This window comes from Myotis daubentonii, chromosome 2 (genome assembly GCF_963259705.1).
Source record: "Myotis daubentonii chromosome 2, mMyoDau2.1, whole genome shotgun sequence".
NCBI classification, from domain to species: Eukaryota; Metazoa; Chordata; class Mammalia; order Chiroptera; family Vespertilionidae; genus Myotis; species Myotis daubentonii.
This window is the reverse complement of record NC_081841.1, coordinates 97,151,226-97,274,097: the sequence shown is the minus strand read 5'-3', so window position 1 is coordinate 97,274,097 and position 122,872 is coordinate 97,151,226. Positions and strand designations below refer to the sequence as shown.

General features: G+C 38.7%; 1 protein-coding gene, 1 non-coding gene and 2 pseudogenes across 3 annotated transcripts; 3 read left to right on the top strand and 1 right to left on the bottom strand.

The window, feature by feature from the left end:
• Nucleotides 1-1,799: 1,799 nt before the first annotated feature.
• LOC132228906 (U6 spliceosomal RNA) lies at nucleotides 1,800-1,909 on the bottom strand. Its single transcript, XR_009451513.1, has one exon. It is a non-coding gene; the product is annotated as a U6 spliceosomal RNA (small nuclear RNA).
• A 10,032-nt stretch (nucleotides 1,910-11,941) lies between these two features.
• Nucleotides 11,942-110,103, top strand: KDM5A (lysine demethylase 5A). Of its 2 annotated transcripts, XM_059683910.1 has the most exons (28): nucleotides 11,942-12,482; nucleotides 15,355-15,432; nucleotides 16,531-16,653; nucleotides 27,640-27,810; nucleotides 30,237-30,371; nucleotides 39,003-39,108; nucleotides 40,509-40,600; nucleotides 41,213-41,371; nucleotides 43,487-43,606; nucleotides 44,501-44,659; nucleotides 51,542-51,723; nucleotides 53,547-53,709; nucleotides 55,435-55,554; nucleotides 57,073-57,267; nucleotides 59,003-59,184; nucleotides 59,546-59,670; nucleotides 60,108-60,258; nucleotides 61,606-61,720; nucleotides 64,627-64,982; nucleotides 68,714-68,852; nucleotides 71,621-71,800; nucleotides 78,633-78,794; nucleotides 81,219-81,770; nucleotides 82,144-82,287; nucleotides 88,231-88,390; nucleotides 89,971-90,191; nucleotides 96,736-97,146; nucleotides 105,698-110,103. In XM_059683910.1, the coding sequence occupies exons 1-28, from the start codon at nucleotides 12,318-12,320 to the stop codon at nucleotides 105,902-105,904; spliced, it is 5,073 nt and encodes a 1,690-aa protein (XP_059539893.1). In that variant the 5' UTR covers nucleotides 11,942-12,317; the 3' UTR covers nucleotides 105,905-110,103. The 2 variants fall into 2 exon arrangements, with proteins under 2 accessions (XP_059539893.1, XP_059539894.1); XM_059683911.1 differs by lacking the exon at nucleotides 96,736-97,146.
• On the top strand, nucleotides 72,877-76,530 carry LOC132228075 (small ribosomal subunit protein uS5-like; annotated as a pseudogene).
• Nucleotides 110,104-117,456: 7,353 nt separating the features above from the next.
• Nucleotides 117,457-119,647, top strand: LOC132228073 (putative ribosomal protein eS26-like; annotated as a pseudogene).
• Nucleotides 119,648-122,872: the final 3,225 nt, after the last annotated feature.

Below are 122,872 nucleotides of genomic sequence, written 5' to 3'. Positions count from 1 at the left end.
CTCCGTCCCCAGTGCAGAAGGCAGATGATCAATGATTCTCTCGCATCATTGATGTTTCTCTCTTCTCCCTTTCCCTTCCTCTCTGAAATCAATAAAAATATATTTTGTTTAAAAAGTACTAATGTTAAAAACTAATAAAAGCTGCCACACACAAAATACACAAAACATTCTCCTTTCCTTCTGAAGGTTTTGCGATGAATTGTAATCATTAACCTGTCTTATACTATTAAACTTAAATGGCCAACCAAGACAAACAGTTCTGAGACTGTTCTTCCACCACTGATTAAGAGTGGGGTGGTAGGTATTGAGATAATATTGATTTAGCCTGAGTTTTCTGGGCAGACTTGGTGACTTTGCTAGCTCCAGCTGCCTTCCTGTCCACTGCTTTGATGGCACCTAAACCGTTAGTCGGACAACCCCCCAGGGGTCCCAGATTGGAGAGGGTGCAGGCTGGGCTGAGGGACACCCTCCCCCCCAGTGCATGAATTTCATGTACCAGGCCTCTAGTCTATTCTATAAAAGATGATTATTTAAAAATAAATAAACAAATAAAAGATGATTTTTTAAAAGCACACTTCTGGACATGTCACACTCCTGGTCATAAACTTTTGATGATTCCACACAGAGTAGAAGATGAAGTCCAGATAGTAATATGGCATTCAAACACTGCCACAGCCAGACCCCATTATTTCTATCATTATAGATAACTAGTTATTTCTGAATGTAACATGGTACTTTTCAGCTTTGTCTAATACTCTTCCTTTTATCTGCTTTGATCCTTTCCATTAATTTACATCCAGAAAATTCCTACCAAAGCCAAAGCAAATACTGTCTCCTTGATTGAAAGTAACCTCTTTTGCTTTGATATTTATGTAGCAAATTGTCATTGTATTATTATAGCATAGCTTATATCCAAATGTCATCAATATTTCTTTTTAATTTTTATTTATTTATTTTAGAGAGAGAAAACATGAATTTGTTGTTCCACTTATTTATGCTTTAATTGGTTGTTTCCTGTATGTGCCCTGACCAGGGAACAAAATGACAACCGTGGTGTATCAGGATGATGCCCTAACCAACTGAGCTACCAAGTTGAGGCAAATGTCATCAATCTTTTTTTTTTCTTTTTAATATATTTTATTGATTTTTTACAGAGAGGAAGGGAGAGAGATAGAGAGTTAGAAACATCGATGAGAGAGAAACACCAATCAGCTGCCTCCTGCACATCTCCCACTGGGGACGTGCCCGCAACCCAGGTACATGCCCTTGACCAGAATCGAACCTGGCACCTTTCAGTCCGCAGGCCGACGCTCTATCCACTGAGCCAAACCGGTTTCGGCAAATGTCATCAATTTTGAGTCCTTCTCTGACTACCCTATCCTCCCTTACCATCCTCCACTCCCTCCACTCCCTCTCTTTTCTACTTTTATTTTTAAATTTTTTTCCTTTTCTACTTTTAAATAGATCTTATCAGCACCTAAAATAGTAAATTTTTATTTGCTTATGTTTATTATATTATCTCCCATCACCACTAGAATGTAAGCTTCATGAGTGGAGATAATTTGTCTTTTTGTCATATATCCAGCATCCAGGAGAGTGCCTGACACATAGCAAGTACCTAACTGGTTTTGGATGCATGCATAACATTTCTCTCTACATGTGTATTGCCTCTCCTATTAGATTGCTCTCTTTTCATTCTATATCTAGGTAATGTGTCATCATTCACTCAAATGCCAAAAGTTAATTCTCAACCCATCTGTCTCTTACAACCACCTAATAACAGATTGATAATTCTTTTTAAAAATATGGAATGCTTCACGAATTTGCGTGTCATCCTTGCGCATGAGCCATGCTAATCCTCTCTGTATCATTCCAATTATTTTAGTATATGTGCTGCTGAAGCGAGCAAGATAAATTTAAAAAAAAATCATTCCAGTGGCAGAGGATGAATTAAGAACAATGCTGGCCCTGACCCAGTAGCTCAGCTGGTTAGAGTGTCATCCTGATACGTCACGGTTGCAAATTTGACACCCCCACCCCCAAATCAGGGAACATACAAGAATCAACCAATGAATGCATAAATAAATGGAACAACAAGTCAATGTTTCTCCCTTCCTCCCCTTCTTCCTCTTCCCCCTTCTCTTCTTCTTCTCATGTGAAGCCAAAGGCCTAAAAAGAGTGTCAATGATGGGATTATGATGAAGGAAATGGGAAATATTCTCAAGTTCCAACTGACTGGACCCAGGACAGGGAAGCTAGCTAGAGTAGCTGACACTAATCAGAATGAAAAATACAAGAGGAAGAATGTATGTGGAGGCTGCGAGAAGAGCAGCTTGGGGAATCCTAGCTAGATATATTCTCTGGCCCCAGGGCTTTACTTTCCTACTCAGCTTAGCTCGGGGGTGCGTAACGTTGATGGTGCTTGCCAATCATCTCACCTCTTTTCCTTTGTCTTCCTGTTGTAATTGTCCTGATAATCCCGTCACTTGAGATTATTCTTACCATCTGCTTTCTATGTATGCTGCTGGAGAATGGCTCACATTTATGGAAAATTATACTGTTACTGAGTCAGTCGGAGTGCGGGGGAGCCTCCCCATTGGCCAAGATGGTGACAGGGAGAGGTTTTTACACTGAGCGCCAAAAGCTAGAAATATGAATGGACAGGAGCCCCAGGTGTGCCCAAAGCTAGCAAGATAATTGGATAGAAAAAAAGCTCTCCCCTGCCTATCCCTATAAGAATGGTGGGCTTGAGCAGGAAGAGAGGTAATCTTTGATTCAGGAGTCCACTATTCTCCTAGGTCATGGCACCTGAATAAAACCTCTTTCCTTTTGCACCAGCGTTTGGCTTTCATGGAAGGCAGCTGAACCTGTGTTTTTTTGTTCAGTTACAATACCACTATACACTTATGTTCTCTAACTTTAGTTAAACCCTCAGAAATAAAGAACAACACTTCCTGCCCTAACCGGTTTGGCTCACTCAGTGGATAGAGAGTCGGCCTGCGGACTGAAGGGTCCCAGGTTTGATTCCGGTCAAGGGCATGTGCCTTGGTTGCGGGCACATCCCCGGTAGGGGGTGTGCAGGAAGCAGCTGATCGATGTTTCTAACTCTCTATTCCTCTCCCTTCCTCTCTGTAGAAAATCAATAAAATATATTTTTAAAAAGTTAAAAAAAAAAAAAGAACACTTCCTAGGTTCCTAGGATATGTTTGTTCCTTTTTCTAATTTCCACAGTCACCATTTTGGACACTCACCATTTACTTCAAGCCCCTAATGCAGCCCTTCCAGTACCTTTCTCTTTGTTTCTCAAAGGCACCAACTGCCTCAACTGTTTGTCTTCCTACCCACTTACTTACCATCTCCGTACTTGTAGTTCCTTCCTTCTTTTCCTTGCTTTGCAGACAGATGTGTTCCTCTTCTCATCATGCTCTCTTTCTTTTATCTCTTCAGAGACTTTGACTTTTCTTTTATATACTCAACCTCCATTTCTCCATTAGTGCTTCCTCCACAGCACTTAGATGTACTCATTTCTCCTAGCTTGTAAAAACTCTCTTTTATTCTTCTTTATAATTTCCATACCCCACCTTTTCCTCTACAGCCAAGGAAGCTTCAGTGTGTGCTTGGCTCCTTTTCTTCACCTCCCATTCACCCCCAACTCACCAGGAACTGCATTTTGACTCCGTAACTTTATTTAAATTGCTCTATGACCTACTAATTGCTCAATATAATGATCACTTATTATCTGTCTTATCTCACATGATCTCTTTCTGGCATTTTATGCTGTTGCCAATTTTCACCTTTCTCCAAGCTTTACTCACTTGATGACCATGAAAATACCCTCAAATCTCTCCCTTTATTCAGTCTTAGAATCATGTACTAGGTTTTCTTTTTCTAGTGAAAGAATCATTACCTTTCTGGAAAAAATTAACTTTTAATTAGTTCAATACAAATAACTAAAGAGTAAATTTCTGGCTTCTCTTAGTTGTTGGGAGAAATCATAGGGTTCACAGAAACAATATATCTCAGATCAAGAATCAATAAAATTGAAGTAGTACGTATTTAGTATGCTCTTATCTTTGCTTAATGCTATATTTAAGAAGTAATAACTCTTCTCGGAGAGCACACAGAAAAACAGACAAAGCACATACAAATACATTAAAGGAAATATGAGTATACAAAAACTAGATGCCTATCCAGGGAATCTACACCAAGAAAACAAAGAAATAATTAGTAACCATTACTTTAATATTGAAAACCACTGTGCAGAGAGAAGGTAGAAGAATGCTATTTACCATCTCCTCTCCATAATTATTATTTTTACTCTCATATCTAGGTTGGTACATAGTAGAGAGAAAGGTCTGTGTTGTCTGTCCTCTATAAAGTCATATGTGGCATAGAAAATTATTGATAATGTCTTTGGAATAAATTTGGGCTAATATAAATCAATTATGAGAGAATATTTCACCCATTTTTTAAATTTAGAAGCTCTTGGTACATTACAAACTACACAAATATTTTGGTAAATATAAATTTAGAGATTCAAGTGACATGTTTTACTTAGCTAAATTATTTTTTACAGTACATTTTGAAGTTCCACTAGTTACTCATATGGAATAAACTCAATTTGTCATTTACCCCCATTTGCAGTAGGGGATATGAAGTTAAACACCAAAACTGAACCATAATCCAGAAAGATAGCAAAGGACCTTGTAAACTGAAAAATACAGACTATTTTCCTTGAAGCAGTAATAAGATATTCTTTGATACATATCCATGGACTGCTGAAACAATTCATCATGCACTTAAATTCATTGGTAATCTTGTGTCTTGCCTTCCAACAGCCCTTTATCTCCTCAGTATAAAAGAATACTTGATTAGGAATATATTAAACTGAAAATGTAAATAAAATTCAAGTAAATAATACTAATATGTTGGGCAGACATAAGCTGTGGGCACTTTGAGAGAAGGTAGACATAGACTAAATATGAATGTTCAGATAATCCGATTGGAAAGTAGTTGTTACTTTAATTAAGGGAGGACAACAGACAGTGATAATTCACAAATAGTTTCTGTAGACCTTAGTTTTAGGTACAAATATATTTACTCAGTATCTTGAAGAAAAGATAAAATAACACTATCAATTCATATGAAGAATATGCAAAGGTTTAAATTGTTTTCAAAAATTATGGAACTTTAAAGCAATGGTGAAGTCAATGATAAGAAGGAATTATCTATGAAAGAAATAGATAATCAAACTATAGGATCAGTTTAATAGTCTAATTAGTCTAATTAGTATGAGATAGTATTCCAGAAGAAGAGAAAGAATGCATATACAGGAAAACTTTGGTTAAGAGGCTACATTTAGAGAGGCTGGATGAAAAAGTTGAAGGGATTAAGCAGTATAAATTAGTAATTACAGCATAGTCACAGAGATGTAGAGTATAGCATAAGGAATAAAGTCAATAATCCTATATAATAAAACCTTAATATGCAAATTGACCAAATGATGGAATGACTGGTGGAAGGACAGATTGCTATGATGCGCACTGACCACCAAGGGGCAGACACTCAACACAGGAGCTGCCACTGGTGGTCAGTGTGCTCCCACAGGGGGAGCGCTGCTCAGCCAGAAGCTGGGCTCATGGCTGGCGAGCGAAGCAGTGGTGGCGGGAGCCCTTCCCACCTCCGCAGCAATGTTAAGGAGCAGCGAGCCAAGTGGTAAGGAGCAGTGAGCAGTAAGGAGCAAAGGGTCCTGGACTGTGAGAGGGCGCAGGCTGGGCTGAGGGACCCCCCCCCATGCACGAATTTTGTGCACCAGGCCTCTAGTATCATCATAAATACATATGGGGTCAGTTGGGAACTTGAAGCATCAGGGGAACCATTCTGTAAAGTATATGATTTTCTAAACACATTTTTGTACATCTGAAACTAATATAGAATAATATTAAATGTAAATTATAATTGAAAAAAAATTTTAAAAGTAAAAAAAAAAGAGAGTACATTTATACCAGAATTTTGAACATAGTGACTAACAGATCTTTCATTTAAACATTAAGATATATAAAAGAAAGTTATAAAGGAAGGAATTAGTTCAATAATCCATGCTGGCATTTCATAAGAATTTGGAGATAACATAAATCTCAGGGCTATGTTACATTCAATGACTCTGGTAAATAAAATGATCTAAAAATTTTTAATGCCATATTTCAAATGATTTTTTTAATTAATGTCATGATAAAGGAAGAAGGAATATTTTAAATCACAGCTTTCCAACTTTATCTACATATATAAAAGGCTAAGTGACTGACCGTATGTCCATCTGACTGTCCGACCAACTGACCAACCGGTACATACGACGTGCACTGGCAATTTGAAAATAAATGTTGACATATAAAGCTCTCACTGGCCCCAATTGCATGCGTGTTTTAATTTTATAATACTAAATTATATATACTATTTTGACATGTAATTTTTTGCAGTAATGTAATTACTGCATGAATCTTTCTTCTAATTAATTTCCTTTCAATGTGCACGAATCCATGCACTGGGCCACTAATAGTTCATAAAAATTGAATCTCTCTCTCTCTTATTCTGATTTGTCTCCTATAAAGTAGATAAAGTCTGTTTTTCCAAACCCCACTTAAAAATGAGTCTTAAGTATGAATGGGTATTCATATTGAATTTCTTGACTTTTACTTTCTGTAGTTTGTAGTACTAATAACCATTTTTGTCTGTTTTCTAAATGCTAAATCTAGCAATAAGGCCTTTCCCAAACCTCATTCTGACACACATTAAGAAGCACTGATTTAAAGTGATGTCCAAACATAGCACTAGGTGAGAACTAAATAGAAATGTTTACTGAATTGAATTGTTGAACTCAACTGAATTCAATCACAGATCATCAAATGCAAAATAAACTAAAAAAGAACCACATGCATGATGGCTAACTTTATGTGTCACCTTGGAGAGTGTTTTTGAATGAGGTTTACATTTAATTAATTAATTTTTAGTAAAGAAGATTGCCCTCCATAATGTGGAGGGCCTCATTCAATCAGTTGAAGGCTTAAATAGAAACAAAGCCAGCCTCCCCAGAACAAGATGGAAATCTGCTGCAGACTGCCTTCTGACTTTATCTGTACTGTCAGCTCTTCTGGGCCTCTAACCTGCCAGCCAACACTGCAGATTTTGGACTTGCCATCCTTCCTCTGTATGTGAACCAATTGCTCATGATAAATTTCTTTCCATCTATATACACATCCTATTGGTCTTGTTTTTCTGGAGAATGCCGTCTAATCCAACATGTAATGGGTTTATTATGTTTATTTTTAAATGAATATTTTAAATACTTAGTTTTAATGTCTAACATAGTAAACATCTATACCATATAATCCATATAAACAAGATCTTATTAGGGTTCTCAATAATTTTAAGAGTGTAAAGGGATCCTGAAACCAAAAAGTTTGAGAACCACTGGTAAATTATATTTAAAATACAATGGCCTTTCTTTAGAAAGTTAGTAATTTTGCCCTGACTGGTTTAGCTCCGTGGATATGGCGTCGGCCTGTGGACTGAAAGGTCCCAGGTTCAATTCCGGTCAAGGACATGTACCTTGGTTGCGGGCACATCCCCAGTGTGGGGTGTGCAGGAGGCAGCTGATCGATGTTTCTCTCTCATAGACGTTTCTAACTCTTTATCCCTCTCCATTCGTCTCTGTGAAAAATCAATAAAAAAAAAATATTTTTAAAAGTTAGTAATTTTGATTTTTTGCTTTTTAAAACTAGTCCTCCCTCAATGAATCTAAATTTATGAAGTTTTATTGCATCTTTAAAAAATCCAGAGACCACAGCCTAGGCAATGATGACCACAGTTTTCATTTTATTCTATTCTAGCACTAAGATAAATACATAATACTCCAATATTATTTATTTTCTCTGAAAGGTTCATTTTAAGAACTATTTATTTATTTATTTATTTTATATATTTTATTGATTTTTTGCAGAGAGGAAGGGAGAGAGATAGAGAGTCAGAAACATCGATGAGAGAGAAACATCGATCAGCTGCCTCTTGCACATCTCCTACTGGGGATGTGCCCGCAACCCAAGTACATGCCCTTGACCGGAATCGAACCCGGGACCCTTCAGTCCGCAGGCCGACGCTCTATCCACTGAGCCAAACTGGTTTCGGCAATTTTAAGAACTATTTAAATAATGAAAACACCTTTAAACTACAGCTATACTCAACTATTCTGCCCCAAACCCAAATACCTGACAGTCAATTTAACATGATGTGTGAAGAATGCCCTCAGAAAGGCTGATAAAACACAAGTTTTGGATCTTTGCAATAGTAATTCAAAGGGGTGGGTATGAGGGTAAGGGTAGGATCTGAATCTGAGGCAGAAGCAACTGTAGAAGGTTTTTTCATCCCCAGCAGATATTTACTGCCCTTCTCTTACAGACTCACTGCTAGTGTGACTGCTACAGATTTCTCAGGAGTATCAAGGCAAATAAAAATGAATGAGAATTGCCTTGGCTAGCGTGGATCAGTGGTTAGAGCATTGACCCAGGCACTGAAGGGTCTCAGGTTCAATTCCCGATCAAGGGCACACACCTGGATTGTGGGTTCACGCTCTGATCCCTGTGTTTCTCTCCCTGCCCCACACTCCACTCTCTCTGAAAAGCAATGGAAAAAATATCTTCAGGTGAAGATTAAAAAAAAATACTGAGAATCGTTACTTTATAATTTTATATGCTACTAGGAGGATAGTTTAGATAATAAGTATAACTTTAAAGAATAATAGGAAACCAACAGGAACAATACAAACTTTTGAGAATTTGTGCTTCTACTGAGGGTCTATCAGGGCCTTGCTGCTCTAATAATGTTAAAGCAAAACCATTATATTTTAATTCAATGTTTAATGAAATGAATTATTTCACTGTTACTTGATTTACTTAGAATTTCATTACTTTTTCCTTTTTGTGTGAATAACATGGTTGTCCAAATTTAACTAGTAAAAAAATCTCAAATTTTGTTGTAAATCATAATTGTACACAATGAATTACATCTTTCTTTCTCTATATCTCTTTGCAATGTAGTATTGTTGCTCTTCCTGTGAAGAAATGGAGTTAATTTACCACCCTCTTTCTTCACTAACAGAATGTCATAGAAGTGATTTTGTACATTTTGGAGGCTAGACTTTAGATCTAGGATTCCACTTTCATACTCCAGGAACACGAAGACCACCATGCCATAAAAAAAGCCCTATAACCCTACCAAGGATGAGAAGTCATGTGAATTGAGACCTCCCAGATAACAGTCAGCACCAACTGCCAGCCATGTGAATGAGATCATCTTGCACCCTCCAACTCCAGTCAAGCTGTTAGATGACTATAGCTGCATGAGTGATCTCAGATCAAGCCATGAGAACAGATTGCCAACTCACAGAATAGTAATAATAAAATTATCATTTTCAGCCACAAAGTTTTGAGGTGGTTTGCTACACAAAGGCTAACTGACGCAGAAATATCCCCTCAATGTGTTTGTGTGTGAAAATTAGATTGGTGAGTATAAGTAACTGGGCATCAACTTTTGGATGCTATAATCAAATGGAGGGATATATCACATCCTAGTAGAGTCTCAAATACAATTTATTAAATGTAAACGTAAGAGAGGCAATGAAACACAAAGTGAATTTATTAATTCATTAATTCAACATATATTTATTGCACACATTCTAAACACCAAGTACTATTCTAGGTGATGGAACAGACACTGCCCCTGCCTTCGTATAGTTTATAGTCTGAGGAAGAAAGTAATTAAGTAATTTCAAAAAGTTTGATAAGAAAGCACAGGTTGCTGCTCACTAAACAAACTTAGAGCATTAGGGAAGGCTTTCCAGAGGAAGTGATCTTTAAGCTGACAGGTGAAGGATGAGTAGAAATTTAGCCAGAAAGGGGTATAGGAAACTGGGGTCAGAAGACTACAAATATGCTCCAACAAAGGAAACATTACCTATGAAGGCTCAGAGGTGAGAGAAAGCATGGTGCATTCAAACCACCACAATAATTTCTGTGTAGTATGTATATGAAAAAGCACAAGAGATGAAGCTTGGGAGTAGAGCAGCAACTAGTAAAAAGTTTGGAACTGTTGAGTTTGGAGATGAAAAATGACATGACTGCTTTTATTTTTTTTAAAATATATTTTATTTTATTGATTTTTTACAGAGAGGAAGGGAGAGAGAGAGAGTTAGAAACATCGATAAGAGAGAAACATCGGTCAGCTGCCTCCTGCACATCTCCCACTGGGGATATGCCCGCAACCCAGGTACATGCCCTTGACCGGAATCAAACCTGGGACCCTTCAGTCCGCAGGCCGACGCTCTATCCACTGAGCCAAACCGGTTTCGGCGACATGACTGCTTTTAGATGAAGCATTATGACAACTGAGTAGAGAGGGATTTGACAGGTGCAAAATCTGAGCTGTTATCAACAGTTCAGATGAGAAAAAATTTTAATTAGGAAAGTGATAAAAGGGATGGAGAGACATGGATGGATTTAGGATTTTTAGGCGATAAAATCTCCAAACTTGATACATCTATAATAACAGCATAATATGCTAATTAGACTGGACAGCCAAAGGACCTTCTGGACGTTATTCCAGACATCCTTCCAGATGACCTTCTGGACGTCATTCCAGACATCCTTCCAGATGGCCTTCTGGACGAAGCCCAGGTTGCAAGGGCTTCAGGCCTCTAGTAATTATATATGGATAGTAAAGAAGCAGGAGTGCCTGGCACGTGTAGCTCAGTGGTTGCCAGTCTCCGTTGGATTCCTAGTCAGGGCACATGCTGGGCTTGTGGGCTCCACCCCCAGTAGGGCGTGTGCAGGAGGCAACCCATTAATAATTCTCTCTCACCATCGATATTTCTATCACTCCCTCCTCTCCCTTCCTCTCTGAAGTCAATAAAAAAAAGTATATATTTTTAAAAAGAAGCAGGTGTTAAGGATTATTTTCCTATTTCTGGTTCAGGCAACTGAGTAAATGGTTGAAGTCATTTATGGAAACTGGAAACACTAAAAAAACATTGGAGAACTAACTATGAGTTTAAGGTACTTTAAGTTTACCACGTGGAGTTGTCCAGTAAGTAGCTAGATACAGCTCGGGAGAGAAGCCCAGGCTGGAAATACAGATTTGAGAGCCATCAGCCACAGTTGGCAATTTTGGTTCCGGGGGAAGCTCAGAGCCAACAGGGAGGAGAACAGCCCTGGGAAGCTAACTAAGTCTTCCTTCAACAAATGTTTGATTCTAAGAAATACCCTCTCATGGTTTCCTTCGATATTGCCGCATTATTCTCCACAACTTGGAGGAAGTGGAGATGGATACAGGCAGAGAGATTTTTGACAAGCAGGGTCAGAACAGCTGTCATAGCTTTTGCAGCAAACTGAGAAAGGATTACGGAGGGTGTGTGGTGCTAGAGGAAAGTGGCTGCTGTTGAGATAGATGACTTGGGGGCTGGCAACAGTTGGAAAAGCAAGGTCAAAGCGGTTGCTTCTACGTGATCAAAAAAGCAATTCTGCCAGCCGTTTGGATTTGGGGCAGGGGTTCCACCCAAACTTGTCACGGAGATGGGGCGATATAAAGTGGCCGAGATTATTATAAGAGACACTAAGAGTCAGAGGGCTAAAAACAAGAGAATCTGAAAAGATCAGTTACGTGGGAAAAGACAAGTGAACCAGCAGCGAGGCGGGGTGGTTGAGGTTGGGTCGGGCTGGTTTTTCCGTCCATTTATACACAAAGGGAAACTGGCTTACCGCCCCCTCCCACACACCGGAAGCAGAACCTTTGCACTCCGACGCATTACACATTCCTCCGCGCCGGAAGAGCGCGTCTCACCTCATTTCCGTGTGCTTCCCCCACCCCCCCAGGAGAGATCATGGAACCTCCCAGGTGTGCCGGTTGAAGTCGTAGGACAGCGCGGAGCTTTCACGGACGAGGAGACCAGGAACAACACTGAACTGCCGGGAAAGGGAGGAAGAAGGAAGGTCGTAGGACGAGGCGTCGTGCTGCTGCGGAGGGATTCTGTTCTTGGCGTGGCGGAGGGATTTGACAGCACGTTCACTTCCGGAAAAGTCCCAGCTCTGTGAGGCGAAGCTCCGAAGGAAACAATAACAAACGAAGGAGGAAGCGATTCTGCGGTTCCTGTGTAGAGCGGTTCTGGTCCCAGAAGATGCGCTTCGGCCCCCGTCAGGGGACGTGAGAGAGTTCGGTGGGCTTCAGCCAGCCTTCGCCCACCTGCTGCCCCGCGGGGCCCCCTGGGCTTGGCCATGGCGGGCGCGGGGCCGGGGGGCTACGCGGCCGAGTTCGTGCCGCCGCCGGAGTGCCCGGTCTTTGAGCCGAGCTGGGAAGAGTTCACCGACCCGCTCAGCTTTATCGGCCGCATCCGGCCTCTGGCGGAGAAAACCGGCATCTGCAAAATTCGACCGCCCAAGGTACCTGCGTCTGAGGAGAGGGGAGAAGAGGAGAGTGGGGGAGTCGATGTATTTGATTCAGTTTTACTCTTCCGGTCCTTCTGTCTTTCCACATTCGCCCTCCTTTATTTCTCAACAACTAGAAGCTCAGTTTCTGGATGTTTTTTTTTTTTTTTTGCCTTGGTTTCTTTTGCGGTCTGATGTACGCTTGTCTGAACACGGGAGTGGAGTCCCTGGGGCCTTTCCGCTTCGAACTTGGGAACTGATACGTTTCTTCCTGGATTGTGGGCAAGGGTAACAAAAGGCTTTAGGTTTTTTCGTTGGCCGATGAGGTGTTTGAAGTCTTAATGGCATGGTGTGTCCTACACTCCTGTACAGTCCTTACAGAACCAGAGTAAAAACAACTCCGTCGGCTGTTTCTTTACCCAAGCCTTCTTAATGCTTAATTTATTAAATATTTGCAGGCCTTGTCTCACGGCTAAGGTTTCTTAAGCAGTAATCTGAGCTCTCGTTGTCCCCCTAGGACGGTATCACCAAACAAGAACCCCAGCCTAATTACTGCTGCAATGAAAAAGTCTTCCCTGAGGAACAGAATTTATTTTTTAAATGTAGAGGTTTAGGAAGAGTTCTCAATGATAGACGTGGAAGAAAACGAAATCTTCTGATGCTAGGAATGGTGGATTAAAGATTTACGAATCGCAGTTACTGCAAATAACCAGCTTTGCTGATAGGTTCATTACATCAATCTTTAAGGTAGAGAAAGCAGTTACTCCTACCCGTTTGAGGCAGTTAATGCCCCGAGACGCTGAGTGATTTCTTCAAGGTCAGCAGAGTCTTTACCCATTAGACCAGTGTTTTTCAAATGATGTTCCTGGTGCACCGGCACCAAGGTCAGCCTGATGCGTGTTAAAATTAAAATGTAGGTCCCTCGGCCTCATTCCCAGGCCGGAATCAGTGTCTGTGTGTGGAAGACCTCATAGAATATGCTTTTCTAGCAAGTACTCGCAAATGATTCTTAATGCACATTAAAGTTTGGGAACCACTGCCTTAGTGCTTCTTAAAGGAAAGCCTTGCTTTATGTTTTGTCTACTAATAATACAACTAAAATGTTAAGTACTGTTACCCGTGTTGCATTTTAAAAAGCATCTACTCGCACTACAGACTACCATGGTGATGTGCACCCCAGTGAATAAAAAGAGAGAAGGTGGGAGGAAGGAGAGAGGAGCTAATATAGCACCTACAAGCTATTTCATTTAATATTCTTTGAAGCTCTAGTCTAGGAGGTAACTAAAGTCTCATTTTACAGATGAGGCAGGTCTGGGTAAGTTAAACAACTTACCAAATGTATGATTTGGGGCAAGTAGCAAAGTAGATTTTGAACATAGACCCATTTGTTTGCTTCTAATATCCAGACATGCTACTCCCATTGTGCTAAATGAATTTAAGATTATAGACTATCAATTGCAAGTAACGCATTAACAGATAGTTGCTATGGTGAGTGATGATATAGGCATTGTCATCCTCCAAAAGCTTCATTTAACATTTTTCTACCAAAATTACCTAATATTGACAAAACCTAAGGCACTGCAGTTTTTCCTAAACCATATTTTTTACTGTTGCCTTCATGAATTAGAAATTCTGTTCAAGGTTCCTTTTGGTAAAACAAAACACAAGTTTTTTTTATTACTTAAAACAAGGTTGAAATAATAGACCTTCTCTTTGTACGTCACCTTAATGAAAATTTAATTTCGATTAACTTAATTTCAATACGGGTGGATTTCTTTAGTTTCCAAGGTAAGGTAAATGTTTTTGATTACTCAGGTTTTCAAATAGATTTACTAATATTTAGGCCAAATCAGAGTATATTTTCTAGAACCCTACTTGCATTGTACTATCTCATTTAGTTATATTGCATCTCCATTCTGGAAATTGTTCTTGTTCTATGGGTTTGCTTACTTTTAAAAAAATTATTTGAATGCCCATTTATATAACATAGACTGCAAAGTGCTGTGTCACATTATACATGAATGAAAAGCATATCCAGCCCTAACGGGTTTGGCTCAGTGGATAGAGTTACGGCCTGTGGACTGAAGGGTCCCAGGTTCGATTCCGGTCAAGGGCATGTACCTTGGTTGCGGGCACATCCCCAGTAGGGGGTGTGCAGGAGGCAGCTGATCGATGTTTCTCTCTCATAGACGTTTCTAACTCTCTATCTCTCTCCCCTCCTCTCTGTAAAAAAATCAATAAAATATATTTAAAAAGACATCCAATTATATAAGTACTTAAAATTATTTTTAAATCTTTAATTGTACTCTTTGTTTCTTTCAAATTCTGCTTTCTTTTTTATTTGTAAACTTGAATGTTTATTAGACATTGTATTGAGATACATGAGCTCACTGCATTGTACTTGACTAATTGGGGAAAGCATAATTGTGGGATGTAAATAGTGGTACTTGTGAGATATGAGGATTTATAGATAAAATTTTAATACTAAGAATATTAGAGATAAGTAATTGGGAATAAGTAATATTTTATTTCACCTGACTGTTGGGGCCCAGTGGTTGAGCCCAGGAGGTACCTGGGTGGATCTTGGTCTGGGCACATGCGTAGGTTTGCGGGCTCAATCCCCAGTGTGGGGTGTGGAGGAGGCAGCTGATCAATGATTCTCTCTCATTATTGATGTTTCTATCTCTTTCTCCCTCTCCCTTCCTCTCTGAAATCAATAAAAATATTTAAAAATATGACTCTTTCTGTCTGTATAATAAAGAAGACTTATTAGTTGTTTGTTCTCTTGTCATGATTTGTGATAACTCAGCCCTTAAATTAAGGGGAGGAATAATGCATTCCTTGCTTATATAACAATATATTTTAAAATAAAAATCTTTCTATTTAGGATTGGCAACCTCCATTTGCATGTGAAGTAAAAAGCTTTCGTTTCACACCCAGAGTCCAGCGCCTGAATGAACTTGAAGTGAGTATTATATAGCCATTGCTGCCTCCTGATTCATTTTTTTATGTTAGGGCTCTTGGTGGAGAACTTTGAGAAGTTCATGTACCAGTGCTCAGAGTTAATGTTAATTGGGTTTGAATGGAAGGATGTTTCTGATTTAAAAAAAAAAAAATGTTTCAGGTAGTTAATACTGTTTTCCACTTAACTGGGATTATGGGAAATTATCTCTAGCCATATTTTTTGTAGTTGAAATATCCAGTTTAGTTAATTTCAGAAACCTGGAATTCTTAAGTTGTACTTTCTTCAGCACTTGTTTTAATAAAAATTTTTCTTACTGTTAGAAGATCGGAAAATAGTTTTATAAATTCTATCAAAAAACGTAGTTTTTAGAAGTTCCACCCCCCTCCTTTGGCTAACAGTACTTTTCCAGGGGAATAAAGTTTTAATTAATTTTTAAATTAAAATCTTAAATTAATTAAAGTTAATTTGATTTGTTAAGATCTCCCTTTAAATATTACTAATCTCTATTTAGATATTGTTGTTCTTGTCTGTCAGATTTTTAGGAGATTCTTTAGAGTGATAGAAAACTGTTTTAGAGTACAAAAGAGAGATCTTAGCTAAGGCTTAATATGTCATGTGAGGCTTTTTTCCCCCCTTGATGCTCCTAAAACATTTTCTGAGATTTTAATATATATCTTTCTCCTGTACGCTCTTGTAATTAGATACTTGATGAAGGATTTTAATATCAGTGAGGTAGAGAATTGGTGTTCCTTAAGCATGTTATCTACAGATGAAATGGCAGAATGCTTAATGAAACAGAATAATTTGACCTAATTTTCTGGTTAGCTTAAATTTAAGCCATCTTCATCCAGAAAATTGCTTTGGTTGATAATATGAAAACCATTCATGTATATTAGAGTAACTTTTTTGCCTTAATGAATAAAGTTTATTAGAAATATTTTGCTTCTTTATTATTAGCTTATTTTACAAGGTTGGACTAAGCAATAATGAAAAATCTGAATTTCTTTTGAGAAATGAATACCTTCGTTTAGTGCAACACATTTACTTTCAACCATAATGTGGTTCTTATTTCTGATTTCTGTATTTTAATAATCTTAGGCAATGACAAGAGTGAGACTGGACTTCTTGGATCAACTAGCAAAATTTTGGGAACTTCAAGGATCTACTTTGAAGATCCCTGTGGTAGAGAGAAAAATCCTGGATCTGTATGCTTTGAGCAAGGTGAGCCTTTTACTGGGTTTAGAAATTAGGAAATTTCTAAATTTATTAAATTATTTATTAAATTTCTGAATTTATTAAATTAGGAATTTTAAATACACTTGATAGAAAAGGAAACATCACTGCCTATGTAGGATTTGTTTAACAGTGAAGTGCAAACATGAATAGAAATGAGAGAGCCCTCACCGGTTTGGCTCAGTGGATAGAGCGTCGGCCTGCGGACTCAAGGGTCCCAGGTTCGATTCCGGTCAAGAGCATGTACCTTGGTTGCGGGCACATTCCCAGTAGCAGGTGTGCAAGAGGCAGCTGATCGATGTTTCTCTCTCATCGATGTTTCTAACTCTCTATCCCTCTCCTTCCTCTCTGTAAAAAAATCAATAAAATATATTAAAGAAAAAAAAGAAATGAGAGATCTCAAAGTTATCTTTAAAATCTATTTCATAGTTTCTTATGAGAGTCATACTTAATGACACTCAGATTAGTAGGCTCTCTTGTACACAATAATGGAAAAGAAATGACACCAACCTACTAATAATTATCTTGTGTTGAGTGTATAATGTATTGTGTTGAGCTTGTCATTTTTTCTACTTCTTAATGTAAATTTGGTATATTAAAGAGATTGATGTTATTCAACATTCTTATGTGTGGTGCATATCGGTTGTATTAATACCTCTAAATAGTGATAATAGTTCACTGAGGCCAGCATTATCCAGTGGAATGAATAATAGCTCACAAATGTAAGGTTAAAGTGCTTAGACTAATTTTTGCTTAAACTTAGGTTTACTTTGTTTAACCTGGTAAACTTAGATTAACTTCACGTTCTCTAATGTAAAGAAAACTAACTGACCTGCAACAGGATTTATAGTAATTATCTTTTTTTTTTTTTTTTGTATATTTTATTGATTTTTTACAGAGAGGAAGGGAGAGAGATAGAGAGTTAGAAACATCGATTAGCTGCCTCTTGCACATCTCCTACTGGGGATGTGCCCGCAGCCCAGGTACATGCCCTTGACCGGAATCGAACCTGGGACCTTCCAGTCCGCAGGCCGATGCTCTATCCACTGAGCCAAACCGGTTTCGGCAATATAGTAATTATCTTGAAGACATATTTTCTAATATAATAATAAAAATTTATGATTGTTCTAATTTGTGAGTGAAGACAGCTTGATTATCTGAGGAATTTTGCAAATCAACTTATTTTTTAAACAATTTAAAAAAATCTTTCCCTGAGGATATGCTTATTGATTCTAGAGAGAGGGAAAGGAGAGAGAGATAGAGACATTGATATTCATTTGAGAGAGAAACAGTGATTGTTCGGTTGCTTTCCTGTGTACGCCCAGATCAAACCCGCCACGTAGGTATTTGCTCTTACTGGGAAATTGTGTCCTCAGTCTTTTGGTGTACAGGACAATGCTCCAACCAATTGAGCCACACTGACTAGGGTTCAACTTATTTCTGTGGCCTTTTATATCCTTCTAGTGCCCCACTGCACAAATTCGTGCACATTGGAAGGAAATTAATAAGAAGGTGACCGGTGGGGCAGGACTAGACGAGATGGGCTGGATGCCCTGGAGCCAACCTCCCGCGGTTCCTCCCTGGCCGGCTGCACCTGGGGTAGCACTGTGGCTCAAAGGGCATCTTCGGAGTGAGCAGGGTCCCTCCAGCAGGAGGGGTCTCTCAGCCTGGCCTGCAGGGATCGGGCCAAAACTGGCTCTTTGACATCCCCTGAGGGGTCCTGGATTGCAAGAGGGCAGTTCTTGGGTGACGCACCCTGGAATCTGGCTTCCTCCCCTCTGGTTCCGGGGTGCATCACCCGAGAACCTCCACTGCCTGGTCACTGCAGCTCGCAGCTCTTGTGTTGAGTGTCTGCCCCCTGGTGGTCAGGTCAGTACACATCATAGCTACTGATCGGAGCATCTGCCCTTTAGCAGTCTTTGCACGTCATAGTTACCAGTTGGACGGTTGCTTAGCCCTTTATATATATAGATGATTGATGTACTACTTTGAAATAAAATTTTTTTTCTCATTTAAGTTACGGAGTTAATTTTGAAAGATTTCACTTTCAAGAAAAAAGTGAAAATAATGATATTTAAATTATTATTATTTTCAAAATATGTTTTTATTGATTTTAGAAAGGAAGGGAGAGGGGGAGAGAGAGATAGAAACATCAGTGATGAGAGAGAATCATTTATCAGCTGCCTCCTACATGCCCCCTACTGGGGATCGAGCCTGCAACCCAGGCATGTGCACTTGACTGGAATCAAACCCAGGATCCTTCAGTCTGCAGGCTGAGGCTCTGTCCACTGAGCCAAACCTGCTAGGGCTAACTTATTCTTTATGATACATTTGAAAATTAATATCAGGTCAAAATTCTCTAAAAATTTTGTTTTATGCCAAAAATTCTGGGAAGTATAATCTTACGCTAAAATGTAGTTCTAGGTTTGTTTTATCAGTCATGTAATGATGTCAACAACTAAGCACTGTGCTGAGAATTATCTAGTGCAGGTGTATGAAAACCTATGATACCAGTGGGTAAATATAGTGAATTTGAGGGATGGGTTTGTATCTTGTAGGGAACCATTCAAATAAAAATAATTTGTTTTAAGAACTTTCTTTTTTAACAGTTAAAAGGTAAATATTAAGTTTAAGTTAGATGGTAAATTAGGTTGCATTCTTGGTTTTATACAGTTACAGGATTTCAAAATTAGGAAGGGGCTTTGGAGCTAAACTAATCTGAATACCTAGTTGTTCACAATTCTATGTAACATTTATCATCTGGATTGTTTAACTGTGTTTTGAAAAAATCCAATTCCTTTTTGTTCAAAGGGAGAATATAGCTAATAAAGTATGTCTTGTTTAAGTACTTACAGAATGTATTGAAAATATGTTGATTAAAGGTTAAGTTTGATTGTCCTAGGATTTATTGGAGTCTTGTCTTTACATCCCCAGGGACATCTCTTTCCCCTAATCTTTGAGAATGCTTATAAAACTGACATAAAGATAAAAGGCAGACAGGTTTTGATTTATAGATATTTTGTTTATAATACTTTTGTTCCCTAAATGTCATAGATTGCTGCCTCTCACATGAATATTTTTTCTTTACATTTAGGTGTAACTTGGAGCACAGTGCACAAATCTTAAATGTCAGTGGGTTCAATCTTTATCTACACTCATGGAACCACCACGCACATCAAGACATAGAACATGTAGAGCATTCTAGTGGGCTCCTTTATCTCCTTCCCAGTCAGAACTCTCCCCCAAAGTAACCACTATTCTGATCTCTATTATTGGGTGGTTATTTCATTAGCATCACATTTTACTTTGTAGCAAGAGGCTCAGGCTGAAAACTACAAAAAACATTGAGAGTTCTGATATATATATTTTTTCCTTTTTTAAATCCTCATCTGAGGACATGCTTACTGATTTTAGAAAGAGGGATGGAGGGAAAGAGAGAGGGAGAAACATTGATGTGAGAGAGAAACATTGATCTATTCCCTTCTCATATGTACCCCAACTGGGAGATCAAACCCACATCCTAGGTATGTGCTCTGACTGGGAATCGAACCCACAACCTTCCCATGTACAGCACAATGCTGCAATCATCTGAGCCACACTGGCCAGGCCTGGAGTTCTGATATTTTTAGGATGTTAGGTATGCCCTTTAAAAAATATTTTATTTTTTGGCTGACAGTTGATGAATACCTTTTGAGCTTGTGTTGTACACATGATTTTGAAACACTTTGATTTTGACAACTTTTTAAGGGGAAGCAAATTTTCAGTCTTCTGAATCATTAAATTGTCAGTGTGATGGTTCCCTGTTTTGGTTAAATCACTTTGTCTTTCTCCCTTATTTTTGACTAGAGGCCTGGTGCACAAAATTTGTGCAGAGCGGGGAGTTCTCCTCAGCCAGGCATGCACCCTCTCTAATCCAGGACCCCTCGGGGGATGTCCGACTGCTGGTTTAGGCCGGATCCTGGGGGCAGTCAGACATCCCTCTCACAACCCTGGACTGCTGGCTCCTAACCGCTCACCTGCCTGCCTGCCTGGTTGCCCCTAACTGCCCCCCCCCACCCCTGCTGGCCTGGTCGCCCCCAACTGCCCCCCCCCACCCCTGCTGGCCTGGTCGCCCCCAACTGCCCCCCTGCTGGCCTGGTCTCCCCTCACAGCCCCCCCCCCCCCCCCCCAGCTCCCCCGCCACCTGGTTGCCCCACGCAGCCTGCTGTTCAGTTGTTTGGTCATCCCTCACTAACCCCTCTGCTGGCCTGGTTGCCCCACACAGCCTGCTTGTTCAGTCGTTTGGTCATCCCTCACTAACCCCCCTGCCGGCCTGGTTGTAGGCAGCCATCTTGTGAGGGTGTGAGGGTTAATTTGCGTATCACCGCTTTATTATATAGGATAATAAAAAGTGTTATTTGGAATGTCTGTATTTTATTGGAGTTTTACATTAACAATTTCTGTTCATAATCAGTGCATCAAGGAACATTTATTCTAGCCCTTAAATGTTTTTTTAAAATTTATTTTGCAAACTAGCATTCTGCCTTCTCCATTTTCATTCCCATTTCCAATCCTCAGAGCTAATCACTTTCAATTCTTTTAACTGTTAACTGTTTTAATCTTTTTATTTCAAAATAAAATGTTCATTATGCTACTTATTCATTTTTTAGTTTTAAATATTATATACTGATTTTCTACTATTAGAAGTGGGGAATGGGTGTAAGAAATCTAAATCCTCACAAATTCCAGGTACTCTGTTCCCTTCTAGTGTAGTTAGATCAATTTTTTTTCTTTTTTTTTTTTAAATAAATCTTTATTCAGATTATTACAGTTCCCCTTTTTTCCCCCATAGCTCCCCTCCACCCAGTTCCCACCCCACCCTCTGCCCTTATCCCCCCACTGTCCTCATCCATAGGTGTACGCTTTTTGTTGCCAGGTCAAAGGTCATACACATGGAAAATGTAGCTATTTCCATCCGCAACGTGTCCCTGTGTTTGGAAAGGTCTCTCATGACTTGTTCACACTCTACTCAGAAAGGGTACGGAGCCACGTAACGGCTTTTTAAAATAATGTATCCTCTTATGTTTAAAATGAGGATTTCACTACCAAAAGTGAGGAGACAGCAACACTACAGCTGCTCTCGTCCCTCTCGCCCTTCGGGTGATAGTTGTGCGTGGGGCTGCGGGCTGGTTCGCGAGCTGTTGACGAAGCTGTCTGGGTGGCTCTCGCGGTTCTGCCAGCTTCCCAGGGGCCGTCGCAGCCTTGCAGGGGCCGTAGATCAATTTTTTATTAATCAAAAATTATTACTGTGACTATAAATACAAATATTACTTGTATTCCAGCCTTATGACGTGCTATGATTGTTTCCTTATACCAATTTTTATTTTCTTTGGCGTTAATCTCCCTTTTTCCATTTTGTACATTTTGTTTGTAACTATCAAAAACATATTTTCAGATTTTTCAGAAGTGTAAATCTCTAAGTATGCTTTTACCCATCAGGTAATCTGTCAGTTTCATTTTCTTGGAGCCATTTCTCTGGAGTTTTCTTTCCTGCTCCAGTGCAGACTGGTTGTTTCTTAAGGTCAGCTGTCAGCCTGGAACTTCATTTCACTATTATTCTGGAGATTCCCTTTGCCTCTCCATGTTTCAAGTCTGTTTTACTTGGTTTACTCCTATTTTGGTGAAACATTTCTTTTCTAGTTTAGTGAGCAAGAAGGTAAATTTTTGGCTTATCTAAAAATGTTCTAAAACTTTATTGGTGGTTTGGTGGGGTTTAGAAGTCTAAATTGTAAATCATTTTACTTCAGTATTTTGAAAATATTACTCCATAATCTTCTCTGGCTTCTAGTGTTGCTGTTGGGAAGGGACTATATTAATTCTTGTTCCTTTCTATATGATTTTCTTTGTCTTGAAGACATTAGGACCTAATCTTTATTCCCGGTGGTTTGAGATTTCACAGTGATACTCATTGCTATGAGTTTATTTTTATTCAATATTTTTATTGCACTTGATAAACTCTGTAATCTGAACTCATGTCTTTGATTTGTTATTCTCTTGTATTAGTTTTAAAAATATATATTTTTATTGATTTCAGAGAGGAAGGAAGAGGGAGAGAGAGAGATGGAAACATGAATCATTGACCAGTTGCCTCCTGCATGTGTCCTGACCGGGAATTGAACCATGACCTCCTGCTTCATAGGTCAATGCTCAACCACGGAACCACACTGCCTGGGCTTGGACAATTTCTTCCATTTGAACTTTTTTATTAGTTGGATGTTGGACTAGTAGCTTCATGTTAAAATGTTAGACTGATTAGACTATTAGATTGATCCTATAGTTTCCTTATTTCTTTCTTAGGGTAGAGTCCCTTATTTTTGAATTCTCCTGAGAGTAAATCTCTAGTCTTCTGCTGGTTGGAGAGGGATAGCTGCCTGGCTGTGCTTAGTTTTGGTGGCCTAAGTGCTTTTTTTAATACTGGTTTTCAGCCAATCCTGTTCTTTGTTCATTGCCATCTCTAATTTTAAAGGTACTGATGCTCCCATTTCATAAGCCTTTTCAAGTTCTATGTGGCAAAAGCTTCTCCTTGGCTTTCTTTTGCAGATGCTTGGTTTTTTTTTTTTGCTTGCTGGGTTATAACATGTACAACCTGCTTTTTTTTGGCCTGTCTGTCCTCTTAGGATTATGCCTTTGTGTTCGTTTGCTGTCTTTTCAGTGGAGTTTTGATAGGGAGCTTTTAAGTGTAATACTACTATTATTTCTGTTATAATTGTCTCTTGTTAGCCAGACTTAGTTTGTCATTGGACTGAAGTTTTGGCGTTGATTGACAGTACTCTTCAGTCAAGTTTTGATTAAAGCCTTCTCTTTGTTGTGTTTAATTTAAGTATATGCCATCTATGTTTTTATAGAGCATGGTTCTTAAGTGATATTTTCTTGTGACCATTGTGATATATGGCATTGCAAATGTTTGAAATAAATGGTTTACATTTTGAAGTTACACATGGTAATCCTTGAGTCTGTCAGCTGAATAAAAAGAAGTATAAGGCTTTGTGTTTTTACTATGTGTTTTTACTAGGTGTACTGGTTAATAATGGTGGATTTTGTGATCAAAGAAAACACGATAATTTCAAGAGAAATGTCAAAAGTGCTTTATTCAAAGTAATGTCCATTGCTAGGTATAAATTTCCCCCGTCTTTCAGGTAATTTAATTTGTGGATACCATCCCAATAGAACTTTTCCTGTTTTGAGGCAAACCATTCAGAGATCCAATTTTCCACTTCTTCCTATGTTTTGAAGTGCTGCTCAGAAAGTGCGTGTGCCATCTATCGGAACAAGTGGTAATCTGAAGGAGCAAGGTCTGGTGAATACGGCGGGTGGGTTAATACTTCACAGGCAAGATCTTTTAACGCGTTTTTAACTGGTTTTGAAGTGTGTGATGGTGGATCATCATGAAGCAAAATTACTTTGCCGTGTCTTCTGACACATTCTAGTCATTTCACGATCAAAGCGTGGTTCAAACTGATTACTTGTTGGTAGCGTATTAACGGTTTCACCTGGTTTTAGAAGCCCATAATACACCACACCTTTCCTGATCCCACCAAATGCAGAGCATTGTCTTTTTTCTGAAGCGACTTGGCCTTGCAGTCAATGTTGATGGTTGACCTGGATTAACCCATGATTTTGTGCATTTGGGATTCTCAAAATAAATCCACTTTTCATCGCCAGTCACAATTCGATGCAAAAAAGACTTCCTCTTGTGCCGTTGAAGCAACATTTTACTGATGACTTTTTGGTTTTCCATTTGTCTTTCGTTCAGTTGATGTGGCACCCATTTTCCTTCCTTTAAAATCTTTCCTATTGCTTGTAAACGATTGGAAATGGTTTGCTGAGCACCGCTTAATCTTTCTGCAAGTTGTTTTTGAGTTCAACACGCATCTTCATCCAGTAATGCTTGTAATTGTTGGTCTTCAAACTTTTTCGATTGACCTGGATGTTCTTTGCCTTTCACATTGAAATCACCACTTTTAAAGCGTTTAAACCAGTGTTCACAAGTATCTTGAGATGGAGCACGTTCACCATAAGCTTCCCGAAGTATACGATAACTTTTTCTTCAAAATAAAGTAATGAATTAAAACTTCCCACAAATGCTCTTTTTTTGGCACAAAATTCAACATTTTTAAGTGTAAAAATATCTATGATGTTAACACCTTCAGCAAATTTGACATACGAAGTTTTGAAGCTTGCTGTCAATACAACAAAATAGCGTACATATCAAATCGCATATATATATAGCCCTAATTGGTTTGGCTCAGTGGATAGAGCATCAGTCTGCGAACTGAAAGGTCCCAGGTTTGATTCTGGTCAAGGGCATGTACCTTGGTTGTGGGCACATCCCCAGTAAGAGGTATGAAGGAGGCAGCTGATCGATGTTTCTTTCTCATCGATGTTTCTAACTCTATCCCTCTCCCTTCCTCTCTGTAAACAAATCAATAAAATATATTTTAAAAATAGCATATATATCAACATATGTGTAACTCCATCTATTAAAAAAATACGCATTATTAACTGGTACACCTAGTATAGTATTAGGGCTGGTTAGGTTGTTAGAGTATTATATGCATGAAGCCAAACTCATGGCTTTTATTTCTGTGTGAGATAGCTTTGTCTTATTCCTTGGCCAGACCCTGATTCTGCTGACTGTCGTTTTCACAGCTAGCTATGTGCCAGTAATCAGACTGGTTGGGAAAGCATGACTGGATCTGTGCATCATTACTAATGGAAATTTAGCTTGAAGTGCTTTGAATGCAAAGCAGATTATTATGCAATGGTGATCGTTGTATTGGATAGTAAAGATTATTGAGAGGGCTTCTATTTCTTCTCCCACTTCCTTTACTAGTCCTCTCCACTTGCTTCAGCCAAACTGGCTTCCTTATTGTTCCTCAAACACTCGGCATGCTTCTTAACTTAGGGCCCTTGGTCTGGCTACTCCCTCTGTATATTGCTAGGGTAACTGCTTTATTTCCTTCACATCTTTGCTCAGATTTCAACTTTGTCATGAGGCTTTTTGTGACTAATTAATACTTCAATTTACCCTCATTATGCTCCTTGCGAGACCTTTTAAATGCTTTTTAAAATTTCTTCTACAGGATTTATCACTTCAAAATTTATATATTATGTTTATTGTGTGTCTTCATCCACTGGAATATAAGTTCTGTAAAGGCAAATATTTTTGTTTTACTCATAGACATATCTCAAGCACCTAGAATAGTAGCTGACAGAAGCACTGGAAAGATTTGAAAGAAAGGCATTTTAATATTCATCCATTTGCTTCCAGACAACCCTTTATCTAAACCACCCTCATTGTCTTCTACATTATAAAATCTGAAAATAAATTTTTTCTCTTTATAATTTTTCTGGTTAGCTCTTAAAAGAAAAGTTTCTTTGAGGGTATGATAAAAGAATCTGAAGAATTAGAAATGTGTTCAACTCTGTGTGTTTCTACCAAGCGTTCAGATATTTCACGAGTAGAAAATTTTGCTTTGGCTATAGGTTTATCTTTGTCTTCAATTGTATCCTAGATCACAAGAGTTGAAAACATTTTCTTCGCTTATTTATAACATATGCACCCCTCTCCATTTTTTTAAGCACCTTAAAAAAAAATTGATTTTAGAGAGAGGAGGTGGGGGAGAAACATCGATCTGATGTTTCACCCATTCACGCACCCATTAGTAAGTTCATTGTATGTGTATATCACATTTTTTAATCCATTAATCTTTTGATGGTTGTTTCCACCTTTTGGCTATTGTGAATAATGCTGCTGTGAACATTCGTATGCAAGTATCTGTCTGAATCCTAGCTTTCAATTCTTTTGGGTATATACCTAGAGACGGAATTCCTGGATCATGTGGTAATTCTTTGTTTAATTTTCCTCCTAACTCTTGATACAGTAAAATATAGTAGTGTATATTCAAAAAGGAAAATTACTTTGAGTTCAAATAACTATGTCACAGTCCATTTTATTACGTTGTCAGTGAAACTGGAAACTGCCTATATGCAGGGGTGGGAAACCTTTTTCTGCCAAGGGCCATTTGGATATTTATAACATCATTTGCAGGCTATACAAAATTATCAACTTAAAAATTAGCCTGCTATATTTGGTCAAACATTTAGTTAGCTCACCCCTAATGCCTTGGCAGGGCCAGACCAAATGATTTCTCAGACCTTGTATGGCCTGGTGGCTGGACATTCCCCACCGCTGTTTTATAGAGTGTGAAAGATGTACAATATAAGCTTCTGGAAGATAGGGGGCCTTGATACATGATATTATATACAATGCCAGGTTTGATGTGAGCATTCAGCCAAATCGGCCAATTTATCTCATTACTTCCTACATTATTACATTCTATGCTACATTTCAGTAAATCTAATATTATAATCCGATCTTTCCATGTTATTCCTTTATAATCTTCCATGTAAAACCTTTCTCCTTTTGAAAAATTATAGTCTCTTTTTCAAAATAGCCTCTGAATCCATTGTTTGCTTGACTTTTTTATTAAAATTTAAAATTTTTTGGTACATTTTCTAATTTCAGGAATTATGTTTCTTTTGTACTATATATAATATTTTATATAATATTTATTCTCATGTCTACTTTTGGTCTGTATTATTTTATATTTTGAGGTCCTTGAGGATATGGAGTACATATATGTGCTTAGTTTTCTCAAGGTATATAATGTACAAAGTGTAAATTCATTAAATGTTTTTGAATGCCTGGTTCATTTAAGGTAGGTACAATAACAAATAATAAAGTTTAAAACTTCCAAAAATCATCATCTCATTCCATACTTTAAAATGTTGACAAGTTTTAGTTTTGCCAGATATTTATTGAAAGGAAATTTGAACTCTAGGCCCAGAATAATTTTTGTATTTAGCAAGTATGATGTAGAGTCAGAGTACATGAATCTATCTTTTCCTAAATAATTTTTATTTTCTTTTCAGATTGTTGCCAGCAAAGGAGGTTTTGAAATGGTCACCAAAGAAAAGAAATGGTCTAAAGTGGGTAGCCGCTTGGGATATCTCCCAGGAAAAGGAACTGGGTCTCTTTTAAAGTCACACTATGAAAGAATTCTCTACCCATATGAGCTTTTCCAGTCTGGTGTCAGCCTTATGGTGAGATGCATCATTTTTTTTTTTTTTGGAGTGGATAAATCCAGTCTGCTATGTATAAACTTTAGACTGTGTTTACCATAACGTAGCAGTTGACTGTGCATAGAAAGTTGAAAAAGATTTCTCCATGTACCAGAATTTTGGGGAGCACGGTGTAGTTTAAAAATCAGCTATTTTTGGTGGTTTACAAAAGAAAAGCTAATGGGAATGAAGGCTGTTTTTCTTATTTAAAATAAAGTCCTGTATGCTTTTTGAAAAATTCCTTTTTTAAAAAATATATATATTTTTATTGATTTCAGAGAGGAAGGGAGAGGGAGAGAGAGAGAGATATTGAAATATCAATGATGAGGGAGACTCATGACTACCTCCTGTACGCCCCTTACTGGGGATCGAGCCCGCAACCCAGGCATGTGCCCTGACCAGGAATCGAATCCAGGACCCATATTCCTCAGGCAGATGCTCTATCCACTGAGCCAAACTGGCTAGGACAAATTCCTCTTTGTTTTATGTATTTTTTTAACAGCTTTATTGAGGTATAATTTACATACCATAGAATTCACTCATTGTAGGTACTCTGATAGTAAGCTTTAATGAATTATACAGCACAATCTAGTTTTAGAACACTTCCATCAGCCTAAAAAGTTTCTTTGTGTTCATTTATAGTTGGTTTCTACTTCTCCCTCCAAACCTAGACAATTCCTGACCTATTTTTTGACTTATAGTTTTGCCTTTTCTAGAAATTTCACATAGATGGCATCATACAATATGATTTTGTGTCTGGCTTCTTTCACTTAGACCAGCGGTTCTCAACCTGTGGGTTGCAACCCCTTTGCGGGTCGAACGACCCTTTCACAGCAGTCGCCTAAGACCATCGGAAAACACATATATAATTACATATTGTTTTTGTGATTAATCACTATGCTTTAATTATGTTCGATTTGTAACAATGAAATTGGGGGTCACCACAACATGAGGAACTGTATTAAAGGATCGCGGCATTAGGAAGGTTGAGAACCACTGACTTAGACTAATGTTTTTAAGGTTCATCCATGCTTTAGCATGTATTAGTACTTCATTCCTTTCTATGGTTGAATGATATATGGCTATACCCCATTTGTTTATCCATGTACTAGTTGATGGACAGTTGGGTTCTTTCCAGTTTAAGGTTATTATGAATAATGCTGTGAAATCAAGTACAAGTCTTTGTGTGGACATATATTTTCATTTCTCTTGGGTGGATACCTAGGAATGGAATTGCTGGGTCATATGGTAAGTTTATGTTTAACTTTTTAAGAAACTGCCAAACAGTTTTCCAAAGTGGCTGAACGATTTTACATTTGCATCAGTAATGTAGAGGCTTCCAGTTTCTCCATGTCTTTGCCAGCAGTTGGTATTGTCAGTTTTTTTGCTTATAGCCATTTTAGTCAGTGTGTAGTGGTATCTCATTGTGATTTTAATTTTCATTTCTCTAATGACTATTGGTGTTCTGCATCTGTATATCTTCCTTTATGAAGTGTCTGTTGAGATGATTTTTATTGGGTTGTTTCTCATCTTATACTTATTCTGAGTTCTAGATACAAGTTCTTTATCGGAAAATGATTTTACAAATATTTTCTTGTTGTCTGTAGTTTATCTTTTCATTTTATAATGGTGTCTATTTGAAGAGTAATTTATCAACTTTTTTCTTTCCCCATTTGTGGATGGTATTTCTGTTATAACTAAGAAATCTTTTCTTGACCCAAGACCACAAAGATTTTCTTCTAGACTTTTTAGTTTTAGCCTTTTGTTGAAGTCTTTGATCCATTTTGAATTCTTTTTGTGTACAGTATAAGGTAAAGGCATATTCCTTTTTTTTTGATGGGCACAGGGTGTATGAATATCGAATTGTACTAGCACTATTTGTTTAAAAGACTACCCTTTACTCATTGATTTCCTTTGGCACCTTTGTTGAAAATCAATTGACTTTAAATATGTGGGTTTATTTCTGGTCTCCGTTTTGTTTTTTGATCTATATATTTACCCTAACACCAATACTATTTTGTCTTAGTACTAAAGCTTTTTAGTACATTCTTTTTACATTTTCTTTTCTTTTTTTTATTGAATTTACTAGGATGACATTGGTTAATAAAATTTATAGTAAATTTTGATACCCAGTAGTGTAAGTCCTCAAACTTCGTTCTTCTTTTTTCCATAATTTCGAAACACTTTGCATTTCCAGATAAATTTTAGGATCAGCTTTTCATTTTCTACAAAAGCCTGCTAGACTTTTGATAGAGATTTTCTTAAATCTATAGATTAATTTGGTGGGAGAATTGTCAACTGGTTTCATGGAGTATTAGGGATTTATTGGAATTTTACTATTTTTCTTGAGTCTCAAATCTGATCTCTTATCAGTGAATCTGCTCTCTTTCTGTGCTCTGATTCTTTAGGGTGTACAATTGCCTAATTTAGATCTTAAGGAAAAAGTGGAGCCTGAGGTTCTTGGCCCTGAAGTCCAAACTTCCCCAGAGCCGGGCACAAGAATGAATATTCTGCCAAAGAGAACAAGACGTGTCAAGTCTCAGGTATCCATTTCCATGGGCCATTTTTAACAGGAATTTTAAATGCATAACTGTGCATCTGGTTATGGGAGGTCATTCAAATACTGTTATTCATTAAAATTTAAATAGACCTATCTTTAAATTACTTTTGAGATGAATGGGGAAGAAATTATAAAATTCAGTGTGATTTGATTTAGAAAGCTTTTTGGTAATTTTTGAGTAAAAGCTTTTTGGTAATTTTTGAATAGTTTTTGACAGGAATGGCAAATCAGAGGGTGGTTCTGGATATTGTAGGGTCAGTTTTCCAGACATGCTGATGAAACAGTTAGCAGAAATGTGAGGAGTAGGAAAGAGTGGTTTTGTATTTCACTTGTCATTCTTTAAAAACCAGAGTATAAGTTTCTTAGTGTCTTGAGCATTCCAATGTAACTTCTATACTGTTCTTGTAACCTAAAATAATTTCAAAGCCTAATGGATGCATCAGAGAAGTGTCCTAATTTCTTTTGGTCTGCTCTTCCTTACTATTCCCATTTCTCTGTGGTCCCAAAAGTTGTATATTTTTTAGAATTCTTATCCGAGGATATGTTTTTATTGATTTTTAGAGAGATAGCAAGGGAGAAACATCGATGTGAGAGAAACATTGATTGGTTGCCTCCTGTATGTGCCCCAACTGGGGCTCAAACCCGCAATCTGGGTATATGCCCCGACTGGGAATCGAGCCACCTGGCCAGAGCCCCAGAGTTGTCTTTTTTAAGGTTTTTGTTAAAGACAAGTCAGTAAGCTGGGACAGTGAGGTGCCCTTAGAACTCTGAGATGTGGTCCATTTAAATTAAACATAAGACTAGATCAAAATACAGCTTAATTGGATCTAATCATTGACTTGAACATATCTAAAAAATAATGTGTTGAAAGAATAGGAATGGTTTACACTGGAAGTGGGAATCAGAGAAGGAAGATAGTTCACGACAGGATACTGTATCAAGAGGCACTATCTAGGTGGTAAGGAGTCTTGTCACTGTAGAGGTAGGCTAGTGATAACTTTATCCTGCCTTTTTAGAGCTCAGGGGACATCTCTCTTTCATACCATGTCTCCTTCCATTGTTCTGAGTTTATGCTTATTAAATAACCTCCTGATGTAATCAATTAGTATCTTGGGCATTTTTTTTAAAAAATATATTTTATTGATTCTTCACAGAGAGGAAGGGAGAGGGACAGAGAGCTAGAAACATCGATGAGAGAGAAACATTGATCAGCTGCCCCCCGCACACCTCCCAACGGGGGATGTACCCGCAACCAAGGCACATGCCCCTAACCGGAATCGAACCCGGGACCCTTCAGTCCGCAGGCCGATGCCCTATCCTCTGAGCCAAACTGGCCAGGGCTCTTGGGTATTTTGATAGTAGAAAGATAGGTGTCTTGGAAGGGAATATGAATTTAATGGAAATTTGTTGGAAGGTGATAGTCCCATTATAGATTAGTAAACTCTGGTTTAGTAATTAAGTGATTTTTCTTGCTATGATTGATATCAGAAGTTCTGATCACTTTGGGGTCATGATTTATTTTAAGATCTGAAACACTTGAAGAATAGTCTTGTTGACATGATGACTCAACTCTGAAAAGTTGCCCCGGGTGGCCCTGCCCATCTAATCAATTGCCAGCTTGTGATGAAATCCCTTTTGATGTTTCTTCTAAAACCATGAAAAAGTTCTGCTTACTTTTAAAGTGCATTTCTGGATGTAAGAATAGGGACTGCATAGAATGCTTTTACCCATTGTAATAATTGTCATAGAGTCACATTGGTTGATATCAGGTAGAAACTAGAACCATTTCAGGGTTTGTAATTAAGAATTTCTTAAACTTATTTATTATTACTACTAGAGGCCCGGTGCATGAATTCGTGCACGGGTGGGGTCCGGCCAGCCCACCCCCGATTGGCGTGGTGGTAGTGGGGGGTTACTGGGGGTGGGGCAAGCTGGGGGGAGCGGCAAGTTGGGTGGAGGGGCCTCAGGCAGTTGGTGGACCGGCCCCACCCCCTGGTTGAACTACCTGTCGAACTCCCAGTTGAGGGGACAATTTGCATATTAGCCTTTTATTATGTAGGATATTGTCAGTCTGCCTCATTTCTAGTTTTCTTTCTCAGTAAGAAAGAAAAAGGCTTTCTGGTAGAACTCTTAACTCCTTGCCCCATACATAAAACTGTTGGTATTTATTTTTAATCTTTGCCTGTCTGGATGGGCAAAGTGTACCTTTCCCTCTAAGGGTATTCCGCTTCCATCCTTTATAGCTTCTTTAGTGATTTCATTATATCAGTAGTGAATCTTTCTCTTCTACCTCGTCTGCTATATATGTGTTCAAGTCTCTATCATTAAAAACAAAAACAGTCTTTCTAGATATTGCCTTACTTATTGACTCTTCAGGGACAAATTTCTTGAAAAAATGGTGTATATTGTTTCACTTTTCGTAATATCTGTTTAATTTTTATATGTTATAATCGATTGACTTTAAGCCAAATAAGTTTGCTGAAACTGCACTGTCCAAGTTACCACTGAGTTAGTAATTGTCAAATGCGGAGGCCCGTTTTCATTTCTTATTCTACTTCATCTCTGGTCATGTATACATTTAATATGGTAGTTGATTCCTCTTCTTGAAATTTGATTAATTTTATTTTTCTTTGACTTTTGTGACACCTCTTTTGGTTTTCCTCTTCACACTGACTGCTTTTCAGTTATCTTTGTAATATCTTCTCTGCCCCCCGCCCCCTTTTTTTGGGGGGGGGGTGTTAATCCTCACTTGAGGTTACTTTTTCCATTGCTTTTCAGAGAGGGTGGGAGGGAGGGAGGGAGAGAGGAGGAGGAGAAGGAGAAGAGAGAGAGAGATAGAGAGAGAAACAACATCAATGTGAGAGAGACACATCGACTGGTTGCCTCCCGGAGTGGGGAGTGAACCTGCAACATAGGTATGTGCCCTTGATCCTTTGGTGCAGGGGCTGATGCTCTAATTACTTAGCACACTGGCTAGGGCTTCTCTCTTTGCTCTTTACATGCTATTTTTAGTTCTTTCCTAGCTTTATTCTCCCATGTGATCTCATCTGCCCTATGATTTCAATTAATACCTATACACTGAGGAATTCTAAATATGTCTTGAGGGTGTGTGTGCACATGTGTGTATGTGTGTGTGTGTGCACGCACGTGTGTACGTGTGTACACGTGCTTCTTTGTGACCACAGTTCAGGTATGCTAAATTCAATACATCTCAAACATTATCATCTTTTCTAAATCTGTTTTTTCTTTAATATTTTCTATCCTGGCGACATTGATAAGCACAGCCACCAATAGTCTCTCAAACAAGAAACAAGTTATGAAAGTTATCCTTCTCCCCTTTCTTATCTCTATCACATCACTTGCCATACTCTAATTGTTTGTTATTGTTTTTGTTAATCCTCACCTGAGGATATTTTTTTATGGATATTTTTTCCATTGATTTTTTTAGAGAAAGTGGAAGGGAGGGAGTGGGAGGAAGAGAGAGAGAAACATCAGTGTGAGCAAGACCCATGGATTGATTGCAACCCAGGTGTGAGCCCTTCACCAGGAATTGAATTGAACTGAGATCCTTCGGTATGCAGACTGGTGGTCTAACCACTGAACAACCAGCCAGGCCTATATTCTGATTGTTTTTTCATCTGTGATTCTCTAGAGCAAGCATGTCAAACTCAAAGGCTAACATGGGCCAAATAAACAAGGTTTAAGTTTATGTGGGCTGCAAAAAAACTAAAGCTTCAATTTTCATAGAACTGTAGGTTTGTTTCGATAGAGACATGCTGAATTCAAAGGGCTGAAATGAGTAATCGTTAATATAAAATAATAGAACCCTTTAATAAAAGTTAATATTTTTTTTCTTGAACATTAACTTACCAGACACTGAATAACTGCACAAATTAATAAGCATAAAACAAATAAACTTATTTATTTTGTTATCCAAAAGCGAAATATTTCCTGTTGCGCACACCAAACAAGTCAGTCCAAGACTAATGACGTGGCAATCGGCTGCTAAAATATTCGCTGCTAGTATTAGTGGAAAGAAATGGTGCGCCTGCGCATAAGGTGCGCAAGGTAAATGAATGCAACACGATTATAATAATCAGTCATGATATTGTTGTAGTTCGTTACTAATAATTACGTATAGCAGGATATTGTAAAAATTAAGTTACAAAATTTTTATTAAAATGTTTCTTACATACTGTTATATTGGCTGGGCCGCAAAAGTATTTGTTGTGGGCCATGAGTTTGACATGCTTGTTCTTCGTGTGTTCCTTGAAAGCTGAAATTGCTGTTTGTCTTATCAAGAATTAGCAAATGATTTTTTTAAAGTACTTTTATTTATTTCAGAGAGGAAGGGAGAGGGAGAGATAGAAACATCAATGATGAGAGAGAATCATTGATTGGCTGCCTCCTGTACGCCGCCCACTGGGGATCGAGCCTGCAACCCCGGTATGTGCCCTTGACTGAAATCGAACTCAGGACCCTTCAGTCCCCAGCCTGATGCTCTATCCACTGAGCCAAACTGGCTAGGGCAAGAATTAGCAAATTCTTAACACCTTTACACAGGAGAATGAAGCCCATTATGCCAATAAGTCCCATTAATGGTGACACTAAGTTTGAGCCAGATTTCTCCATTATAAAGTACTTACTCTCTTTGTAATAAAAGAGTAAATCATGATAGAGTGTGAATAACCTCTTTTCCAGTTATGATTTATCCAGTAATCTTAACATTCATTGATGATCTTTGCTTGAATTAGTTACTATATTGGTGATTGCAAAATGGGTGGTTTTTTAGTTCTGTCATTCCTTGTATATTTATAAGTTAGCCTTTTCCTTTAAAGAACAACCCATACTTTTTCTTGAGCTATATTTTTCATACAGTAAAATGTGTATATAATAAATCTACATTTTGATGAATTTTTATACCTTTGGAGCCATGACTGTCCCTCTTTTATATCACTGTAGATATGATTTTTTTGATACATGTCTTATAACCTTTTACTTTTTTTTAAATAAATATTTTTATTGATTTTAGAGAGGAAGGGAGAGCGGGGGGCGGGGAGGGTGGAGAGAAAGAAACATCAGTGATGAAAGAGAATCATTGATTGGCTGCCTCCTGCATACCCCCCACTGGGGATCAAACACAAAACCCAGGCATTTGCCCTGACCGGGAATGAAACTGTGACCTAATTCACAGGTTGACGCTCAATCACTGAGCCACACTGATTGGACCCTTTTATTTCTTGTTTCAAATTTGGCTAATGGGAGCATCTTTAAGCTGATTCATGATGTCCTCTTGACCATGTTTCCATCTGTTTTTGAGCACTTATTTAAGCACAGAAAAGGCTGGTCTTGTCAGCTTTAGACCTGGAATCAGCCATTTATCCAAAGAATCCTGGTTAATTTTAGTGGGAAATGGTATTTAGAAACCAAGATCTGAGCACAAAATGTGTTTGTTCCTACTAGGATACCATTGTTTATAGGCTCTTTTAGTGGTCAGGGCTGGGAAGTAAATTTTAAAAACATTATGACTTTATATTTTGAGTTCATACTGATAATTCCACTTCTAATCCAATATCACAAAGTTCTTTTGGTTTTTGTTGTTCTTTTCCTAGCATTTTCCGTTGGTAACATAATTCTTTTATTTTTATTCTTTCGTTTTTATTCATATGTTTAACACTATAAAGTTCCCTGGGTTCACTGCTTTAATTTGTTCCAGAGATTCTGATATATAGCCTTTTCATTATCATTTAAAAAATTATCATTTTTTAATAGAAAGTTAAATTCTAGGTGGAAGGACCTTCTGATTTTTAATTTTATTTCAATTGTTTTATTCCAAGATTAGATAATGTTGTGTTTTTATTTTTATTTTTTTTATTCTTCTTTTTTTTTATTATTAGTTAAGGTATTACAAATGTGTCCTCATCCCCACCATTAACCCCCAACCTCCCCAGTGTTTTATTTTTATTTCTCCTTTTTGGAACTCTATTGCCTATCTATAAAGATTGTTGTTAGGATTAACTGAGTAAAATATTTTGATATGGCACATACTGTTAGCTTTTATTATTATGTATACTTTGCATTAGTGGGGGTAAAGGATGTGTAGTGTTGTATTTAACATTGGATTAACTGTAGAAGTTGATAAGTATAGCCAAATCAGTTTACTAAAGTTTAAAGATAAATTTTGGAAATGCCATGTTTGGTTTGATTCTTATATGATCCTTTATTAGTCTAATCTGCATATGTCAGCTGTTGTGTAGCCATAGATTTATAGAGTAGTCTGTATTATATCCTGGTTTATATTTATTTTTATTTTATTTAATTAATTACCTAATATCTGCAGTTTATTTTATAGAAAAGTTTTTTCTAAGAGTGTGATTATCTTTTTTTAAAAAAATTCTTTGTTTCAGGTATTAAGTATGTCTCCTTTTTCCCCCATTGATCTCTTTCTGATCGTTGTCACCCCCCTACTGTCTATGTCCATGGGTTCTGCTTATATGCATGCATACAAGTCCTTGGGTTGACTGCCCCCTCAACCCCCGCGCCTTCCCTCTGAGGTTGGATGGTCTGTTTGATGCTTCTATGTCTCTGGCTCTATTTTAGTTCATCAGTTTATGTTGTTCATTATATTCCACAAATGAGTGAGATCATGTGATATTTAAATACTTTATTTTTTATTGATTTTAGAGAGGAAGGGAGAGGGAGAGAGAGATAGAAACATCAATGATGAGAGAGAATCATTAATTGGCTACCTCCTGCACTCCCCCCCGCCCCCACACTGGGGATTGAGCCCCCAACCCGGGCATGTGCCCTGAACGGAAATTGAACTGTGACCTCCTGGTTCATAGGTCAACGCTCAACCGTTGAACCATGCCAGCCTACCTTGACTAAGTATATTTTAAATTAATTTTGATTATTTATTTAGTGTCCATTCAAGATTATGGTTCATCTAAATCAGCGGTTCTCAACCCTTTGGTGGCCGAACGACCCTTTCACAGGGGTTGCCTAAGACCATCCTGCATATCAGATATTTACATTACGATTCATAACAGTAGCAACGTTACAGTTATGAAGTAGCAATGAAAATAATTTTATGGTTGGGTTACCACATGAGGAACTGTATTTAAAGGGCCAGAAGGTTGAGAACTACTGACTAAATTCAAGGTGTAACGGCGGTGTCTGTCAGGATGCTCTCATCTTCAAGTACTAGAATACCAAATGACAGTAGCTTAAACGTTAAAAACACAGTTTTCACATAAGGACATATTTTTCATATAAAATTTTCAGAGATATAGGTAGTTCTAGGATTGATAACACCAACTGACCATTATCTTCAAGGGCCCAGCCTCTTTCCATCTTTCTGCTTTGCTTTCTTCAGTGTATGGATGATATATCTCTCCCTGATTGCAGTGTGGCTGCTGTATAGTCCAGCACCTTGCTTTCACCAGCTGAGTTTCCTAGTAGTAGGAAAGGAAGTTGGGGCAAAAAGGCTTACTTTTTGAGATTATTTCTCTTATGTTAGAAGACTAGAGGCCCGGTGCATGAATTCATGCATGGGTGGGGTCCCTTGGGGTGGCCTGTGGAGATTGGTGCCCAGCCTGTGCGCCCAGCCTTGCAGCCTCAGCTCACACCCCCAGCCTCGCAGCCCCGCAGGCCCGCCTGGCACCCCGCCTTGGCCTGGTGCCGCCCCCCTCACCTGCTCTACCATCCTGTCTGTAGGGACGATTGGTCAGGGCTGGGCCCCCCGCCCAGCTCCCTCAGTGCCTGGGAGCCAGGCGTCAGCCCCGCCTCCCGCTGCCATCTGCGGGGTGATTGGGCACCTGCTCACAACTGCCTTGGCCTGGTGCCATCTGCTAACCTGCTCCACCATCCTGACACAGTCCTGCTCTCCTTGGGGCCCATTGGGGCTGGCAGCGCCTCCACTGCTGCACGCTGCCAGTACTCCGTTGCCGACCCCCGCCATGTTCCGCGTCGCCCCCTTGTGGTCAGCGCACGTCATAGTGAGCGGTCAAAATCCTGGTCTCCTGGTCGAACTCCCAGTCCAGTGACCACCGGAGGAGACAATTTGCGTATTAGGCTTTTATTATATAGGATGAAAATCTTTCCCAGAGGCTTCCAGTAGATTTTCCTTCTGTCTTATTGGCTAGACCAAGATAACATTCCCATCCCTAGCTAGGTCATCACCAACAAAGAGAAATGGCATTGACATAATTGGCTTACAACGTTTATATTCATCTGTTGGGATAGGCATTTTGCTTCCTAATCAGAGTTGGTGTTCTTAGCAAGTTAGAAGTGGGGTTTACTATGGAGTTATTATCTATATTATAACCAGTTATTACCACTACTGTCTGTCTCTGGACAGAACCTAATTGACAACTGTGCTTTTATGAAAGATAGATTTTCTTTTGTGGAAAGGAGTCTGGGTGTTGCATAGTGTTTTGATGATGAGTGCTTAACTGTTGTAATGAGGCAGTGATTGGAATTAGAGAAGAAATTAAATAATTTTTTTCTTCATTTTGAAGAGGACCTTGAAACTTTATTTCTTGGATAAGAAATAAATGTGTGAATCAGAATAGACAGAATAACTAGACTAACATGTCTCATTTTTTATTTTCAGTCAGAATCTGGAGATGTGAATAGAAACACAGAACTGAAGAAACTTCGAATTTTTGGGGCTGGGCCTAAGGTTGTGGGCCTGGCAATGGGAGCAAAAGATAAAGAAGGTAAAAACCTATTGTTTGGTCATGAAAAGAAATAAGGTATAACAGTGTGGTTATAGCAAGATTCAAATGATATTTGAATTGCAGTCTGCCTTGGGATTTTCCTAAGACTTGTAAACTTATAACTTGGTTCCTAGAGAAATCTTTTTTTGTGTCAGATCTTAAATTTAAGGTGTGAGGAGCCATATTAGGTTGAATTTTTATAATATTTTGGGAGAGAAATTTTCCTCCTCCATGTTTTAATATGTGGCACAGAGATTTATTGTAGTTTCTAAAGGCTAGTTTATGAGAGAATGGTGAAATTAATGGTTCTCACCTGGTGGTCTAAGTCTTGTAACTTTTAAATTCTAAGAGAAATAGAGGATTCTCTGGCCTTTAGTATCAAAAGATAGTGGGGAGAACTTATGACTTATATTCTAACTATAATTTTGATATTTTTCTGTAAGCCGTGATATATTATTACACTTCATTTAAATAAACTCTTTGAAGAAAGCCTGTTAATCTCAGCTTAGCATGTTTGAAACTTTTTTTTTTTTTTTTAAATATATTTTATTGATTTTTTACAGAGAGGAAGGGAGAGAGATAGAGAGTTAGAAACATCGATGAGAGAGAAACATCGATCAGCTGCCTCCTGCACATCTCCTACTGGGGATATGCCCGCAACCCAGATACATGCCCTTGACCGGAATCGAACCTGGGACCTTTCAGTCCGCAGGCCGACGCTCTATCCACTGAGCCAAACCGGTTTCGGCGAAACTTTTAATTAGTAAAATTACTAATACAAAGATCAAGTTCCATCTTTACCTGTAGGTACATGTTAGTTTTAAAACTCAATTTAACAAAGATGGCATTGGATCTATTTTTAATGTGTAAGAATTTAATGAAATACTATAATCACAAATCATATTAACTATACATTTTATGATATTATTAATTAACTCATAATTCAGATTGTGGACTGAACTCTGGAGGATCACTCTCAAAAAGTTCAGTGTGATAGGACAATACATGATAATGTTTTAAGAATTAAGCATTTTGATTATCTTTTCCATTCTTTTAACTATTGTATTACCTGGCAGTGATCATAAAACTAGTCTCAAATTAGTACTTATGAAGTATATGATAAATACTTCATATAGTCAGTATAGAATTAGTATTTAAGATCTCTGGAGTATGATTGCCTGGATTGGAATCCCAATCTGCCATTGACTGGCTGTGTGATTTTGGACAAGTTATGTAACTTCTTTGTACTTCAGATTCTTTATCTTCAGTGGGGGATAATAGTTTTTTACCTCATGGTGTTGTGAGATTTTAACTAATTTAAATAATTTTAAATAGTGTCTGGTCCAGAGTAAGCTCTCAACATTAGTTTTTGCTATTATTATATAACTTTTTATTTTAAGATGAGGTCTCCCGAAGACGAAAAGTTACCAACCGGTCAGACGCATTTAACATGCAAATGAGACAACGGAAAGGAACTCTCTCTGTTAACTTTGTAAGTGTTCTGAGATGTGTCAGGAGGGAAAGGATTAACTTTTATTTAGTTTTGCACTTTTTACCTTGCTCTAGTATCTTAGCATTCCATTTAGTTAATTAATTTGGTTAGAAGACTTAATGGTGAACCTGAGGTTGCATCTTTGGTTATGTAATGCTGATCTTACTTTGTTCCACATACATAGACTATTTCCGTAAGTCGTAGACTTGTGAGTAACTAAGTAAGAGAATGAGTATGAATCTGTAAGTCCTTGAGCTGTATTATAGACAGGGCTCAGTATTCCTTCTCTAACGGTATTTGTTTATAGGAAGGATGACATGGTATATTTTATTTCTATAAATTGACTTTCAAGTACCCTAGATATGTAGTCTTTTTTCTCCTTTATTCTAATAACTTAATATGCTCTTATTAACGTTCCCATAGAAGCTCTAAGGAAATTTAGGACATTTTATGAAAAGCTATTTAAGAACAATTATTTAAATATTCAGGATTTAAGTTGTATTTACTTTTTATTAGTATACATTATTTTGTTTCAATTAAGGAGTTCCTGGTAAAAATTTAATGTTAATTATTATGGAAAATAGACTTTTATTTTACTTCGTTTTTTAACAGGTTGATCTCTATGTTTGTATGTTTTGTGGTCGGGGAAATAATGAAGATAAATTGCTTTTGTGTGATGGATGTGATGACAGCTATCATACATTTTGTTTAATTCCCCCACTACCTGATGTGCCCAAAGGAGATTGGAGGTGTCCTAAATGCGTTGCTGAGGTACAATTTACAGATTCTTTTTAAACTAAGAACAATAACACATGCATACACACATATAGTAAACACATCCCCAAAAGCTTCTTCCATTCTGTTTTTGTTCTTTACTGTTTAAAATCACCAGAATTTTTAAAGAGAGATATTGAATGGAACTGTAAAAATTGTATTGTGACAGCTTGCTTTTCAGAGTTTTTTTTCTGACTATGGTTCAACAGTTCTGTTTATTACTGCAGATGAATGAAACTTTTGCTCAGAATTTTCATATTCCTAGAAAACAATAAAAATAAAGGCTGTAGGTTATTTTGTTTTCTTTTTTATTTTATTTTGTGTGTTTTTTTATTTTAATCTTTATTGTTGAAAGTATTACATAGGTCCCCTTTTTCCCTCATTGACCCCTTCTAGTCTGCCCTCATCCCTCGCCCCAGGCCTTCACCACCCTATTATCTGTGTCCATGGGTTATACATATATGCATACAAGTTCTTTGGTTGACCTCTTCCCACCCACTCACCCACCCACTCTGAGATTCCACAGTCTATTCCAGTGATGGTGAACCTATGAACCAATTAATTAACTTTGCATTTCAAAACCAATTCACCTCTGACACGCGAACTCATTATATGCCTGAATATAAGTCCTTCGGTTGATCTCTTAATCCGCCCCCCCCCAAGCCCTCCCCAGGCTTCCCACTGTAGTTTGACAGTCTGTTCAATGTTGCTCTGCCTCTGCATCTACCCCTGTTCATCAGTCTATACTGGTCCCCATTATCTGTCCCAACCTCACTGGAGCAGTCCCAACCTCACCGGGGCCGTCTCAGCCTCACCGGGGCCGTTTCAACCTCACTGGGTCCGTCCCTACCTCACCGGGGCCATTTCAACCTCACCGGGGCCATCCCGACCTCACCGGGGCCGATTCAACCTCACTGGGGCCGTCTCGACCTCCCCGGGGCTGCTTCAACCTCCCCGGGGCCATCCTGACCTCACTGAGGCTGTTTCAACCTCACCGGGGCCGTCCCGACCTCACTGAGGCCGTTTCAACCTCACCGGGGCCGTCCTGACCTCACTGGGGCCGCCGTTTCAACCTATTTTTCTTTTTTTTAAAATATATTTTATTGATTTTTCACAGAGAGGAAGGGAGAGAGATAGAGTTAGAAACATCGATGAGAGAGAAACATCGATCAGCTGCCTCTTGCACATCCCCCACCGGGGATGTGCCCGCAACCCAGGTACATGCCTTTGACCGGAATCGAACCCGGGACCTCTCAGTCCGCAGGCTGATGCTCTATCCACTGAGCCAAACCGGTTTTGGCTATTTTTCTTTTTTTAATTAAAAAACAACAACACACCAGACATGAAACTCTAAAACTTAGGTATTATGCATTCAGTTTTCATGCTACCAAATAAACTATTAGCTTGTTTAAATTTTGATTTGATTGTATAAATTATTCATATTGGAAGATTATATTGATGTCATTGTCATGAAATGCTTAGTCTGTTTACTTATTTTAACAAAATATGATAGCATATTGAAGGAAAGGAGTTGGCTGGGTATATCTAGATGCATTCAGAGGTCTTTTATGGCCTTTGAATTATTACTTATTCATCTCAAATAGGTTAGATGGTTCAGAAGCAATTCTACGCTGAGTATTTGTGTGAAGATATTTGTAATGGTGATTGATAGTTGAAAAAAACATTCTAGCTAGATATTCTAGCAATCCAGTGGATACACCTTTATCCATCATCTCTCCTTCCTCCATGAACATTTATATACTCTACAGCGAGATGCACTAATATACTGAGAATTATAGGCATTCCTAGGCTTGATGCAGATGAGTAGTCCTATTGTTGTTTGTCATAGTGCCAGAGCTTAATGCCAACTCCAAAGTTTAAATGTGTCTTATTACCACTTTCCTACTGGAAGACTGCGAAAAGTGCAGGTGAGGTTCTATCTAGAACATTATCTCCTAATTCCATATCGAAAGTAATTAACACTTGTTTTGTTTCGGTTGATTGGATTAGCTTTACCTAGGGAAATGATCAAAGAAGGTAGTATCTGAGAACCATAATACTTTGTTCAGTTCTGTTTCAGTGAGTTAATCTTAGATATTTTTTTCTTCCCAGGAATGTAATAAACCTCGAGAAGCCTTTGGATTTGAACAAGCTGTACGAGAGTATACACTTCAGAGCTTTGGAGAGATGGCAGATAATTTTAAGTCTGACTATTTCAATATGCCAGTCCATGTGAGTATATTTTGTCAGTTGGGAAGGTATGAAGTCCAAAGCTTTTGGTTTGCTTTCTAGTTATGTTATTTTGTAGAAAACAGGGACAGCATGTAAAAGATGATAGACCACCACATCTAAAGACTAGGGGCCTGGCATCTGTTTCAGTTTCTTTCACTCACTAATGTGGCAGTGTTAAGAAAAATACTTTGATCTTCAAATGGTTTACTAGCCCTCTGTGAGTAATCCTTATAGAAAAGCATGAAGTATGTGGTAGTTGCTGCTTTTGTTTAGTTATTTGTAATATAAGCTTTGCTTCTTTTCCTAGGGAATCTTGGACTTTTTAAAAAAATGTTATAATTGATTTTTAGAGAGAGAGGAAGGGAGAGAGATAGAGAGAAGAAACATCAATGCTGCCTCCTTGCATGAGCGCCCCCCCTCTCCCCCCGGGGATCGAGGCTGCAACCCAGGCCTGTACCCTGACTGGGAATTGAACTGTGACCTCTTGGTTCCTGAGTTGATGCTCAACCAGTGAACCACATTGGCCAGGTGGGATCTTGGGCTTTTGAAAATCCCTATAAAAAAAAAATTTGCCAAAGCTCTTAAAATTAAGCCTTGATTTTTGTGTTTCCTTTTTCCTCTTTGATGGCCTAGGTCTTTAGTCTTCTTAGTTAGGAAGCAGCTTGCAAAAAAAGGCAGTTCGAGTTCACTATGTTTTTCTGGACACTTAAGTTGTCTTTTGTTTTTCCCTATCCTCAGTGGAAAAGGCTAGGACCCAGTGTTTTTAGCTCTGGGACACAATAAGGTTGTCTATTTTATCATGGGTTTGTGTTAAACTTGACCTGTGTATTAATGTTATAGTGTATTCTGGTTATAGCGAGTTAGTAATATATAATTTTTGTTTTCCTTGTGTAGATGGTTCCCACAGAACTAGTAGAAAAGGAATTTTGGCGGCTGGTGAGCAGCATTGAAGAAGATGTTATTGTAGAGTATGGAGCTGATATTTCCTCAAAAGACTTTGGAAGTGGATTTCCTGTGAAGGATGGTCGGAGAAAGATGCTGCCAGAAGAAGAGGTGCATAACAGATAGTAGTCTAAATTTCTCCTCACCCCTAGCTGATTAATTCTTTGCATAGTAGAAAACTAGCTTTCTCATTAATCATAAGGGACCATGTTTGTTTAAAATATTAAATATGTAAGATTTGGACAATATACTCCAGTTAAAAAAAATTCAAAGTACCTTTAAATTTTAATTAACTTTGCATTTCAAAACCAATTTAAATGCATGGGTTAGGATTTATGGCTGGCCCGTCCCCTGAGTCTCATAGTGCTCATGCCAGAGCAAATCTGGCCTTCAACCATGACCTGACCTTTGCCCGTAGGCTGCTTCTACACAGTAGAAGAAATAAAAATAAAAACCAATTCAACTAGTTTAAAACTTCAACCCCATTTAAATAATTTTACCTTTCTGTTTGAAAATCTAGATGGTGATTTAAGATTTTTAAAAAAATATATTTCATAGATAGGTCTGCTATTTAGTTTCCTTCAACACCTGAGGAGATAGGATTTCAAATATGCATTTAAATTATAACATAATAAAGTCCCATCACATAGGAGATGACCTCTATGTAGAAAGCTGAATTAAGATGATCATTTATTTCCTTTTCTCTCTACTTTTGTCCTTGTCACTTTCCCTCTGTAATTGGCAGTAAGTAAAAGTTTTATCTCCTATTAAAAGAGTTATACAGAGTTTTTTAAGTTACATCGTGCAGAAGGATTTACAATGAAAAGTGTAGTTCAGCTCTCTCTCTGTGTTTAAAATATATTTTTATTGATTTCATAGAGGAAAGGAGAGGGAGAAAGAGATAGAAATGTCAATGTTGAAAGAGAATCATTGATCAGCTGTCTCCTGCATGTGTGCGTCCCCCCCCCCCCCCCGCCCCCCGCCCCCCGCCCCTCGTCCCCCACGGGATCGAGCCCACAACCGGAGCATGTGCCCTGACCGGGAATAGAACCGTGACCTCCTGGTTCATAGGATGAAGCTCAGCCACTGAGCCATAACAGGCCACTTCAGCTCTCTTATACTATTTACATGGTATATCTTTTATTTCTTTTATTTTAAGCCATCTTTCTTGTAGCCAGCATGTGATTGGATCTTGAAATCTAGTCTGATGTGGTCTTTTTATTGTGGAGTGTTTAATCCATTTTACATTTAATGTAATTATTGACATGGTTTTTTTTTTTTTAATTATTTTTTTCACTTTTTTAATATATATTTTTTCTTTATTGATTAAGGTATTACATATGTGTCCTTATCCCCCCCACTGCCCCCCAGACGCCCCTTGCTCATGCCCTCACCCCCCCCACCCCCCCCAGTGTCTGTGTCCATTGGTTATGCTTATATGCATGAATACAAGTCCTTTGGATGATCTCTTCCCCTTCCCCCCACCCTCCCCTGCCTTCCCTCTGAGTTTTGATGGTCTGATGGATGATTCTCTGACTCTGGATCTGTTTTTATTCATCAGTTTATGTTGTTCATTATATTCCACAAATGAGTGACATCATGTGATATTTATCTTTCTCTGACTGGCTTATTTTGCTTAGCATAATGCTCTCTACGTCCATCCATGCTGTTGCAAATGGTAGGAATTCCTTCCTTTTTACAGCAGCGTAGTATTCCATTGTATAGATGTACCACCATTTTTTAATACACTCATCTGCTGATGGGCACTTAGGCTGTTTCCAAATCTTAGCTATTGTAAATTTTGCTGCTGTGAACATAGGGGTGCATATATCCTTTCTGATTGGTGTTTCTGTTTTCTTGGGATATATTCCTAGAAGTGGGTTCACTGGGTCAAATGGGAGTTTCATTTTTAGTTTTTTGAGGAAACTCCATACTGTTCTCCATAGTGGCTGCATCAGTCTGCATTCCCATCAGCAGTATACGACGGTTCCTTTTTCTCTGCATCCTCGCCAGCACTTGTCCTTTGTTGACTTGTTGATGATAGCCATTCCGACAGGTGTGAGATGGTACCTCATTGTTGTTTTGATTTGCATCTCTCGGATGATTAGTGACCTCAAGCATGTTTTCATATGTCTCTTGGCCTTCTATATGTCCTCTTTTGAAAAGTGTTTATTTAGGTCCTTTGCCCATTTTTTGATTGGATTGTTTATCTTCCTTTTGTTAAGTTGTATGAGCTCCCTGTAAATGTATGTATGACATTAAACCCTTACCAGAGATAACACTGGCAAATATGTTCTCCCATGCAGTGGGCTTTCTTGTTGTTTTGGACATGGTTTATTTATGGTCTGCCATCTTGCTACTTTCTATGTCTGCTGTCTTTTTGTTCCTGTTTCTCCTTTATGATTATTTTTGTGTTGAGCAGATATTTTTCATAATACCATTTTAATTCCTTTGGGGTTTTTTTGGCTATATATTTTGAGTTACTGATTCTAAGAATTACAATATGTAGCTTTTTTTTTCTTTTTAAACTTTGACACTGTACATCTTTAACTTATCACAACCTACTTCATGTTCATATTGACTTAATTCTGATAAATATAGCAACTTTGAAACAGTGTCTCTTCATTTCCTGCTCTCTTTTGTGTGTTGTATATTGTATGTACGTAGTGTATAAACACAACACAGCAATATAATTATTGCTTTAAACAACCTTTCTTTTTTAAAGTAAGAGAAGAAATACGCTTCTTTACATATCTACTGAGATATTTACTATTTCTGGTTCTCTTCATTCATTCATTCATTTTTTAAAAAAGACTTTTTTATTGATTTTTTTTTAGAGAGAGAGAGAGAGAAACATCATTCAGATGCTTCTTGCACACCCCCCTGTTGAGGATTGAGCCCGCAACTTAAGCATGTGCCCTGACCAGGAATCAAACCAACTTTTCTGTGCATGGGACGATCCCCAACTAACTGAGCCACACCAGCCAGGACTCTTCATTCTTGTAGATCAAAGTTACTGTTTGGAGTCATTTGCTTCTGACCTGGAGGACTACATTTATTTATAGTGCAGGTCTGCTAGCAATGAATTCTTGTAGTCTTTGCTTATCTGGGAATGTTTTTATTGAGTCTTCTTTTGTTTTTCAAGAGCAAATGCTTTTCAATTTGTTTTTGCCTTTGGTCAATTTCTAGTTCTTTGAAATGCTTATTTTGATAATTTTCTCCAAATTTATCCTTATTTTCTGTGACGAGGAATTGGGCCAACCCCTTCTGAAAGTCTTTTACAATTAAAAAGTTTCCGTCCCACCCAAATTTACAATTTGACAGAGGAAGATTCTATTTCATCTTCTACTATATCCTTCCAGATATAGTATATCTATACAAGCAGTTATATATCATGCATATATAATTACACATTCCTTTAAAACAGAACTGGGAGTATATTACTTACAAGATTCTGTACCTGGTAAGAATTCTGTTTTTGTGTTGAAGGTTAGAATAAGAGAACCCATTTATCACAAAAGGATTGTAAGGACTTATTAGAAAAATGTGTATAAAATCTTCAGATTTTTTATACTTATATTTATGTCAGTTTGTTACTCTCCTCTGAAAGTTACTCTACTAGAATAATAGATAGATAACTACTAGTATTTCACCAGGAATTGTACATTTGTGTTAAACTTCTGTATGAGTTATCCTTTTGATATCTAATAGCATGCGTCCCTGGTGTCATAGCTTAGTGGAAAAATACTTTTGAAGTTAATACATTTGTCTTATGAATACAGTGTGTTCTATAAACAGGGCTTCTGAGGAATAAAGATAGCATAGAACTTAAAACCTTGGGAATATTGTTTTCTTCTTATCCTCATTCCATATTAAATCATTGAATCCTGTTAATTCATTTTTCATTATTTTTTATAGGATTGGCCTCTTTTCATTCCCACTACTACCATCCTTGTCTTGGTCATATCACATCATGTTGGGATGTTTGCCATGGTCTTACATCATGACCACTCGTGTTGGGGGTTCCCAAGACCCTCTCCAGGTTCAGTGATTTTCTAGGAAGACTCATGGCTATGATTTTTACAGTGAAAAGGGTACAAAGTATAATTAGTAAAGGGAAAAGATGTGTGGTCAAAGTCCAGAGAAAACCAGATATAAGCTTTCAAGAGTCCTCTCTCTTTTTTTTTAAATATATATATTTTATTGATTTTTTTACAGAGAGGAAGGGAGAGAGATAGAGAGTTAGAAACATCGATGAGAGAGAAACATCGATCAGCTGCCTCCTGCACATCTCCTACTGGGGATGTGCCCACAACCCAGGTACATGCCCTTGACCGGAATCGAACCCAGGACCCTTCAGTCTGCAGGCCGACGCTCCATCCACTGAGCCAAACCGGTTTCGGCAAGAGTCCTCTCTTAATGGAGTCACGCACTTATGCACTTAGTTACTTCAGTATCAGATTGACAAGGAGTGAAGTATTGCCTACCAGGAAGCTCATTAGAGAGTCAGTGCTCAGGGTTTTTATTGGGGGCTGCGAACTAGGCACCTTCTGCCTAACACATCCAAAAATTCCAGAACCCTGGAAGGAAAGCAAGTGTGTATAAACCACGTTGTAGGCCCTGTGAGTCACTTGATCAGTGTAGGGCAGTGATAGGCAAACTGTGGCTCGAGAGCCACATGCGGCTCTTTGGCCCCTTGAGTGTGGCTCTTCCACAAAATACCACGTGCAGGCACGCATGTACAGTGCGATTGAAACTTCATGGCCCATGCGCAGAAGTCGGAATTTTGTGGAAGAGCCACACTCAAGGGGCCAAAGAGCCGCATGTGGCTCATGAGCTGCAGTTTGCCGACCACTGGTGTAGGGGAACTGTTTACCATGCAAGTTTTCAGATGCCGACTGAGGGCCAACCTTTAAGCAAACCCTTTGAAGGAAAGCAGTTGTAGGCTTGCTATGTTAACTATTTTTTGATTACTGCTTTTTTCTGCAGGCTTTTTCATGTTTTAATTTTACTTAAAATTTTAAGATTTTGATATCTTTGGGAATTGATTATCTAAATCTGTCTACTTTTGTTTATATTGAAATTTTCTATAATCAAAAGTTTAAAAATGTTTAAAATGCATTGTTCCCCCTTTTGAATGTAAGATTAAATTCCAGGGATCTTAGTTTGAAACTTAAGACTAAAGACCCAATCTTTTTTCTAAGTCTTATTTCCTGTGTTACTGAGTATGACTATTCTACTGCCCTTTCATCAGCCAGACCAGTATATTTTGTCTACCTTCAAATCTTACCTATCCTTTCAAGTTCTACTCAGGTTTTTCATTTTCCATGAATTTTTCTTAACAATCCAAACCCATGATGGTAATATTTTATTGTCCTCTGAAGAACTATAGAATTTACTCTCTTGTCTGTATTTGGAGTTTAATATATTTGCCTTGTCTTGGAACTTTTGTATGTAGGCCTTGTCTTTTCAACTAGATTCATTATTTTTTCAGCCAACCAGCTAATCAACTAAAAACATATTGAACAGTATTTTGGAAAGCCTCTCTCTCTCTCTCTCTCTCTCTTTCTTTCTCTCTCTCTCTCTTTAAAGCATTTTGAGGGTAAGAATCATATCTCTTTATTATTTTTTATTGGAATTCTAGTTAAACCTATGTTGAATTTTCTTATTTTATCCTCTGTGTTTCTTTTTTTAAAAAAATAAGAATTTATTGATTTTAGAGAGAGAGGAAGAGAGAAGGAGAAACATTTAGTGAAACATCTTTTTGTTGCCTCCTGCAATGCTCCCTACTGGGGCTCGAGCCCCTTTGCCCCCCATGTGCCATGACCGGCTATCAAATCAGTGACCTTTTGGTGCATGGGACAATGCTCAACCAACTGAGCCACACTGACCAGGGCTTCTCTGACTCTTACTTACACTTTTATAGTTTTCATATCTATGTGCTGCATTATGGATGAAATCCTCAAATCTATTTAGTTTACAGATTTTCTCTTCAGCTTTGTCATTAGCTGTTTAACTTCTTACATTGAGGGTTTAATTTTTAAACCCTGTATTATAGAAAGTCTCAAATGTGTAAAAGTGAAGGTAATAATGCACTTCCTTCCTTCCATCCAGGTTCAGCAGTTATCAACCTTCCAGTGGAAGGCAATTGGATTCTGCTATCTGTTTCTATATTCAATTATTGCGATATCACATATCATATATCCTCTGGAAAACTCACACTACATTCCTTTTAGAATGATAGTGAAAAAGGCAAATAACATCTTAGAATTATTATGAAAATAGTTTGAGTTTGTGGATCCCCTGAAATAGTTTTGGGCTCCCTAGACCCTGCTTTGAGAACTGCTCTCCACTAGCATAAGAACTTTTAAGTCTTTACCTCATATGGCTTTAGGGTGGGTGTTTGAAACTCAGTGCCTAGTGCTTATATTCAGTTAGAAACTTCTATGAAAAGTCAGGTAACTGCTTTTTTTCATTCTGGCTTTGCTTCCTTTCTTTATGTCTGGAAACTAGAAATTATTTTTTTTCTATTGAATTTATCTATGAAACATGTTTTGTTATAATTTATCTAATAGTCAAATTCAGGGTTATGTATCTCATTATGTCCTCAATATCTGGTACCATTCTAAAAATGTGGTAGACATTTTGGGATGTTCTGCTACTTGGGGATAAAATAGTGACCTATTAAAATTAGTCTCACACCATTTTACTGGTAAGTTGGAGAGAGTAATAAAAAGCCTTATTTATTCAGAATGAACCAGAGGTATCTGAAATAATTAAGAGGAAATCTAAATACCACGTAGAGAGGAGATAGGATTAAATATTTAGGTATATCAGTTACATGTATGAGAGAGCAAAAAGCACAGATTCTGTGGAGGAGCTTACTGTAAATATAAAAGTTTTACTTTCTTTTTTGAATACTAGTACTCCCTTGAGATTTCTGTTGGCCACTGGTCATCTCTGATCTCTCATTTACATTTTTTTTCTTTATAGGAATACGCACTTTCTGGTTGGAACTTGAATAACATGCCTGTCCTAGAGCAGTCTGTTCTTGCACATATTAATGTAGACATCTCAGGTATGAAAGTACCATGGCTCTATGTGGGAATGTGTTTCTCTTCTTTTTGCTGGCACATTGAAGATCACTGGAGTTATTCCATCAATTATTTGCATTGGTATGTATAATCTTTGTTAACAGCATTCATACTTAGTAACCTTTTGAAGGTTTACTAATCTTAGATTATATTATTATGGAGAGCTGAATTTAAAAGTAGTTTTTATCAAAGTAGCGTCATAGCCCAGTTTGTTGGGCTTTCATCCTATGCATTGAAGATTGTCAGTTCGATATCTGTTCAGGGCACATGCCTGGGTTGTGGGTTCAATCCCTGGTAGGGGGCATGCAGGAAGCACCCAATCAATGTGTCTCTGTCTGTCCCTCTCTTTCTAAAAGAAAAATCAATAAAAAAATATATTTTTTTAAAATAGGATAATATATTAAAGAGAGAAATACTGTGGTCTGAGACACCTTCCCTTTTAAAGTATGTGCATGCCCAGGAGCTTAGAGTTTTAGACCAAATGATACTTGTTTGGTATACATGAAAATTACTTTGGCATATCTGTTGATATGCAAGGGAGGATGGTCAAAGTTTATATAAAGATCTGATTAAACCTTCCGTATTTCAAAATTTCAAGTGTTTTTTTCCTTTTTATATGACATTTTCTCTAGAAATGCCTGAGTTACATATATATTCATTAAGTTATTTTGTTGAATTTTTTGGTATCTTACCAACAGCTTACTTAGTTCCTTGTCCAGTACTATCTTAACTAAATGATATTTTTCTATTCATATCCAAACTACTACTTAGATCACACTTGCAGTGGAAAACTCAAGTGGTTTTCATGCTCTACTTTATCATTATTCTGTGTAATGTGATAGCTGCTAGCCACATGTGGCTGTTTAAATTAATTAAGATTAAGTAAAATAGCCGTGGCCGGTGTTGCTAAGGGGTTAGAGCATTGGCCTATGCACCGTTGGTCAAGGGCACTTGGGTTTTGGGTTCCCTCCCTGCTCCCCAGTTGGGATGGGTTGGGGTGCATGTGGGAGGCAACTGGTTGATGTGTCTCCCATATTGATGTTTCTCTTTCTTCCTCCATCCTTTTCTTTCACTGTCTCTAAAAAAAGGAATGGAAAAAATATCTTTTGGTGAGAATTAACAAACAAACAAAAAAGATTAAGTAAAATAAAAAATGTACTTCCTTAATTGCACTAACCACATTTCAGGTGCTTTATAGTCACGTGACTAGGGGCCCCTGTATTGGCCAGTACAGATATAGAATGTTTTCATTATCATAGTAAGTTCTATTAGAGATGGCACTGTGAATTGTATTGGGATTAAGAAATTGAGCTATTCTATAAATAGCATGAGTACTCTTAGAAAATTAAATCCATTTCCTAAGAGTACAACTTGGTATTATAAATGAACTCTAGTGTACTAAAGTCTAGTACATTAATGATGGCAAGTTTTTGGTCCTTAAGATTTATAGATAGAAGGTTTCAACAATTTCTAGCCTTATTTCCTTGGATAGTAAAGTTGAACTCAGTGAAGTTATGTAAAGGTATTCTAGAAAGCATTGACTTTTACTTTCATCATTATGGGAATAATTAGAGTGTTCAGTGGATCTGTGAATTGAGGTATGTCAGTATCCTTTGAAACAGTGTGTACTTCTCACATAGCATCTTTCCTGTTTGAAGATACTCTTTACTGATGCACCTTAAAGAGTTCATATGTTTTGGAATCACTTTTTTAACAGTGATAAGTGTGTATCTATTATGAACAATAAATAGTGCAGGTTTATGAGATGGTTGCCAGGATTCATGGCTTATAGTCTATGGCCATAAAATAAGACAGTTAATTATAATTTAGTGGATTTGAATCAGAGACCCTGGCCTCATTGGCACCGTGCTCTACCTGGCTAAACAGTTAATTTCTTTTGCTAGGGGGGAGCCAAAGACATGGTATGGTGTACCATCTCATGCTGCAGAACAACTGGAGGAGGTGATGAGGGAGCTGGCTCCTGAGTTATTTGAATCTCAGCCTGATCTTCTACATCAGTTAGTCACCATCATGAACCCCAATGTATTAATGGAGCATGGTGTACCTGTGAGTCTTTTTGTGTCTCCCTTTAGTATTTTAAATTTAAAGTTATTTTAGCTTTTGATCAGTAGAGTTGCAGTGCTTTGTTTTATAACTGGAAGTATAAGGTCATGTCATCCTCTGGCTAAATAAATTAGAATTTGTACTCTGAAGGGACCAACATCTATTAGATTGAGAAAAGGGTGTTTTAAAGTATTAATTATGCTTTATGTATAGCTATCTATTAAAATAGCTTTCTGTTCTCAGTAAACAATTGTATCTGGTTTTAGCAAAAATCTTATATTCTTTACTAGAGGCCCAGTGCATGAAATTCATGCATGGGTAGGGTCCCTAGGCCTGGCCAGCAATCAGGGTCAATCGGGGCCTTCTGGCTGCCGGCCAGGGCCTCCCTTCATTTTGCGCCATCCCCTGGTGGTCAGCACATGTCATAGTGAGCAATAGAACTCCTGGTCTCCTGGTCAAATTCCTGCGGGGACACTTTGCATATTAGCCTTATATCCTATATAATAAAAGGGTAATATGCAAATTGACCCTAACAGTGAACGACCGGGAACCACCAGTCACTATGATGCGCACTCACCACAAGGGGGCAGTCACTCAGTGCAGGAGCTGCCCCCTGGTGGTCAGTGCGTTTCCACAAGGGGAGCGCCGCTCAGCCAGAAGCTGGCTCATGGCTGGCCAGTACAGCAGCAGTGGCAGGACCTTCTCCTGCCTCCACAACAGCACTAAGGATGTCTGACTAAGGGCTCGGGCCTAAGCCGGCAGGTGGACATCCCCTGAGGTCTCCCGGACTGCCAGAGGGATGTCTGACTGCCAGCTTAGGCCTGATCCCCCCCCCCCCAGGGAGCCTTCAGTTGGACATCCCCCGAAGGGTCGCAGTCCGGGCTGAGGGGATAGCCCACCCCCGAGTGCATGAACTTTCGTGCATCGGGCCTCTAGTATATATAGATTATCCCTATTTAACCAAAGTTTAAATATTTTAAGTGGTAGTTCTAGTAACTAATGCTTATTCTTTTGGATATCATATTTCATATAAATATTTCACAGCTTTGTTTTCTACATGCTATGATTCTACTTTTCAACTTAGTTTTGAAAATTATTATTAAATTTAAGCTACTAGCACCTGATAAAGTATAAATTTGATAAGTTTGCTATATTCAGTCAAATATTCATCAAACCTTAATGAGACTAGATTAGTGGGAGTGTTACTTTGTCCTTATGAGTGAATTTATATTAGAATCTGGGGCTTTTAAAAAGATTACAGAATGAAGTGAGATTTAGAAAAACTGATTTTGGGGATATCTCCATATTTATATGAGATAATCAATTAGACCAGTTCCAAAAAATTATCCAAGAGTAGGAGGAAGTTCTATCCTTTACCTCTATTTACAGCACAAGAATAAAAGGAATTAAGTCCTCTTAAATGTAAAATTTTATCAAGTTACTGGAAACTAGTAGCTTAGTGAGAATAACATTTTCTCTTTGAGAATTTCTTTTGGCTGCTAATTTTTGTCATGAATTATTATAATTTTGTTATTAGTCACTGCTAGTACTTTAAGAAGGTGGAATTCTGGCTGCTTCTTAAACCTGATACTGTTTTCTAGTGTGTGTAGGTTAATTCTTTATTGTTTTCAATTTTAGAAAATGCTTCTGAAACTGACTGATCAAATCTGTCTCCCTTTTTTGCTGTTTTTATTTTGGTTTGTATCACTATTTTGAATTTGCATTTAGGTGTACAGGACCAATCAGTGTGCTGGAGAGTTTGTTGTGACGTTTCCTCGTGCCTATCATTCTGGATTTAATCAGGGCTACAACTTCGCTGAAGCTGTGAACTTCTGTACTGCTGACTGGGTCTGTTCTATAGCAAGTAGCTGTTGTACGTCTACTAACATCCCTGGAAAATGCATCTAGTTGCCATATTTCCTTAGGTGGGGAGGGGAGGGTTCATGAATATTTCAGTAGAGACTGGAGTGGCTGTGGTAATTTAGAAAGTTCAGTTAGAGTTTCCATTATGGTTTTTGGAAAATTTTCCATTTGGAAGATTTCATAGTTCTTATTTATTCATTATTTTCCCCATTCTGTTTTAATTTTAAATTGTCAGTTTATATTTTCTGAATTTCTCTTTTCTGAGAGAATATGGTTCCTTAAGTCTTTGCTTTCTCTGAGCACTTTGGGATTTTATAAAGATGACCAGATCTTCTTAAGAATTCTACCATATTTTCAGATATCTAATTCTATGTTTTTATTTTTAAATATCCCTTTATTATTTTCTTCTGGTGGACAATTTGGTGTTTTTATTCTCCCTGCCATTTAATGTTTCTTTATTCTCTTTCCTAAAAAATTATTTTAAAGAGTAACTATAATGTTGAGATCTCTATGGACTGAACTTCTTTGTAAATGATAATGCCAGTAATTGCTATCTTGTTTTTGTACAAGGTAATATAAAAAATATTCAGTTATAATTATGTCATGTTTGTTGGGGAAAGACTGCAAATTTATAATACAGTCTTTGACTTTGATTTTCTTAATGATGTTATTTTTCTATCACCTCTCAACATTTTGAAGGATATTCTTTAGTAATATTGGATCTTATACTTTTCTGTGGATACCTTAATTTATTAAATTTCATGATTAATCATTTTTGTTTTATTGGCTAGTGAATGAAATGATATAATGAACAATCTTATTTGATCTAATAATTTTAAAATTCTTTCTTATTAGGCTTAGGAAGCAGCAAGAACAAGACCAAATTTAGGACTTTGCCTTGGGTTTGAGCTCTACTTAAAAAATTACTAATACTTATTAACTGTTTATGATTTACTTACTCCTTGGTTAGGTGTAGGGTGGGCAATGGAGATGATTCAGAGATTAGTTAGAGATGGTTTCTGCCTTTAATTTGCTTTAAAAAATGTTTTTATTGATTTTAGGTGGGGGGGTGGAGAGAGAGAGGAAGGAATAGATAGAAACACCCAGGAGAGAGAAATATCATTGATCGGCTGCCTCCTGCAAGCCCCCTACTAGGGATTGAACCGTGACCTCCTGGTTCATGGGTTGACTCTTAACCACTGAGCTACACTGGCTGGGTTAATTTGCTTACTTTTATTGTTATTTGGCATTGAGCAGCTTTTTAAATTTCACTGGACCTATGTATGTAAAGATGCTAAAATTTACTTAATAAAATCACACATGTGAAATGATATACGTGAAGGCACTTGATACTCTTTAGAAGAAGGCTGTCATATAAATGTTCAAATGGAGTTTGTTATTCTGTCTTCTTTATAATAAAAAAGAGGATCTGGTGGGTAAATAGTGGTTCTGTTCTGGAATATGCTATAAGCAAGTAATTTATGAATCTTGTCTTGTTTTCAGTTGCCCATTGGGCGTCAGTGTGTCAATCATTACCGACGGCTAAGGCGCCATTGTGTCTTTTCACACGAGGAACTCATTTTCAAAATGGCAGCAGATCCAGAATGCTTAGATGTGGGGCTGGCTGCAATGGTGTGCAAAGAATTGACTCTGATGACTGAAGAAGAGACACGATTAAGAGAGTCTGTTGTACAAATGGTGAGCACATGTCCGGTACTTGATATTGTTTATGAAATAGAAAAAATTTGAACCTATAAAAAAGTATCGTTGCTGATCAAGTTCATCCTATCGTGTTGATGGCATATCCCAATGGAGATGGCTTCTTCCAACAAGACAGTGCGCCATGCCACGGTGTTCGTATTGTGCAGGAGTGGTTTCAAGAACATGAGGGAGACTTTACCTTGCTTAGGTGGCCCCCACAATCACCAGATCTCAATCCAATTGAGCATTTGTGGGACGAAATTAAAAGAGCCATCAGGCAGCTGGTTCCACAACCATCAAATCTCACAGGACTGGACAGTGCTATTCATCAGGCATGGTGTCAGATTCCTCACATCACCTTTCAACACCTCGTGGAGTCAGTGCCAAGAAGAATTGCCGCAGTATTGAAGGCAAAAGGTGGCCCAACCAAGTAGTGATGGGGTCGTCATAATAATCTGGCCACTCATAGTGTGTGTGTGTGTGTGTGTGTGTGTGTGTGTGTGTGTCCCATGTTCAAAGGCTGTTAAATCACATTATTTACCCATAACCTCAGAAAAAAAATCACTTCTACTGTCGTGGTAAACAACCTGCTTCCCTATTTATAATGGTCTGGCCCTCTAGCAACTTCAGTGTGAAATTATAGCTAATTTGCCTACAAATGTCAGGTGGTCTTAATAATCTGGTCACTCAGTGCATATTAAATGGAAGTCTTTATAAAATGCCACTTTAAATGTTTTTATTTTCTTAAACTGCATGCTGATTAACTTTCTTTTCTTTTTTCTTTTTATTTTTTATTGATATTAGAGAGAGAAGGGGAGAGAGAGAAAAACATCTCCCATCGATTGGTTGCCTCTTGTACATTTCCTCGGCTGGGAATCGAACCCACAATCTTCTGGTGCATGGGACACACTCTAGCCAACTGAGTCACACCGGCCAGGGTGATTAACTTTCTTTTTGCTACCTTTCTGAAGTAGATTACATTTTGATTTGCGCAGTTTAAGTAATTTTATACTTCTTTATCCTTGCATATGTTTGTACATATCAGCATTATTTTCAGATCGTAGATTATTAATGTATCTGGTTCAAAGACATATTGTCCATGGGGACAGTAATTTTTTCTTACTTTAAAGAGAACATAAACATATGGCTTTATGAGTTGTTACACGGTAAACTTTGTTGTTATCAATTCTGGTCAAGAAATAGAACTTTGTCAGACACTCAGAAGTATCTCCCAATTACAACTTCCCTGACTGTTTTGACCTTTGTAGTAATAACTTCCTTGCATTTTAAAAATAGTTGTATCAGTCAGTCAAATGTACATTCTTAGATACCAAGATTAAGTCCTGCTCACTTAAAAAAAATTACTAATGATTATTTTTAGAAAGTATTTTGATGAAGTGCCATTGTACCTCCCCACATTTATATCTTAAGTCAGAGATTTACCCATAGAAAAAAATTTAGGCACTGGCTGGTTGGCTTAGTTGTTTAGAGTGTTGTCCCAAGAATTCACCAAGGTTGTGGGTTTGATCCTTGGTCAGGGCACATGAGAATCAACCAATGAATGCATAAAAATGTGTAACGACAAATTGATGTTTCTCTCTCTCTCACCACCTCTCTTTCCTTTCCCCTATCTCAAATCAAAAGATAAAAATTAAAAAAATTTTTTGAAGTAGGTTCTTTGATGCTTGAAAGACTAGAAAGACTTGATCTTATGACATTAATTATATTTCAGGGTGTCCTGATGTCAGAAGAAGAAGTGTTTGAACTTGTTCCTGATGATGAGCGACAGTGTTCAGCATGCAAAACCACATGTTTTCTCTCTGCTCTCACGTGCTCCTGTAATCCTGAGCGGCTTGTGTGTTTGTACCATCCAACTGACCTGTGCTCCTGCCCCATGCAGAAGAAATGTCTTAGGTATCCAGAAGTTTCTCATTAAACTTCCATTACCCTCTTTTAAAACCAAGGATTAATGTTGCTCTTTTTGTAATTCCTTTCCCTGTGTCTGGGCTGGTAATTTCTTATCTATCTACCTTTCTGCTTGAGAACCAGTCCTTTAAAGTTGGCCCTAAACTTGGGCAACTAAAATTAGTTTCTTTATCAGGTGATTTCACATCTTTTTTATCTGTGGTTTCTCTGATTTCTCTTTATGTGTACCAAGACCCCATTCCTCTGGCCATTATACTTTACTTAAGCTGATTGTACTTAAAATTAAATTTACTTTCAAGTTGTTGGTTTTTGAAGTTTTTATTTCCATGTTGTTTTGTTTTGTTTTTAGATATCGCTACCCATTAGAGGACCTCCCTTCTCTGCTATATGGTGTGAAAGTCAGGGCACAGTCCTATGACACTTGGGTCAGTCGAGTTACTGAAGCATTATCTGCCAACTTCAACCACAAGAAAGGTTACACTGAAATTGTCATTTTGAAAGAGGCCTTTTTTAATGTGTTTTTCCTTCATTAAGCAAAAATCCTAGGCTTTGTTTGAGATTTGAGACTAATGGGTTGGTTGATTATAGTCTTAATTTTCTGTTTGAGAATCTTTAAGTGAAAAAGTTGATCTAAAATGGGATAGATGACTAACTTGCAGTAGATACATGTTTTGAAGAGCCATTGTTACCAGTAGACCTAACATTAAAGGTTTATTGAGAAAGAAAAATTGCCTTACCTGAGAGACATTATAAGAATTAGGAATGTGCTTTTATTGCATTAGTGATGTTCTCTCACAGCTGTAGTAGGTTTTTGCTATTAGGTTGATGATTCACTTGAGAGAGGTTAAGATTTACAAGTCACTTTTTATGTCTATGGTCACAGTATATGGCTTTTTTATTTATTTTTACAGATTTGATTGAATTACGAGTAATGCTGGAAGATGCTGAGGATAGGAAATACCCAGAGAATGATCTCTTTAGAAAACTTAGGGATGCTGTAAAAGAGGCTGAGACCTGTGCTTCTGTGGCTCAACTGCTTCTAAGCAAAAAGCAGAAACACAGGTAAGACTAAGCAGAGTTGAATTCTTTAATGGTTTCCTTTTTTTTTTCTTCCCAGAGTAAAAGCCAAAATGTCAACTTGCTTTTGAGGTTCCTCATCAGCTTTGACCTCTTCTGTCCATGTCCCTCTCTCCTCCAATAATGCCCTAATCTTATGTCCTACTACTTCCTTTCTTGCTTGCTTCATTTTGCAACCCTCTTCCATTTACTGTTCATACACACCTGAAGTGTTCCTGCTTAGTGCCTTCACACCTGTCTTCACTCTGTTTTGAGTTCTCTTCCCCTGATATCCAGATGTCTTGTCTCCATACTTCTTTCAAATCTTTTTCAGATGTCACATTCTTGTAGAGGCCTTCTCTGACAGCCCTTTATAAAATTGCAACCTTCTTATGCTTCTGCTTTATTTTTCTCCTAGCCCTGTCACCTCCTGATACACTAATTTTCTTATTGTATTTATTGTCTATCACCTTTCATTCCCAACTAGAATGCATGTTTTTTCATTGCTATATATTTTTTCATTGCTATATTTCTTGTGCTTAGAACAATGCCTGACACATAGTAGCTGTGCAATAAATATTTGTATGTAAGTAAATAAATAATACGATAGGCTGAAGGCAGATGGCAGCAAAGGGTAACCTTGTGGGATTCAGTGGAAGCTTGTTATTTAGGTGCACAAAAGCATTTGCCCTTGATTTAGTGTAATTCATATGTGTTACATTTCCTGTAGTGTTTCATATTCATTCTAACACATTCTTTGTGTCTGAATGGTTTTCTCTGTAGCAATTTACATTGGGTTTTAAATTATTGTGCACCTTTTCTCTACCATTTTATCAGAAAACCTTTCTTAGAGACATTGATCAGCAGATCTTCACTTTGCAACCCTCTTGGGTCACTGACTCCCTTAGAAAATCTGGTGAAAGCTTAGGAGCCCCCCTCTCCTTTTTTTTTTTTTTAAAGAAAATATACACACAAAATTGTGAATGAGCTTCAGAGGGTTTATTGTTTCCTAAGCCAGGTAAATTGCCCTTGTTCCTCATCTTAAGCTTCTTGAGATAGAGGATTTGGTTTTATCAGTGAACTAATATTTTACTGTGAAGAACTTATTGAATGTTTAAAATATTTAGTACTTGTAAGATTGGAGGAACTAGAACTTGGAGAGTTGAATCTTTGAGCCATTAACTATAGAGCTAAAAAACCTAATTTGGAAGTGATCATCACCATTGCAAGTGGAATCATCAAACATAGTATTCTGGGATTGCTTGGGTGAGAATTATAAAGAGATTTGAGGCCCTTTTGATATCAGAATAACTGAATTTTTCTTACTTATGTCTTTATATTATTTTACATCAGACAGAGCCCTGATTGTGGGAGGACTCGGACCAAACTGACCGTGGAAGAATTGAAGGCCTTTGTCCAACAACTTTTTAGTCTTCCATGTGTCATCAGCCAAGCTCGACAAGTAAAGGTGAAATATTACATTCTTTAATTGGGTAATATCTTTTGTAGTATGGGCTACAATTTTGGGTAAACAGAATAGTGTGTCTAGACTAGTTTTTTGTTCTCTTTTCTTACATAAGTGCTGCTATTTAAGTTTTTTTTAGTGGGCAGTAAGGATGTCTTGGTTTCATTCTTAATTGTAATTCCCACTTTTAAATTCTGGAATTAAAGCTAGTTCAGAATTTTTTTTCTGTATTAAATTTAGGTCAGAAGCCCCATTAAATTTAGATGTAATTGAAATGCAAGAAATTACTTAAAATAACCTGAATATATCAGTGAGTTATTAGTTCATGAGTTTTAAAAAATGAAGAGCTCTGACATTATCAGAGCCCTGATGGTTTAATGACAATGTGAAGTCAAATATATTTAGTAGTATATTTCAAATATATTACTCCGCACAGTTAGTAATCTTTTGATAGTTTGTGTTTTTTTGTGATTTGGCTGTGGGTAGAATATCTAAAATGTTTTTTTTTATCATGGTTAACAACTTGTGAAATCTCATATCAATAGTGTTTTGTCTTACTCCAGTTTGTAAAAGCATTTTGATAATTAAACATACTTTCCTTCCTGAGAAATTTTCTTTTGATTTAAAACAAAATGTTTTTATTGATTTTTTATTTTTTTTTTAAGAGAGGAAGGGAGAGGGAGAGAGAGAGTTAGAAACATCAGTGAGAGAGAAAAATCACTTTGATTGGCTGTTTCCTGCATGTCCCCCTGCTGGGGATCAAGCCTGCCACCTGGGCATGTGCCTGATCAGGAATCGAAACGGTGACCTTTTGGTGCTTGACCCAACGCTCATCCACTGAGCCACACTGGGTCGGCCCTGAGAGATTTTCTTATTTAAACATCTGTGACACTGTATTCTTTGTTTTTCTTAGGTCATTCATAATTCCTTTTCTTTAGTCTTCTTTGTTGATTGTCTTCTCCTTGGTTTTATTTCTGGTTGTGGAGTATATAAGGAGTCTCAGTTCTTTTTTAAATCTTCACCTGAAGATATTTTTTTCCATTGATATTTAGAGAGAAGGGTAGGAGGGAGTGGGGCTGATGTGTCTCATATTAGAGACACATCAATTGGTTGTCTCCCGTATGTGCCCTGACTGGGGCCAGGGATCAAGCCAGCAACCCAGACATGTGCCCCGAATGGGAATCAAACCCTGACCTCCTGGTTCATGGGTTGACACTCAACCATTGAGTCGTACCGGCTGGGCATCTCAGCCCTTCTTTTATTCTTGGTCGTGATCTCTTCTTACTTGCCCAGTCACATTGACATTAAATATCACCTATATTCAGTTGAGCTCCAAATCTCCAACTGCCATTCTTTTTTCCCACAGACTTGACTATCCAGTTGCATATTTTACGCTTCCCTTTGGAAGACTAAAAGGCATCTAAAAGTGTTTTAATGAGTCAAAAATTTTTATTCCTTTATTGCACTTCTACCCCACATCCAATCTCTAAACAAGTGCTACTATTATCTCCAAAATGAATCCCAAAGTAAACCATTTGTCATCAATTCCATTGCTTAAACTGCTCTAAACCACTAGAATCTGTCCTTTAGATTATGACAACAGCCTCTTACCTGATCTCCTTTCTATTCTTGTCCTGACAGTTTGTTTTTCCTTTAGTAGCCAGAGTGATCATGTAAAATATAAATCAAATCACATCAGCCCTGGCTGGGTTGGCTCTGTGGCTAGAGTGTCGGCCTGTGGACTGAAGGGTCCCAGGCTTGATTCTGGTCAAGGGCACATGCTCGGGTTGCAGGCTCGATCCCCAGTAGGGGTTGTGCAGGAGACAGCCGGTCACTGATTCTCATCATTGATGTTTCTATCTCTCTCTCCCTCTCCCTTTCTCTTTGAAATCAATAAAAATATATTTAAGAAATTATAAAAATCAAATCATATCACTTCCCCATGGTTAAAATCCTCCAGTGATTCTCCAAAATCAAGTAACTGAAATCCAGACTCATAATCTACAAGGCACTATGTAATCTGACCTCTGCTTATTCAGCTACATTTATTCTTCATCTACTTTTCTCCCTATCATTCACTTTTGAGCACCAGGCTCATTTCTGTTTAAAAGCTATTGCAGTTATTTGCCCTACCTGAACTACTCTTTCCCAGCTCTTCATAAGGTTCCCTTATCTACCTTTTCATTTTTATTTTGGTTCATCTGTCTTTCAGACGACCATTGCAAAGTAATATGCTCCCCTTCTGTTCATTCTCTATTGTTGCCCTATTTTATTTTTATTATTATTATTTTTTATATTTTATTGATTTTTTACAGAGAGGAAGGGAGAGGGATAGAGAGTCAGAAACATCGATGAGAGAGAAACATCAATCAGCTGCCTCCTGCACACCCCCTACTGGGGATGTGCCCGCAACCAAGGTACATGCCCTTGACTGGTATTGAACCTGGGACCCTTCAGTCTGCAGGCCGACACTCTATCCATTGAGCCAAATGGGTCAGGGCTGCCCTATTTTATTTTTATAGCATTTTAAAAAACTCTGACATTTTATTTATGTATCCAGTGACTGGCCACTTATATTGAAATGTATGTTTTTGTAAGACAAGGACTTTTTATGTTTTGTTTAATGCTGTATTTGTTTAGTGCCTGCATTTAAGTCAAAAGTCATTACATATGTTTTAATTAATCATATGTTAAAAGTAGGACTATGTAAGTAATTATAGAGAAGCATATTTATGCCCTTAACTATCATATCCATTTGGTACTATCATGGTGAGATTATTAGATGGTCTAGAATTGATAATTTTGTCTATCAAAACTATGTATTTTATTGCCTATCAGATATGTTTATTACATACGCATTTTTTATTCTTTATATTTATTTTTTATTTTTATTCTTTTGGCCTTTTCAGAATCTGCTGGAGGATGTAGAAGAGTTTCATGAACGTGCTCAAGAGGCCATGATGGATGAAACCCCAGATTCTTCTAAACTCCAGATGTTGATAGACATGGGCTCTAGTCTCTATGTGGAGCTACCTGAATTAGCCCGCCTAAAGCAAGAGCTACAGCAGGCTCGATGGTTGGATGAAGTAAGACTGACTCTATCAGATCCACAGCAAGTCACTTTGGATGTCATGAAGAAATTGATAGACTCTGGGGTGGGGTTGGCTCCCCACCATGCTGTGGAGAAAGCAATGGCTGAACTACAGGAGCTCCTTACAGTCTCTGAGCGATGGGAAGAAAAGGCTAAGGTCTGCCTACAGGCAAGGTGAACACTTATTGGTGACTGTTGCCTCTATAATAACTAAGCCAGATAATAGAATGGGAGGAGGAGCATAAGGGTCTATTTCAATAAATATTTTGTGTCTTCCCTGACCAATCACTAAATTATCAAATGAGTCTACATATAGACAGTTTGTAATATTGTGCGCATACTATTTGCAGAGTACTTTGTTAGGTACTTTAAGTGATACAAAATAGTATTTTGTTTAGAGCCTTCCATTACTGATTTTATAGTTAGGAGCTAAGGAATATAAAGCTCATTGCAGTATGTTATTAACTGAGGGGTACAGAAAAGTGCTATAGGAATTCAAAAGAGGAGAGATCATTGTTAGCTTAGATGATCAAAAGGGAATTTTGAGAGAAATGAAAGAACTGAGAGCCTTGAAAAATGAGTAGGATTGAAGTGGAAGAGGAGGCAAGAGAAATGTCATAAGCTAAGTTTAAGGTATGAGACAAACGTTAAATGGGCTTTTTTGGAGTGGAGGATTTATGTAGGAAAGTAGTGGGAGATAAGAATCAGACATAAGAATGTTAAGCAGTTGCATTAGTGTTGGCATCCCATATGATTTGTGAGATTTAAGTAAAGCATATTTGACTATATATCAACTAATTTGACTAATGTTCTTTGTGAAAGTCTTTTTTCAGCAGCTAAGATTTATATTTATATAATTTCTACTGTGAATAAGAGAAAACTGGGATGCTTAAAACAGAGATCACATAGTTATTAAATAACACAGCTCAAAGTTAAAACCTTTTCCACTTTATTCTGAAGTCTCCATGTACTTACTGCTATGCCAGTCACTTATTTTGAATGGATTTGTTAGGAAAGCCTTAGATGATTTAATTAACACAGTTCTGCTCTGCCAAAAAAGGCTCCATATATATTGGATATTTTGCTCTCCAGATGCTATGGAGAATACAAACTATATTTATTTATAGCTTTTCCTATCTAAAATATTCCTGTGCCTTCAGATTCATGACACTTCAGGAAGTGGAAGCATATTAAATGGAAAAAGCTAAATGACTTTGGAATGCAAAATTAGGATTTGGTATATCTGATGCAATTGATCATAGTTGAATGAAATTTGTTTATAGTGATCTTTAAAAACTTTACTTTTTCCCATTTTTCTACATTTAGTCACCAAGTTTTAGTGATTTTCGCCTCTACAATGTCTTTTATATCTTTCTTCTTTAAGTTCCCTGCTCTAAACAGAACCACCATTCTAGTGGGGAGAGACAGTTGAATAGTGAAGGAATGAATTTCAGATATATAGTGTCACAAAGAAAATAAAATTGGTAAAGAAGTAGGGGTTGATGGGGTTGGGGGAATGGTGGGAACTAGAATCTTCCCTTTTCTAACTCTTGTCAAAGTTACCTTTCTGAAACACATTCTTACTATTTTTCATTTCTTAGTACTGGTTAACTACTGACCTTTGTTTTCTTTTTAATTTATTGATTTTTAGAGAGGGGAAAGGAGAGAGAAACATCGATTTGTTGTTCCACTTATTTATACATTCATTGGTTGATTCTTGTATGTGCCCTGATTGAAGATTGAACTCGTAACCTTGGGGTATTGGGATGATTCTTTAACTAGTTGAGCTATCCAGCCAGGGTCTGATCATTTCTTTAAATATCTTTCTTCTCTCTCTGCCTCTTAAATAATGACTTTCCTCAATATCCTGGCCTAGACTGCTTCTTTTCTCACTTTGTATACCTCTCTGGAAATTTCTGCTAACTTCTTGGCTCCATTTGCCGTCTTTATACTGATTAATTCCAAATTCTCATCTATAGATTTTTTTTCATAGATACCATTTGTCTATTAGATAATTCCGTTGGATGTTCCTCAAATTCCCATATCCAAAATTGGACACATTAATTCCTTCCCATAATCTCTTCCTTTGTTCTCTGAATTATACTATCTTTCACTCATTTGAACAAGTCAGTACTTTGGAAATTAAGTTTGATCCCTGCGTTCTATTTTCTTATCAAATTCAGTTAACTATGAAGTCGTGCTGATTCTAATTCCTCAGTTTTTCACTTTCATTCTTTTTTGTTGGGCTGTTATCATAGCTGATCTGGATTGTAGCTGTAGGTCCTGTCTATGAGCTCACCCCTCTCTAATCCATTCTCTACACTGCAACTAGTATTTCCCTTAAATACAGATGACTATTTGACTCCCTTGCTTAAAGCCTTGTTTCCCATTCCCCTTGGGATGAAGTTCAGATTCCTTAACCTGATATATAAGGCCAGCTATAATCTAGCCCAGCCGTGGGCAAACTATGGCCCACGGGCCGGATCCGGCCCGTTTGAAATGAATAAAACTATTGAAAAAAAAGACCGTACCCTTTTATGTAATGATGTTTACTTTGAATTTATATTAGTTCACACAAACACTCCATCCATGCTTTTGTTCCGGCCCTCCGGTCCAGTTTAAGAACCCATTGTGGCCCTCGAGTCAAAAAGTTTGCCCACCCCTGGTTGCTTTAATATCTTACCTCATATCTTGCCATTCTTCCACTTGTATTCTAACATAGTGATTGTCCCTGCCTCCCACCATTGCTTCCTCCAATATGCCATGTTCTTTCTCGTCTCTGGACCTTTGCACCTTTTATTCTCCTATGGAACAGCCTTCCTCTCTGCTCATCCCCTGTGGTGTACCTTCACCACCCCCACCCTCTCTTTGGCCGCAGCTTTTCTGACTAACTCCTATTCAAAAAGGATAAGAAAGCTTAGAGGCCACTTCTGGGAATTCTTCCTTCACCTACCAAGTCAATTAGGCCCTTCTATATATCCTGATAGCATCTTTATTTTCCTCTATCATTGTACTTCTAGTGCATCTAACTCATTAATAGTCCCCTCCTCCAAAGATTAAAATTTTTCATAAGGGAAGGACGCTGTCACCCTTGTGCATTAATAATCTCCCAGACCTAGCACAGTGCCTAGTGAAATTCATGGCTCTTAAGACCTCTTAATCTGTTTACATCTTTCTTTCCTGCCAAATCCCCCTACTTCTTGGTTTTACTCTTGCTCACTGCCCCCCCACCCCCAGTCTTCACACCATCTCTGATCTTAAACTGAACTACCAACTCATTTTTTAAATGTTTCTCTTTGTCTTTGTTCATTATATTCTTGTGGGTTTTTTCCTTTAACCTTTTACTTGGCAATATCACAATTCTTCAAGGCTTAACTCAAAGCCCTTCTCAACTTCCGTAGGCAGAATTAATCACTCCCTCCCCTATAGTAATTTGTTCTTAGTTCCCAGTACATGCTTATCTTGTATTCCGGATAAAGGTTTGTTTTGTTCATCTTTGTGTAACTAGATATTATGAATGTAGTTGAATTTAATGTACATAGTCAACATTAATTTCTAGACTATTGTTTCCACATTGCTATTTAATATGCATCTCTGACAGTTTCAGATATTGTGGAGAACTCAGGTAGAGGCAATTTAGTGTAGTGAAGAGCATGGGATTTGAGACATCAGTATTTCAGGTGTACCATTTACTACATGACTTTGGGGAAAATAAATGATCTTTACGCTAAAGGTATCTGTAAAATGGAAATAAAGATAGTAGTTATTTTGCCTCCCTTATAGGATTGTGGTAAGAATTAAATGAAATCATGTATATGAAAATTCTCTACATTCTAAAATGTTATGTAAATGTTGATAGCTGTTTGATTTCTCATGCATCTGCCCTAATTTTTATATTTTCTTAGACCACGGCACAGCGTGGCAAGTTTAGAAAGCATTGTGAATGAAGCTAAGAATATTCCAGCCTTTCTACCCAATGTGCTGTCCCTGAAAGAAGCCTTACAGAAGGCTCGAGAATGGACAACTAAAGTGGAAGCTATTCAGGTAAGGAGTTTTTTGAATTCTCTTACCATTCAGATAATGCTATTTCACTAGTGAATCCTTAAAGCGTTTAATTTTTTAGAATAGATATATCATAATAAAATAATTACAGTACTTAAAATTCACTTGTTTTTGCAACTGATTTTATAATTCTAAATAAATATTACCGGTTTAAACATTATTTGTCTGTATTGACTCCCTGCTGTAAAAGATGACAGAATGAAGTAAGTGCTAGAGATAAAGTTTGCTTGAATACATAAGTGCTAGAGATAAAGTTTGCTTGAATACATAATATTTCTTCTGAATTATACAAACCATTAGGGCATGCACAGTACTCAGGATATAAGTGCTCTTTCTTATAGAGCTATACTCAAAGGAAACCAACTCTCTTCTACTGAACTGCTGCACAAAGAAAGAACATATTCTAGGTGTCGAGTTCTAATGACTTCTTTTTTTACTTCCTTTTCAGTTGACTTTTTTTCTGGGACCTGCTTATATGCCTTTCTTTCTATGCTGTTTTTAAAATTATCTCTTACTTCATCAGGAAAGCTCCTCCATTTCACCTTTGACCTATTTCAGCAATTGATTGTCCTTAAATGTCTGATAATCCTTACTTGGCTGTTTATTTATGAAAGAAGGACTTAGTCAGGAAGTACAGGTAGCTATCTTGGTTCCCTCTAATTTTGAAGGATTTTTCCTCCACCAAGCTCTTTCCTTCAGTGGGAGGACTGACTTGTAGACTCTAAATAAGTAGACAGCTCTGTTCACAGGCAAACTCTTCTTTAGGATACATAGCTTGGGAGCAGGCTCTATCTAGGCTTAGCCAGAAGGTATTCTGTAGTCAAATGGCTATAGTTGGCTACAGAGAGATTAGCAGTAACTAAGGTATTTCTTGACCTATCTGTATCTAGGTTTTATCTTTCAATTAGCTGCCTGTTCTTATTCTAACACCATTCAAATTTAATTATACCATTTTAATATCTCAGGATGAGAACCTTATTATTCTTTTCCAAAGTTTCCTTCATGTTTATTTTTCCATGTTTCAGTATAACTTTCAAAATGAATTTGTAGGCAAATGTGTCAGTTAATACATGGGAAATAACCTTTTAAAAAATATATTATTGATTTCTGAGAGGAAGGGAGAGAGAGATAGAAACATCAGTGAGAGAGAATCATTGATCGGCTGCCTTCTGCACGTCCCCCCAACTGAGGATCAAGGGCAACCTGGGCATGTACCCTTGACCAGAATCAATCCCAGGACTCTTCAGTGTGCAGGCTGACGCTTTATCCATTGAGCCAAACCAGCTAGGGTGGGAAATAACCTTTTAATGGAATATCAACATTTAGCACTTAATACTGTATCTTTCCTTCATAGCCTCTGAATAGCAATGAATGTTGAGATATATACAGTTTCTTATCGGAATGCTAACGTGTTTATCTGCTAAGAGATTCATCCAATCTATGATATCACTTTCAATTAATGTCTACAGGCTGCCAACCCACTTCAGGTGTTCTTAGTAAGACCCTACAATGGATTACTTGTTAACTCACATGTTGTGATGATTTAATTATTTAGTGAATTTAAAGTTGTATATAAATTTTAAAAACAATGACATCATTATATGGAAATGTTGAAGCATTGTGGCTTAGAAGGAAAATATCCATTCTCATGTCTTTGTATAACATAAAATAGAGGTGGTTATCAGAACTAAAGCAGCGTTTTGTAGTTGTTGGAAAAATTGTGAAAGACTTTGAAACAGGCGAAAGAGATTACTGGATGTCTTTTCAGTGGAATATTGGATGTTGTCTAGCGCAGTGGTCGGCAAACTGCGGCTTGGCAAACTGCGGCTCATGAGCCACATGCAGCTCTTTGGCCCCTTGAGTGTGGCTCTTCCACAAAATACCGACTTCTGCGCATGGGCCACGAAGTTTCAATTGCACTGTACGTGCGCGCCCACACGTGGTATTTTGTGGAAGAGTCACGCTCAAGAGGCCAAAGAGCCGCATGTGGCTCACGAGCCTTGGTTTGCCGACCACTGGTCTAGTGGATCTTTCACAATTATTTAATTCTAGGGCTGTATACCTTAAATTATCTTTGATGAAGCTATTTAACAACTCTGTGAATTATTTTAAAATGATAGTGATACAAATGAATTATGTTCATGGAGAAGCAATTACATTTGTCCTTGTATTTGGAACAGTTGATTTCCACACTGTAGAAAAGATCATTCCATTGTCCTGTATGACAGTGGTTGCCAACCGGTGGTCCTCGGACCACTGGTGGTTCGTGAGGTCTGAAAGGTTGGCAACTGCTGGTTTAAGGAAACCCTTCGAGCAATGGTTGCCAACCGGTGGTCTGCGAGGTCCGAAAGGTTGGCGACTGCTGCTGTATGATATTAAATATCTGTTTCCATCCATTAGGAAATTCCTTTTCTCATTTCTAATTGCACATATATGTCTGTTCTTACATTGTCCTTTGAACTGGTTTTTATATCTTACTGATCCCCTCATTGATTAATAAAATTAAAATCTTTATGACAACATGAATTTACTTAAAATTAAATTTATTGAGGTGATATTAGTTAATATATCATTTCAAGTGTACAATTCTATACATCATCTGCATGTTGTATTTGCACATACTTTTTAAAAACATTAGTATCTGTTAATTCAAGAGGCACAATTACATTTAAAGAATATTTAATTAAAAGGGTCACTCTAAACTCTGTAAGTGAATGCAAATTGTGTGAGGATGTACTTTTGTTTTTCAGAGTGGCAGCAACTATGCTTACTTGGAGCAGCTGGAGAGTTTATCTGCCAAAGGGCGTCCTATCCCTGTGCGTCTTGATGCATTGCCCCAGGTAGAATCACAAGTAGCAGCAGCTCGGGCGTGGAGAGAACGGACTGGGCGGACCTTTCTTAAGAAGAATTCTAGCCATACATTGTTACAGGTAAAGAGTAGTTTAATTTTTGGATACATACTTCAGTCTCCTTATCAGAAGTAGGTAGTAGTATTATTGTTTTCATTTTATCTGGTCATGATTATACAAGTGATTCCTATTAGGTAATATTAAATGTTGACCAGAAATCTGGAGCCTATGACAAAACTTATTTCTGGTTCCCCCTGTGCTGTGTCAATTAGCCTGGATCTTATCTCTGTTATTAATGGATTCTGTCACTGAAAAGCTCTTTCTCAGAAGCACAAATTTAAATACTCATTACCCTTTTCATCTTGAGCATTTAAACATACTAGTTGGTCAATATGGCAGCGCAGGTAAACATGGTACTTGCATGCTCCCACAACCACATTAAATCACAACTAAACTATAGAACAAACATCATTCAGAACCATCTGAAATTCTGCTGAATGGAAGTCCTACCACTAGGGAATTAAAGAAGCCCCATTGAAACTGTTAGTGGGGCAGAAACACAGAATGTGCTGGTCCCACACCCATGTGTGTCAGATAAAAATCAGGAGGGATATTTTAGCTGCAGAGGTCCCCACTGAGGAACAAGAGGCCCCAACCCACACCAGGTCCCCCAGCCCAAGTTCCAATGCTGGAAGAGAAGTCCTCATAACTCCTGGCTATAAAAAACCAGTAGGGATTGAGGCTGAGGGACATAGAGACTGCTGGAGTCCCAGGCAGTTCCTATTAAAGGGCCCTGCATAAGGACTCACTCAGATTCACTTTCTCTGATTGCCAACATGGGGCAGCAACTTACAGGCTGGAACAAGGAGGAACTGAATTGTTCAGCATCAGGATGAGAGCTAAGGGGACGGGAGCTTTCTCCTAGACAGAAGTGCTGGCAGAGGCCACTGTTCCTTTCATCAGCCCCGCCCCCGCCAGAAAGCTGGCAGGTGAGCACCATATCTGAGACTCGCATCAGCCTGGCTCACACTGTTTGCCCCATCCTGGTGATTCCCTGAGGCCCCACCTATCTTTTGGTCCCACCCAAGCTGTTTCTTTAAAAAAAATAATAATTTTATTGATGGATTGATTGATTGAGAGAGAGAGAGAGAGAGAGAGAGAGAGAGAGAGAGAGAGACATCAGTTTGTTGTTCTACTTATTTATGCATTCATTGGTTGATTCTTATATGTGCCCTGACTAGGAATCTAACCCAAAACCTTGGCATATCGGGATGATGCTATAACCAACTGAGCTACCTGGCCAGGGCCTGAGCTGTTTCCAGTTGCTTTTCCATATGAATGGCCATCTTAGCTCATGTTTCAGATTTTCATGCTTCAGAATTTCCCAAAACAAGCAGCATCTGTCCCTCAGTAAGCTGCACACCTCTCACTAAGTTGGCCCCAGGCATAGTGGTAGCTGGCCGTGGGTCACAGCTTGGAGGGCACTTCCAAACTCAGCACAAGTAGCAACCATCTGTAGATTGCTTTGTAGCTCATACCTGGTGGCCTTTGTAGTTCATGCCCCAGGCAGAGCACAGACGGCAGCTGATCTTGGCTTGCACCTCCCTGAAGGTCCCAGAGCCACTGCACCCAGTGGGCAGCTTTTAGAACACATTGAAGCACTACCATCTAACCACCTCAATGAGCAACAAACTCAAGAGGTAGACTCAGCAGGCACCAGAGCCCTGCTGAAGTAAGTCCTACTCTGTGTAGTTGGCCTCTGCATAGCTGATCGTCCATGATGGTTGGAGGCTAGTGGTCAATGGTTACAGCCAGTCCTTTCAGCTGATCCATCTGAGGATAAGTCCCTCCCATTGATGTGCCAACAGCAATCAAGACTCAACTACTACAGGAGGTGTATACAGCCTACACGGGGAATGTACCTCAAGTGCCTAGCTTGGGTGTTAGGGGTGGCTGTGCCACTGGACTCTAGAGCAGTGGTCGCCAACCTGTGGTCCACGGGCCACTGGTGGTCTGTGAGGTCCGAAAGGTTGGCGACCGCTGCTCTAGAGAACACTTACTACATTAGGCTACTCTACCAAGCCTGGGAGATGTAGCAGCTCTACCTAATACATTGAAACAACCCCCCCACCACACAAGGACTAAATGCTGCCCCATGCTAGAGCTCAGAGAAAGTTTGTCTCATTTTAGAGGCTGTCAAAATGAGAAAAAGAAACATCCCAAATGAAAGAACAGAACAAAACTCCAGAAAAAGAACTAAACAAAATGAGATAAGCAATCTACTAGATTCATAGTTCAAAATACTCGTTATAAGGATGCTCAATGAACTTAGTGAGAACCTCAACAGCATAAAATAGGACCAGTCAGAAATGAAGTATACACTAACTGAAATGAATAATTTACAAGGAATCAACAGTAGAGTAGATGAAGCTGAAAATCAAATCAGCAATTAGAATGTAAGGAAGCCAAAAAGACCCAATCAGAACAGCAAAAAGAAAAAGTACAAAGAATGAGGATAGTATAAGGAGCCTCTGGGACAACTTCAAGTGTACCAACATTTCCATGGGAAATGAGGGGAGAGAGCAAGAAATTGAAACCTATTTTAAAACATAATGACAGAAAACTTGCCTAACTTGGTGAAGGAAATAGATACAAGTCCAGGAAGTGTAGAGTTCCAAATAAGATGAACCCAAAGAGGCCCACACCAATAAATATCATAATGAAAACGCAAAAGCTTAAAGACAAAGAGAGAATCTTAAGAGCAGCAAGAGAAAAGTAGTTACCTATAACAGAGCTGATTTCTCAACAGAAACTTTGCAGCTCAGAAGGGATTGTCAAGAAATATTCAAAGTGATGAAAAGCAAGGACTTACAACAAAGATTACTGTACCTAGCAAAGCTAATCAAAAGACAGATAAAGAACTTTTCAGACAAGAGAAAGCTAAAGAAGCTCATCACCACCAAACCAGTTTTATATGAAATATTAAAGGGTCAAAAAGAAGAAAAAAGGTCAAGAAGAAGAAGAGGAGGAAGAGGAAGGCAATAAATACATTTCTATAACATTTGAATATAACAAAACAAAATAAGTAAGTAGAACACAAATAAACTCATAGATACAGAGAACGTTTTGGCAGTTCCCAGCTGGGAAGGGGGTTGGGAGAATGGGTTACAAAGGTGAAGGCATTAAGAAGTACAAATGGACTTCTTCTTTTCCCACGAAACACCAAATGGCGGGTGACGCTGGTGCTGCGGGAGGGCCCGGAGGCCCCGGAATAGGAGGTCGCTGTGGCTTCCGTGGAGGATTTGGCAGTGGCATTCGGGGCAAGGGCCGAGGCCGCGGAGCTCGTGGAGTCAAGGCTGAGGACAAGAAGTGGATGATCCCTGTCACCAAGCTGGGCAGCCTGGTCAAGGACATGAAAATCAAATTCCTAGAAGAAATCTATTCTTGCCCAACAAGGAATCTGAGATCATTGACTTTTTCTCGGGAGCATCCCTCAAGGATGAAGTCTTGAAGATCATGCCTGTGCAAAAGCAGACAAGTGCTGGCCAGAGGACCCGGTTCAAGGCATTTGTCGCCACTGGGGACTACAATGGACATGTTGGTCTGGGTGTGAAGTGCTCAAAGGAAGTAGCCACTGCCATCCGAGGAGCCATTATCCTGGCCAAGCTCTCTATTGTGCCAGTGCAGCGAGGCTACTGGGGAAACAAGATCAGCAAACCCTACACCGTACCTTGCAAGGTGACTGGCCGCTGTGTCTCTGTACTGGTGTGCCTCATCCCTGCCCCCAGGAGTACGGCCATTATCTCGGCTCTTGTGCCTAAGAAGTTGCTAATGATGGGCCGATATTGACAACTGCTACACCTCAGCCAGGGGCTACACTGACACCCTGGGCAACTTTGCCAAGGCCACCTTTGATGCCATCTCTAAGACCTACAGCTATCTCACCCCAGATCTCTGGAAAGAGACTGTGTTCACCAAGTCTCCCTATCAGGAATTCACTGACCATCTTGTAAAGACCCACACCAGAGTTTCTGTGCAGAGGACCCAGGCTCCAGCTGTGGCCACCACATAATTTTATACAAGAAAAATAAAGTGAGTTAAACCTGCTTAAAAAAAAAAAATAATAAAGTACAAATGGACATATAGACCAATGGAACAGAACAGAGAACCCAGAAATCTACCCAAGCCATTATGCTCACTTAATATTTGACAAAAGAGGCAAGAGCATACAATGGAGTCAAGACAGTCCCTTCAATAAATGGTGTTGGGAAAATTGAACAGATACATGCAAAAAAATGAAACTAGATCACCAACTTACACCATACACAAAAATAAACTCAAAATGGATAAAGGACTTAAATGTAAAACAGGAAACCATAAAAATCTTAGAAGAATCCGTAGGCAGCAAAATACCAGACACATGTTGTAGCAATATCTTTACCAATACAGCTCCTAGGACAATGGAAACTCAGGAGAAAATAAACAAATGGGACTACATCACAAGAAAAAGCTTCTGCACAGCAAAAGAAACCATCAGCAAAACAGCAAGAAAGCCCACTGCATGGGAGAACATATTTGCCAATGTTATCTCCGATAAGGGTTTAATCTCCAAAATTTATAGGAAACTCATACAACTTAACAAAAGGAAGATAATCCAATAAAAAATGGGCAAAGGACCTAAATAGTCATTTTTCGAAAGAGGACATACAGAAGGCCAAGAGACACGAGAACATGCTCAAAGTCACTAATCATCCGAGAGATGCAAATCAAAACAACAATGAGGTACCATCTCACACCTGTCAGACTGGCTATCATCAACAAATCAACAAACGACAAGTGCTGGAGAGGATGTGGAGAAAAAGGAACACTTGTGCACTGCTGGTGGGAATGCAGACTGGTGCAGCCACTATGGAAGACAGTATGGAGTTTCCTTAAAAAACTGAAAATGGAACTCCCATTTGACCCTGTGATCCCCCTTCTAGGAATATATCCCAAGAAACCAGAAACACCAATCAGAAAGGATATATGCACCCCTATGTTCATAGCAGCACAATTCACCATAGCTAAGATCTGGAAACAGCCTAAGTGCCCATCAGTAGATGAATGGATTAGAAAACTGTGGTACATCTACACGATGGAATACTATGCTGCTGTAAAAAGGAAGGAACTCTTACCATTTGCAACGTCATGGATGGAACTGGAGAGCATTATGCTAAGTGAAATAAGCCAGTCAATAAAGGAAAAATACCACATGATCTCACTCATTCATGGACAATAGAGACCATTATAAACTTTTGAACAATAATAGATACAGAGGCAGAGCTGCCTCAAACAGATTGTCAAACTGCAGCGGGAAGGCCGGGGAGGGTTGGGGAGCAGGAGGTAGCGGGGTAAGAGATCAACTAAAGGACTTGTATGCATGCATATAAGCATAACCAATGGACATAAGACACTGGGTGATAGGGGAGGCTAGGGGACTGTCTAGGGCGGGGGGATAAAATGGATACATATGTAATACTCCTTGTAATACTTTAAGCAATAAAAAAAAAAAAAAAAAGAATTGAAACCAGGACCCTTCAGTAAAAAACAAAAAAAACAAAAAAAAACCAAATAAAAACAATGAGGTACCATCAGACCTGTAAAAATGGCTATCGTCAACAAATCAACAAACGACAGGTTCTGGTGAGGATGCAGAGATAAAGGAACCCTTGTGCAAACACTCTGGCGGGAATGCAGACTGGTGCAGCCACTGTGGAAAACAGTATGAAGTTTCCTCAAAAAATTAAAAATGGAACTTCCATTTGACCCAGTAATCCCACTTCTAGTAACATATCCCAAGAAAACAGAAACACCAATCAGAAAGGATATATGCACCCCTATGGTCATAGCAGCACAGTTTACAATAGCTAAGATTTGGAAATAGCCTAAGTGCCCATCAGCAGATGAGTGGATTAAAAAACGGTGGTACATTTACACAATAGACTACTACGCTGCTATAAAAAAGAAGGAATTCTTACCATTTGCAACAGCATGGATGGAACTGGAGCGCATTGGAGCGCATTATGCCAAGCAAACTAAGCCAGTCAGAGGAAGATAAATATCACTCATTTGTGGAATATAATGAACAACATAAACTGATGAACAAAAATAGAACCAGAGACATAAAAGCATCGAACAGACTGTCCAATCTATGAGGGAAGGCAGGGGGTGAGGAGGTAAGAGATCATCCGAAGGACTTGTATGCATGCATATGAGTATAACCAGTGGACACAGACAGTAGGTGGATGAGGGCATGTGCTGAGGGGTGGAAGTGGCCAGGGAGAGGTCAATTGGGGAAAAAGGAAACTCATGTAATACTTTAAACAATAAAGAATTTAAATTTAAAAAAATGATGATTTCAGAATATTCATGGGGATGTAATGTATAGTACAGGGAATAAAGTCAGTAATATCCTAATAGTTCTGTATCGTGTCAGATGGGTTCAAGATGTATCAGGATGATCACTTGTAAGTTATATAATGTGTAATTACTGGGATGTATACCTGAAATTAATATAGTAATGTATGTCAACCATAACTGATAATTAAAAAATGATAAAATAAATAAATAGTAGTTAAGGGCATAGGCGTTAAAATATGATAGTTTCATGTTTGAGGACTGGCTCCCTAATTACTAACCCTGTGTCCTTGGGCAAGTTGTTTCCTTTCTGAGCCTCAGTTTTCCCATTTGTAAAATATAGACAATACCTACTTCAGAGGACTGTTATGAGAATTGAATTAGGTAAAATGTCTTAAGCCCTTAAGAAAGTGCCCAGGACTTGGTGAGTAGTCAATAAATGGTTCCTTTTATTATTTTCAGTTTTAAGAATTTTTTTTTTTAAACGAGAGCTCAGTATTTGGTTTTATTTTTGTAGGTGCTAAGTCCCCGAACTGACATTGGTATATATGGGACTGGTAAAAACAGAAGGAAAAAAGTAAAAGAACTAATAGAAAAAGAAAAAGAAAAGGATCTGGACCATGAGCCTCTGAGTGATCTGGAGGAAGGATTGGAGGAAACCAGAGATACAGCCATGGTGGTAAGAAATTATGATATGCATTTTGACTTTGTATGGTAAATACAAAATTCTGTGAAGATATTAGCGCATTTACTGTTTCTATTTTTATATACTTTCTCTGGCTTTATGGTTATATATATTTCAAATATTTTTAAAATATTTATAATCAAAGTATATAAAAAGTTTACTATACTGTTCTCTCCCTAAAATGTTTTCTATATCATTCTTTATTATTGTCTTAATAGTTTAATATTTTATAAAATTTTCTAATATTTACTGAACATTTTTCTGATGTTGAACATTTTGGTTATTAAGTGTTTACTATTATGGGTACTAATAAAATGAACTTCTTTGTATATAGCTTTTTATTTAAAAAAAAATATTTTTATTGATTTCAGAGAAAAAGGGAGAGGGTGAGAGAGAGAGAGAAACATCAATGATGAGAGAGAATTGTTGATTGGCTGCCTCCTGCACGCCCCCGAGGGGATCGAGCCTGCAGCCCGGGCATGTGCCCCTGACCGGAATCGAACCTGGGACCCTTCAGTCCACAGGCGGACACTCTATCCACTGAGCCAAACTGGCTAGGCGCTTTTTCCTTTTTCAAGTTACTTTCTTACACTTGACACTTAGGAATGGGATTACTGGGTTAGAATTTCATGGCTTAATACTATTGTGGTTTTTAAAGGAATTGTATCAGCTTACTGATATCTGCTGCTGTTTAAAATATCTTCCTTCTCTCAGTAGCATTCAACAGTATAGTGAATGCTCAATAGAATATTTGTAGGTAATTAGGTGAAGGCATTAAGAAGTACAAGTTGGTTATTATAGAATAGTCATGGGGATGTAATGTACAGTATAGTGGTGTTTTTTGTTTTGTTTTGTTTGTTTTTGGATTTTGTTTGAGAGTAGGAGGAATGTTGTTAAGATTACTAGGAGCCTGAGGAAAGAGAAAAAATAAAAATGAATTTGGTCAGTATGTAGTAAGGAGTTGCATATGGCTCTTTCTGCCTACAAATGATCCTGTGTTGTTGTTTTTTCTTCCCAATTTTACTTTTCAATTACAGTTTGCATTCAACATTATTTTATACTAGTTTCAGGTGTACAGCATAGTGGTTAGATAATCATATACTTTACAAAGTGTTCCCCCCAATAGTTCAGGTACCCACCTGATACCATAAATAGTTATTACAATATTGTTCCCAAATGATTGTGTTTTGAGGCCAGCAGAAATGATTTCTCATTAGGGAGCCTGCCCAACAGGTCAATCTTACCAGGCAAATAGAATAGGAAATTATTTCAAAACTAGAGGCCTGATGCATGAAATTCATGCAAGAGTAGGCCTTACTTCTCCCGGCTGCCGGCACTGGCTTCCCTCTGGCACCCCAGACCCGGGCTTCCCTCACAGCTCTGGCTTTGTCCAGTAGATTGTCCGGAAGGACGTCTGGTCTAATTAGCATATTATACTTTTATTATTATAGATTGTTTCAAAACTATAAAAGTTTAAAAAGAAAATCTACTGACTATTCATGATAATTAAATGTTATTTGCTTTCATTTACTTTTTTGAAATGAGCTACATAAAATTTTGTTATAATTGGTCATCAGGCTGTGTTACTCTACTATTACATAAGTTGGAGAGGCCTTCTAGAAATAAATAAAAGTTGATTTGTATAGAACTTCCTCCCAGGGAATGAATTGCCAGTGGATGGGAAGCTAGTATTTATTGAGTGTTTACCTTGTGCCAGGCACCAAGTTAAGCATTTTGATGTATTATCTTATTTAATCCTTAAAACAACAAAATGAGTTTGGTGGTATCCTCATTTTTCAGAAAATTGAGATTCAGAACACTTGTGCCCCAGATCAACAATATATAAGTACAAGAGCCAAGCTTCATACTTAGGGTCGCTTGACCTCAAGGCATACTGTCTACTGCACCCTACAGAATAATTCACAGTTCTTTCTCTACTGATGAAATTGTCAAATATAGTAGCATTTTGCCCATTTCACACAGGAACGTTTATATGGAAACTGGCACCCCCCCCCCCCCCCCACACACACACACATTTTACGAAATGATTGACAACTGATTTTTTTTATATATTTTATTGATTTTTCACAGAGAGGAAGGGAGAGAGATAGAGAGTTAGAAACATTGATGAGAGAGAAAACACCGATCAGCTGCCTCCCGCACATCTCCCACTGGGGATGTGCCCGCAACCCTGGTACATGCCCTTGACCGGAATTGAACCTGGGACCTTTCAGTCCGCAGGCCGATGCTCTATCCACTGAGCCAAACCGGTTTCGGCTGATTTTTTTTTTTTTTTTTTAAGGACAATGCTTGTTATTATGAGGCCCCAACTTGGAGATGATCCCTCAGCCTTAAGGATTTGGTATTTTTGGAGTATTTTGCAGTGACTCCTTTCTTTTAAATTTTCTTTGTGTACAGGTGGCAGTTTTCAAAGAACGCGAGCAAAAAGAGATTGAAGCCATGCATTCCCTCAGAGCAGCCAATCTAGCCAAGATGACAATGGTGGACCGCATAGAAGAAGTAAAATTTTGCATTTGCCGCAAGACAGCCAGTGGATTTATGCTGCAGTGTGAGCTCTGCAAAGACTGGTTCCATAATAGCTGTGTTCCCCTGCCTAAGTCAAGTACCCAGAAAAAAGGGTCTAGTTGGCAGGCTAAGGAAGTAAAATTCCTTTGCCCTCTTTGTATGCGCTCTCGAAGGCCAAGGCTAGAGACTATTCTGTCACTCTTAGTATCCCTTCAGAAGTTGCCTGTACGGTTGCCTGAAGGAGAAGCCCTACAGTGTTTGACAGAACGTGCTATGAGTTGGCAGGATAGAGCCCGGCAGGCTCTAGCCACAGATGAACTGTCTTCTGCCCTGGCCAAACTATCTGTGTTGAGCCAGCGTATGGTGGAGCAGGCAGCTCGAGAAAAAACTGAAAAGATCATCAGTGCAGAACTCCAAAAAGCAGCTGCCAATCCAGATTTACAGGCAAGTTTAGGATTTTCTTTTTTTATTTCATGAGATAATGTTTGTCAGTGTGTAAGTACTAAGTCAAATCTATCTTACCAGTTGATTAGGAAGACAACAGTAAGTTGCCAGCAGTTAGATTATCCATAACATCTTCTTTCTATATACACCTATAGGATTTTGAATATATAACTAAGTCATTTTAGTGAAAAATTATTTGGATGTATTATTCAGGTGGGCCTTGGTATCGTAGGCAAATAATTTGCTCTGTACTAACTGGTGAACTCTGTTTAGCCACTTTGCAAGTTCATTACATTTTGGTAGTCATAATCACATACTACCCATGTTTATTCAGTGTGTCTCTCTGTTCATCCTGAAATTATTTGTTGTTTAGGGACACTTACCTACTTTCCAACAGTCTGCTTTTAACCGGGTGGTGAGTAGCGTATCTTCTTCCCCTCGACAAACAATGGATTATGATGATGAAGAAACAGATTCTGATGAAGATATTCGGGAGACATATGGCTATGACATGAAGGTAATTACATGGTCAGGTGTGTAGGTACATATCTGATCACTGGGTTTGTTTAACAAGATGTTTGAGGCTTAAGAGTAGAAGAGAAAGCTAGTAATCTATTTATCTTGAGTTTATGGTGATAGCATTTTTTTCAAAGCTCCAAAAAAATATAGATTGATGATGATATAACAGGTTTTTTTTTTAAGAGTGGAATTTTAAACTTTATTTTTCTCACCATGTAACTCCTTAGGTCTTAAGAGGGACTAACAAAATTATTCTTTTAGTTACTGAAAACTTTCATGGCTGATTTAGTATTTTTTCTTTGGTTGTTAACATCTATCTAGTTATTTTTTAAAAATTTCATTGTATCTTGCTTTGAGTACTGGCTCTTCCACAAAATACCATGTGCGGGCATGCATGTACAGTGTGATTGAAATTTCGTGGCCAATGCGCAGAAGTCGGTATTTTGTGGAAGAGTCGGTATTTTGTGAAGCTCTTTATCTGACCCTCATTTCTAAATGAGAGCTTTGCTGGATAGAGTAATCTTGATTGTAGGTCCTTGCTCTTCATCACTTTGAATATTTCTTGCCACTCCCTTCTGGTCTGCATAGTTTCTGTTGAGAAATCAGCTGACAATCATATGGGTACACCCTTATAGATAACTAACTGCTTTTCTCTTGCTTTTAAGATTCTCTTTTTGTTTTTAACCTTTTGCATTTAATTATGATGTGTCTTGGTGTGGGCCTCTTTGGTTCCTCTTGTTTTGGACTCTCTGTGCTTTCTGGACTTGTAAGTCTATTTCTTTCACCAGGTAAGGGAAGTTTTCTGTCATTATTTCTTCAAATGGTTTTCAATATCTTGCTCTTTCTCTTCTTCTGGCACCCCCATAATGCGAATGTTGGTAAACTTGAAGTTGTCCCAGAGGCTCCTTACACTATCTTCATATTTTTTAACTAGAGGCCCGGTGCACAAAAATTTGTGCACTGGGGGTGGGGATGGGGGTCCCTTCAGCCCGGCCTGCGCCCATTTGCACTCCAGGACCCCTTGGGGGATGTCCACCTGTTGACTTAGGCCCACTGCCCGGGGATCAGGCCTAAGCTTGCAGTCAGACATCCTTCTGGCAGCCAGGAGCCCTCGGGGGATGTCCACCTGTTGACTTAGGCCCACTGCCCGGGGATCAGGCCTAAGCTTGCAGTCAGACATCCTTCTGGCAGCCAGGAGCCCTCGGGGGATGTCCGACTAAAGGCTTAGGCCCCCAAGGGATTGGGCCTAAACCATTAGTTGGACATTCTTAGTGCTGCCATGGAGGTGGGAGAGGCTTCTGCCACCATCTCTGCTCTGGCCAGCCATGAACCAGTTTCTGGCTGAGTGGCACTCCCTATATGGAAGTGCACTGACCACCCGGGGGCAACTCCTGCATTGAGCGTCTGCCCGCTGGTGGCCAGTGCGCATCATAGCAACCGGCCATTGTGCCGTTCAGTCAATTTGCATATTATCCTTTTATTATTATTACATAGGATGTCCCTATTTACCCCCTTTTGCCCCCTCTACCCAGTTCTTGCCCCCCACTTCTCTCTGGCCATCACCATACTGTTGTCTGTGTCCATGGGTTGTGCATATATTTTCTTTGGCTAATCCCTTCTTTAAATTCACTTCTTTAAATTTTTATTTTCAGATAAGTGCTTATAACTGCACTATTATATATTTTCTATTATATCATTTAGAATTAAGATATCTTTTAATTGAACCCTTGTAAATTTTAGCACAATTTAATAAATTATGCTAGAAGCAATTAGGAGATTTTTCATGTAATGCAGATACATTTCAATTAATATTTTATTAATTTTTAATTTTTTAATATTTTAATGTGAAATAATCTCATACATGTAAAAAAAAAACCTATAAAATACTACAGCATATTATATGTACCCTTCACCCAATTTCTTAGGTGTTAACAATTTAAACATAACTATTATACAACTAACAAAATTTGGAATATATTTTTCTTATAATCTCCTTAATGTTACTTAATCCATTTACTTTGTTTTTGTTAATCTTCACCCAAGGATATTTTTCCATTGAATTTTAGAGAGAGTGAAGGGAAAGGGAGAGACACATTGATTGGTTCCCTCCTGCACATGCTCTGATAGGACCTGGGATCAAGCCAGCAACTGAGGTATATGCCCTTGACTGGAATCTAACCTGGGACCCTTCAGTCCATGGGCTAATGCTCTATCCACTGAGCAAAACAGGCTGCAGCTTAATTCATTTACTTTTAATCTATATGTGTCTTTATATTTAAAGTGGGTTTTGTTTTTGATTCACCCTCATAATCTGTCTTTTAATTGGTGCATTTATGCCTCTGACTTTCAGAGTGCTTACTGATAGAGTTATTGCCATATCAGGCAGCTTCTGGGGATTCAGGGGCCGGCCTGCGGCCCGGGACTGGATCTGATCAAGGGCGGCCGGCTGGCGGCTTCTGGGGTCGCCCACGGGGGCCTGGATGGCGGCTTGCGCTGGCGGCTCGCGCTGTCCCTACCTGCCTGCAGTATGCAAATTAGCAGCTATCTTTGTTGGCGGCTAATTTGCATATCTCGCTGATTAGCCAATGGGAGGCATAGCGAAGGTACGGTCAATTACCATGTTTGTCTATTATTTATTTTTAATTCTTTTTTCTTTTTGTTCTTCTGATTGGGTGTTCTTTGCTTCCTCATATTCGAAATCATTGATTTGATTCTCGGAATCCTCTACTGTTGAATCCCTGTAAATTATTCTTTATTTCAGTTAGTGTATGCTTAATTTCTGACTGGTCCTTTTCCATGTTTTTGGCATTATTACTAAGATCCTTGAAAGTCTCACTAAGTCTCTTGAAGGCCTCATGAAGATCCTTGAGTAACCTTATAACCGTGGTTTGCTTTCTTTCATTTGTGACATGTTGCTTTGTCTCTGCATTTTGGCTGCTTCCCTGTGTTTGTTTCTATGTATTGGATAGAGCTGCTATGTCTCCTGGAGTTGGTAAAGTGGCCTTGTGTAGTAGGTATCCTATAGGGGCCCAGTTGCTCAGCCTCCCCAGTCACTTGAGCTGGGCTCTCTAGTTGCGGTCCTTTGTGGGCTGAGTGCACAGTCTTGTTGTAGTTGAGACTGGATTGCTGTTGGTGTCACTGGGAGGAATTGACCTCCAAGCCAATTGGCTGTGAGGATCAGCTGTGACTACAGTGGGAGAGCTGCTGTGCAGGAAACACCCCTATAGAGCTGGACTTGCTTCAGTGGGGCTTTGGTGCTCACTGAGTCTGCCTCTTGAGTGTGTCACTTATGGATGTGGAGAGTTGTAATCTGATATGGTCTGAAGCTGTCGACCAGGTGCACTGGCTCTAGGGTCTCCAGGGAGGTGCAAAATCAGCCACTGCCTGGGGCCACCTGGCAGGAGCTACAGAGAGATCTGCAGATTCCTCCTATTTGTATCGGATTTGGATATACCCAGGTGAGGCCCAGCTGTGAAGTAAGGCAGGCTGGTGCTGGATCTTGGACCTTTTATTGATAAACTAGAGGCCTGTTGCACGAAATCCGTGCATGGGGTTGGGAGAAGTCCCCTCAGCCCAGCCTGCGCCCTCTCCAATCTGGGAACCCTTGGGGGATGTCCCTCTCGCAATCCGGGACCGCTGGCTCCTAATCGCTCGCCTGCCTGCCTGATTGCCCATAACCACTCTGCCTGTCAGCCTGATCACCCCTAACTGCCCTCTCCTGCCAGCCTGGTTGCCCCTAACTGCCCTCCCCTGCCGGCCTGGTCACCCCTAACTGCTCTCATCTGCCAGCCTCATCACCCCTAACTGCCTCAGCCCCCGCCACTGAGGCTTTGTCCGGAAGGATGTCTGGAAGATGTCCGGTCTAATTAGCGTATTACCTTTTATTAGTATAGACTTAGGGCATCCTGACACCAGCTGCAGCTTTTTTGAGAGATTTTAGCAAAGTCTGAAGCCTGAGCTGGGATAAGCCATTTCTATCAAAAAGCTGCTGCAAACAGCTTGGGTGGGGCTGCAAATTGGATTGGGCAGTGTCTCAGAGAATCACCAGGGCAGAGCAAACAGTGTACTCCAGGTTGATGGGGACTCACATAAGGTTGCCAGTCAGCCCTGGGACAGGGGAGTTCTTGGCCTAGGAACAATGACTCCTGTGAGCATCTCCATCTGGTAACAAGCTGCTTCCGAATTCCTGCCCTGATGCCTGATAATTCACTTCTTCACCTTATGTGTCTGGGTACCCTAACTTCTCCTGGCACTGAAGCTCAGAGGAATCGAGTCCGAGTAAGTTTGTGCCTGGCCCTTTAAGAGGAACACCTGAGTCTCTGGCAGCCTTTGTGTCCCTTGGCCACAATCCCTGCTGGTTTTTCAGCCTGAATTTACGGGGACTTCTCTTCCCAGCTCTGGGACCCTGGGTTTGTGTGTGTGTTGGGGGGGGGGGGGTGTCTGGTGTGGGGCTGGGACCCTTTGCTCCTCACGGGGCCTCTGCAGGGATGATCTCCCTCTGGATTATAAAAACAGCCTACATGGGTGCTGGACCAGCCTGATCCATGCCTTCACCCCTCCTAACCAGTTTCAACGTGCTTTCTTTTTTACTTCTCTAGTTGTAGGACTTCCATTCAGCTAGCTTTAATGCGGTTCTTAATGATGGTTGTTCTGTATTTTAGTTGTAATTTTGACATAGTTGTGGGATGCAGTGAGTACCGGCATTTACCTATGCTGCCATCTTGGTTCCTCCTATCTGTGTCTACATAATTAAAATGTGTCTCTTGAGATAGCATGTAAATAGGGTCCTTTCTTGTTTGTAATCTGCATATATATGTAACTTAAAATATATGGTTGAGTCTTGTTTTTTGTGTGTTTTTTTTTTTTTAAGTAACATGATCTGTCTTCTCATTGGGGGTGTTTAGTCTATTTACATTTAATGTAATTGTTGACATGGTTGGGTTTAAGTTGGCCATCTTGCTATTTATTTTTATTTAAAATATTTTTATTGATTTCAGAGAGGAAGGAAGTGGGAGAGAAAAAACATCAGTGATGAGAGAGAATCATTGATTGGCTGCCTCCTGCATGCCCCACACTGGGACTCGAGCTTGCAAACCTGGGCATGTGCCCTGACTGGGAATTGAACTGTGACTTCCTGGTTCATAGGGCGACCCTCAACCACTGAGCCATGCTGGCTGGGTTCTTGCTATTTATTTTTTATTAAGCCCCCCGCCCCCTTTTTTTTGTTCCTTTATTTTACTTTTTATTGGTTTCTTATATTTTTGTATTTATTTAATTTTTTTTTTCAGTGTTTCCTCTAGGGCTAACAATTTATCTTTAACTTATCAAAGTCAATATTGTACCTCTTCACATTTCATACTTCACTTGGGGAAGTAAATTTTTAAATTTGTTCTTATGATTTTCCTTCATTACCTCCTGTTCACCCTTTTTTCCACTTTGAAAGCCTAACAAAGTTTCCTGCTTGAGTTACAATGAAATGAATAGAATTAAGGTTAGAAAAGACCATTCCGTTCTAAAAAGCAACAGATGGTGCAGGCTATAGTACAGATGTGTTACTTTTTAGAATTTGTTTGAATAGGGAAGAAGATAATGAACTGCTGCTATCCCTAAATTTTCAATGAGTGGTATTGTCTTCCAGAATCCTGTTACAAAACCTTTTAAGTACCATGTTTAATTAAGGATAATCTCATGCACCCTACAAGGAGAATCAGGTGTTATATTAGTCATTAAGCTTTTATCTTTCTCCTGACTCACTCTTTTATAATTTTTGTGCTGATGGGGTAGCACTCTACACCAGGGCTTTGTAAACATTTTCTGTGAAGTAATAAATATATTAATAATGCTTATTAATATATAATATTATTATGTATATTAATTATTTTAGGCTTTGAGAGTCACAAGTGGTTCTAATTTTTAATACCCCTCTTTGTTTCTTCTTCAGGACACAGCCAGTGTAAAGTCCTCCAGTAGTCTGGAACCCAATCTTTTTTGTGATGAAGAGATTCCCATCAAGTCTGAGGAGGTGGTCACTCACATGTGGACAGCTCCCTCATTCTGTGCAGAACATGCTTATTCTTCTGCTTCTAAGAGTTGTTCTCAAGGTATTACCCTTTAAAACAGTGTGGAGAAGATTAGCCTGAAACCAGTGAGAAAAAAACCATTGTATTAATCAAGACTATGAATCCCTCTTTAAATACATAATGTTTGCCATGAAATTTTATTAGAACCTGAAAATGTCCCTATTTGCATTTTCTGTCATTAGGTTGATAATCTGAAAACTTATATAGAATTATGAATTCTAATTAGAAGAACTTTAGAGGCCATCTAGTCCCATCTCTCATTTTTATAAAATCTCTGATAAGGAATCATTTAGTCTTTTTTTGTTTTTGTTCATTATGAGTTCTTAAGGAACTTGCTGCTTTTTAAGAATATTCATTCTAGTTTCGGAAAGCTTTAATTGTTAGAAAGTTTTTCCTTTTCTTTGTATATAATTTCTCTGTTATGTTCACTTTTTTCCTAGTGAAAATAAGTCACATTGCTTTAGGATACACCTCTGGAAAATGGAGGGTGTTCATCTCTTCATAGTAAAATTCAGAATTTTATGGGACAGCATATTACAATTTACCTTTGAACAGTGCAGGGGTTAGGGGCACTGACTCACTGTGCAGTCAAAAATGAGCACTTAATTTAAGCCAGTCCTGTGCATACACAGATTCCCAACCTCAGATAAAAAATACAGTTGACTTGCTCTGGGTGGGGTGTCTCAGTGGTAGAGCCTTGGCCTGTGCATCTAAGGAAGATCATGAATTCGATTCCTGGTCAAGGGCATGTGCCTAAGTTGCAGGTTCAATCCCTGGCCCTGGTCAGGGCACATGTGGGAGGCAACCAATTGATATGTCTCTCTCACATTGATGTTTTTCTCTCCCTTACCCCCTCTGCCCTCCCTCCCTCTTCTCTCTGCCTCCCTTCTTCCCTCCCTTCCATTCTTTCTAAAAATCAATAATAAAATAGCCTTGGCCGAAGATTAACAAAAACAAAAAAATAGTTGACCCTTGAATTTGAACTGCACAGGTCCACTTATACACCAATTTTTAAAATCTGCTTTAAAGTGGACCAGTTATTCAGATATAAGTGGGCCATGATCTGTGTAATTCAAACCTGCCTGTCCAAGGGTCAGCTCTGTTTGTTGTCTGTTCATTAGAAAAATAATCACTTATGTAGGGCAGGTATATGCTTAATCTGTTGGTATCCTCTAAAAGGAAGAGAGCATGGGTTAAGAGATTCTTTTCTACTAGGGGCCCGCTACACAAAATTCATGCAAGGGGCTCGGCCCTCACAGCCCTGGCTTTGTCCGGAAGGTTGTCTGGAAGGTCCGTTGGCCGTCTGGTCTAATTAGCATATTGTGCTTTTATTATTATAGATTCCCCTTCTTCAGTCACAGGATAAACAATAAGGAACCAGTTTTGTACTCTAAACCAATATTTTAGAGTGCGTATTAGAATTCTAGATATTTTTGTTCCATATTTGTTTTTAGTTTCATTTTCACTTTAATACTGATGCAATCAATTAGAATGTCTAAATTATTGGGGTGAAAGAACCATTCCCCTAATTATTTACTTTGGAAACATTACATTTTTTTCATAGTTTTCATTTTTATTTTGTCTTACAAATTTTTGGAAAGGTTCTAGCACCCCAAGGAAACAGCCACGGAAGAGCCCTTTGGTGCCCCGAAGTTTAGAACCTCCAGTGTTGGAGTTGTCACCTGGGGCTAAAGCCCAGCTGGAAGAACTTATGATGATTGGAGATCTCCTGGAAGTATCTCTAGATGAAACTCAACACATATGGCGGATTTTGCAGGCCACACACCCACCCTCTGAAGACAGATTCCTGCATATCATGGAGGTATGGATTTAAAGCTTACTAGAACAGTGATTGTAAAACTATTTAGAATGCCCAAGTTCCTTGGAAGAACCATAAATGCTGGCAAGGCAAGATGGCTGAGTGTGTAGCATTCTGGCTCTCCTACTTTCTGATGAAATCAAAGTAGTTCTCTTTTATGGTTTTCTTTATTGAGATTTTATGTGATATGTAATTTTGGGGAAAATAGACCATTTCTGCTAAAAAGAAAGGGGGTTACTGAAAATCACCAGCTTAGAACAGTTTTCTTAGACCAGACTCCTGTTAATCAAAGGCCCAAAAGTTAGGCAGGGGAAAATATTGTGGTTAAAAAAAGAAACATACCATGTCTTGGCTCATGCTACCAACTTTTTAAAAATCTCTCACGGAGCTTCTGACCTTGGCATGCCTCATACCTCTTGATAAGTGGCCCCAGGCTTGGCATTAGTGGCAGCCAGCCTTAGTTTGAGGCTGCCAGCCTTAGCTTGGCCTGCTCTAGGCACCTCAAGCCCAGCACACGTAGAAGCCATCTGCATATTGCTTTGTAGCCCATGACAGGTCATCCTGGGCAGGACACAGATGGCAGTTGACCTTGGCTTGCACCTCCTGGTAGGCTCCAAAGCCAGCGCACCCAGTGGACAGCTTCAGACCATGCTGAAGTACCATCCAACCACCTCCATGAGCAGCACACCCAAGTGGTGGACTCAGCAGGCATTAGAGCCCTCCTTAAGTGAGTCCAACTCCATGGGGTCGACCACTGCACAGCATGTCCTCCATGGTGGTTGTGGAAAGTCCTTGCAGCCAATTGACCTGGGGGGGAAATCCCTCCCATTGACATGCCAACAGCAATCAGGACTCCACTACAATAGAAGGGTGCACACAATCCACATGGGGAGCACATCTGGAGTGCATAGTTTAGGGTGACTGGGGAGTCTGTGCCACTGGGTCCTACAGGACACCTAACTATATAAGGCCACTCTACCAAGACCTGAGATGTAGCTCTGCCTAAAACATAGAAACAAACTCAGGGAGGCTGCCAAAATGAGAAAAAGAAATATGTTTCAAATAAAATAACAGAACAGAACTCCAGAAAAAGAACTAAACAAAATGAAATAAGCAATCTATCAGTTCAAAACACTGGCTATAAGGATACTCAAGGATCTTGGTGAGAACTTCAACAAAGATAGGAAACATAAAATAGAACCAGTTAGAAATGAAGACTACAATAACAAATTAAGAATATATTACAAGGAATCAGCAGTAGAGTAGATGAAGCATAGGATCAAATCAGTGATTTGGAAGATAAGAAAGCAGAAAATTACCCAATCAGAACAGCGAAAAGAAAAGAAAAAGAAAGAATAGGTTAAGAAGCTTCTGGGACAACTTCAAGTGATGATGGAAAACTTCTTTAACTTGGTGAATGAAATAGACACACAACTCCACGAAGCACAGAACATCCCAAACAAGATGAACCCAAAAAGACCCACACCAAGACACATCATAATTGAAATGCCAAAGATGAAAGACAAAGAGAAAAGTCTTAAAAACAGCAAGAGAAAAGCAGTTAGTTACCTATAAGGGAGCTCCCATAAGATTGTCAGCTGATTTCCCAACAGAAGCTTTGTAGGCCAGAAGAAATTGGCTTCTTATATTCCAAGTAATGGAAAGCAAGGATCTGCAACCAAGATTACTCAACAAGGCTCTCATTTAGAATTGAAAGACATACAAAGAGATTCTCAGACAAAAAAAAGCTAAAGGAATTTATCACCACCAAATCAATATTACAAGCAATGTTAAAGGATCTTCTTGAAGAAGGAAGAGGAGGGTCAAAAAATATGAACAATAAAATGGCAATACATAACATCTATCACACTAGCTGGTTTGGCTCAGTGGATAGAGCGTTGGCCTGCGGACTGAAGGGTCCAGGGATCGATTTCAGTCAGGGGCACATGCTCAGGTTGCGGGCTCAATCCCCAGTAGGGGGTGTACAGCAGGCAGCCAGTCAATGATTCTCTTTCATCATTGATGTTTCTGTCTCTCTCTCCCTCTCCCTTCCTCTCTAAAATCAATAAAAATATATTAAAAAACAACAACAAAAAACTACTTATCAACCATTACTTTAAATGGAAATGGGTTAAATGCTTCAAAAGATAAATGGTGGCTGAATGGATCACAAAAGAAAACCCTTACATATGCTGTCTATAAGAGACTCACTTCAAATCAAAAGACATATACACATATAGACTGAAAGTAAAGGGATGGAAAAGGATATTTCATGACAATGGAAATGAAAAGAAAAATAAAAACTGGTGTATTAATACTTTTATCAGATAAAATAGGCTAAAATAAAGACTATATAGAGACAAAGTAGGACCCAGCTATTTCACTTCTGGGTATTTATCTGAAGAAACTCAAAACACTAAATTGAAAAGACATGCATCCATATCTTAATTGCAGCATTTTCAGTAGCCAAGATAATAGAAGCAACCTAAGTGTCCATCAATAGATGAATGAATAAAGATGTGGTGCATATATACAGTGGGAAATGACTCAGCCATTAAAAAAAGATGAAGAATGAAATTTTGCCATCTGCAACAACATGGATGGACCTAAAAGGTGCTGTGCTGTGTGAAATAAGTCAGACAGAGAAAGACAAATCCATATGATTTCACTTATATGTGGAATCTAAAAAACAAAATAAATGAACATGCAGAACAGAAACAGACCCATAGATACAGAGAATGTTTTGGTGGTTGTTAGATGGGAGGGGTTTGGGGGTGAAAAGGGTCAAGTGATTAAGAAGTATAAATTGGTAGTTACAGAAAGTTCATGGGGATATAAAGTACAGCATAGAGCATATAGTAAAAAATATAATTACTTTGTATGGTGTCAGATGATCACTTTGGAGTGAGCACTTCATAAGTTATATAAATGTCTAATTGCTGGGTTTTACACTTGAAACTAATATTGTACATTAACTGTAATTGAAACAAAAATTAGTTAAGAATTAAAAAAATTATTTTTTTAAATGAAGGTTTCTAATGAAATGGTTATATAGAAGTGGAGATGGAGAGTCCACATTTGTCTATTATACTTGCGTAACAGTTTGTAATATGTTTATAGATCCGTGATCTCATTTGATCCTCACCATAATCCTGAAAGGGAGAGTGAAAAGGATAGACAGAGCAAGTATTTAGCCCTTCTGTATGTGAAGAAATTTAGGATCCAAGAGGTGGAAACTTGACTAAGGTCACACATGTAGTAAAAACAGAGGGACCTGGTTTCTAACTCTAGCATTTGATTTCTAATATTCTTTTCATTATTTGTTTCCATGTAATGGAATGGTACAGTGTCACCAATAGTTGATACAGATTCACTTAGCATATTATAATTTGCTAATAATTATAATTTAGTTTGATTTTGTTTGGAAGTCAGATCCCAGGTGTAGCCTAATATAATGTTTTCCAGTCTATAGAGCACTTTCTTCACATTCATTATCTCATGTTATCCTTTCATTTTATACTAGGGTCCCGGTGCACGAAATTTGTGCACTGGGTGGGGCGGGGGGGGAGAGTGTCCCTCAGCCCAGCCTGCCCCCTCTCACATACTGGGAGCCCTCAGGTGTTGACCCCCATCACCCTCCAATCGCAGGATCGGCCTGGGCAGGGGACCCTCATTTCCCCCCATCACTGGTTCTGCCCCCAACCCAGGCCTGATGCCTCGGCCAGAGGCGTAGACCCCCATCACCCTCCGATCGCCTGATTGGCCCCTTGCCCAGGCCTGACGCCTCCGCCAGAGGTGTCAGGCTTGGACAGGGGACCCTCATCTTCCCCCGATCACTGGCTCTGGCCCCCACCCAGGCCTGAGGCCTCTGGCCCAGGAATCATGCCTGGGCACGGGACCCCCATCTCCCTCTGATCGTTTGCTCCACTCCCCGCCCAAGCCTGACGCCTCTGACCCAGGCTTCAGGCCTGGGCAAGGGGACCATCATATCCCCCCAATCCCTGGCTCTGCCCCCCACCCAGGCCTGATGCCTCTGGCTCAGGCATCAGGCCTGGGCAGGGGACCCCCAGCCCCTGCCCAGACCTGATGCCTCGGCCAGAGGAGTTGACCCTCATCACCCTCCGATCACCAATCATCGGATCGGCCCCTTGACCAGGCCTGAGGCCTCTGGCAGAGGTGTCAGGCCTGGGCAGGGGACCCCTAGCTCCCCGCGGTTGCAGGCTCCGCCCCTGCCCAGGCCTAACGCCTCTGGCCTAGGCGTCCGGCCCGGGCAGCGGGGACCCGCAGCTGCAGCGGCCCCGCGATCATGGGCTTCGCTTTAGGCCCAGGCAAGGGACCCCTAGCTCCCGGGACTGCCAGCTTCGACCGTGCCCAGCTCCCATCGCTGGCTCCACCCCTACTTCCTGCTATCACTGGCCAGGGCGGCAAAGGCACCTGATTCTCCGATCATGGCTGAGGGGCAGGGCAAAGGCGGCCCCAGGGCCGCCTTTGCCCTGCCCCCCAGCTCTTAGCTCCCCCCTGGGTTTCCGATCACTGTCAGTGGCAGGGGGCTTCTTCCTGCTTTCCCTTTCGCCTCCCTGCATTGTGCCTACATATGCAAATTAACCGCCATCTTGTTGGCAGTTAACTGCCAATCTTAGTTGGCAGTTAATTTGCATATAGCCCTGATTAGCCAATGAAAAGGGTAGTGTCATACGCCAATTACCATTTTTCTCTTTTATTAGTGTAGATGTAAAGAAATATAAAGTATTCAAAGGTTAAAAATTTTATCAAAATGTGATAGACTTAGACATTTATAATACCGTGGGTGGTGGTTGTTTTTTGGATTCTGAAGATTTTTAGGTTCTTACCAAAGATTTTCCAGTCTTGAATTTGTGGGAAAATTCTGATTCTTTATCCTTTACTACTCCCCTATCACCCAACCCTTCCCTTTGGTAACCACCATTCTGTTGTTTCTGTGTCTTATGAGTTTATATCTCACATATGAAAGAAATCATATGCTTCTTAGCTCAAGTGTTATTTCCTAAGTAATTATCAATATTTCTAATTTTTTTCAACCTCCCTCCTTGTTCTTCCTATTACTAGACATACCTTTACTATTAAAATTCTAACATTTATTGCATTGGCACATAATAGCAACAATATTCGGAAGTTGAAAAGAAAAATGATACATTTTTTGCTTTGTCACATCAACTATTTTCTAGGTCTTGCTAAAGTCACTACATACCTTTTGTATTGAGATCATGATACAATTTTGTATGTTTTGATAACATTTCTAATAACTTCTTAACCACCTAGAATTTATTGAATTAAGAACTATTGTAGTAGTAAATGAAAACCAAAAAAGTTATTATGTAATTTAATATACATTTAGTACATTTAGCTTTCTGTGTATGATTTCATCTCAAATGGATGCTACAGGTTATGTTAATATACTAGAAGCCCAGTGCATGAAATTTGAACACAGGTAGGGTTCCTAGGCCTGGCCTGTGATCAGGGCTTGGCTGGCCTGGGGCCTGCTGGCTGGGGGCAGCTCCTGGGTTGAGCATCTGCCCCCTAGGTGGTCAGTGCGCATCATAGCAACGGGTTGTTCCACCGGTTGTTCCGCTGTTTGGTCGATTTGCATATTAGGCTTTTATTATATAGGATGCTAACAATGTGTTTTTTTTCCCTTAGCAAGCTAAAAATAAGTGAAATATTTTATTTAGGGCTTGCCATTATTATTTTTTTTTAATATATTTTATTGATTTTTTACAGAGGAAGGGAGAGGGATAGAGAGTTAGAAACATCGACGAGAGAGAAACATCAATCAGCTGCCTCCTGCACACTTCCTACTGGGGATATGCCCGCAACCAAGGTACATGCCCTTGACTGGAATCGAACTTGGGACCATTCAGTCCCCAGGCCGACGCTCTTTCCACTGAGCCAAACCAGTTAGGGTATATTTTTTACTATTGATTATCTTCATTGAATATTACATTTGCCTTCTTAAAGTGATTTTTAAATATCTAGGACAGCGGTTCTCAACCTGTGGGTCGCAACCCCTTTGGGGATCGAACGACCCTTTCACAGAGGTCACCTAAGACCATCGGAAAATACATATAATTACATATTTTTTTGTGATTAAACACTATGCTTTAATTATGTTCAATTTGTAACAATGAAATTGGGGGTCACCACAACATGAGGAACTGTATTAAAGGGTCGCAGCATTAGGAAGGTTGAGAACCACTGATATAGGATATTCATTGTAGTACAGTGTACACTACACAAAATTTACCATTTTAACTTTTTAAGTATACAATTCAGTTGTATTAATTACCTTCACAATGTTGTGTAATGATCACCTTTATTTGCAGAACTTTTTAAATTAGCCCAAACAAAAACTGTGTACCCATTAAACAATAAATCCCATTTCTGTCTCCCCCAGTAACCTCTGCTATACATTTCTCTATGTATTTGACACTTCAAGATACCTCACATAAGAGAACAAAACTGTTTTTAAATGTCTTGCTTAAAAATTGTTTCTAATTTTATATTTTTGAAGGATGACAGCATGGAGGAGAAACCATTAAAAATAAAAGGAAAGGACTCTTCAGAGAAGAAAAGGAAACGGAAGCTAGAAAAGGTAGAACAACTTTTTGGAGAAGGAAAACAGAAGTCCAAAGAGTTAAAGAAAATGGATAAACCTAAAAAGAAGAAATTAAAATTAAGTGCAGAAAAAGCAAAGGAGCTGAACAAACTGGCCAAGAAACTAGCAAAAGAAGAAGAGAGAAAGAAAAAGAAGGAGAAGGCTGCTGCAGCCAAAGTTGAACTTGTGAAAGAGAATACTGAGAAGAAGAGAGAAAGAAAAGTGCTGGACATCCCCTCAAAGTATGACTGGTCAGGAGCAGAGGAATCTGATGATGAGAATGCCGTGTGTGCAGCACAAAACTGTCAAAGGCCTTGCAAGGATAAGGTGAGTTCTAATGGGGTGTAGTCAAGTGTGAGAGAGGACAAGGAGCAACAGGCGTGGAGACATGTTTGATATAATGATAGTCTGTTTTTGATCCCAGGGTTTGGGCTTCCAACAAAATATGTTTTCTACAGTTTCTATAAAGTGTTTTGAATTATGAGGCTCTTAGATCAATGTAGAAGATTAGTAGAAGAAATGTTGTGTTTTAAAAATCATATATTTCGTGAACGTAATGCGACGAACAGAGAGGAGCTATGTGATTACCCGGAGCAGTGGTACTTTTCATATGCAATTGGCATAAAAAGTTTCAGAATAGTCTTACACCTTCCCTATAGGGTGACTCGGAGAACTAAATATCTTGTTAGTTAGCCACAGTGGCCTGAAAAAAATCCTGGGCCAATATTCTAAGAGTTCTGGCAAATTGCATTAGGATTTGTTCTAACAACATAAAGCTTAGGGGTTAAGTCTTCCCATTTTGGTCTGTGTCTTATCTACACTCAGGCCTATTGTACTCTCCTCAATGGAATATGATTTATGAAATCCCTTGTAAAAAAATAAATAAGACCTTTAAAGATAATGTTTAAAAATTTTAGTCCTAAGTTTTAAGTATAATAATTATGTATATTGGCCATTCTTTAAGTAATATTTATGTTCTGAGAAAGATCAATGAACTTTATGAAAAATCTCAGTTCATAAAATGACTAGAGGCATCAGTTATGGTTCCCATCAAGATAATTAGTAAATTCATAGTTCTAATTTTATGTTCATTATACCACTTGGTATTTAGAATTTTAATAGCTCTTCAATTTGAATATATGAACAGAGTAGATACAACTGCATCAGTGTTAGAGCTTGAAGAGGTCACTGTACCCAGGGTTCTTCATTTTATAAACAATGAAACCAGAACTCAGTGAAGATAAATGATGTGACCAATGTCACAGAGCTAATTAGTGGCAAAATTAAAAGTAGAACCTGCCGAGACCGGTTTGGCTCAGTGGATAGAGCGTCGGCCTGCGGACTGAAAGGTCCCAGGTTCGATTCCGGTCAAGGGCATGTACCTGGGTTGCGGGCATATCCCCAGTGTGAGATGTGCAGGAGGCAGCTGATCGATGTTTCTCTCTCATCGATGTTTCTAACTCTCTATCTCTCTCCCTTCCTCTCTGTAAAAACTCAATAAAATATATTAAAAAAAAAAAAAAATTTAAAAGTAGAACCTTAAGCCAAAACCGGTTTGGCTCAGTGGATAGAGCGTCGGCCTGCGGACTGAAAGGTCCCGGGTTCGATCCCAGTCAAGGGCATGTACCTGGGTTGCGGGCACATCCCGAGTAGGAGATGTGCAGGAGGCAGCTGATCGATGTTTCTCTCTCATCGATGTTTCTAACTATCTCTCTCCCTTCCTCTCTGTAAAAAATCAGTAAAATATATTTCAAAAAAAAGAAGTAGAACCTTAGTTACCTGCCCCCACACAGCAGGTTCTCTCCACTAATATCCTTACCCCACCATTAATTGAGATGTAAATACAAAAACACATTCCAAAACTTAACATTTATATTTATATAGTTATTAAAGTTTTATATAGTAAAATACATAGCCCATGGTCTTACTTCCCAAGGTTAGTAGCTATAAAAATTTTTGTGTGTTTCCTTCTAATCCTTTTTTATAGTTTATTTTATATCATGTCATACTGTATTCACTTTTGTATCTTTATTAATTTCATAAGCATTTCTATATACTATAAACATTTTAATGGGTACATTATATATGTGTGTACTGTTTTTATCTTTTATTTTGAACTTATTCTCGTCTGAGTTTGTTTATTAAAGAGGCTGCTGAAAGGCTATTTCTCTTTGGGTATTAGTAGCTCAGTGTTGGCAAAAACTTTTTTTCTTTCTCTTTAATTGTATGGCAGTCACCAAAATATGGTATTTCTTTTTCAAGCTTTCCTATTATCCTTACAGTGTTTAAATCTATCATGAATCTTTTACCTTCTCTTTTTTTTCTCCTTTTCATTTAATAATCTCTTCCCTCTTTGCTCAGCATTTTAAATATGGCTTAGTTCATCTATTGTTATCCCTGTTATCTTCCTGTAGCATATAAACACTACACACAGTTTTTTTGCATCTGTTATAAAAAAATTTTTAATACTTTTTAAAAAATAGATTTTTAGGGAGAGAGGAAAGGAGAGGGAGAGAGAAACATCCATCGGCTTCCAGGGATCTAGCCCGCAACCTGGGTATGTGCCCTGATCAAGAATTGAACTGGCAACCTTTTGGTGCACAGGATGATGCCCAACCAACCGAGCTACACCAGCCAGAGCATAAAATTTTTTAATTAACTCGCTTATTCTGAGGGTTATAAGATTACAGGTGAGATAATCCCTATGAAAGCACTTGTTAACCAAAAATGCAATGTAAATGTTAAGATGTGATCATTATTGCCCTGGCTAGTTGATTCAGTTGGTTGGAACATCATCCTGTACACCAAAAAGTGGTGGGTTTGATTCCTAGTCAGGGCACATACTCAGGTTGCGGGGTTCAATCCCCACTCAGGGTACATGCAGGAGGCAACCAATCGATGTTTCTCACATTGATGTTTCTCTCCCCCTTTCCTCTCTCTCTCTAAAATCAATTAAAAACACACACCCACACAAACATATCCTCAGGTTTGGATTTTAAAAAGTAAAAAAGATGTGATTATTATTATTAAATGAGCCCTAAGATTTGCTCCTAACATTATAAGAAAGTTATGTACATTGTGATGGAGTAAAAGGAGATTTAACATTCAGAGAAATTGTTTATTTTATTTTTTATTGATTTCAGAGAGGAAGGGAGAGGGAAAGGAGTGATAGAAGCATCAATAATGAGAGAGAATCATTGATCAGCTGCCTCCTGAACACTCCACACAGGGGATCGAACCCACAATCTGGGCATATGCCCTGACCGGGAATCGAATCGTGACCTCCTGGTCCATAGGTCAACGCTCAACCACTGAGCTACGCCGCTGGGCGAAAATGTCTATTTTGAATTGTTAATACATATACAAAGGTGAGCAGTGTGAGCCTTAACATAAAAGGAACAGTAAATATAGTATTTCTGTAATGTGTTTAATTTTAAACATTATTTCAGATTTTAAACGTTTTGCCTATCCTAGCTGTTGTGCAGTTTTTGTGATTCTTCAAGTTTGTTCCTGATACCAGTTTTTTTTTTTATTTAATTAATCCTCACCCAAGGATATTTTTTCCATTGATCTTGTGAGAGAGAGAGAGAGAGAAGAGGAGAAGAGAAGAGGGGAGGGGAGGGGAGGGGAGAGAAGAGGAGGGGAGAGAAGAGGAGGGGAGAGAAGAGGAGGGGAGAGAGAGAGAAAAAAAAACAATAGATGATGTGAGAGAGACATCGGATGGTTGCCTCCCGCATGCACCCTGACTGGAGCAGGGATTGAACCCGCAACCAAGGTAGATGTCCTTGATGAGGGAGGAATCAAACTCGGAACCCTTTGGTCTGTGGGCCAATGATCTAAGAACTGGGCAAAACTGACCAGGGCTTAATAGCAGTTTTAATACATAAAAGGTATATTTCTTTACAAGCTGTGTAAAGAATTTTACAACTTACTCAATTTGAAGTATAGTGTTTCTCTAAGACCAAATTAATGTATGGCAATGTATGGCACACATATTTAGTGAAGTCTGTCTTCTTTAAAATATCATGCAGTAAAAAAATAACAGGGTTTGTTTATATTTAGGTAAGTGTATATTTACAATTTTTCTAACCAATATTACTACTTTTTCCCCCAAATGTGCAGATTGAGAAAACATTGAAAGGTTACCTAAATGTTACTTAGCCTCAATTTTAAGATGTTTTAGAAAGAGAAAGGGAAAATATCAGAATAGATTATTAAAAAAACCTTTGTCCCATCATATTCTAACTTGCAACTTTCCTAGTTTAGCACTGAAATTATGTCTTGGGAAACTCATCAATCTTTGGCGGACTGAGAGGATCCAGTCATTTAATGCTCAGAGAACCAAAAAATTATATACAAGGGTTTTGAACATATGCTATGTTGTACTTAATTAAGAGGATTTAAAAAATTTTTCAACTCTGATTTTTGCAAGGAACTTTGGTACAAAACAGATTGAATGCCAGAATGGCAAAAGCTCAGTTGGGTAACTGAGCTAAGACTATCACTAAATCACCAGGCACACACACACCCTTCTCATTGGAGTAATAATGCTATAAAAAATGAACAAAATATAATATGCCAAATATTTTTTTCTTAAGTGTAAATATGTAACCATATAGCAAAACATGAAGTGTCAAACTTACATTATTTTGTCTGTTTAATATATTTCTCTTTAAACACACATTTCCAAAAATTCAAATCCAATAACCTATTTGTTCTGTAATGTTAATCTCCTATTACTTAATATTTATTTATTTATTTTTAATTTATTTTTTTCTTTTATTTATTTTTTATTGCTTAAAGTATTACAAAGGGAATTACATATGTGTCCATTCCCCCCCCCCCCCGCCCTAGACAGTCCCCTAGCCTCCCCTTAATATTTAAACAGCTCATAGCTATGAAGTTTTTAAATAATTACTTTTCTAATTTGATATGAGAACTTAATATACAGTTAGCCAAATTTTGTGTTCTTGACTCAGACTACTACATAGTCTACCCCCCATGTGTCAAAATCATTTGTAGATTCTGTTGACATTCCAAACTTGAGCTTGCTTTATGATCCGGTGGGCCTTTTCATACAAATGGAGTTTGATTGTTAGTAGATGAATGTGATACTAGTAAAAAGATATTAGTAAAAAAGGACTGTTTTTTCCCCTGCTAGATTACCAGGGTAAATTGCTAATATAACGTGTAGCCTGGGAGAGCATCTGTGTACCAGTGAATATCTTAAGAAAACTTATATACTCTTGGAATTCAGCGGAAGAGGTAGGCCTAGGAATGGACCTCTAGCCAAAATTACAAAAGGGAAAATGTTGTCTTATTTGGGAGAGATGATAGATTTAATTTTGGGAAACTGGAAGCCAGTGAGTATAGCAGAACTAGGTTTTAAAAGACATGAGACCACTTTTCTTAGCAGCAAATATGGATATATTGGCAATTTCTTATCCTGTGGATTATTATGAATGGGACTGGACTGGATTAAGAGGTTTGGAGATAGAAGTAGAGTTATCTATCTGCTCAGGGTGGCATAATCTCTCTAATCTGGGCAGCCCAAAGAAACACAATTTATCTTCCCAATTACCTTTACCAGCTCCAAATAGCCAGAACACTTATCCTGAGTTCACTAACTACTAAATTAGTACTTTATAAACCTTCATTTGCTTACAGGACCTTTATTTTGTTGCACAGAAGTTATCATCTCCTTTTTCTATCTCTGATATATTTTGCCACAATAGGAACATTTTGATCAATTATTTTCTTTATTTCCAGCTTCTGAAGCTAATATATACAAACAGTTACAGAAAAAAACCACGGAATTTATTTTAGGAAGGAATTAATTTGCTCTAATTTACAGAAAGCAGTGTCACAAAGTGCCAGTGATGATCAAATTTAGACTATGTAAGAATTCCCTGGGGGCTGATTGAAAATGTTGTCTTCTGGTTTGTACCCCCAAGATATTCTGAGTTTGTGGGTTTGGGATGGGTTTCAGCTACACTTCTAACAAAACCCAACAGCTGTAACCAGTTTGGCTCAGTGGATAGAGCGTTGGCCTGCGGACTGAAAGGTCCCAGGTTCGATTCTGGTCAAGGGCATGTACCTTGGTTGCGGGCACATTCCCAGTAGGAGGTGTGCAGGAAGCAGCTGATCGATGTTTCTCTCACATCGATGTTTCTAACTCTCTATCCCTTTCCCTTCCTCTCTGTAAAAAATTAATAAAATATATTAAAAAGATGTTCTGAGGCTGAATGAAAGCTACTTTAAGGATCTTGATGGCCTCATAAAAAAAAAAAACCCAACAGGTGATTCTGATTCAAGTCGTCTACACATTTTAAGGAGTGCTGCTGCAGGCAGTTATTTCAAGATGCAATAGTTTTGTGAAAGGTAGGATAATGAGTAGAGCCATGAAACTATATTAAAAAATGCCTCCAGGATCCCAGGCAGTAACTAGGTGTTTTGCTATACATTATTTCATTTGATCTTCAAAATATTCTATAAAAAAGATGTAATCTCCATTTTTACAGATGAGAAAATTGAGTCTTAATGAGATTAAATGACTTGCCTCAAATTATGCACCTCAGAACTTTTGACCCAATTCAGTAATCTTTATACTATACAACATAGTTCAGTAAGCTCTAGAATTCTAAAATAGGCACAATGAAAGCAGAAAGATTATTTTGAGCCCTGGCTGGTTTGCTCAGTGGTTAAAGTGTTGGCTCATGGACCAAAGGGTCTTGAATTTGATTCCTGGTCAAGGGCACATATCTCAGTTGCAGGCCTGATTCCCAGCCCTTGGTCAGGGCACATGCGAGAGGCAACCAATTGATGTGTCTCTCTCACATCAATGTTTCTCTCTCTTCCCCTACTCCCTCCCCTCCACTCTCTAAAAAAAAGAATTTATTTTTGACAAATAATTTCTCCCACCCTTTATTATAACCCTAAACTATTAACATGACTATCATAGTTTTGATAATTTTCTATAGTACATGGAAACTAATTTTGAAAACTGCTCACTTTCCTTGTAACTCCTTTACCTAGCCAAAACCTTCCTCTGTTCTTTTTTTTCTTTTTTTAAAATATATTTTATTGATTTTTTACAGAGAGGAAGGGAGAGAGATAGTCAGAAACATCGATGAGAGAGAAACATCGATCAGCTGCCTCCTGCACATCTCCTACTGGGGATATGCCCGCAACCCAGGTACATGCCCTTGACCGGAATCGAACCTGGGACCTTTCAGTCCGCAGGCCAACGCTCTATCCACTGAGCCAAACTGGTTTCGGCTCCTCTGTTCTTTTTTATAAGCTGTACTGAGGTACTTATTTAATCTCTTCATATGCCTTACTTTGCTCTGATATCGGGCAAAGCTCATTGTTTTAAGTGGCTTCCTGTGTTGCCAAGTGAAATGATCAACTTTTGTAGTGTGTACTGCGTCTGCCATGGAATCAGCTTTAAAAACTACCACAATCGCCCTCCAAATATAAAAAGCCAAAAATCACCTTATTTTTTAATTCTAGGTCCAAGGCTTAAAGTCACTAAAATGATAGTGCCTTTCTAACCTCCTACTATTATCACAATACTAGAGGCCCGATGTATGAAATTCGTGCACGGGTAGGGTCCTTAGGCCTGGCCAGTGATCAGGGCTGATCAGGGCCTTCTGGCTGCAGATCAGGGCCTGCCTTCATTCCACGCCACCCCCTGGTGGTCAGCACACGTCATAGCAAGCGATCGAACTCCCGGTCTTCCTGGTTGAACTTGCAAGGGGACACTTTGCATATTAGCCATATTTATAGATAGATAGATAGATAGATAGATAGATAGATAGATAGATAGATAGATAGATGATAGATAGAGAGAGAGAGACTGACTGACTAGAGGCCCGGTGCATGAAATTTGTGCAGGGGTGGGGGGTCCCTCAGCCTGGCCTGTACCCTCTCCATTCTGGGACATCCCTCTCGCAATCCGGGACCTCTGGCTCCTAACTGCTCACCTGCCTGATTGTCCCTAACCACGCTGCCTGCTTGGCTGGTTGCCCCTAACTGCCCTCCCCTGCCGGCCTGGATGCCCCTAACTGCTCTCCCCTGCCGGCCTGGTCACCACTAAACGCCTCTGCCTTGGCTCCCGCCACCGTGGCTTTGTCCAGAAGGATGTCTGGAAGATGTCCGGTCTAATTAGCATATTACCCTTTTATTAGTATAGATTCTCTGAAGGGTCAAAGTTTGCCTGACATCTGCCAATGACCTAACAGTTATCCAGACTTTAATTTTAATCCCAAAGTGATCTATTGACCTGTGTCTTTAACTGTTTTAATTGGTTAATTTGTATTTATCTGATATTTGCTAACTTTTTATAGGGAGTTGTATTTGTAACGGAAGAAGAGAAGAATAAAAAATATTAGTTTTAAAAGTGGCCTATGTGACTGCTTTTCTAAAAAGGTATTTAATGCTCTTAGTACTTTGGCTTATCTCTTTGAAATAAAGCTAATACACAAGATTGCCTTCACATTGTTGTACTCTCCCTTTCTTGGTTGATAATTGCATTGCCTAGAAATTGTTAATACCAGCTAAAACTACTTGGCTGCTCTATTAGTTCCTTTTTTGTCAAGTTTTTCTCATGTTTCTGCCTTCCAAGGAGTCTCAGGTATTTATGAGGTAATGGAGTACCTAAGAGGCCTAATTTTGTGGACATACTATGGTAAAATATAATTTTGAGGTATTAGCTTCCCACCATCTTTCTTTAAAAAAGAACCCCATAAGAAGTCATTGTGTGTCTCTGGACATCTCAATTGTTGCTGTCATTTAAACAAGAAAGCTCTTTGGTTTGCTTTTATTTTAGGCTTAATGATTATATAACCTAAACATTTCTCAATCTTGTCTCCTACAGGTAGACTGGGTACAATGTGATGGTGGCTGTGATGAGTGGTTTCATCAAGTTTGTGTGGGAGTATCTCCAGAAATGGCTGAAAATGAAGATTACATCTGTATAAACTGTGCAAAGAAGCAGGGGCCAGAGAGCCCAGGTCAAGCACCAGCTCCTTCCTTCATAATGAGCTACAAACTACCGATGGAGGATCTTAAGGAGACCAGTTAGCATATACTAAGTTAGTTTGGGACATGGGGAAAATGGACCACATTAAGATCTTAGTCATAAAATTGAGTGGATTAGATCCACTCACAATGTTGCTTCCAAAGACGAATGGCCTTCAGAGAAAGTCCTTATAGCTGACTTCTCTTTGCATGGACTGTGTGATCTACATTCTCTATCAACACGTCTGTGCAGAGGGTGTCTTCTTTGGTACAGCAGCCAATGTTTCAGTTCATGTCTCTGTTGAGTATGGTTTGTTACATTAAGGCCAGACATTTGATTGACCTCCAGGGTGGTTGGTGTGCCATCAGGGAATGCAAGATGTGTCTTATGGCCAGTTGGTATTAGAGGTTTATGACATAGAGGCAGCACCATCTGAGGTGCTGATTATGTGGCTCTCTTTGTTAGGATAGTTACAGAGGAGTCAGAGTACCACTTTCCCCACTATTACCTGGCATTTAGGGTTCTACAAATACAACTAGGAGAGGAACAGGGCCAGAGTTAACTCCTGTTAGAAGTCATGGGATGGTAGCACAGTCTAGACCTCAGCTACTTGTGCTTGTTTGTACCAAGAAGAAAACCCCAAGTGAGAGGCAGATCACCTTACCTTCCCAAGGAGGATGTCTTGTAGTTCAGAAATCTGACTAGATTGTATTCTGGGAAGAAGAGCTTTTCTTATTTCAAGGCAAGAAGCCTTTTGTTTGCTTAGAGAAGTCTTGCTGTCTTGGGTCTATATTTTAGAGCAGAGAAGGTCATGGATCCAGACTTTTGCAAAAGAAAAGAAGACAAGTTAATGTTTTACTGAGCCACAGGGATGCATGCTTTTGGGGGAAACCTTCATTCACAAGTATACTAGATACCACCAGGCTTCAGGCATGGCCATGAACAAGACCAGCAAATAACATTTTGCCTTGCAGCCCCGATGCCAATGTCTGCTGTTTCCAATATTGACAATTTATGATTGTGGTCCACACCAGATGCTGTTGAATAACACCATGGCTTCATCAGAGGATGTGGGATTGTAGGACCTCTGGGTGATGAAGTTGTTTTAGTAAATCCATTTTTTTAAAAAGAAAAAAGGACTTGTTTTTACTTTTTTCTAAATGTCTCTGACTACTGACTGTTCTATAAATAGATTATTTTTCCTTTTTTAATATACATATATGAATATATAAATATATATATATTTACTGTTACCAGCAGCATATGACAGAGTTCCTGTGTCAGAAATCCTTTTGGGGGCTTGCTTACTCTTTTTTGCTTTTTCATAAAGAGTCCCATTCCTCCTTGTAGTACAAGGAGTTAGCACTTCCTTCTCCATCCTAGCCTAACCAGATCTTCCATTTTGTTTTTGTTCAAATAAATAATTATATTTCCTTTGTGCGTTGGGACTTGTCCCTGTCTGTTGGGAAACTTGGTCTTACTGTTTCTGTGATGGCTGTTTTTGTTTTTGTATGTGAATGTTTGAAACTATGGTGCTGTGTCCTCTTCCTTCCTGTTGTGTTCTCTTTTCTTGTTAAGGTGTTAGGTAAGCTGTATGGAAACTCTTACTAGAAGGGGACTAATTTTTTTTTTTAAAGAAAAAAACAAGCAAACTAAAAATAGTGTTTTGTCTTTACTGTCCTGTGTCCCTTTAATTTGGTTTAAAAATCTTGTTTGACTTAATCAGTTTTACTTTTAAAGAGGGCAGGAGCAGGGTGGACCTAAAGAATAGCTTCTAGTCTCCTTCCCATCTTACCCCAATTTGTTTGAAAGAAATGTCTTCTAGTAACTAGAAGTAAAAAGTACTGTCCAGTCACAGTTTAAGTGGGTATGAGATTTAACTCAAAAGCCATCTTATTTAAAACACACACACACACACACGAAACACAAAAAGCTTTTCTATAAAATCCAGTTTTTATAAATGTGTTCTGTTTCAGGCTACCTACCTATATTTGAGTCACATATTGAGTGTTTTGACCTGTTGAGAGGTTCATAAGTGTTGCTGTGCACGTGTCTTGAGAATCTAATCTCAGGTGTGTGAATGATTTAAGATTTCAGTGGATATTGCAAGATAACCAATTTCATAAGTTTTCATTTTGCCAAACTATATAAAGATATTAAGAATTTTTTCATTTGGTCAATGTTACAGAAGAAAGCACAGTATTTTTTGCCTTTTGGTCTTTGTAAAAGTAATCAAATATTCGTGGGTTAAAAATTGAATGCAATTTTACGTGATGATGGTCTTGGAATCCATTTTTAAATATTCTATTTTTTTCCTTCCTAGTCACCCATTAACTACTCAGCCCAGTGGAGGGGCATGAGGATGCTAAGAAAGATAGCTAAGGTGCTTTGCTTCTTGGAGTATGATAAATGGATATAGGTGGCTGTTTAAGGAATGCTTTATTTTCTGAATATGGCATTTGCCTGCTAGAAACCTGGGAGAAAAATGCAGGGCATTCTCCAACCATGAGTAAATAGCTTTCTCTTTTTCTTCTGACATTTTGAAACTTACATACATCAATTAATATATACTGTGGGATTTTCTATATTTGAAAATCACAGAGGATTTGGTCTGACTCTTGACCATAGATTTAGATCAAGGCTGAGAAGAACCGGTGAAATTAGTTTTTTTTAAGAGAGAGAGAGAGAAATTAACATACAAATCAATTTGGAATTAATGGATTAAGATTCATCTACTTGAAGAAATGCTGATGCTCTAACACAAGACATTGTTTTCAGTTAGAAGAAATTACTACTTACAACTTATCCCATTCGGTGGTATTGAAACATTTTTATATTAAAACTTAACTTAAAATGTTTCTTTCCCCAAATATCTCCTCAAAGTTGTAATTCCTCACCATGGGTATTTTAACTTATATGTCAATCCTTTCAAAGATGTTTCCTACTACCTTCATTATAAACTATTTTGGCAAAGGTTATAGAACAAAAAATGAAGAAATGCTAGGTCTTTGATAGTCTCAAAGGATGGTTAATTAGAACTATGCAAGCTGCTAAGTTTACAAGTACAACTAATACATCGGTAGTAGCTTTCTTGTTGGGGGAACAAGGGACAAGGGGCATTTTGCTGTCACAAATGTGTATTTTACTGTGATAGTTACTGCAACAAAGCCATGTTAAGATGTAGATGCTAGGCTCCCTAAATTGCTGCAAACCAGCTTTGCACTGCATAAGTCAAATTTGTGCCTCAATAAAATTACAAATTACTGTATATCATACTTTGAAAAGGCAAACATTAAATCTGATTGACCGTAATATATTTTAATCAAAACTCTAGCAAAGGCTAACAGATTTGTAATATTAGAACAAAATTTCCTGTACTTTCACTTTTGTTCTCTGCTTTCGTCTTTAACAAGTATCTAAGAAATTATTTGTTTTTCTTCATTTTTTTAGTTTGGGTGCAATTCAGTGCACGTAAAAGAAACTCCCTGCTTGTCAATATTTTGATTCTATAATCATTTGTGTGAACATCAGCAAGTACTTAAAATAGAAGGATGAAAGGAAAAGTTGAGAAAACCCAAGTGAGATTATCTACTTTTTAAAGGAGAAAGTGACAGTTTTGGAGTGGGATTTGTAAATTGTGGAAAAATTAAGCAGTTAAAGTCCCACGTATAACCAAGTTTAATAAAGGGTTTATGTGTGAACAGTGTGTAGTAAGTTGCTTTTGCAGTAAGTCCTTAAGTATAGATTTTAAAAAGCAGGTAAATGATTTGCTGTCCTACATGTTTCTTAATTAAAGTATATAATTACTTTTTTGATATGGATGTGCCAACTGGTGTTTATAGCATGAGAAGGAAAGGATGAATGTTAATCTATTTTGGAATTGCAGTCTTCTCTTGGCTTGGGTCATATCCAGTCACCACTATGCAATGAATGATGTGCACTGGGAAAGGTTAGGATGGGTTTTTAAAGATGTATCCTACTTATCTTTACCATTGCAGTGCTCCAAGATGTCTAAACAGGAATGTGTTTTGTAAACCTCAAGACCCTGTGTTGGTTATTCCCTTAAATATTTATTTATTTGCTAGTGAGACACTTAAATATAATATGGATTCTAATTTGCCAGGGTTTTTGGTGGTGCCTTATGAAAAGTATAACCTGATTTCTTGTTTTTTGAGCATGTTTTGCATTTTTTGTTTTCTGAAAGAATATTAGATATGGTTATTTGCATTGCATCTAAAAAATAAAGAACATTTTTATGTGTGCTCAGGTTCCCCCCTACTTCATCATTTACAGTGGTGGCAACTCTGGTAATCGAGTAAAGGTAAATTTTGGCAGTGAGTTATTAATGATCCTGAGGAATACTAGCAAGTATATGAGAGCCACTTTTAACCTGTGCCAAAGCAGTTTCTAATATTGTATTTGCTCTCTATAAAATGAAGAACTGGCCTCAAATAATTTGATCAGTAGTGTGTTTAACCTACTGCATTGCTGAGAATAGTGTAACAAAAAGTATGAAGTTGGAAAAGTGATTCCTGAAGATTTCACTTGCTTTCAGCAAGAATCCAGTGATTCCCAACAGACATTTCCCCACCTTTGATTCTTGAGCAATTTATTCATTTGCAACAAACCAGTAATTTGGAAAATGAAATACAATTGACCACTGAACAACATGGGTTTGAATTGTACAGGTCCACTTATACACAGATTTTTTTTTCGAGAAGTATTATACATGTATTTTCCTTACATTTTCTTAATTGTTTCTTTCCTCTAGCTTGCTTTATTGTAAGAATACAGTATATGCTGTATATCACACAGAGTACAAGTGGAACCTTAGTTCTCAAACTTAATTTGTTCCAGAAGACTGTTCGAGAAGTGATTTGTATTTTTAATATTCTTTTTTATTGATTTCAGAGAGAGGAAGGGAGAGGGAGAGAGAGAAACTGATCAGCTGCCTCCTGCACATCTCCTACTGGTGATCGAGCCTGCAACCTGGGCATGTGTCCTAACCGAGAATCAAATAGTGACCTCCTGGTTCATGGGTCGACTCTCAACCCCTGAGAACAATATAAAGAATACCGTCAAATACTATATCGTGAATAAACTTAGAATGATTTTTAGAGCTTAATATTTCCATATAGTAATTCCATGAAATTACTATATGGCGAGGATTTTTCTCTAACTTTGTCTTTGGAGCTAGGTAGTATGTATATCTTGTTAATGGGAAAAAAAGGCACCACCACGAGAAGCTTTTAAGGATGGCTTGTGATGCTAGCTGAAAGCTTGTATTAAGGAACCCTGCTGAGTTAGTTGTAAGGGACATAGGAAAGAAGTCAGAATTTTCTGTAGTAAAAAATAAAACCACAAAAAAACAACAAAACAAACTTCAGAAGCCCAAATGAAGAGTTCAGGTAAAGAACACTGATTTTAGGAATCAAGTAATCTGGTTTTTATAACTCTTTGTATGACCTTATGTTAGTTACTTAACTTTTTTGAGTCGATTTTTGTTTTTTTTTTTTACCATCTGTGGGTTATATATAGACATTTAAATTACAGCCCCTCTCCTTAAAAGAGGGTAAAATATAGATGATGAATTTTAAGGATTTTTTTTGAAGTGAACATATCAAGATTTTATTGTCATACAATAAAATATGAAGCTTAGAACTGGATCACTTGGCCCTTTTGCTTATCTCCTCCCAGTTCAAAATGCTTGCATCTCTTAATAGCTAGATTTTCTTAGATCTCCAGTTGGGCTCAACGCATTCAAGCCTCAGCACAATCTTCTTTGTAGTTTTAGCCTTTTATCAGAAATTGGCTTAGTCTGCCCACCTTAGCCACTCTGCTTCCTGCCATAACTCCGCTTTCCCCGCGCATACAGAGAATCCCTGCCTTTCTTGTACGGTGTTACTTTGTGGGGTTGATGCTTGCCACACTTCTTACAGAAAGTTCGGTGGGTTTTAGGAACATTCACCATGTTTGTGAGCGCTATAGGCAGGGAAAGAAGGATATTTTTAAATAAAACTATACAGTTTAAAGAGTAAGATACAGGTGGGTTTTAGAAATGTAGTCCAATCCCCATTTAATGATAGAAAAATCTATTCAGCACTTCTGAGGAGGGAACATACATCCTATATTGAATATCTAGTCCAGGGGTGGGCAAACTTTTTGACTCAAGGGCCACAATGGGTTCTTAAACTGGACCGGAGGGCCGGAACAAAAGCATGGATGGAGTGTTTGTGTGAACTAATATAAATTCAAAGTAAACATCATTACATAAAAGGGTACGGTCTTTTTTTTTTTTTTTAGTTTTTTTCATTTCAAACGGGCCGGATTCGGCCCGCGGGCTGTAGTTTGCCCACGGCTGATCTAGTCTCTTTTTAGAAAAAATGTTAAGTGTTGGTCATTAACAAATTCATATTAGAGATTACCCATAGTTTTATCTTCACTTGGGTCTTAATTGTGCAGTTCATGAAGCACTTTCATGTGTGCCCCAAAACCGGCATCTTGCCATTTATTCTGTGCTGAACTCTGAAGGTAAGGTGAGGGTATCAGACACATTTTCAGACACTCCCTCCTGAATTGCCCTGGCCTTTGTAAACTTTTCCCTACTCAAAGCATAGGCCCATTTCCTCTCCATACTAGGATGCGCCCTGCTGAAACAGCCACCTGGACCCGGGCAACTTTAGTCTTCCTGGCCGAACCCTACCATCCTCTCTACTTGGGGCTAAGCTTCATTGAGACCCCCAAACAGATATCACTATTGTTCTATTTGGAACCTGGAACAACAATTCAAGCCATAGCCTTGGTCCAATGCTCAGTGCTTCTGTTTGTTTTGTAATAGAAATTTACTCTAGAGTTTTAATTGGAGCAATGAGGATGGTTCAATTCACTTTGCTTCTCATCCCTGTAACTCATTGCTGCCATCTAAAGTAGAAACCTGTCTACTGACCAGCCCTCCCCTCATATTCCAATGTTGTAACCTGCTATCTTCACTTTATTTTCTCACTAGAGGCCTGGTGCATGAAATTTGTGCACAGGGCGGGGGTAAGTCCCCTCAGCCCAGCCTGCACCCTCTCCAATCAGGGATCGGGCCTAAACTGGCAGTCGGACATCCCTTTCACAATCCTGGACCGGTGGCTCCTAATCACTCGCCTGCCGACCTGGTCATCCCTCACAGCCCCCCCCCCCCTCCCCCCGCCCCCAGCCTGGCTGCCCCACGCAGCCAGCTTGTTCAGTCGTTTGGTCGTCCCTCACTAACCCCCCTGCCAGCTTAGTCATAGGCAGCCATCTTGTGAGGGTGTGAGGGTTAATTTGCATATTACTGCTTTATTATATAGGATTGCTGCTCCCCCCACCACCACCACCAATTTGCATTATAAAGACTTCACTTCCCTATTCTTTTATAAGTAAACTTTTCTACTTTTTTCATTAACTGTAATCTGGCCCTAAGCCACACTTCTCTTAGGATTTTTTCAAGTCTAGGGTGTTCGTTTTCTCACTTCACTACTACATAGTGTGAGTAGGTGGATTATAGAGGCTGTTGCCCCTATATTTCTGATTTTCAAGGCCACACTTTGAGGCCTCTGCTATTCAGCTGTACTGTGTATCCTCGTCACTGCCATCTCATTGCATTCACTGAGGACTTTGATGGTTCATGGCCTGTCTACAACCTAGACCTTCCATATTTCTGGGTCATATTATTGGTCATGAATGACCTTACAGTTTCTGGACCTTCACTTTCAATAATCATTTTCAGATCAGTTAGCCAACCACTTTTAAGGACATATTATGGACTCTCAAAAACTTTTTTCTGAAATGTTAAATTTTAAGATCCCATTCATACTACTATGGTTTTTAAATATCCTTTGAGCTCTTCCTCTCAGTATATTTATTCTGACCTCAAGAAACCTCCACTTAATCGCTTTTTTCTCCCAATCTGTCAGTTCACTCTAGCTCAGTGATGGCGAACCTTTTGAGCTCGGCGTGTCAGCATTTTGAAAAACCCTAACTTAACTCTGGTGCCGTGTCACATATAGAAATTTTTTGATATTTGCAACCATAGTAAAACAAAGACTTACATTTTTGATGTTTATTTTATATATTTAAATGCCTTTTAACAAAGAAAAATCAACCAAAAAAAATGAGTTCACGTGTCACCTCTCATACGCGTGTCATAGGTTCGCCATCACTGCTCTAGCTTTACCCCTTCTCCATTTAGCATAGACTCACTCATGATCTGTTGTTTTCCCTACCCTGCAGAACCTTGTCCCTAGATCATTTTAGCCCTCTGCTTTCGTTGCTCTCACGGGCTGCTGAATACTACTGAGTTCACACCATTGGTTGGTAGCACCACAAATTGACTTTGAGAAGCAGTTTAGCAGCCCCAATGCTCCAACAACCTCTTCCATTCGTAAAGGCTGCTTAAGACTCATCTGTTGTCACACCCCTATGCTGCCACCTCTTCCTTCAGCAGGTGCCTCCCCTCTTGACACTGGAGAAATTGAAGCTTACAGGAGAGCTCTAAGCTTCCTCAGTCACCTCTACCATCATCATCCTCAACCGTCTCAGAGTGTCTGTCTTCTGGCCAACACTATGAATGTATAGATGAATGAGCAAGTCAGTGAGTCTCGTCCCATCTTAACACCTTTCGTACCGCATAGAAATCTCTAAGACATACGCCAGGGACCGCACGTTTTTGGGCAAACTGCATGTTATTTAAATCATCATAACTACAGATCATAATGCACTTTAGGTGTTGTTTTTCAATAATTATAACATTTTTATTTACAAAAACAATTAAAGTTCCTAGTACTTTTTTAACATATGGTGCTGCATAAAACATTTTCCTCTATGAAGAGGGACCAAACAAAATTTACATAAGTATCTGGATTTGCTCCTTTTTCCATGGGTGGCGCAAACGCTGCAGGCTCTCGTAGGAAATTTTTTCTTTCCACTCGCTGGAATACATGTAGGTTCATGCTGCTTCATATCACCTGACAACCTTTTGGGTGGATCTTTACGAGGTGCTCTCCTTGCACCCCCAGGGGAAGGGCTGGACAGATTTGTCTCTGGTTCCAGAGAGCCTTCATTATTGTCATCCGTTATCCAGTCTCCCGCCACCGATAGCAGAAACTGTTTATACTTCATTTTTGCTTGTGGATTGAGGACGTTGTACACTCTAAATGAATTGAAAAGTCCACAGTTTATAAGGCACAGCACTACTTTCTTTGTCCATTTCATCGTTTTCCTTAGAATGGAACAACACGAAAGGAAGTGTATCAGTTTCCTTGGTTTCCTTCCTTTTTCTGAGAGAGGGCATTTCTAAAAGCGCCAGGAACTTGAAGACGAAGACTATTCGAATGACCAAAATACAATGTAACTGCAATGCTTTGTGGGTTCATGCAATTATATAGTTTTTCGTAGATTGACCTGCACGGTTTCCACCAATGAGATCACTTCATTCGATGTGGGCAAGACAGTGTGTTGATATCTAAGGTCCATAACAGATGGCGCGCGAAACACGAGAAAGCTCGTGAGCGGTACGAAAGGTGTTAACTCCTTAGAGACCTATTCCATCATCTGTCCCTCTCTTCTTTATCTTCAGTGTCTCATCTCTAAATCATTTAGCATATAATAATGCTAGAGTCTCCTATATTAATATTCTCCCTTGAATCTGTCTTCTGCTCTCTAATTTCCTTGGTAGTCAAGCCCCATTTGTTTTCTCTGCTTTCAAATCACTCCTTAGTCATTGTAGTCTTGATTCTGCCCTCAACATTCCATTGAAATTACTCTTACTAGAGCCATCAGGTAACTACATATTGCTAAATCCAATGGATAATTCAGTTCTTGACTTCTTTTCAGCATTTGACACTATTGTTCTCTCCCTTTTAAAAACTCCATTGGCTTCTTGGCCACTACTTTTTCCTAATTTTTCTTCTTTTTAGCTGCTCTTTAATTAGTCTCCTTTTCTGTTTACCTTTTTTAAATGGTGTCATCAGAGACCCTTTTCTATATACCCTCTTTGGATGCCCTCTATACCCAGCAACTAAAACAATACTCTGCATATAGTAAACGTTCAATAAATAACTTGAATGATGTTTCATGCCTTTGTTCCTCCCTTGGTACTGTTTTTTCTTTTATTTTTTCATTTAATTTATTGGGGTAACATTGGTTAATAATTTTTTTTTTAAAGTCTGACTTAGCCCGGCTGGTGTGGCTCAGTGGTTGAATGTTAACCCATGAACCAGGAGGTTGTGGTTTGATTCCTGGTTGTGGTTTGATTCCTGGTTTGATTCCAGGAGGTTGTGGTTTGAATCCATGTCTGGATTGCGGGGCTGATCCACAGTAGAAGGTGTGCAGGAGGCAGCTGATCAGTGGCTCTCTGTCATCATTGATGTTTCTATACCTCTCTCCCTGTACCTTCTTCACTCTGAAATCAATAAACAAATTTTAATTAAAAAATTTGAACTTAATTTTTTATTATTTGAGTACTAACAGTCTCCTATCATGTTCTCATTCAAATTTATAGTGTATTCTATCACAAATTCAGTATTGTTGTTTTTTTATTGATTTCAGACAGGAAAGGAGAGGGAAAGAGAGATAGAAGCATCAATGATGAGAGAGAATCATTGATTGGCTGCCTCTTGCACTCCCCCTACTGGGGGTCGAGCCCGCAACCAAGGCATATGCCCTTGACCGGAATCGAACCCAGGGTCCTTGAGTCCACAGGCTGATGCTCTATCCACTGAGCCAAGCCGGCTAGAGCACAAATTCAGTGTTTTTATTCTTCCAGAAAACTTTGGACATCAATGAACCTCACCTGATAAAGTATGTCCTTTGATCTTAGTAAACCCTCCCCAAATGCCTTTATGGTGACATGAAAGAATTGTAATAAAGTCATAAAATCTCAAGTTGAAAATTATCAAATAGCAATGTAGCTATTTAAAGAAGCTTCAAACTATTAAATGAAAATTTAATAAGACAAAAGTAATGGGGCCTTTCCATAGTATCCTTGCAACTCTGAAAGCCATTATACGTTTCATGATTTTTATTTTAATGACAATGCCGAATTTAGCTTGAATAGTCTTTGAGAACTGAGAGCATCAGATTTTCTCTAGTGTGAATTATTTGAAGGGTAGTCTGTTGTGAGAAACAATTTATCAACAATTTATCACTTGGTCTTGCCACATTTGATACATTAGTACAGCGATGGTGAACCTTTTGAGCTCGGCGTGTCAGCATTTTGAAAAACCCTAACTTAACTCTGGTGCCGTGTCACATATAGAAATTTTTTGATATTTGCAACCATAGTAAAACAAAGTCTTATATTTTTGATATTTATTTTATATATTTAAATGCCATTTAACAGAAAAATCAACCCAAAAAATGAGTTCGCGTGTCACCTCTGACACGCGTGTCATAGGTTCGCCATCACTGCATTAGTATGTTTTCTCCCAGTATGAAATCTCTCATGACCCCAAAGGTATCAACATTTGATAAAAGCTTAACATATTCCTTACATTAGTAAGTTTTCTCTCCAGTAGTCATTTTAACATTACATTAGGCCCGGTTTTGGATAAAAGCTTGCGGTACCTATTATATATTTGTATTTTCTTTCAAAGATTCTGTTCAGTATTATTTGTTGTCGACTAAGAATTGAACACACTTGAAAGGCTTTGCCATACACATTACATTTGTGAGATTTCTCTCCACTACCATCCACTTGCTACATACATTACATTTATATGGGTTCTCTCCGGTATGAATTCTGTAGTGTCTAGTGTGGTGTGAGTTGCAATGAAAAGATTTGTCACACTCATTACATATATAAGGTCCCTGCACAGAATGAATTTTCTGATGATTAGTGAGATTTCAGCTTCCTCTAAAAAATTTTCCACACACATTACATTTATAAGGTTTCTCTCCAGTATGGATTCTCTTATGTTCCACAAGGCTTGAATGCTCAGAAGAGGCTTTGCCCACTCATTAGTTTTCTCAATAGTTTGAATTTCTGATGACTTGTCATATTTGAATTTTTACTATAGCCTTTGCCATATATATTACATTTATATGGTTTCTCTCTGGTATGGATGCTCCGATATCTAGTAAGGTTTGCAAATTGGGTGAAAACTTTCCTACACTCATTATATTCATAAGATGTCTGCCAGGAATAAATTCTCTGATGACTAGTCAGGTTTGAGCTTTCTCCAAAAGCTTTCCCATAGCTTGTGGGTCCTCGTTTCCAAGATGACCAAGAAAAGAAGGAATAACAGTCATGCCAAAAAAAGCTGAGGCCATGTACAGCCTATTTGTTGTGCCAACTCCACCCAATGCGTGCCCAAAAACAAGGCCCTTAAGAAGTTTGTCATTTGAAACACAGCAGAGATTGCAGCCGTTAGGGACATCTCCAAAGCGAGTGTCTTTGACGCCTATCTGCTTCCCAAGCTGTAAGTGAAACTACATTACTGTGTGAGCTGTGCCATTCACAGCAAGGTAGTCAGCAATCATTCTCATGAAGCCTGGAAGGACCAAACACCCCCACTTCGATTTAGACCCGCGGGTGCTGCCCCACAACCTCCACCACAGCCCATGTAAGGAGCTAAGTCCTTAAGGACTGAAGAAAAGTTATGGGGGGGGGGGGGGGATAAATGTACTTAAAAAAAATTGTACTTTAAAAAAATAGCCTTCCCATAAACATTACATTTGTAAGATTTTTCACTAATATGCATGTTCTGATGCTAAGTAATAAGGATGTATAAAAAATTCCCCAATTTATTACAAATGTTGATGTTGACACTAGGAGGAATTTTTTTGAAGTGGTGAAGCAGAACAACTATTGTTAATAAACTTCTCAACTTGATTACTTTCATAAATTTTCTCTTCAGTTTGAAGAGAGAGAGAAAAAAAAACATCGATTGGTTGCCTCCCGCATGCGCCCAACTGGTGCTGGAGATTGAACCTATAACTCAGGTTTGTGCCCTTGGCTGGGAATCAAACCCGGGATCCTTTGGGAGCATGGGCTGACGCTTTAACTACTGAGCAACCAGGCCCTATTTTCAGAACATTTTATAAACTGGTACTTGTTTCCTGCATTATTTTTTAGCTTTAACAAATCCTTTTTATGTGACTTATATTTGTAATGTTGATAAGTATTTTTCCTTAATGAAGCACTCTGATTTAGAGGGAAATTATTTCAGGGTTTTTGTTACACTATTGATCTTTTCTACCATTATGATTTTTCTTTTTCTTTTTTCAATTATGATTTTTCTTTTTTCCATTATGATTTTTCTTATGGGATGTACTCACACCTTTGTAACTTGTTTCATCATATCCACACTGACTCAAACTCGTGCATATTTTACTGGACTTTCCTGAAATAAAAATCCTTGATGTCATAATTTTGGTCTTTCCATTATCAATGTTTGGACTATTTCTCCTTTGTTAATATTCTGTTTGATGATAATTCCTTGATCACACATTTAATAGAGATATCGATTTCTGGAAAGACATTACCCTCACCTGGAAAGAGCAGGGTCCTGTAGTTCTGCAACATCATGTCCCTGGCCAAGCCCCTCTGAGCAGGGTCTAGGCCAGTGATGGCGAACCTATGACACGTGTGTCAGAGGTGACACGCGAACTCATTTTTTGGGTTGATTTTTCTTTGTTAAATGGCATTTAAATATATAAAATAAATATCAAAAATGTAAATCTTTGCTTTACTATGGTTGCAAATATCAAAAAATTTCTATATGTGACACGGCACCAGAGTTAAGTTAGGGTTTTTCAAAATGCTGACACGCCGAGCTCAAAAGGTTCACCATCGCTGGTAGGCATTCCCACTCCTGAGAGAATTCAACTTCCACATCCCCTCAGGTCAACAGCATCTGGGAAAGAGTTATTTCTGACTCCTCTTTCTTTCCTCTCCCTCTAAGATTCTTTCTCAGTCTTGATAATTCCATCCATGTATGGGGAGATAGTAATGGTGTTTTGAATGTCCAGAGAATCTCCAAACCCAGGATGTTGAGAACAGGGTGCTCTGGGGCCATGAAGCATGGGTTTGAAACAGAAAAAGTGAAATTTGTTCACTTGAGCATATCTGATGTTTGGATTTATTCATTTCCCGGTCTGCAGGCCTGGTTAATAAAATCACATAGGTTTTAGTTATGCAATTCTACAATACATCATCTGTACATTGCCTCCCTGTACATTGTTGTCCCTCTCCATTTACTATTCTCTGTTTGGATTGTCATGTCATCACCTACTTTTTCCTTACTATCTCTTCATTCTTCACAAGTCAGCTGATCCCCAAAACTCTTCCCCAAAACATTCAGATTAGGCCTAATCTTATTTAGATGCTCTTTCATGGAGCTCTGATATCAGTTAGATTGTACAATGGTTCTCAAAGCATGGTCTCTGGATTAGCAGAATCAGTAGCATCAAGGATTTGTTAGAAATGCAAACTCTTGAGCCCTACCCCAGACATCCTGAATCAGAATCTCTGGAGCAGAGCCAACAACCTGTATTTTAACAAGCCCTCCAGGTGATTGGGATGCATGCTAAAGAGTGAGAACCACCCGCCGTGGGCAAACTACGGCCCGCGGGCCGGATCCGGCCCGTTTGAAATGAATAAAACTAAAAAAAAAAAGACCATACCCTTTTATGTAATGATGTTTACTTTGAATTTATATTAGTTCACACAAACACTCCATCCATGCTTTTGTTCCGGCCCTCCAGTCCAGTTTAAGAACCCACTGTGGCCCTCGATTCAAAAAGTTTGCCCACCCCTGCTCTAGACTGTATTATAATCACTGCCTTTATATTTTCAGGATCTAATACAATGAAAATGATTATTATAAAGATCTAACCTTCCTCTCTCCTGGCAACTGTCAAAATGTTCTCTGTATTTTTGAGTCTGTTTCTGGTCTGCTAGTTTGTTTATTTTGTTTTTTAGGTTCAATGGTTGATAAATATGTATTTATTGCCATCTTTTTTTTTAATATTTTAAGTCCCCCCCCCCTTTTTTTTTTTAAGAAGGCCCTTTAATATTTCTATAATATTGATTTGGTGGTGATGAACTCATAGCTTTTTCTTGTCTGAGAAACTGACAGTCTTAGGGGAGCTCCCTTATAGGCAACTGACTGCTTTTTTCTCTTGCTGCTTTTAAGGTTTTCCTTGTCTTTAATCTTCTGCATTTTAATTATGATGTGTTTTGGTATGGGCCTCTTTGGGTCATCTTGTTGGGACTCTCTGTACTTCTTGGACTTGTATGTCTATTTTCTTCACCAGGTTAGGAAACTTTTCTGTCATTATTTTTTCAAATAGGTTTTCCATTTCTTGCTCTCTCTCTCTTCTCCTCCAGCATCCCCATGATGTGAATGTTGGTATGCTTGAAGTTGTCCCAGAGACTTCTTGTACTATCCTCACTTTTTTGGGATTCTATTTTTCTGTTCTGATTGGGTGTTTTTTCTTCCTTATAATCAAAATCACTGATTTTATTCTCAGCTTCATCTACTCTACTGTTGATTCCCTGTAAATTATTCTTCATTTCAGTTAGTGTATCCTTCATTTCTGACTGGTTCTTTTTTTAATGATTTTCATGTCCCTTTTTATGCTGTTAAAGTTCTCACTAAGTTCATCTACTTTACTCCTGAGTTCATTGAGCTTCCTTATAACCAGTGTTTTGAACTCTGCATCTGGTAGATGACTAGTCTCCATTTGGTTTAGTTCTTTTATATAGAGTTTTGTTCTGTTCTTTCATTTGGGACATGTTTCTTTGTCTCCTCATTTTGGCGTCTCCCTATGTTTCTACGTTTCTATGTACTAGGTGGAGATGCTATGTATCCTGGGCTTGGTGTAGTGGCCTAATATAGTAGGTGTTCTGTAGGGTCCAGTGGCACTGCTACCCATTTACCTGAGCTGGGCACTCCAGGTGCACCCCCACCACCCTTGTGGGCTCTGTACATCCTCCCGTAATAATTGAGCCTTGATTGCTGTTGGCACATCCACAGGATGGATTTACTCCCCAAGCTGATTGGCTGCAAGGACTGGCTGTGACCACCATGGAGGGTCAACTGCACAGGGGCCCACCCCATAGAGCAGGACTTACTTCAGCAGGGCTCTGGTGCTCATTGAATCCACCCCTTGAGTGTGTCACTTGTGGAGGTGTTTGTTGGTGCTTTCACATGATCTGAAATTGCCCGCCAGGTGCACTGGCTCTGGGGCCTCCCAGAAGGTACAGGCCAAGGTCATTCACAACCTGTGTTCTGCCTGGAGCCACCTATCATGAGCTACCAAGTGATCTGCAGATGGCTGCTACTTGTGCTGGGCTTGGAGTTGGCCAGGAAAGGCCCACCTGTGAACCAAGGTTGATGTTGCTAGTCCCAGGCCAGGGTAAATTACTAGACTGAAGGGGTCTATTTGCCTGTGTGCATCAAAGCCCAATAAGAGAGACTTGCTTGAGAGAACCCTGATACCTGAGGATGGAAAGTGGAGACTGCATAGAGACTTGTAGGAGGTCTAGAGATGTGAAGGGGGCTGGCCGGGTGCCCACAGACAGCAAGTAAAGTTCCAGGGAGATATCTCAGCTGTGGCGGGTTGCCATTGAGAACTCTGGGATCTAATCCTCAAGCTGGACCCCCCCCCCCCCCCCCCACCGAGGGCACCAGAACTGAGAAGGATACCCACATAACATCTGGCTGTGAAAAGCAGTGGGGTTGCTGCCTGCCTGGGAGTAACGGCTGAAAATTTGGACACCCCCTTAAAGGGCCAATGCACAAAATTCCCTGTGGAGCTTCAGCAGAGGGAGGGAAGAGTGGACTGGAGCTGTGTGAGCAGACCCCAGGACTGGAGACTCTGGGGATAGAGCTCAGAAGGCAGACACCCCAAGTTTCCTGGGCTGAGTCATTCCCTCTCACAGGGGAGAACATCTTTCCCACACAGGCATTTGCCTTGCCTGGGGGGAAGACAGTTGACCCCTCCCCCCCCATTGGAAAATACCTTGCCCTGAGGCCACTTAAGATACTAAAAGTAACAATT

Coding starts and splice junctions, on each gene's coding strand:
- KDM5A (XM_059683910.1), top strand. CDS start 12,318: ATGGCGGGCGCGGGGCCGGGGGGCTACGCGGCCGAGTTCGTGCCGCCG. Junction 40,601..41,212: donor GAACTCTCTCTGTTAACTTT/GTAAGTGTTCTG, acceptor GTTTTTTAACAG/GTTGATCTCTATGTTTGTAT. Junction 60,259..61,605: donor AGCAAAAAGCAGAAACACAG/GTAAGACTAAGC, acceptor ATTTTACATCAG/ACAGAGCCCTGATTGTGGGA.